Source organism: Lytechinus pictus, chromosome 9, assembly GCF_037042905.1.
Source record: "Lytechinus pictus isolate F3 Inbred chromosome 9, Lp3.0, whole genome shotgun sequence".
Taxonomy (NCBI): domain Eukaryota; kingdom Metazoa; phylum Echinodermata; class Echinoidea; order Temnopleuroida; family Toxopneustidae; genus Lytechinus; species Lytechinus pictus.
Window position 1 is genome coordinate 13,459,166 of NC_087253.1, and position 132,827 is coordinate 13,591,992.

At 38.5% G+C, this 132,827-nt stretch overlaps 1 protein-coding gene across 1 annotated transcript; it reads right to left on the bottom strand.

The window, feature by feature from the left end:
* Positions 1-1,586: 1,586 nt before the first annotated feature.
* On the bottom strand, positions 1,587-83,478 carry LOC129267714 (mucin-17-like). The gene is made up of 80 exons (XM_064104730.1): positions 83,357-83,478; positions 80,673-80,870; positions 79,994-80,170; positions 76,433-76,681; positions 75,090-75,341; positions 73,734-73,985; positions 72,863-73,117; positions 71,009-71,260; positions 69,371-69,625; positions 65,902-66,153; positions 65,111-65,362; positions 63,846-64,097; positions 62,073-62,324; positions 61,118-61,372; positions 59,690-59,941; positions 58,618-58,866; positions 57,847-58,098; positions 56,697-56,951; positions 52,058-52,309; positions 51,213-51,464; positions 50,576-50,827; positions 49,835-50,086; positions 49,276-49,527; positions 48,877-49,128; positions 48,430-48,681; positions 47,985-48,236; positions 47,037-47,288; positions 46,518-46,769; positions 45,897-46,148; positions 45,502-45,753; positions 44,915-45,166; positions 44,469-44,720; positions 43,530-43,781; positions 43,011-43,262; positions 42,390-42,641; positions 41,982-42,233; positions 41,395-41,646; positions 40,948-41,199; positions 40,000-40,251; positions 39,489-39,740; positions 38,980-39,231; positions 38,465-38,716; positions 38,067-38,318; positions 37,371-37,622; positions 36,307-36,558; positions 35,326-35,577; positions 34,199-34,450; positions 33,576-33,830; positions 32,743-32,997; positions 31,731-31,982; positions 30,979-31,236; positions 30,460-30,717; positions 29,739-29,990; positions 28,543-28,794; positions 27,596-27,847; positions 26,815-27,063; positions 24,494-24,853; positions 23,778-23,900; positions 23,060-23,182; positions 22,322-22,447; positions 21,883-22,017; positions 21,270-21,431; positions 20,620-20,775; positions 19,866-19,985; positions 19,149-19,391; positions 18,518-18,775; positions 18,098-18,352; positions 17,195-17,449; positions 16,436-16,714; positions 15,416-15,691; positions 14,640-14,897; positions 13,652-13,912; positions 12,885-13,145; positions 11,690-11,935; positions 10,560-10,814; positions 8,462-8,710; positions 6,542-7,048; positions 4,466-4,591; positions 4,019-4,123; positions 1,587-3,043 (listed from the first exon to the last, which is right to left on the bottom strand). The coding sequence occupies exons 3-80, from the start codon at positions 80,163-80,165 to the stop codon at positions 2,811-2,813; spliced, it is 18,921 nt and encodes a 6,306-aa protein (XP_063960800.1). The 5' UTR covers positions 80,166-80,170; positions 80,673-80,870; positions 83,357-83,478; the 3' UTR covers positions 1,587-2,810.
* Positions 83,479-132,827: the final 49,349 nt, after the last annotated feature.

Sequence of the window (132,827 nt, forward strand, 5' to 3'; positions counted from 1 at the left end):
ATAAAATTGGGTATAAGAGAAATCTACCTGTCTTCATATTTTTTAAGATATTCTTTTCCAAAAAAATCTGTGTGGACCTAACCCCTTTTGCAACTAAACTGAAATGGACCCAACCCTTTTTGAAAAAAAAAGTGATTTTTCTTTGCCATTTTAGTTCACTTTTTAATAGGAATTTCAACTTTTCTTTGGTATCATCTTATAGAGTGACTAAAAATCTATACATTAAGACATAAAAATCAAATTTGATAATAAATGGACCTAACCTTTTTGCAAGTGAGCTCTTCATTTATTATATGAAATTAGGTTTATTCAAAATGTTTCTACCAAGAACTAAAACAATTGGATTGACAACTGATTAAGTGCATTAGTTATTTATTGTCGCAACTTATTTCATCATAAAGGAGACATTACACATGTATGAAACATTTATGATTTCATGTAAAAATATAAGGAAAAAGAAAGTGGGGATGTGACATCATCAGCCCACCTAGTGAACTTTCATGACAATGTGCATATAACTGTTTTCACAGAATATTTATATTTATTTATATTTATAACTTTGATACCCGATTATGATAAAATTTCAGCAATTTTACTTAACTTATTCAGATAAAAATATTTTCAGCCCAGACCATCGCTTAAAGAACTAAAACCACCCTTGACCTTTAAGTTGCATGTTATATATATATATTATTATTCTCCCCCCCCCCCCCCCCCCGTAGACATTTTGGCCAGCACCCCCACTTCCAAAACCATTTCGCGGGTTTTTTTTTTTTTTTTTTTTTTACATAAGAGTTTCTGTAATTCCCAACTTTTTTGCAATAAAGGCGATTTAAACCCTCTCGATATATTATCATTTATCAGTTATGATAAAGAGAACCAACTATTACCGTCCAGTGGTAGACCCAAGTGTGACATATATATCAGTCTTTAAAATCAGTTTCGTCAAAACAGCCAAATACATCGTCGTCATCATGACAACACAATCACCATTATCGCCATCATCTCCATCATTATTACGGATCATTAGTTTCCACAACCTTGCCCATGTACAAGTAAAGAATCTTTTCTCACTTTAAGGGGAAGTTCACTCCAACGTTTAGTTGGTTTTAATAAAAAGAGAAAAATCAGATCATCACTACCATCACCATCACATCAATATCATTACCATGATACCATCATCATCACCATTGTCATCATCATCACCATTGTCATCATCTTCATCATTAATATCTCATTATCATCCTCCTCCTCCTCTTCATCATCATTATCATCTCACTTTCATTATCATCATCATAATCATCACTATCATCATCATCATAATCATCACTATCATCATCATCACCACCATCAACATTCATCACCATCATTATCTTCATCATCATTATCACAATGATAATCATCATCACTATCAGCAACATCATCATCACCACTTTCATCATCATCATCATCAGTATCAGCATCATCAGTATCAGCATCATCACCATCATCATTATCATGAACATGTCATTGTCATTATCACAATCATGATTATATTCATATCATCACCAAAGTCACAAGGAAACGATAAGAGATAATCACAATAATTACAAATGCAATCAGGTCACTTTTAATTCAATTACAAAAATTGAGATATTTTCAAAACTCAAATCTATAATATCACGAAAACAGACACGTCGCTAAATTCATTTTCTATGCAACCATAATTTTGTGATTAAGATAAAATAACGTATATAAAAACAACAGAATTCGTGAAAAACTAAAGTTACTGTAATTCAAGATAAAATTCTGCAATATATATTTATATATAAAGAAATGAATGCAATAAAGCATGATATATTTGGCATTTCTGAAATGCTTTGATATTGAAATACTTGTAAACGAAGAGTAGACTCAATATAGCAGTCAGGGAATCACACACCCTACGACATTGCTTCTAGAATACCTGAAGCAAAATAGTATCCAAATACTTCCAAACATAGAGCTCTCCCCCCAAAACAACCAAATCATAGCCTTATTTGGCAGTTGGCAATCATTGAAGCTGTCAAAAGTAGATCGAAGAATGCAGGCACGGATCCGGCTGGATTGGACTAAACAATTTTGAGGCCGAGTATATTGTGCAAATAATATGACCCCTGAAATGGTACTGTTTCTAATTCAGCTAAATCTGCACCTGGAAGTGCACACAAGTTTTCAGCGAAAGCCAAGTTAATACAACATACCAAATTTCACACCGAATTTCGGGAAGAAAACACAAGCATTCACCGCAGTGGGAGAGAATAAATTCTTTAATTAAACAGGGGGGGTATAATATCATTGGTTTATCAACAATGGATTAAACAGATGAAATAAAGCACATTTTTTGCATAATAAAAAGATTACCTAAAGACATCTTGTTAAAATCTACTGCTAGGTATGCATAAGAGGTTTGGCTTGGGGATGACTATACACAGAAATAATATATTTACAAACAAGAATAGCACAATACAGCATGGTTAGAAAGACTTGAATTACAAATAAACATTACAATACTGCCGCAAGACTTCCATTTTGGAGAAATCATGAAACAAGTGAAATGCATTCATGGTTAGCAAAGAATTTCACAAACACATGTGCATTGCAATAGTCAGATCTAGTACTTTGACACAATGAACATACACAATCTGTATAGGATTTTACAAGAATATGTGCATCGCAATATTCAGATTCTAATAATTTGACACAAAAAATAGGCGATAGAATCTACGATATACATGAATACATTCAGGTTATAGTACTTGCAAATTAAAGTCTTGCTTGCAGTATTCCATTCATTGCATAATTGGGATTTCGTCTATCTTGCTTCGATGTTGGCGGATCGTGACGAGGCGAGGCACAACGTAACAAAGCAACGCAGACAAAGAGATGATGACGACGAGCATAATTGCCATGCAGATGATTACAGTCCACAAGAGGGCACTATTTCCACTAGACCATTCCTGGATCTCGCCGTCGTGGTACCTGTTGGTGTTGTGGACGTTGACGTTGGCAGCAGGTAGTGTGTCTGAAGGAAGCAAAAATAGATGATATTGAGAAACAAATTTCATTCATTTTTTTTTTAAGTAAAGAAAATACTCAAAGAAGCTTGCATATTCTCACTATCAACAATAAAACCTTTAAAGTTATAAAAATGCAGTAGTTGCAACAAACAATTATCTCATCAGAAAGTCTTAACTCAAGTTTAATTGTCAAAATATTATCATACATCAAGATCTGGTACATTAATGTAAACGTATCTTTGTAAAATCATGAAATCTTAGCTCAAAATCGATAATTCTGATGATCACTAACGCAGAAAAGCATATGTGGGACAGTGTATTAATATTGCTTCGAAAAATACCTGACATTTGATGGAATTCTGTGCTTATTTTGCTCATTTCTCAGCAATTAGACATTTTTTAGAGCTATTACGCAGTTATTTCTTATTTATACACACAAACACTTTGGTGGTTATTTCATTGGATTCTGTTCAATCCCATTTTGAGATCGTTACAACAGGTATTTATCTTTTAAGACCAACAATAAAAAAAAAAAGAATATTTTAGTAAGAGCAGAGAATTAAGTATATGAAGTCTTGCATAATACTTAGGCTATGGTTTTATCATTAAAAATAAAAAATTGTTTACATTGTATGTTTCTTGATGTTTATAGTGACCTATCCCCATGCTTTAATGGTAAAGAGAACTACATCAAATGTTATTCTTTAGACAGATATGAAAGAATTGAGCACCAAATATGCTGACAAATTGACCCTCTTCCGTTATAGCATTGTGTCACAATCTAGAGTTAAATCACACCTTCACACTGGAGCTCATATTAAATGTGAATGAATCACAGGCAGATGTGGCCATGCTGTGATGTGTGACATGTCCGATGCAAATAGGAAATTCTATGAGATGTCAAGTTACAACTTTTAGTATTTTTTAATCACCCACATGGTCTATTAAAAAATATAGCACAGAAGGGAAGGGTAACTTACCGATCTCACAAAGTACACCAGTGTAGCCAACGGGACACTCACAAGTGGCAGAGGATGTAGCGTCGTCTAGGAGACAGATTCCACCATTCTCACATGGGCACACATCTGTAAGTAAGAGAGAACCATAGTGCATCATATTCCATGGGATAGTCAAGACCATTGCACCCCATGGTATAGTCCAAATCATTGCATGCGGTGTGATAGTCCTGCCTTTGAGATGGCAGTAGTGGCTTCAATTCTTCATTTTTTTTTAATAGAATGCCTAAAAATAAAACTAAAGTGATGATGAAAAAAAAAAGGAAATAAAATCTGGTCACCTTAGCTACAAAAGGACAACTTTTAAGTATTCAATGTTATTATCTCATTCTGAACTTATTATCCCAAGCCTAAAGGAGATGAATGAATTTTTTTCTTTAAAAATGAATCAAAAGATGAAGGCATTCTTACCGCTAAGGTCAAGCATCTCAGCTTCTCTCCTTCTCCTTCCGTTGTTGATACAGAGGTATTGACTTGGGATGTAGAAACACTGCTCACTGGGAGAACAGGGGTTACTGGAACATGGGTTACCACCAACTGAAATATAGCGAGACATTGATAATCAGTACTTTGCAGGATTCTCCACTCTTAGGGGAGCTTTCTGCATATTGTTCCCCAGGGAGTGAATAGGAATAATAGAAGGCCTATGGGGTTACTGGAACATGAGTTGGCACCAACTGAAATATAGAGAGACATTGATAATCAGTACTTTGCAGGATCCTCCACTCCTCGGGGAGCTTTCTGCATATTGCTCCTCAGGGAGTGAATAGGAATAATAGAAGTCCTATGGGGTTATTGGAACATGAGTTGGCACCAAAAAATATAAACAAACACATAAAGAGGCATTGATAATCAGTTCTGTGCATGATTCCTCCACTCCTAGGGGAGCTTTCTGCACATTGCTCCTCATAGAGTGAAAAGAAATAAGGTACTTTGTCAAAGGTAACAGCCGCATCTTCCGTGCAGGATTCCTGGTAAGCAATTTTTCATTACCAATTCTCAAACTTCATCATGGAGATAACCATGGGTCATGCCGGGAAAGCCGCTATAAAAAGACACAGTGCCTTTATAGCCAGATTCCTTGCACAAACTTTTGTCAAGGTACCTCATTTAAGGCCTATGAATCTATTACAGTCATCACTGTGTAAAGTGGCCACCAAAGGGAAACGGAAAAAGTGGGCACCCTAGAAAGGCTGGTGGCCATTTTGAATTTACTATGTATTGTAGATACTGTGCAATGTACTGGTCATACAGTATGTGTTTTTAATGTGTTTAAGTTTTTTGTATATGATATTGCATACACGTACCTATTTTAATATATCAAAAGCTTTTGTTGACTGTATGATCGTGTTCTAAGAGTAAGCTTGTGTTTGGATGATGTTGCAAATGCTAGGACTAGCTATTCAATTACTGACGAAATCAAAAGTTTTGGTGAAGCTGTTTTTTAGTGGCCACTAAAGAGGTTGGGGGATTGACCGAGGGACGCAAAATGAGTGGGCAATGGCTGCATAAGAGAGGGGGCAGCTATAGACAGGGTCTACAACACATTAATTTCTTGTAGGGCAATTTTAATTTGGCCACTATGAGCAGGTGGCGCTTAAGACAGGTGGCCGCTAAAGACAGGTTTGACTGTATTTCTTGACAGATGGCACCGCATGCCTATTATTTTATTATTTCTGTAAAACCATCCAGAATGTGCACTGATTCTCCGCTCCAAGTCAGTGTCCATATTTAATTTTTAAAGTCCATGGCCCGTATTCTGAAGTCAGGTTAAAGTTAAACTCAGGTTTAAAGTTGTGGTTTAAGTATGGACAGCCAAAAGTATCAATTTTTTTTATTAAGTTGTACGTTTCTTATGTTTGCTGTGCTCTTTCCTGATTCATCGATGGTGAAGACAATAATCTATATATACTTCCTAGACAACTATGAATGATTTGAGAGCCAAATGAGCTGAAATATCATATCCCTACTGTTAGTGATTTATGTAACAATTGGCTGTCCATACTTAAACTACAACTTTAAACCTGAGTTTAAGTTAAACCCGACTTCAGAATACGGGCCAATGTGTTTTATTTCACTTATACATAAGAACCTTGGTTTAGAGCTGAATGGTTATATAAAGACAAAGAGAACTGGTTCATTCTCAGATAAAGTTACAATGTACCTGTCCCGATCATTTTTCAACCTAGAGCCTCAAAATCTTGAATGCTTTTTAGGACAATAACATGGATGGGAGTCCATCACATTGCTTGTTAAATATGCAAACCAGATTGTTATCATCCATAACACTTTGTGATCTTCTTTTATATTGGAAACGGGGAGTTGCTACCCAATGAGAGCAGATGCAATGAGTACCATGTCAACCTGTGTTCTTTGGTGCAAGGGTGTGTCATGAGGATTGAAAGATTTAATAGTTGCAATGATTTTCATGAATTCTGACAACTTTGGGAGAACAGTCATACTATGCTGCTGATAATCTGTGCTTACCTTGTACTTCGAAAGAGAAAGTACAGCTTGCAGTGAGTCCTTGGGCATCGCTGAAGGTGTAAGTGACGGTGTGTTGTCCTAGGGCAAACTCATCTCCTGGTTCATTGGTGGAGGTTGTCGTGACTGATCCAGAATCATCGGTGGCCGTGGGCGGAGCAAAGTCAACGTTGATACTGCTGCCCTCTGGAGCGGTGAAGTAAACAGCTCCATTGTTGGGGCAGAAGGTGACAACAGGTGCTGCGTTCGTGGCACCGTTTGTGACAACCACGTCGAAGCTGCAGGAGGCGTCGTTACCGTTTCCGTCAACCGCGGTGTAGGTGACCGTGGTGGTGCCAATCGGGAAGGAGGAGCCTGATGGGAAGTTGCTAAGGACCACCGGGGTTCCAAGGTTGTCGGTCGCTGTGGGAGGCGTCCAGGTGACGACGGCGAACGATGAGCCAGGGTTGACGGTGGCGCTGATTCCGGTGGGGCAGTTCTGGAGTTCTGGCGGGGTCACGTCCACGGGTTCTGGAAGAAATAAACCAAACAAACCATCAAAAGTTGTGCAGACACTTTCAAGATATTTATGACTGAAAAGTCATTTAATTTTCTGCCCAAGATAAAAATTGTAACACATGTGGTATGATGAAGGAATCTGGATAGTTAGTGCTTTTTGTCAATTGTTTCATTTTCATTTCTTCCAAGACAGTAACTGATTTTTTTCAGGGCTTCCTTTTCACACAGACAGAGTTAACAACTGGGACCATACAGCTTAGAACTTTAAGTCAAATCCAGGCTAACCAGTGGCTCTAAAGGCCACCGCACACCTTACGACTGTTCACGATCCGATTTTGGAACAAATCGCATTTTGCTCATTTTCTGAAAATGTGAATGGAACATATCATTTCATTTGAGGTTAAAATTAATTGAAAGAAAACTAATATAACCATTTTGAAAGATTGCAAGCCTTTATTTTGGAGTAAAAGCCAAATCAGTTTTAAATCGTAGCCAATCGTACGACTGCTATGACGTCATTACGGCTAGATATTAAATTTGCTTTTCTTCTAAGAAGGATGATGGCATAGTCACGGATTTGAACATAGGTATTCGTACGATGATTTAGAACATTACACAGTAAGATATTCCATGTCTCAATATTAGCATCAAATTCTACTACGTTTTATTCTAAAGTCAGATCGCGAATAGTCGTAAGGTGTGCGGTGGCCTTAACCCTAATTCTCCCGGGGGGGGGGGGGGGGCCATAATGGCACCCAAAATTGCTCATAAACGTGATTTCATGTACAAATCCAATGCAAATTGTGTACTTAGCCAAAATTCATAAATGTATCATTATTTCTACTTTTACTGATTAAACTTAATTAATTTTGCCTTGTTTATGATCAGAATTAAGTCTGGAACGATTTCCATTGAAAAAAAAATAAAAAAACTAAAAGTAAAAAAAACAAAGAAATACATAAAAATTAAAAAAACAATAAAATACATAAGAAATCAGTCTTGGTACCATAATTTTTTTCATTCACAATTGTTAGGAATGCTATAAAGAATATTTTCACCAAAAAAATAGCATTCTAGGAGCTTTATTTAGTGATCAGAGCAAAAAGTATGATTTCATGAATAAATTAGCATAAGTAAATCATATAAAATAAAAATATATGAATTAAGTGAAATTTACCAATGCAACTGCGTAGATTACGTCATTACGTCATGCAAATTTTTGTTGTGATCGCGCAATCCACGGCTGAGATCTTAAGGGGGGGCCATAATGGCCCCCCCCCCCCCCCCCCCCGGGAATGACAAGAATCAAAATACCCCGGGAGATTTAGGGTTAAGCTGTTGAGCACCAAGCCCACATTTATGCCAAATGGTGTCTACAAATAGGTGTTATATAATAATCAGTCAATCTTCTACGGCTTCACTTACCTGAGACAGTTACAACGAAAGAGCAAGTTTCAAAATTTCCACTAGGATCGGTGGCTGTGTAGACCACGGTGGTGGCCCCGACACTGAAGAAAGTACCAGAGGTCTGTGAAGCAACCACAGTGGCTGAACCGCTGTTGTCTAAAGCGATGGGTTCGGTCCAGGTGACGGTTGTTCCTGTGCTGCCGAAGGGGACAGATGCTTCTATGGCGCTCGGGCAGTTGATAAAGGTTGGTCGAGTGCTATCAGTTCCTGGATAATTACAGCATGTAGTAAAGGGCTTAATAAAAAATTCTTTGCATAGACTTACATGTATATTAAATAAAAAAATGTTAGCACTGGAAGCTTGAGATCCCGACTGTAGCACAGCTTCCGTGATTAAGTGCACAAAAATTCAAGGAATTTTTTCCTTACCAAGAATCAAACATGACTATGACTCAAGTGTTCATGTGTATTAAACAAAAATATACACCATACGATTCAGGTAAAGAGTGAGTAATTGCAGAGAAGGTCGTTTCAGTATTCTTTATTAGGTTTCAGATTCAGAATATAATGCATGCTTTCACTGCGTATTAGATTTTAGAACTTACTAGCTCTACATCTATAATGGTATGGCAACAATCGACAGTGGTTTTAGAGCCTTTCTATGAAAATCATTGCTAACTGAGATGTCTCTAGTTCAGCTTCAAGCTGATATGAATGAGAAACCAGCAAGAATTTGTAAACTCTTAGGCGTATATTAAGTCAGCTTTAACTTAGATCATGGCCTAACATTGTGCTTAAATTATAGGAAGCCAAAAATGTAAAGATATTGTTTACATTGCATATTTCTTACGCTTCTTCCTTAGTCTTTAATGGTGAAGACAATTATCTTTTTAATCTTTCCCAAACAGTTAAGAATGATCAGAGAGTCGAATGAGCTGATGATACATTAAACCTCCACTACTGTAAAAGTGGAAATTTTCGCAGTGTGGAAATTTTCGCGGATTTCGTGGCAAGATCGGCGAGCGCGAATTTATGAGCATCTATTTTTATGCAAGTTTTGAGCGGCGGTTCAATTGCGTGTATCGTTTTGGCAAAGAGATTGCATAATTTGACCTATAGAGGGCGGCATTTTAGCAAGCAAGCTTGAGCTCCAAAATCATATGAATTGCGAGAATTTGTTTCAAAGCAATACGATCATAGTTTTAAGTCGCAGATCGGTATTTAAATTATGATTTTGGTTGAAATATAAATTGCTTTTGCTGTTTGATTGGTGAGTGTTTAGATCTGTTTAGTTTTTAAGAAGACGTTGGGTCGATCGCCCATGTTTGATTGATCCCATGCACTTTGAATAGCCGTAATCCCCCGGTCCTTACCCGGTGCTCGGCCGTCCATACCAGGCCAGCAGCGCCTCCGTTTTGCCTTCCCCGATGTCCGCCCCGCAAAGAAAAGTTGCGCTAAATGTCACAAAAGCTCATGATTGGATCAAAACAATGCTGAATTATGCCGCTTTAGAGCTAGAATTATGATCAGAAAAAACAATTTCGTTGCTGAAATGTTAATTAAAACCATTCACAGATGGGCAAAACTAAGTGACTTTGTTATTATGGAGTGTGCAGCGCGAATTCAAGAACCCGCGAATATGTTTTGAAGCCGCCAAGCGCGAAAAATTAATCCCGCGAAAATAACAGCGTTTACAGTACTAGAGTTTTAAATAAAAATTGTCTATCCATTGTTAAACCACAGCTTTGAATAAACCAGAGTTTGATTTAAACCTGACTTCAGAATACGTGTGGGTGCGGTGGGTGTGGGTGCATCGTGGTTCTGACTCTCGCTTTCAAACAGAGGGTTGTAGGTTCAAATCCTAGCCATGGCACGTTTTCCTTCAGCAAAAAATTTATCCACACTGTGCTGCACTCGACCCAGGTGAGGTAAATGGGTACCAGCAGGAAGTAATTCCTCAAATAGCTGTGCCCAACAGAATCAGTAGACTAGCTTAGCGGTGGTAATATAGGAGCACCTTGAGCAACTGGCAAGGTGGATACGTGCGCTATACAAATCAGATATCATTTATTATTTATACGGGCCTAAGTCTTCTATCGAGAGAGAGCAAACTCACCAGCGATGACGTTGATGCTAAAAGAACACACTCCAGTGTTACCCAAGGTATCAGTCGCGGTGTAAGTGACAATGGTGGTACCGATGGGGAAGGAAGAGCCAGAGTTGAAGTTGCTGGTGACGGAGCGAACACCGGAGCTGTCTGTAAAGGTAGGGTCAGTCCAGGTTGCGACAGCAGAGGTGGATCCAATTGCGGCCGTGATCGTCCGGGATGCAGGGCAGTTAGAGGTGACTGGGCCGACGTTGTCAGTAGCACCTACAGAGCAAATAGGAAACAGGAATGAGTTAGGGGTAAATTAAGAATAATTTGTACTACTAGTAATATATATCATCACTACTGGGCAATATAAATATTATGTACGTAAGGCAAAAATATCTTTTTTTTTCTTTTTGGGGGGGGGGGCTACTGTTCAAAACCTTCTGCCTAAATCTGCTATAGTGGATGAGCTTTAACACTGCAGTGAACAGGGATTTTCAGGGGCTCTTTTGAGCTTTTTGGGTGCAAAATCATACCGACCCTTGTATAATTATTTCCCTGGTGTAAACCTGATCCATGATAGGAAGTACCTTCTCGAAATGAATTGTCTCTGTTGTCTAGTTCATATAATATATAGTCAAGCTCTAAAGTTACCACGGCTTGAGCAGTTCATGAAGTTAAAAAAAGGAGAAAGTGAAGGTCGGACGTACTAAAAGGGCGATTTTTTAAAATGGAATTGCTATTCTATAAAAATGGACGTTTCAACATTTGGCTATTGAACGTTGTTATAGCATTGGCATATAATGGTGAGTTTGCAACCACTAGGCAGACGCTTTCTGGAACGCTGAGAATCTAGTGTAATTGCCCATCAAAAAACAATAAAAACAGATTAGAGGTCATGGTCAACAATTGGTAGACAGGGACAGCAGCTCGTCCCAAGATTCTGAGCCGACGAGATACTGCAAATATGTTGTTTGTCTGGAGTCAATGACGACACTGCTGTTTTGATTCACCGATTTCAACAAAGACTGTTTTGTGATGAAGGGCTTTCAACGATAGATTCTCAACGTTCTAGAAAGCATATACAAAGTGGTTGCCAAAACTCTATTTACACTAGCCCAAGAGCTAATGACATATCAACAGCATTTACTGACCTATGACTGTAACTGTGAATGAACAGGTGTCGATGTTGCCAGAGCTGTCCGTGGCTGTGATGGTCACGAGGGTGGCTCCGATGGGGAACAGGGTTCCGGAGGCAAAGTCACTGGTGATGGCCACGTTCTCCCCAGAGTTGTCAGTGGCAGATGGCGATGACCATCCCGCTACTGCACCTTGGGCGTTCTGTGCGGCAAAGACGGTCATGTCTGAAGGGCAGTTGGACAGGGTTGGCGGTGTGTTGTCTTAAGGAAAATAAAGAAGTTTAGTTGGATAAGAGGTTACGTTTTAACAATACAAACTTCCAAAAGTGAGTTCTCATAAAGTGCTAGAGCACCAGATTTCCCTCAAGTTGATCTGCGCCCCATAACACAAAGATAAGCGATTAATCACTAATTTCTGTTTTTTTTATTCTATTTTTTTATCTGGTATTCGATCCCACAGGCAGTTCCATATTTGTTCACAATTTACGAACGACTGGTGACCCTTTCTTGTGGTAAATAATACAGACCAGATTTTTAGTAGGGTTGATTTAATTCCCAAGAACGGGTCACCAGTCATTCGTTAAGTCGCTCTCAAGTGACAAACAGCTCTATGAAACACCCACCAGGCTCTCAGACACGTGAAGAACATAGAATTCCCCACCATGATCGCTCTAATATGGTACCACTTTCTTGAAAGATTGATGACCCCCTTCTCCCAAATCCTTCCAGGGTACCAGTCTCTTGAACATCTTGTCAGTAACCAACATTAAAATATTAGCTCCCATCCAATCAGCTGCAGCAATGTCAGCAGTTGACTGTGACACAAGGCTTGTGAAAATTGCCCACCCAGGGCCCGTAACATAAAACTTAATTAAGGCCCTGTCACATCGTTCTATGCAAGGTAACTCACCTGCAACAAAGTTTGAGCGCGTTCTAAACTATTTTGCGTGGAAATCAGACTTGCGTGCGCTTCTGCGGGCAAATGCGTGTGAGATTAGTGCGAGATTCTGTCAAGGCAGGCGACTTGCGGGTAGCAAAAATAGTTACCTGCAAGGCTTGCACGAAACGGACCTTGCACAGGACCTATATGATTCAATAGTGGGGCTGATTTCTATGATTGATTGCATTATTGCGTATGATGATGATGGTCAATCATAAAAATCAGGGCATAATCAAGCACGAAGCTTTATATTTCCCACCACGGACTTACCTTCAGCAGACAGGACAGTGATGTCGAAGCTGCAGGAATCGGTGTTTCCAGTGGCGTCAGTTGCAGTGTAGGTGACCGTTGTGGTTCCGATGGGGAAAGTGCTACCTGATGGGGTACTGACCGTCACGGTAACAGAGCCAGAGTTGTCCGTGGCGTCGGGAGCTATCCAGGACACCACCATGGAGGAGCTACCAAGGTTAGCAATGGACACGATATCAGTTGGGCAGTTGGTCAGTTCGGGGTCTTCCATATCAGTGATAACTGTAAGAATGAAAAGAGGCCAACAGATTTTAGACTTGAAAACTTGGAGAGGGTCCTGATCATGGTATGAGAATTAAGGGGGGAATGTAATCTGAAATTAGATTTCATGAATTTATGAAGTTCAGTTTATTTTACTGTACCATATAAAGATCCATGGTGATAAGAGGAAAATGAATCATGGCTTTATAGATTTTCTTGTTATTTCAGTGTTTACTGCAACTAGTTTCACTTGTCATATCATGTATGTCAACTTTTTTTCTTCTTCTTACTTTTCCTCTTTTTCTTTTATTTCTTCATAACTTACCTTTCTCTTTTATTTCAGGTTTCTGTCGAACATATTGCCATTTTACACCTTGTTTGATGTTGATTGTATATATTGAATGCTCCACAAGGGGACATTTGAAGAAATAAATAATTGTCATTGCCACTGTAATTACCTATGTCCTTGTTACTGTCATTGTCTTGTCATTGACAATGTCAGAAATGACTGAAAATCAATTACATACCTCCACTTGCCGTCACTGTAACCTCAAAGCTGCAAGTCGAGTATAAACCAGCGTTATCGATGAGGTTATAGACAACCAGGTAGGTGCCAACATCAAAGGAGTCACCAGGGGAGTAGTTGCTGACTGCAGTTATGGGTTCAGAGGCATCGGTAGCGGTGGGAACATTCCAGGTGACTACAGCACTGCTCTGGCCCGAGGCAGCCTGGACCACAACGTTGCTGGGACAGAAGGTTACCTCTGGGGGAGTGTTGTCACTGCCATCTGCGGATGAAGGTCATAAGCAGTACATAGTTTACTATTATTATTATTATTTGTTTGGCGTCACATGTGCCTGGGAGGCGAAAAGCGAACCAAATCACAATGACCTGCAGGCATCTCCTCCTGAAATAACTGATTGGTGGAGTGCAGGTGGACCACCGCACCAGGGTTTCCCCCCTACTCTTACATGTATACGAATAGTGCAGTGGGTTCTTAATGTGCTAAGGCGATGACTCTCCTCTACTTGGGGCCTCCACTTTACGTCCTATCCGAGGAATGGAGCATTTTCCACTGTGACATAGCCTGCATCTCTGGAACAGGGGAGAGACGTTTACACACAATGCAGGCTTCAATCATCCGCCCCGGGTATACTCGAACCCACGACATTCGGTTCAGCAGACAGACCCTTTACCGGCTGAGCCAACTTCACTCTCGATGACCAATACAAAGAAGACTTGATTACGAAGATTGCGGATAAAGAATGAGGTCAAAAAAGGAGAAAGGGAGGGTGGGAGGAAGGAGGGAGGAAAGAAGGAGTTGGAGGGAGAGAGGTGAGATGGAAAGAGGGAGCACAATAGTGAAAGAGGGAGGGAGTCAGGGAAAAAATGGAGAGGAGGTAGGAAGGGAGGGGAAAAGAGTGGGAAGGCAGGATGGAAGGAAGGAAAGATGGGGGGAGGCAGGGAGCACCACAAGTCAGTAAACCTCAATCAAAGAAGAAAGAATTACTCACCAGTAACATAAACATTGAATGAGCAGGTGGCGCTGTTGCCATTGACATCCTGGAACTCGTAAACGATAGGATAGGTGCCGGTCTGGAAGTAACCAGAGGAGCTGAGGGGTCCGCCAGTCTGGTCCACGGCACCAAGGGGTGAGGTAGCCACTGGATCTTCCCAGTCCACAAAAGCATAGCTCCCAAAGGGCAGGGAAGCAGCAATGCTTACAGGGCAGTTGGTGATGAAAATGTCGGTGTCTGGTATGACAACATCAGCTGAAAAAAGTAAATGTTGTAGGATGAGATAAAGATTAAAGAAATGGATATAGAGGTTGCCCCATAATAGATTCTATGCAAGGAATACCCAGGGGAAGAACAGTGGGTAATGAAATAGTTCAGAGTTACCTGATGGGAAAAAATTTTCTCACAATACCTTTCCTTTCTTTCATTATGATGAGCAATTTTCAAAGCAAGATTACATAGGAATGCCTGACATAGCAGGATGCAGAAATTGCATAGACCAGGTGACTAGAATCGCACATCAATTAACGCTTTGTGAAGGTATTCGTTGCATTTCGATATTTGAATGCATTCTCTTGCCATTAAAATGTACTTGACAAACTTATAAATACCAGTTGCTAATAGACGCATTGTTGCTTTCAAATGGATCTAATGAAAAGCACAGTTTAAAAGAGTATATGAAGAATGAAGACATCAGAGTTGGCACTTTCATGAAATAATTGTTTGCTGCAACTACATCCTTTTACTTTTAACAATCAAGGAAAATATCTTACATGTTGTTGCAGACTGCACAACAGACGGACTTGAGCCAAACCCATTGAAAGCCTGGACCGAGACGAAGTATTGCGTCGAAGGAGAAAGGCTTCCAAAGGTGTAACTTGTAGAGCCCGGGGCCAGGGTCGTTGTCACATCGTCTGCGTTGGACGTCGTACCAAGGCCCACGTTGTAGCCGGTGACGTCACCAGAGGCAGCATCGAATGAAACGGTGATGGAGGTCTGGCTGGGAGCGAGGTTGACGTTGGAGGGTGACGAGGGTGGTTGACCTTGCTCTGTTGGTGGAGTGAGATCGAGGTAAAAGGATGTCAATGGATTGAGCGATCATCTTAGAAGAATATCTACACGATTGATTGCACCGACCACAATGTACAATCAATCGTTAAAATCAAGCGTACGATCAATCGCTAACCTTTGTGATACAGGACCGAGGAGACAGTGCAAATAAAGTCTCTAGAAAGCACACAGTACTGGATAGAATTGCCAAACATATATTATGCCTCATAAATTGTATCTTTATCGCTTTCTCATGTGATATTGGTGAATATGTACAAAATCTCTTTTGCACGCCTGTGCAATCCACATCCAAAATCATGGACATTTTAACCATTCTTGTAATCCCTATAAGCCTATAGGAAACTGAAAATCCATTGAAAATGGAAATATGGAGCTACAGTACACAGGCGACATCAAAGTACCTTTAAAGAGCAACTGTTTCACTTGCCAAGCCCATATACAGCTCATGAGGAATCTTTGAGAGTGAATTCTGGCACACTTTAAAATTGAACTCCTGGGGTCTGTTGCATAAAACTTTTGCCATTAAAAAGTCTGGCAAACAAAATTATGCCATTGAGACTTACCATGCTGAATTGCCAGGGTTTACCCTTTTATGCAACAGGGCCCTGATATCCAATGTTATACTAATAAATGCCTTGCAACTCTTTTTTTCTTTAATTCATGCTCTTTACAATTTGCAACTGCGAGACATGATGATTTCAATAATGTCCATTAACACGTACCTGGGTTGGTGGTAGCTGTTTCAGAGATGCTGTTGCTGGCACCTGCGTTACCATTGGCAACCAGGGTCACGACGTATGCGGTGGCAGGCTCCAGGCCGGTGGCTGTATAAGAGCTGGATGATTGCGGTAGGGTCTGGGTGTTGACAATGGAACCGCCGCTGATGGTGAGCTGGTAGCTGTTGAAGGCACCGTTGGGGGGTGTCCAGGTGGCGGTGATGGTGTTGGTGGTGGGGGCGAGGGCCAGGTTGGTTGGGGCCGGGGTCTCGTTGACGTTGGTTCCTGGGCAAAAATAAGACAGATGATATCTTGAACCTGATTTAGTAGTTATTCATCATTTTATTTACCATTTAAATCGTTCAAAGTAAAGGAATGAATGCATACATAGGAAAAGAAAAATGCACAGGACATATCTGAGTAAATACTTTACATACTTTGGAAGAATTTCTTGAAAAAAATCATGATTTGAAAAGGATTGCTCTTTTCAAAAGTCCTCACATTGGTAATAACTCAAATAACAGCAAAACGGCTGACAATCATCACCATGGGTGATTTCAATGCTTACCAAGTGCATTACAGGGAACATTTCAAAATCACTGAGACATTGTACTTCCACTACGACATCTTGAGACAAAAAATCTTCAGAATAGAGTTACCAATAAGCACCGACTACTGTTATTACACCAAATCCAATATAGCTCTTATTCCTCAAGCACATAGAGAGTAAACTTGGGACTCGGTAAGGTGTAATGTCAGGCATACCTGTCACAATGACATTGAAGACGCATCGAGCCTCGTTGCCAACTTGGTCAGTGAAGGTATAGGTAACCGTCGTGGTACCGACTGGGAAGAAAGCACCGGGGCTGTAGTTGCTGGTGGAGGTCACTGGGCCAGAAACGTCGGTAGCAGTAGGGGCAGTCCAGCTGACCGAAGCGCCGGAGGCTCCAGTTCCGGCGAGGGCGGTGATGGCACCATTAGGGCAGTCTGAGATGGTCGGTGGCCTTACATCGCCTCCAGCTGATAAAACAAAAAAAATATCAGGGCTGGTATTTATAAAAGGAGTTCACAAAATGTCTTTTATCATATTGATTACAAAGTCAATTTTAACTTGACCCTAGTCTAACTCCACGCTACAACTATGGGAAGCCTACATTGTATCTTTCTTATGCTTACGGTGTTGTCTACTAATGCTTCAATGGTGACAAAAATTATTTTAGTCATTATGTGTGTGTGTGTGTGTATTTGAGTTTTGTCATACATGTATCTATCAGATATGATTATTTACGTCTGGGACCGACCTTCAACGTCAACATTCAAAAGATGTGACCAGGGCTTGAACCTCTGCATCTATTTGTAACTTTCCCACATTGCTTGGATTACAGGCGCAGGCCACAACGCCCAATTATTCAGAGATACAAATGTTTTTTTAGTGCTAAACGAGCTGAATATTGAGCCTGTACTGTTAAGAATTGTGTCACCATTGGCTTTCCATAGTCATACCTCGATATTCAGTGTGCCATTGAATAGGAAACTGGATAATTGGCGCCTTATAAATGTTATATTACATGTAACTTTGACCAGCTTGGCTCCCGAGTTTATATTGACCCCAAGTTCAGAATAAGGAGCAATCTGTCCCCAATGACTGTTCAAAGACTGACTACTCACAAACAACTAAGATGTTGAAGGTACAATCACTGGTCAAGCCAATGTTATCGGTGAATGTATAAGTCACAGTGTAAGATCCAACATCAAAAGACTGTCCAGGGACGAAGTTGGAGTTAACTGATGGTGTGAAACCAGAGTCATCTACGGCCGTTGGTGCAGGGAAGTTGACGACAACGCTGTCGGCACCAAGGGTTGAGTAGGTGAGGGTACCAGAGGGACAGAAGGTGATGGTTGGTGATTGGTTGACCACTTCAACTGTAAAGAACGGCAATGGGACATAACATGAATCATACAATGATTTTGGATAGTGCTGGGCTATATTTCGATATTATCAAAATTATGCGATATTGAATATTCGATAATGGTTTTATGATTATGTTGATATACCATAGTAACAACATCTGACCAAAATAGACTTACCAACAACTCTGACGGAGAAAGTACAAGTATTCTGGTTTCCTGCATCATCAGTGAAGGTATAGGCAACAACAGTTTCGCCCACCGGGAAGGCGTCGCCTGGGTTGTAGTTGTTGGAGACAGTAACAGCGATTCCACTGTTATCAGTAGCTGAAGGTACAATCCAGGAGACCTCCGCGGATGTGCTACCTGCAGGGGCCTGGGCGACGGAGGTAGATGGACAGTTCTGGATAACGGGAGGGACGTTGTCTGTCTCAGCCACTGCGGATAGAAATGTTAAGACAGTTTAGGGGGATGAAGATTGGGGGTATAAATATTTGGAAGAATTCCGAATGAGATGTAGTGCGGAAACTCTGAAGGTGAGAGGTCTCATAATCTTACACTGTTTTGAAACTGGGAATATGAAATACAAGTGCATACATGATAATTTTTTTTCTTCAAAAAAGTGTCATACAAGGCTCTTTAATGGTCCTTTATTATTCTTTATTCTCTGATAAACATTTGCATAGCTACTTTAGGATGACTTGCTAAAATATCCGGACAAATTCTTCTCAATACAACATGCCAAGAAGGTTGACATTAAGAATTGGACATTTAGGGAACAACGAAACATTCTGACTCATTTTTAACTTACATGTGACAGTGATGTAGAAAGTACATGTTGCTAGGTTGGCACTGTTATCAGTGAAGACGTAATTGACGGCAGTGTCTCCGAGCGGGAAGAAAGATCCGGGTGTGTGAGAGCGAAGGAGACGTTGCGTGGTGCCAGCATCTGTAGCTGTTGGCTCTACCCATGTAACTGAGATACCACTTGAGGATGAGATGGTACGAGTGATGTCCTCAGGACAGTTGGAGATAGTTGGTCGTTCAGTGTCACCTGTACAGGTATGTATAGGAGATTTGTCAAAATTTGGTGTGCCTCAAGGCTCCTTTTATGCACCATTATGATTTTTGCACTTATACAGACATGGCAGGGCTTCCCTTAAAGATTATGGTAAATATTTATGTACACCGGCCATCATCCACTAAGCAGAGACAATCCTCTCTGAAATATTTCACTAAAAAAAAGAAAGATGGTCACTATAAATTGCCAGCGCTAAGAAGCATCTGTAATAGGTACCAAATATGTGGTGCATAATGTCTTGATCATATTCAGGATGTTTGCTTCAATTATCAAAGACAGACAATCATGACTCAATCTAAGCCAAGCTTCATTTCACTACCCTAAGTCATCCATGTAAACTCTGCCTTACAACAGGTGAAATAATACAAGTTTTGCATCAAATGCTATTAAGAAAAAACCTTCAAAATTAGATGATTTGGGGAATTATGCATGGTGGACAGTGCTTACCCTGAGCAACCTCGCAGGTAGTACCGAAGAAACCTTCTGGGCAATCGCACTGGAAGTATGTGTTGAAGGGCATGCAGATACCACCATTCTCACAAGGGCCACTGGCACAAGGGTTGATGGCTATGAAAATGACGAAAACACAATATGTTATTGCATGCATAAACATAGAATCAAAACAGGATCATAATACTAGCCCCAGACACCTGGTAACTTTCAAGCTAATGGGACATTGTGTAAAGGAAGTTAAGAAGTAATGGAAAAACAGAAGCATTTTTATTTGGAGAGGAAAGAAGGAAATGCAAGAGCAGGAGAGGGAGAGAAAGGGAGAAGGAAAGGATAAAGGATAAGGAGAAGAAGAAGAAGGTGAAGGAGGAGAAGAATAATAAGATTGAGGGGAAAGAAGAAAAAGAAAAAGAAGAGAATGAGAAAGGAGAATGAAGGGGAAGAGGATGAGAAAGGAGAATGAAGGGGAAGGAAGAGAAAGGGGAGGAGGAAGAGGAGAAGAAGAAAAAGAAGAAGAAAAAGAAGAAGGAAGAAGAAGAAGAAGAAAAAAATAAGATGAAGAAGGAGGGAAGAGGGGGGGGAGAAGACAAGGGAGGAGATAGAGGAGGAGGGGAAAGAAGAGAAGTAGAAGGAGCATGAGAAGAAAAAGGGAAGGAGAACAAAAGGAAAGGAGGTGAGAGAGAGAATGACAGAGGAATGACAGAAACATTATGAATGGTGGAGGAAATAATGATGGTAAAGCTAAACTTACATGGTGTTTCACAGGTGTGTCCAGTCCAGCCAATCGGGCAGTCGCAATAGAAATCCATTCCTTGGGAGAAGCTCTGGTACATGTTGGTACATGTTCCTCCATTCTGACAGGGTGGCTCCACTCCAGAGGAACATACATCCAATGATGGGCTGGTAGCTGCAAAAGGAAAATAATGGGTTAAAGGGATATATTGTTATATATTCTGACTGGTTGGTTCAACTCCAGTGGAAGAGATATCCAGCGATGGGCTAGTAGCTGCAAACAAAAATATCAGTGTTAGATCCACACTTGCTACTTTATAATTAGAACAATTCATACATGCCCGAGCCAATAGTAAGTATTATCCCCCAATGTTCATTTCCTTTGGAACAGATCTTACAAGCATGCCAAAAACAAACAAAAAATCATTCAACCTGTTGACTATTGAATTCTGTAAATCCCAGAGGCCTTGTACAGGAACCATCTGGTTCCAGTAGGTGATGGGTTAATATGCTGACTACAGAATTCTGCAAATTCCCATGGGCTCTTTACAGGGACCATTATGTTCCAGTAAGCATTGGGTTAAACTGTTGACTACTGAATTCTGTAATTCCCATAGGCCTTGTACAGGGACAAACAAGTTCCAGTGGATAATGGGTTAAAGTCCTTACCAGTGTTAGATCCACAGTTGGGTCCAGTGAAACCGGTCTCACAGATACAGGTGTACTGAGGTAGATAGAAGACGGTTCCAGTGCTGCTATCGTAGCTGTTCACACAGGAGGCTCCATTCTGGCAAGGAGAGGAGTTGCAGCTGTCCTGACCCGGAGAGTTGGCTGGATTAAGACAAAGAAAATATCAAAACATCAGACAGGTGTTGGAAAAGAGTAAGGAATCTACATCATGTCACATCTCTACTAATTTGGGTTTGAGGCCTCAAATCGCAATTTTGGCAATTTGAAGAATACATGATCAAAAATCATTCCATTGTTTCATAAAACATTCCTTAGGGATAGAAGATGAATACAGGGGAGCGTTCATGAAGCAACTTGTGAGTGATTATCGCCAGCAATTTTGCTCTGAGCCAATCAGCTGATACGATTTCAGTAGCTTATTACAAAAATCAGTAAATTTTTTTTTTTTTTTCATGAAATGTTCCTTCAGGATGGAAGATGAATACAGGGGAGCGTTTCACAAAGCAACTTGTGATAATCACTAACAATTTTGATCTGAGCCAATCAGCCGATACGATTTCAGTAGCTTATAACAATAGTCAGTAAAAATTACCGGATGGGGTCTGGCAGTTGATTCCAGTGTAGCCTGGGACACAGAGACAGTTGTAGCTGTCGGAATCGATGGTGGTGCAAGTACCTCCATTGCTGCAGGGGAAGTTGTTGCAGGGATTGGTGTTGACGATGGTGGCTGCAAAGGGGGAAAAAAAACAGATGGAAATCAAATCAGAGAAAACTGCAACATCACACAAAACTAATGTAAATTTGTTATCATTGTGGCGATTTCATTGCTCTTCAGAAAGCACCGGTTCTTACACTGAAATTACATAATAATAATTTTACCTATTGGAACTTTCATATTTATCAAATTCAATGCCAAATGTGATTTGTCCAAAATTAGTGTCGTAGTCGAATCATGTAGTGTACACCAGGCTGAAATACATATATAAAAAAAAAATATATATATATAAAGAAAGAGAGAGAGAGAGGCTTACTATCTTCGCAGTTAACTCCAGTGAATCCATCGGGGCAAGAGCACTGGTAGCCTGAGCACACTCCTGCAATGACCGAGCAAACTCCATTATTCTGGCATGGGTTGTTGTCGCATGGTGATGGGATGGCTGTTGAAATGGAAAAGAAACAGAAGCTTACATTAAAACAATTTGGACATAATCCAATAAATTAAATACCTAAGTATCATAAACAGAAAATGAAGAGGAAATAAGTCTCGATGAAAAATGAGCATATGATGATGTTGAGTGCCATCAAGTCGTTCTCGACTCCGAGTGACCATAAAAACAAACTTTCTCCTTGCTGTTGGAACCTATGAAAGCATGCTCAGTTCTCTCAAAAGATTTTTCTACTTTCTTTATTAATTCCTATAAGCATGCATAAGCATATAAGCAAGGTATAACTGTCCCACGTGTGCTTTTCTGTGTAGGTGATCTTCAGTGTGATTGCTTTTAACCCTTTCTAGGCCGGGGTATTTTGGGAGTTCATATAGCCGGGGGGGGGGGGGGGGGGGCCTGGGAGGCCCCCCCTTGAGAAGGTCAGTTTTATGTAAATGTACCAGTTCTAAATTTACCACGATATGGTGACAACCTTCATCTTACAGAATTACTCATAAAATCATTGCTTGCTACAACTTTATTAGTTCTGCTTTAGAATAAAAATGTGTCAGAGCAATAATCAACAAGCAGATAAACCAGGGTCAAGGTTTGAGGGTTACTCACGATCTTCGCAGTTGAAGCCAGTGAAACATCCGACGCACTCGCAGGTGTACGAGTAACAGTTGTCACCAAGGACGTTACATTGAGCATTGTTCAGACATGGGCTGGGGTTGCATGGATCACGCACTGAGGATGATGAATAAAAGAAGATATGTGAACGGAAGATTTCATTAGTTAATTCATTAATTGCAAAGATTATACACTGAGAACGATGAATAAAAGACAAATGTGAACAGAAGAGTTCATATGTGAATTCATCACCCAGAACACTACACTGAGCATTGTTCAGACATGGGTTGGGGTTGCACTGATACGATACCAATGACTACAAAAAGTAGTGAACACCTATATATATATATATATAACGATATTACATTCCGCGTGTTGGACATAGATGAGATAAAAGAGGCAAAGTGGTAATGCATTGTACTTAGTTCCAACAGAGTTTATTTTGATACAAAATAAACACTGTTATATATATATATACATATATGCATGTACATATTTCATCAATCAATGGAAATCATAATGCATCAATGCAGCATTGGCGACATAAAAACCAAAATAGGATGCACAGTCTTGTATTAATACAATTTTCTGTTAAATAAAATGTGCGCATAGCATTTATTGTAATCAGACTCGATGTGAAAAAGCACCCCAAATGAAACACATTCTCAAAAAGGGTACATTTAGTGGACATTGGGATATTCTTGGGACTTACCTTCATCACAGAGATCCCCGGTGAAGCACCCAGAGCACTGACAGGTGTATTCAGTACACAGCTCTCCTTTAGGTTCACAAGCAGCACCGTTCTGACACTGGTGATTGTCACAAGCATCGACCTCTGTGGTGAGAACAAGTTGTTAAGACACGGTGTTAAGGAAAGGATAATTGGTGCTTATGTAGGGTGATTAAAGGACAATGGTGTTAAACTCACGTGTAACAAATAAACACTTTCCACTATTAAAGAAATGTGTTCTGCTCCTTAACAAGCACCATTTCAAAATGATTATCAAAAGCAACAACCTCTGTAAGAAACAGGGTTTTTAGTTTGGGTGTAATAGGTTTTAATGTCATGTGTATCAAATACACAGGTTTCCTAATTGTTAACATACACCATTTGACACTTGATTGTCACAGGCATCAACCTCTGTGTAAAGACTAAAGTACTTGAATGAGGTGCTAAGGGTGGTGGTGTCAAGCACAATGATCAAGATCATGCAAGATCAGATATTGGATTGGACAACTGGTTTGTCATATTGTTTAAATCAAACTTTTAATGGAAAGATCTCGTGGAATTAATGGTTTGAGAGAACTCTCTAGTGTAGCAGAGTGGGCAGGAATGAGTATTGATAATGACAAAGGTTTTCACAGTGTATCAAGATTAAATAGCCTGTTTCTCATCTCACTGTAATGGAGAGAAACACAACCACTTACTTGTCTGACAGAACTCCCCCGTGTAGCAGAGTGGGCATGAGCAGGTGTAGGTCAGGCAAGTGTCATCATCCAGGACGCAAGCACCTCCGTTCTGACACTGATGGTTATCACAGGCATCCACAGGAACATCACAGTAGACACCCACGAAGCAGGACGGACACTCGCAGTAGTAGCTGTCGCAGGAGCCCTCGTAGGCCACACAGCCGGCACCGTTCTGACAGAGGTTGTTGTCGCAGGCATTCAGCTGGGTCTCGCAGTTGGTGCCGGTGAAGCACTCGGTACAGACGCACTGGTACTCCGTGAGGCTGTTGACCACGCAGGCGCCGGCGTTGAAACAGGGGTTGGGTGAGCAAGGAGTGTCTGAAATATAAGAGGATTTCATTAGCATTAAAGGCATAGAGATGCAAACCTGATCAAGAACATTTCAGTACTATAAAGGCTGAAAATCAGTTTTTTCAAAGAAATACCATAGGACAACACATAAACTGAAACTTAATAAATCCGTAATTTGCATGAAACCACCAATATTCTTTCTCATTTTTCAGTAAAAATTATTGAAACCAGTACTACTTGGCAGCTCTGAAGGTGGTATGTTGTACATGCCCACATTTGCAGGACAATGCACACAAAAGCGTGACTAAAGGAAAATTGTATCCAAAACAGGATATCCTGAAAGAGTTTCAACCAATCACATGCATGCGTATGCGACTTATGCTTGAATTTTGGAGTTGCGTTTGAACATCTGGGGAGCGTTTCATCAGCATTTTTGTCTGACAAGTTGTCAGATCTAACAAGCTCCCTTGATTTTGATTGGCTGAGAAGCACCGCTCCTATGATAACTGTTGGATAAAATGGGACAGATAAAACGTCCGACGAGTGCTTTCATGAATTGCTTCAAGACATCCCTTTGTGGAATATGTACTCATAAAAACCAACAACAGTGATGAACTTTAAGACTTGTGATACTTCACCAAGCTAAAAACTTGTCAAGGTAATCAACATGAATAAAAGTAGCAGTGAGTAAAGTAAATGTAGACAGTTCACATCTGCCATTTGAAGATAGCATTTACTTAAAGGGGAATCCAGCCTTGGCCATTGAATGATGTATTGGGAAGGAAAAAAATGAATTAAACAGAACGGTGAAAGTTTGAAAGAAATCGGACAAGCAATAAGAAAGTTATAGCTGCTTTAAAATTGAGATCACTAATACTATGTAGATTTCAAATTGGCAACTGAGTATGTAAATTATGACAAGGGGCAAGGACAACTTTCCCATAGGCCATGTACTTTATTATCAGGGATTTGTGGTTTTCTCCTAAGTACCCATTCCCCTGGGACAGTAATCTAAATATAACCCAGGTAGTATATTGTTTTATGTCCTCATGAAAGAAAAATATAATTTGAAATAAAACTTTTGGGAAAATGACATTTTAGCCATAATATGTATTGGAGTACATGGAAGAGTAGTCCTTGCCTTACATCACTATGACATCCCATATGCGGCCAATTTGAAGTCTCCATGGGTATAGTGATTACCAATATTTACAACTTTTAAAAATTCATAACTTTCTTGTTGTTTGTCCAATATTGTTCAAACTTTCACCTATAAACTTGTCTGATTTTTCTTTTTCTTATAAAAACAAGTTTTTATTTGGGTTGGATTCCCCTTTAACAATATCATGATTCTTTCAGTGCGGTGAGGTTTTCCTGGTTCCCAAATTCTTGCAATGTCCATTGCTTGATTTTCAAGTGCTTGTAAGTCCCTACAACAGCTGATGCAGAGCTGCCAAGTTGTATTTTGCATTTTTAGTATTCTTATCTCCCAAAATCAGTATTTTGACAAAAAAATCAGTATTTTTACCGTGTGAGATGAATATTTTGTATTTTTCCCTAAAAAAGTGTATTTCATAATAAAATGCTTGGCGCACTCGCCCATCACGGCGCTCAAGCTGCATGTAAGCTAAAATGTGCACTGCTCTTGCAGATGAAAAAAAAAACATTGAAACTTGTGTATATCTCACCCTGGTTTTTACAAAATGATTGAAAAAAAAAACAAGTTACCTGAAATTACATTGATCTAATAACCATATTTGTGTACGTTTCATGAAATAGAGACATATAGAGATGATTTTTCTCAATAAATTTCGATTTTTATTCGATTTTTTTTTTTTTAATACAAAAAACGTATTTTTAAAAGAAAAAACGTACTGCCGTATTTTGGTTGCAAAAACGTACTAAATACAGAAAAATCGTACTACTTGGCAGCTCTGCTGATGTCAGCACTTTAAGAATTAGTAATCACTTCTGAAATCAAAGCTCACCTGTCAAGACAGTGACGCTGAAACTGCAGGAAGCTTCATTGTTATTGTTATCAACGTAGGTGAAAGTCACAACGGTGGTACCAACTGGGAATGGATCTCCGCTGCTGGCTGTTGATGACACAAAATTGGTGGCGCCATTGTTATCAGTCACTGTTGGAAGGTCGAAGGTCACGTAGGCACTGTCAACTCCCTCGAGGATAGTCTCGACAATGTTTTCAGGACAGACTACGACTGGAGCAACCTCGTCAACTGAAAGAAACAATAAGTGGATTCACTGTTTAGGGTGGAACTGTCACAGATGGATTAAAGTTTTGCGAACTGCAACCGGGACTTACCATCAAACACAGACTTCTTAAATGATCAGAGATTTTAAGTCCTCCTTAAGCCCAATGGATCTGGATTACATGGCATATGCCTGATGCATGAATGATTCCACAAGTACATAATGTCATAGTGAACAGCAAAATAAATTGTCTGTTTATCGCATTCGAAAAATGAAAAAAATAAATGTAAAGCAGGAATTTTTTTCAGGATCACTCAATGAAGTATTCTGTACAAATTTAAAACTTAAATTTCAGGTCAGATGTTAGATGCAGTCAACAAGAGAAAATCAGTCCACAGAACATGTTAGCTACTTTGTTCCCTTTTGTTTTGTCTATGATGAAATGTGAGACTGACTAATGAAAGCTACTTGAGAGTCCCCATCGGGAAAGACATTGCTCTGACTTTTGATAAGGTACCTTGCTTAAAACAAATGAGAGGATATCGTCAGGCTACTTACCAGCAATGACAGACACAACAAAGGAACAGGACACCTGGTTTCCGGAGTTGTCTGTGAAGGTATAGGTGACCTGGGTGGATCCACGGAGGAAGAATGTGCCTGGCAGACGGGTGCTGGTGACCGTTGGCGGGATACCGGAGTTGTCAGTGACCACTGGGGCATTCCAGGTGACGGTAGCGCCGGAGGCTTCCACAGGAACTTCAGAGGTGATGTCCTCGGGACAGGACAGGATCTCTGGATCGGAGTTGTCGACTGGGTGGAGGGAAGGATTAATTGGGATATGTCAATTATTTGAGATCTCAATTTAAGATAGACACTTTGCAAGGGTAAACTAAGGGGGAGTTGCAAGAAAATTTTTGCAATCTATTGCAAAGTCCTGTTGCAATGTTACAATTTGAAAGTTGTTACTTAAACTGTGCAAATTTATAAACACCTTTTACTGGACGAGCAGATTGGCAATCTATTACAAAATGTAATTAATTGTAAAACACAAGATAGGTTTGGGAACGCAAATTAGATTTACAGTTGGACCTACAGCCCTCTATATGTGAGACCTCCTGAAATGATTTGCTCCACATTTTAGTTCGTATGAAACATTGTACATGTAAATAGCTCAAATTACTGGGCAGTTTCTGAGGTGAAATAAGAATGTAGAACAGAGGTTGAGTACTTGATGGAATTACCCACGTATATGGCAGGAGTTAGTCACAAAATGTGGGTGTTTTGTAAAGCTGTTCGTAAGTTAAGAGAGACTTTAAGCATGACTGGTAATCCTTTCTTGTGGTAAATGGTATATTCATCGGCGATGGTTAAGCACGTAAGAAACGATCACCAGTCGTTCTTAAAGTCACTGTTAACTTATGAACAGCTTTATGAAACGGCCCCTAGAACTGTTTTAAATGGCAGGTATCACTGCCTTTATGTTGACTTCATGAGCAAAGACTTACCTTCAGTAACTATGATGGTGAATTGACACTGTTCGGTGTTTGATGACGGATCCTGGTAAACGATGGTAACTACAGTCCTTCCTGGTGAGAAAGAATCACCAGAGGCAGCAGTCTGAGACTGGACAGAGGTCTGTCCAGAGTTGTCGGTAACGGTCAAGGCAGGCCAGGTGACTACGGTCAAGGCGGTTCCAAGAGGGGTGTTGACATTGATGTCCGATGGGCAGTTCTGAATGACTGGTTTCTCTGTGTCAACTGCAATGGTGTGATAAAAAGTTTATAGGGTGAATACATGTATTTGATACCAAAACAGGAGGAAAAATTGAAGTGCAACTGGAACAATAAACCACTTCGGAGTTCCATTCTGAGCATGATCACAAGAAGGTCATTTGTAAAGTGACATGGTGATAAGCACCAACTTTGATGTCTTCATTATTCATACATTCTTTTGAATTGTATTTTCATTAGATCAACATAAACAACAATGCGTCCACGAGCAACTGGTATTTCACAGTTGGCCAAGTACATTGTTATAACAACATGCTAATTCATCCAAAGTAGAAATGCAACAAATATGTTCATAGAGCGATCATTGGTGTGCTATTCTAATCACCTGGTCTATGCAATTTCTGTATTGGAAGGGGGGGGGAAGACTTCAATTGGCAGTGCATTTCTATTATGGTAAATTTGCCATCCAATCAAATAGAAAATTTCATGAGGGGCAGCTACCATTAGATGGCAAAGTAAAAGTAACCATACAAGTAACTTGTACAAAAGGTTCCACTTAATTCTTGGGCTGATTTTTAAGTTTGAATTATACCGGTTCATTGCTTATTATGCACAATCGAGTGTATAGTCAACTTTATGAATATTCATCAAGCTTTGTGCTATAAGCTCCTGGACATGGCAGCCTAATTCTTGCTCTCAACACCCAAACCTACTTAGATGGCAAAGTAAAAGTAACCATACAAGTAACTTGTACAAAAGGTTCCACTTAATTCTTGGGCTGATTTTTATGTTTGATTTATACCGGTACATTGCTTATTATGCACAATCGAGTGTATAGTAAACTTTATGAATATTCATCAAGCTTTGTGCTATAAGCTCCGGGTTATGGCAGCCTCAGCCTTGCCTTCAACACCCAAACCTACAAAGTTGAAATCGCAAATTTTGCAAACCAACCCTCTGTCCAAACTTACCCTCGATGACGGTCACCGTGAAAGAGCAGGAGGATGGATTCAGGGCCTGGTCGGTGAAGGTGTAGGTCACCACAGTCTCTCCGGTGAAGAAGAAAGTGTTTGGTTGGTTGGATACGGTGACGGTCGGGTCCTGGTTGGAGTTGTCCACGGCCGTGGGGGCGACAAACACGATGACCTTGCCGCCAGAGTTGAGGGGCGTGGTCTCGGTGATGTCGCTGGGGCAGTTGAGGATGGACGGCGGGGTAGTGTCCTCTGGAAAAGTGAGAGCATCAAAATATCTGTATTAGTTTAGATTGAAGTCTCAAATTTTTAATGTATTTCCCTAATGGGAAGCCAATGCTAAGATCAGACTGTCTTACTGAATTTGTTTATCTTCCTGTACTTGGTATTCCATTCTGCAGTCCAATGAAAAGGAAGCAACTCTGTGGAATGATTTTCTTAGTAAATGAGGAAATCGCATCAATGTTTTATGTGGAAATATATGATTTACTTGCTTTTAGAATATATATTTCATTAATAGAGGGCTATGTGACTCCAATTCCTTAATCATTTAGAGCATACTGGATGTATCCCAGACAAGAAAAATTCAATTTTGTAAAAATCAAGAGTTGGTTCCATTTGTCAAGGGACGCAGCAATCGTTAAACCACATACATTGAGCAAAGTTCATGTTAAGCATGAGTTCATAATGTTGGTATCACGAGGTGAACAGAATTTCATACCAGTTAAGATGATGACATTGAAGCTGCAAGGGTCAGCATCATTTCCGGAGGCATCGGAGAAGATGTAGGTGACAACGGTGGAACCAACAGGGAAGTTCTGGCCAACATTGGCAGTCTGAGAGCTGATGAACTGTGTTCCGGAGATATCAGTGGCCGTTGGTGGCATCCACGTGATGGGGATCTCAGAAGCAGAGTTGATCTCAATGGTGCGGATGATGTCGGCTGGGCAGTTCTGGACGGTTGGTGGAGTTGTATCCTCTGTAGATGAAAGATTAAATTTAAGATGGTGATTGGTATCCTTGACAAGCATAGGTAAAATTGTTTGGTAATCAACATCAACAACATGAACATGAACAACTACAACATCAATATCATCATCATCATCGTCACCACCATCAACATCAAAATTACCCATCGTATTTGTCAATATCACCATCATCATCATTTCCCCCATCATCAACATCATTCCCATCATCATCAACATCATCATCCTTGTAACATATATTATTGTTTTCTCACCAGTAGTGACTGTCACAGTGAAAGTGCAGGGATCAGCCACATTGTTGGAGTCATCAACAAAGACAATGTTGATGGTGGTGGTGGTGCTTGCACTGAACTCATCACCAGGCTGCCTGGTCTGGGACTGGATGACAGCAGTTCCCGAGACGTCGGTAGCGGTGGGCAGGGCCCAGACAACAGGAGTGGAGGCTGTTCCAAGCTCAACGGTGACTACGATGTCCTCGGGGCAGTTCTGGACGGTTGGTGGAGTGGTATCGACTGAAAAAGAGTGGGATGAGAAATAAGTTTGTTATGCAAATTTCCTCCTCTTTCTCATCATAACCACTATGTTCCTCATCCAAAATAATCGTCCAGTTCCTCATCATTCACCTTCGTCATCACCAATCATACTTTCCATCACCATCATTATGATCATAATCATCATCACCATCTCCACCAGTGTCATCATTATTATCATCAATGTCATCAACATCATCATGACCACCATCATTACAACCACCACCACCATCACCCTCATCATCATCATCAATCATCACCACCATCATCATCATCAGCAGCAGCATCAACAACACCATCATCACAACCACCACCACCATCACCCCCATCATCATCATCAATCATCATTATCATCACCACCCATCATCACCACCATCATCATCATCATCACCATCACCATCCCCACTATCATCATCACCAACATCATCATCACCAGCAGCATCAACACCATCATCAACACCACCACCATCACTTACCTGTATTGACGGTAACGGTGAAGGTACACACAGGGGCTACATTGCCTGAGGCATCTGCAAAGAGGTAGCTCACCGTGGTCACCCCAACCGGGAAGAAATCCCCAGGATTGTTGCTGTTGCTAATAATCTCTTCGGTACCGGAAATATCTGTGGCCGAGGGAACCTGGTAGAAGACCTCTACGCCTGCGGTTCCGAGCTCGACGACACGCACAACATCATTGGTACAGATAACAGTTGGGTGCATAGAGTCATCTAAGATATGAGAGGAATTGGAAAGATTTGTCGATTGTAAAAACTATTGGTGACAGAATTACATTACTCGGGTGGTTCTGCTATATTTTATACAAAGAACTAAAAATTCATTTTTAACGACTTTTCAAGCTAAATGATTATAAACCGTAAAACGTGTCTTAGCGGCCACCTGTCTATCATTAAAAACTGTTTTCACCAGAACATTCTCCAATAAGGAGATGTGTTCTAGAACCCATCTAATAAAGGTCACTTGTCCCCAGTGGCCACTCTTTCAGTTTCCCCTAGGTGGCTTTAATCGACACTTTTGACTGTATTTAAAAGCATTCTTCATTCAAAGTCAGAATGGCTGAGATGTCTGTTGAAATCAACTTATTATCAACTTAAATCAACTTGAAAACAACTTATAATCAACTTGAAATCAACCTGAAATCAGCTAAAAATCAACTTAGAATTTGGTATGGTTGAGATGTCTGTTAAAATCAACTTATTTTTAACTTGAATCTACTTGTAGATACAACTTGAAATCAACTTATATTATCAACTTTAAATCAACTCAAAATAAACTTGAAATCAACTTAAAATAAACTTAAAATCATCTTAAATCAGCTGAAAATTCAGAATGGTCGAAAGGTCTGTTAAAGTCAACTTATTATCAACTGAAATCAACGTATAATCAACTTAAAATCAACTTAAAATAAACTTAAAATAAACTTGAAATCAACTTAAAATCAGTTTAAAATCAACTTAAATTTCAACTCACCAGATACGATCTGGATGGTGAAGGTACAGGGATCGGCCTGGTTTCCGGCACCATCCGTGAAGATGTAGGTCACGGTGGTGGTCTGGTCCACGGGGAAGAAGTCTCCAGGAGAGTGGGACTGACTGGTCAAGATGACCACACCAGAGATGTCCGTTGCAGTGGGTTCCTCGTAGGTGATCGGGACGGACTGCGTTCCAAGCTCCACGCTTTGGATGATGTTCATGGCACAGGTTACGTCAGGTGGAGTGGTGTCAACTAGAATGCAAGTTGAATCAGAAGTTAAGTATTTTGGAACGACCAAAGAGCTGATTTTATAACATGTTTCATATCTTTGAGGCTGGGCTCTTGTGCAGAGATTTCAGATCACAGATTGACATTCTAAAAATCTTTTGAAAAAAACATAAATTGCATAATCTAGTTATAGTAAAAGTGAATTTTAATATCATAGGTGACATATTATAACGCACTATACATGTTTTCTCCACAAATATCCTCAAAAAGTGTGTCCTTATCTCATTTTCCCTAACAATGCACAAAGCAGAAGTCGAAGAATGTCTCCGATACGACAACAGGTTAACCGTGCATCACTGATATAACACCTGTCGAGACTTAACAATCAACTTGAAATCAACTTAAAACCAACTCAAAACCAACTTCAAACAAAATTACAATCAACTTAAAATAAACTTGTAATCAACTTGAAATCAACTTAAAACCAACTTAAAAACAACTCGATATCAACTTATAAAAATATTCAAAGTTAACTTAAACTAATTATAAAAGACTATTAATCAACCTATAACCAACCTACAATAAACTTAAAATCAACTTACTAGAAAAGACAGTGACAGTGAAGGTACAGGAGGAATCCAATAGTCCGTTGTTATCCGTCACAGTATAGGTGACCTGTTGGGTCTCTCCTACAGCAAAGAATGTCCCAGGCGGGATGCTGGGGATTATGGATGCGATCCCTGAGAGATCCATGGCGGTAGGTGCTGTGTAGGTGATGATTGTACCGGTGCTACCCAGCTCCACTGATTGAGAGATGCTCTCGGGGCAGTTGGTGACCGTGGGTGGAGTGGTATCGGCTGGGGTACAAAAAGGGGGGAGATGTTTCATTATGCATTGGATATCGAGGATACTTTGAAAGACAACATACACTGCTGTAAGGTACAAGGCATTCCTGCATAATACAGTGAATGGCCTCATTCAACTGGCTCCAGAATAGAAAGGTAAAGAAAAAAATGTCTCTTCGTACTTCCATAACTTAGTTCAAGAGTGGTACACTTACTTAGACAGACGGACACTTTGTTCTTTCCTATTTTAAAACAAAAACTACTAGCAGCACATAGCTTAAAAAGTGATGGATAATAAATTAAAAAGATTGTAATAAAGTTATAAGACAGTATACAGTTCACTGAAGATTATCGAAGAGTCTAGCGAGACAGCTACTTACTGGCCGTGATTGTGATGGTGAAGATGCAAGGAGCAGCATCGTTACCACTGGGGTCGGTGAAGATGTAAGAGATGGTGGTAGTTCCAAGGGGGAAGGAGTCTCCTGGGGCGTTGGTACGGGAGTCCAGGAGTGGCTGTCCAGAGATGTCGGTTGCAGAGGGTTCAGAGTAGAAGACCACCAGACTGGTGGTTCCAAGCTCCACGTTCCGGAAGATGTTATCAATGCACTGGACGGTGGGTGGGGTTGTGTCCTCTGCAACAAAAGATAGCAGTTACAGAAGATGTTATTATTGCAGAATATTTAATATCTAAGGCAAGATCATCCTGATGATTTCTCCAAGACAGCTATGACTGATATGCTTCAATGGTAGTGATTGTGGAACCTGGTGGGTGTTTCACAAAGATGTTCGAGAGTTACAAGCGACTGTACGAACGACCGGTGATCTTTCTTGGGTAACAGATACACACTAAATTTTCATTGGTGTTGATTTAGTTCTTGAGGAGGGCTCACCAGTCGCTCGTTAATTCGCTTGTAACTTACGAGTAGCTTTAAGAAACATCCACCAGCAGACAAGGCTAGATAGAATGAGGGATTATTTTTTTCATGCAGGGATTTTATTTCTGAACAGATAGAACGTCGAGGCCCTGTTACATGCTATTTAGTGATCGATTGTGGGGCTGATTTCTAAGATTGATTACATTGATAATTGTTTATTTTTTCAGAAGATCAATCGTAAATATCAGTTTCACAATCAATCAATCTCTATTGGGCTCAGGTGACCCTTCCAAGTACCTATATAACAGTCTGTATGTTTGTGCTCAACCAGTACACAGGTGGTATCGTCCACAAAATGCACAAATATGCATTACATCTATACATCAAGAACAGAAAATCTTTCAACAACACTTCATCAGGGGGCCATTTCATAAAGCTTATCACAAGTTAAGAGTGACTTTAAGAAAAACTGGTGATCCTCTCTTGTGGTTAATGATATTCACCATTAAAGTTCATTGGTGATTAATTAGCGTGTAGGAAAGGTGCTCCAGTCATTCTTGAAGTCTCTCTTAACTTATGAACAGCTTTATGAAACACCAACCCGGCCACTGGTAGGTATCAAAGGAACGTACCTGTTTCAACGGTAATGGTGAAGACACAGGGATCGGCCTGGTTGCCTTCGGCGTCCGCAAAGATGTAGGTGACGGAAGTGACACCGACAGGGAAGGAGTCTCCAGGAGCAGCCGTCCTGGTCACCAGGTTGGCCGTTCCAGAGATGTCCGTAGCAGTGGGTTCGACGAAGAAAACCGGGGTGCTAGTGGTTCCGAGCTCGACGGTGCGGGTGATACTGCTGGTGCAGACAACAGAGGGTGGTGTGGTATCCTCTGTTGAAAGGAAAGCACCAAAATGTCATGAAAATAAGGTGTGTAGGTGGGTTAGTGAAATATAACTACTGAAATCCATGAAGGCAGATTACACAAGACAGAAAAAAAAAGTGCGAAGGAATCAAGTGGTGAGCATTTGGGGGGGGGGCATTTAGTTCCAGACAAGTTTTTTTTGTGCCTTTCCATTTTGGAAGAAAAACTGTAAATCATTGTATTTTACAAATTATCTTACAAAATTATAATACATGATTAACTTACCTGCATGTTGAATGAAATTTTATTTTGAATTGCTGGATAGAAGAAATTAAGGTGAGTACTTAAACATGTTTCAATGATTGCTCTGCTTTTTATTTGAGCTGTTTTGTTATGAGGAATTCATTGGAAATGTGTGATAATTTGGGGAGCATATCATGAAATGGTGGTCTTCACTGACTATTGTAATGAATGAGCTAGCAAATCCTTGCATATGATTGGCCAGGAGCAGATTTATCAGTAAAAATAAAGGCTGTTCATTTCATGAAATAATCCCTTTATCATTTCCAATAAAGCTAATACAATCCTTTTATCCTATTAAAGATATATAACCAAGTTATATCCTCAGGTTTTCAAACATTCTCTAGACAACGCAAAAAAAGAAACCTTATGGGTCATGCCGCATGCAAGACATTAATGAATACATGTTCAAAATAAAAGGCATTTGCTCTTGATCTGCAAGAGTCGGTCACTTACGAGCTGTTACCGTGATCGTAAAGGAACAATCATCTGCAACGTTGCCAGAGTCGTCCTGAAAGACGTAAGTCACCGTGGTGGTTCCAACCGGGAAGGAATCCCCTGGCATGTTGGTCCTGCTGACGAGGTCCGCTACGCCAGAGACATCTGAAGCGGTTGGCTCAGTGTAGAACACCTGAGCAACTGCTGTGCCAAGCTCTACGGTCTGGACGATGTTACTGGTACATACCACTGAGGGCGGTATGGTATCGACTGAATTACAAAGAAAGAAGCACCCTTAAGCATCAACTACATTGCTTTAGGATACACGCCGTAAAACCAGAAAAGCGTTCCAAGAATCAGCAGTTAGCTTATTTGCAACAGCTGCGAGGTAGCGTGCAGGCAGTATTTTGTCCAGTCAACTATCACTGTGAGCGAATCTTTTGGAGCAATCGTCGCACGCAAGCATCTTTCTCAATACATGAGAAGAAGGGGGAAATGCAACTTTGAGAGACTGCAGAGGAGCGAATGATCGATGAAGGAAGAAAGGACAAACACAAGAGCTATAAAGCATGCAATTCAGCTCATTACAAGTGACGTAACAACACGAAAATCTAGCTACATACAGACATTACAGAGGCTCTGAGAAGAAACTGCAGTCATGCTTCAACAAGTAGAATATAGAAGCAGAGAGAAACATGTACATATTGTACAGATGAGGACTGTCTAATCATGGTGACTTATGTGAAAGCAACTCACAGCAAGAGCAATAGTGTGTTGAAATAAAGTGCTGATTAGGAAGAGAAGAGATAGCAGGTTGATATGGCCTATCTATGGAACTCACACAAAAGCTACGTGAAAAGTTGGCTCAATGTCGATGACCCTGCACCAAGGGACGACAGAACAGCCACCACTTACACAAACCAGAAAGGAACTGACCTCAAAGCTCACTTGTGTTCTACGGCATGTATGGGGAAATAAAACATAGGGAAGAGAGATACATGTATGATGAACATTTTAAAGAGATCATTAAGGACAAATTGAATGATATTTACAGAATGTGGATTCAATTTTTAGACTTTTACCTTCAACTACATTGATAGTGACAGTGCCAGAGGCAGGGTTTCCGGAAGGATCCTGGAAAGTGTACGTCACAACGGTCTGACCAACGGGGAAAAAGTCACCAGGTTGGTTGGTCCGGGATACAAGATTTGCAGTGCCAGAGATATCCGATGCTGTAGGTTCAGGATAGTTAACATTGGTACCCGGTTGACCAAGTTCAATAGTCTGGGTGATTACATCGCTAGGTACAGTAATAGTCGGTGGAGTAGTGTCAACTGAAGGTGAGAAAGGGCATGTGGTGGAAGGTTGATAAAATAAACATGGAACAACATTATTCTTTAAACCAAGGGTTGCAATGGTACTTTTCTGGTGATCATTGGTTTGAGGTGAATACACTATTTGGTACAGTGACAACAGGTGGAGTTGTGTCAACTAATATATGAAGAGATATGCAAATGAAGAAAGGTAGATAAGACAAAAAAACAGACTGGTTTGGGTTGGGTGGTTAATGAGACTCTTGATACAACTGGTTAAGAGTTGCAATGAATTTCAAGTACAGAATTCTGACAAATTTCACAAACAGGTAGAGCAATTAAAAAAACTATGCTAAAATTGTGTATGGAAATAAAGACCAAATGGCCTTCAACACCTGAAGCAGACATTAAAAAATCATATGAAAATAATGATAGGAATATCAATAAAAAGTGCAAGACATTTACCTTCTACAATATTGATAGTGACTGTGCCAGTTGCAGGGTTTCCAGAAGGATCCTGGAAAGTGTAGGTCACAACGGTCTGACCAACGGGGAAAAAGTCTCCGGGCTGATTGGTACGGGATACAAGATTAGCAGTGCCAGAGATATCAGTTGCTGTAGGTTCAGGGTAATTAACATTGGTACCCGGTTGACCAAGTTCAACAGTCTGGGTGATTATAGTATTTGGTACAGTGACGACAGGTGGAGTAGTGTCAACTAATATAGAAAGAGATATGCAAATGAAGATACGCAGATGAGATAAAATTATGAGGCTACAGAAAAAAGACAATAGATATTAGTTATGATTACAGAAATAATTTTTTTTAAGGGAAAAAATAAATGAAATGAAAAATGACAATTACCTTCAGTAACAATGATAGTAACCGTGCCAGAGGCGGGGTTTTCGGATGGATCCTGGAAAGTGTAGGTCACAACAGTCTGACCAACAGGGAAAAAGTCACCAGGTTGATTGGTACGGGATACAAGATTAGCAACACCAGAGATATCAGATGCAGTCGGTTCAGGGTAGAAGACATTGACACCAGTTTGACCAAGCTCAACTTCACGAGTGACAGTACTACTTGGTACAGAAATAGTCGGTGGAGTAGTGTCGACTAAATTGAAAAGAGGTGTGATATAGAAGATATGTAAATGAACAGATGGAAACTATAAGCTATGTAAAATGAAAGACTATAATTAATGACATTTGTGTCTTGGAATATTGATGAAATGAAGGCTTCATTATAGAAGGACAATGTCCAAGCAAAAATTTCAAAACAAAAGACCAACCGAAGGAGAGGAACGAATGATAACATTTTTAAAGAATAAAGAACATTACAATTACAAGTGTGACACAAAGTGAAAACAAGACAATTACCTTCAGTAACAATGACCGTGACAGTGCCAGAGGCAGGGTTTCCAGAAGGATCCTGGAAAGTGTAGGTCACAACAGTCTGACCAACAGGGAAAAAGTCACCAGGTTGGTTGGTACGGGATACAAGATTTGCAGTGCCAGAGATATCAGTAGCAGTAGGTTCAGGGTAGAAGACGTTGACACCCGTTTGACCAAGTTCAACTTCACGAGTGACAGTACTACTTGGTACAGAAATAGTCGGTGGAGTAGTGTCAACTAAATTGAAAAGAGGTGTGAAATAGAAGATATGTAAATGACCAGATGGAAACTATAAGCTATGTAAAATGAAAGACTATAATGACATTTGTGTCTTGGAATATTGATGAAATGAAGGCTTCATTATAGAAGGACAATGTCCGAGCAAAAATTCAAACAAAAGACCAACCGAAGGAGAGGATCGAATGATAAAACTGTTAAAGAATAAAGAACATTACAATTACAAGTGTGACACAAAGTGAAAACAAGACAATTACCTTCAGTAACAATGACCGTGACAGTGCCAGAGGCGGGGTTTCCGGATGGATCCTGGAAAGTGTAGGTCACAACAGTCTGACCAACAGGGAAAAAGTCACCAGGTTGGTTGGTACGGGATACAAGATTAGCAGTGCCAGAGATATCAGTAGCAGTAGGTTCAGGGTAGAAGACGTTGACACCCGTTTGACCAAGTTCAACTTCACGAGTGACAGTACTACTTGGTACAGAAATAGTCGGTGGAGTAGTGTCGACTAAATTGAAAAGAGGTGTGAAATAGAAAATATGTAAATGACCAGATGGAAACTATAAGCTATGTAAAATGAAAGACTATAATGACATTTGTGTCTTGGAATATTGATGAAATGAAGGCTTCATTATAGAAGGACAATGTCCAAGCAAAAATCTCCAAAAAAAGACCAACCGAATGAGAGGATCGAATGATAAAACTTTTAAAAGAATAAAGAACATTACAATTACAAGTGTGACACAAAGTGAAAACAAGACAATTACCTTCAGTAACAATGACCGTGACAGTGCCAGAGGCAGGGTTTCCAGATGGATCCTGGAAAGTGTAGGTCACAACAGTCTGACCAACAGGGAAAAAGTCACCAGGTTGGTTGGTACGGGATACAAGATTAGCAGTGCCAGAGATATCAGTTGCAGTAGGTTCAGGGTAGAAGACGTTGACACCACTTTGACCAAGCTCAACTTCACGAGTGACAGTACTACTTGGTACATTTATAGTAGGTGGAGTAGTATCAACTACAAAATGAAAAGGGGCAAGCAATTGACGAATATCAAAGGAAAGGTAGAAAAGTACAACGATCATCTATCATACCCCCTTACAGCACCAATTGGACAAGATTTGAAGGAAATTTCCATAATACACAGTCAAATAGAGATGATCAGAGTAAGATTTACAAGGACATCGGGGCTTCATCAAACTAAGGTTTGCAACCAAAGTTTAATGACAGCGCCCAATCAGTAACATCGTTGTATGTGCATTATGAAACCAATCAGGGTTGTCCTTTGATATTTGAAAAACATCACAAACCAATGTGTGATTGGGTCCTGATATCTGGAGTTTTAACAATGCTTACTATGCTACGCATCTTTGTATTGAGGCCTCCAACTACATGTAGGCCGTTTGAAGGTCATGTTGGTACATGTATATTGTAGATTTCACACCAACTAGGGAAACTAAGAAATTTCTGATCTAGACATAACATTTCCATGAATTCCTTTTGACTGTGGCTTTGAACACAAGCTACAAATGTTTCAAGTTCAAATGAAAACAGGTAATTTGTAGGGCCACTGAAGATTGAGGAAAGTCTATAGAAGTAACAGAATACAGTAGGCCACTAGAGTAAGGAAAATAACCATAATATGTACATAACAATATCAACAAAGTATGAGAACTAATAATAGGTGTTGAAGAGAATGCTACAAGACATTTACCTTCTACAACATTGATAGTGACAGTGCCAGAGGCAGGGTTTCCAGAAGGATCCTGGAAAGTGTAGGTCACAACGGTCTGACCAACAGGGAAAAAGTCACCAGGTTGGTTGGTACGGGATACAAGATTAGCAGTGCCAGAAATGTCAGTAGCAGTAGGTTCAGGGTAATTGACATTGGTACCAGGTTGACCAAGCTCAACGGTCTGGGTGATTACATCGCTAGGTACAGTAATACTTGGTGGAGTAGTGTCAACTAAAAATGAAATGGAACATGTGGATGGCGAAAAGTAAATAACAAAAAGGAAATCATAAACTATTGAATGAGGGAAATTGTGTTTTAGTAATCTGAAGATACAGCAAATGACAATGGAGAAAACATAAAGATCAAAGATTTAAAACAAAAAAAGTAAAGAGAAGTGTGCTACAAAACAAAACAAGATCTTTTTACCTTCAACAACATTGATAGTAACTGTGCCAGAGGCAGGGTTTCCGGAAGGATCCTGGAAAGTGTAGGTCGCAACGGTCTGACCAACAGGGAAAAAGTCACCAGGTTGGTTCGTCCGAGATACAAGATTAGCAGTGCCAGAGATATCAGTAGCAGTAGGTTCAGGGTAATTGACATTGGTACCAGGTTGACCAAGCTCAACGGTCTGGGTGATTACACTATTTGGCACAGTGATAACAGGTGGAGTAGTGTCAACTGAAGGTGAGAAAGGGCATGTGGTGGAAGGTTGATGAAATGAACATGGAACAACAATATTCTTTGAACCAAGGGTTGCAAAGTTACCAGCTTGGTGATCATTAGTTGGGTGGCTGGTTTATAAGACTGTTGATGAGAATGTACAATGAATTTTACGAACAGAATTCTGACTAGTTTAAAAAACAATGTGATGAAAGATCAGAAAATAAAATTGCAAAATGATGTGTGGAAAAAAAAAACCAACTGTCTTCAACAATTCAAGCAAACAAAACTAAATGACAACATTGATAAGAATATTGATAGGAATATTAATAGAAAAGTGCAAAATCTTTTACCTTCTACAACATTGATAGTGACTGTGCCAGAGGCAGGGTTTCCAGAAGGATCCTGGAAAGTGTAGGTCACAACGGTCTGACCAACAGGGAAAAAATCTCCGGGCTGATTGGTACGGGATACAAGATTAGCGGTGCCAGAGATATCAGTTGCAGTAGGTTCAGGGTAATTGACATTGGTACCCGACTGACCAAGTTCAACTGTCTGTGTGATTGCACTATTTGGTACAGTGATAAATGGTGGAGTAGTGTCAACTAAAATATAAAGAGAAATGGAAATGAAGATACATGACAAGATGAAAATCAGAGGCTCTAACTAGTGCAATAGAAATGAATTACGATTACAAAATCAAATTACAAAATAGAGAAACGGTACAATGAAAATGAACTGAAGTGAAACATGACAATTACCTTCAGTAACAATGACCGTGACAGTGCCAGAGGCGGGGTTTCCAGAAGGATCCTGGAAAGTGTAGGTCACAACGGTCTGACCAACAGGGAAAAAGTCACCAGGTTGATTGGTACGGGATACAAGATTAGCAACACCAGAGATATCAGATGCAGTCGGTTCAGGATAGAAGACATTGACACCAGTTTGACCAAGCTCAACTTCACGAGTGACAGTACTACTTGGAACAGAAATAGTGGGTGGAGTGGTGTCGACTAAAGGGGGAGGGTGCACAAGAAAGGTAAAGAGAAACATGGTGACAATGAATAAAAGAAGTTGTAGAATGTCACTTAGTCTTTACTTTTATAAAATACACTAAAATTTTGATGCTGAAACAAGAACAATGTATAGTTAACTTCAGCTTTGTTAGAATGATTTGCTATTTGATGTGGGAAAACAGTCATAAGTGACTTATAAATAATGTTTCAAGTTGAAAAAGAGATCTTTAGCTATTCTCTGAGAAATAAAGAAATACATGTGCAAAACTTTTATTCCTTCTGTAAAAGGCCTAAAGGAAAAGCAATATACAAAATTGTTTTTGGTGATGTTTACGAGACATGGTACTAAATGTGCAAGATGAATACCTTCAGTAACAATGACCGTGACAGTGCCAGAGGCAGGGTTTCCAGAAGGATCCTGGAAAGTGTAGGTCACAACGGTCTGACCAACAGGGAAAAAGTCACCAGGTTGATTGGTACGGGATACAAGATTAGCAACACCAGAGATATCAGATGCAGTCGGTTCAGGGTAGAAGACATTGACACCAGTTTGACCAAGCTCAACTTCACGAGTGACAGTACTACTTGGTACAGAAATAGTCGGTGGGGTAGTGTCGACTAAATTGAAAAGAGGTGTGATATAAAAGATATGTAAATGTCCAGATGAAAACTATAAGTTATGTAAAATGAAAGACTATAATTAATGACATCTGTGTCTTGGCATATTGATGAAATGAAGGCTTCATTCATTAAAGAAGCACAATGTCCCAGCAAAAATTTCAAACAAAAGACCAACCGAAGGAGAGAAACGAATGATAAAACTGTTAAAAGAATCAAGAATATTACAATTACAAGTGTGACACAAAGTGAAAACAAGACAATTACCTTCAGTAACAATGACCGTGACAGTGCCAGAGGCAGGGTTTCCGGATGGATCCTGGAAAGTGTAGGTCACAACAGTCTGACCAACAGGGAAAAAGTCACCAGGTTGGTTGGTACGGGATACAAGATTAGCAGTGCCAGAGATATCAGTTGCAGTAGGTTCAGGGTAGAAGACGTTGACACCACTTTGACCAAGCTCAACTTCACGAGTGACAGTACTACTTGGTACATTTATAGTAGGTGGAGTAGTATCAACTACAAAATGAAAAGGGGCAAGCAATTGACGAATATCAAAGGAAAGGTAGAAAAGTACAACGATCATCTATCATACCCCCTTACAGCACCAATTGGACAAGATTTGAAGGAAATTTCCATAATACACAGTCAAATAGAGATGGTCAGAGTAAGATTTACAAGGACATCGGGGCTTCATCAAACTAAGGTTTGCAACCAAAGTTTAATGACAGCGCCCAATCAGTAACATCGTTGCATGTGCATTATGAAACCAATCAGGGTTGTCCTTTGATATTTGAAAAACATCACAAACCAATGTGTGATTGGGTCCTGATATCTGGAGTTTTAACAATGCTTACTATGCTACGCATCTTTGTATTGAGGCCTCCAACTACATGTAGGCCGTTTGAAGGTCATGTTGGTACATGTATATTGTAGATTTCACACCAACTAAGAAATTTCTGATCTAGACATAACATTTCCATGAATTCCTTATGACTGTGGCTTTGAACACAAGCTACAAATGTTTCAAGTTCAAATGAAAACAGGGAATTTGTAGGGCCACTGAAGATTGAGGAAAGTCTATAGAAATAACAGAATACAGTAGGCCACTAGAGTAAGGAAAATAACCATAATATGTACATAACAATATCAACAAAGTATGAGAACTAATAATAGGTGTTGAAGAGAATGCTCCAAGACATTTACCTTCTACAACATTGATAGTGACAGTGCCAGAGGCAGGGTTTCCAGAAGGATCCTGGAAAGTGTAGGTCACAACGGTCTGACCAACAGGGAAAAAGTCACCAGGTTGGTTGGTACGTGATACAAGATTAGCAGTGCCAGAAATGTCAGTAGCAGTAGGTTCAGGGTAATTGACATTGGTACCAGGTTGACCAAGCTCAACGGTCTGGGTGATTACATCGCTAGGTACAGTAATACTTGGTGGAGTAGTGTCAACTAAAAATGAAATGGAACATGTGGATGGCGAAAAGTAAATAACAAAAAGAAAATCATAAACTATTGAATGAGGGAAATTGTGTTTTAGAAATCTGAAGATACGGCAAATGACAATGGAGAAAACATAAAGATCAAAGATTTAAAACAAAAAAGTAAAGAGAAGTGTGCTACAAAACAAAACAAGATCTTTTTACCTTCAACAACATTGATAGTAACTGTGCCAGAGGCAGGGTTTCCGGAAGGATCCTGGAAAGTGTAGGTCACAACGGACTGACCAATGGGGAAAAAGTCACCAGGTTGGTTCGTCCGAGATACAAGATTAGCAACACCAGAGATATCAGTAGCAGTAGGTTCAGGGTAATTGACATTGGTACCAGGTTGACCAAGCTCAACGGTCTGGGTGATTACACTATTTGGCACAGTGATAACAGGTGGAGTAGTGTCAACTGAAGGTGAGAAAGGGCATGTGGTGGAAGGTTGATGAAATGAACATGGAACAACAATATTCTCTGAACCAAGGGTTGCAAAGTTACCAGCTTGGTGATCATTAGTTGGGTGGCTGGTTTATAAGACTGTTGATGAGAATGTACAATGAATTTTACGAACAGAATTCTGACTAGTTTAAAAAACAATGTGATGAAAGATCAGAAAATAAAATTGCAAAATGATGTGTGGAAAATAAAAACCAACTGTCTTCAACAATTCAAGCAAACAAAACTAAATGACAACATTGATAAGAATATTGATAGGAATATTAATAGAAAAGTGCAAAATCTTTTACCTTCTACAACATTGATAGTGACTGTGCCAGAGGCAGGGTTTCCAGAAGGATCCTGGAAAGTGTAGGTCACAACGGTCTGACCAACAGGGAAAAAATCTCCGGGCTGATTGGTACGGGATACAAGATTAGCGGTGCCAGAGATATCAGTCGCAGTAGGTTCAGGGTAATTGACATTGGTACCCGACTGACCAAGTTCAACTGTCTGTGTGATTGCACTATTTGGTACAGTGATAAATGGTGGAGTAGTGTCAACTAAAATATAAAGAGAAATGGAAATGAAGATACATGACAAGATGAAAATCAGAGGCTCTAACTAGTGCAATAGAAATGAATTACGATTACAAAAAAGAGAAACGGTACAATGAAAATGAAAGGAAGTGAAACATGACAATTACCTTCAGTAACAATGACCGTGACAGTGCCAGAGGCGGGGTTTCCAGAAGGATCCTGGAAAGTGTAGGTCACAACGGTCTGACCAACAGGGAAAAAGTCACCAGGTTGATTGGTACGGGATACAAGATTAGCAACACCAGAGATATCAGATGCAGTCGGTTCAGGATAGAAGACATTGACACCAGTTTGACCAAGCTCAACTTCACGAGTGACAGTACTACTTGGAACAGAAATAGTGGGTGGAGTGGTGTCGACTAAAGGGGGAGGGTGCACAAGAAAGGTAAAGAGAAACATGGTGACAATGAATAAAAGAAGTTGTAGAATGTGACTTAGTCTTTACTTTTATAACATACACTAAAATTTTGATGCTGAAACAAGAACAATGTATAGTTAACTTCAGCTTTGTTAGAATGATTTGCTATTTGATGTGAGAAAACAGTCATAAGTGACTTATAAATAATGTTTAAAGTTGGAAAAGAGATCTTTAGCTATTCTCTGAGAAATAAAGAAATACATGTGCAAAACTTTTATTCCTTCTGTAAAAGGCCTAAAGGTAAAGCAATATACAAAATTGTTTTTGGTGATGTTTACGAGACATGTTACTAAATGTGCAAGATGAATACCTTCAGTAACAATGACCGTGACAGTGCCAGAGGCAGGGTTTCCAGAAGGATCCTGGAAAGTGTAGGTCACAACGGTCTGACCAACAGGGAAAAAGTCACCAGGTTGATTGGTACGGGATACAAGATTAGCAACACCAGAGATATCAGATGCAGTCGGTTCAGGGTAGAAGACATTGACACCAGTTTGACCAAGCTCAACTTCACGAGTGACAGTACTACTTGGTACAGAAATAGTCGGTGGAGTAGTGTCGACTAAATTGAAAAGAGGTGTGATATAAAAGATATGTAAATGACCAGATGAAAACTATAAGTTATGTAAAATGAAAGACTATAATTAATGACATCTGTGTCTTGGCATATTGATGAAATGAAGGCTTCATTCATAAAAGAAGCACAATGTCCCAGCAAAAATTTCAAACAAAAGACCAACCGAAGGAGAGAAACGAATGATAAAACTGTTAAAAGAATCAAGAATATTACAATTACAAGTGTGACACAAAGTGAAAACAAGACAATTACCTTCAGTAACAATGACCGTGACAGTGCCAGAGGCAGGGTTTCCGGATGGATCCTGGAAAGTGTAGGTCACTACGGTCTGACCAACAGGGAAAAAGTCACCAGGTTGGTTGGTACGGGATACAAGATTAGCAGTGCCAGAGATATCAGTTGCAGTAGGTTCAGGGTAGAAGACGTTGACACCACTTTGACCAAGCTCAACTTCACGAGTGACAGTACTACTTGGTACATTTATAGTAGGTGGAGTAGTATCAACTACAAAATGAAAAGGGGCAAGCAATTGACGAATATCAAAGGAAAGGTAGAAAAGTACAACGATCATCTATAATACCCCCTTACAGCACCAATTGGACAAGATTTGAAGGAAATTTCCATAATACACATTCAAATAGAGATGATCAGAGTAAGATTTACAAAGACATCGGGGCTTCATCAACTAAGGTTTGCAACCAAAGTTTAATGACAACGCCCAATCAGTAACATCGTTGCATGTGCATTATGAAACTAATCAGGGTTGTCCTTTGGTATTTGAAAAACATCACAAACCAATGTGTGATTGGGTCCTGATATCTGGAGTTTTAACAATGCTTACTATGCTACGCATCTTTGTATTGAGGCCTCCAACTACATGTAGGCCGTTTGAAGGTCATGTTGGTACATGTATATCGTAGATTTCACACCAACTAGGGAAACTAAGAAATTTCTTATCTAGACATAACATTCCCATGAATTCCTTTTGACTGTGGCTTTGAACACAAGCTACAAATGTTTCAAGTTCAAATGAAAACAGGGAATTTGTAGGGCCACTGAAGATCGAGGAAAGTCTATAGAAATAACAGAATACAGTAGGCCACCAAAGGAAGGGAAATTAACCATGAAATGTACACAACAATTTCAACAAAGTATGAGAACTTGTAATAGGTGTTGAAGAGAATGCTCCAAGACATTTACCTTCTACAACATTGATAGTGACAGTGCCAGAGGCAGGGTTTCCAGAAGGATCCTGGAAAGTGTAGGTCACAACGGTCTGACCAACAGAGAAAAAGTCACCAGGTTGGTTGGTACGTGATACAAGATTAGCAGTGCCAGAAATGTCAGTTGCAGTAGGTTCAGGGTAATTGACATTGGTACCAGGTTGACCAAGCTCAACGGTCTGGGTGATTACATCGCTAGGTACAGTAATACTTGGTGGAGTAGTGTCAACTAAAAATGAAATGGAACATGTGGATGGCGAAAAGTAAATGACAGGAAATCATAAACTATGAATGAGGGAAATTGTGTATTAGAAATCTGAAGATATGACAAATGACAGACTGTGCAGAAAATATAAAGATCAAAGATTTAAAACAAAAAAGGAAAGAGAAGTGTGCTACAAAACAATACGAGATCTTTTTACCTTCAACAACATTGATAGTTACTGTGCCAGAGGCAGGGTTTCCGGAAGGATCCTGGAAAGTGTAGGTCACAACAGTCTGACCAACAGGGAAAAAGTCTCCGGGCTGATTGGTACGGGATACAAGATTAGCGGTGCCAGAGAGATCAGTAGCAGTAGGTTCAGGGTAATTGACATTGGTACCAGGTTGACCAAGCTCAACGGTCTGGGTGATTACATCGCTAGGTACAGTAATACTTGGTGGAGTAGTGTCAACTAAAAATGAAATGGAACATGTGGATGGCGAAAAGTGAATAACAAAAAGGAAATCATAAACTTTGAATGAGGGAAATTGTGTTTTAGAAATCTGAAGATATGACAAATGACAGACAGTGCAGAAAATATAAAGATCAAAGATTTATTTTAAAAAAAGGAAAGAGAAGTGCTACAAAACAATACAAGATATTTTACCTTCAACAACATTGATAGTGACTGTGCCAGAGGCAGGGTTTCCAGAAGGATCCTGGAAAGTGTAGGTCACAATGGTCTGACCAACAAGGAAAAAGTCACCAGGTTGGTTCGTCCGAGATACAAGATTAGCAACACCAGATATATCAGTTGCAGTAGGTTCAGGGTAATTGACATTGGTACCAGATTGACCAAGTTCAACGGTCTGTGTAATTACACTATTTGGCACAGTGATAACAGGTGGAGTAGTGTCAACTGAAATATAAAGAGATATGCAAATGAAGGTAGATGACAAGATGAAAATCAGAGACAATAACGAATGCAGTGGAAATGAATCAAGATTACAAAAATCAATTTCAAAGAGGAAAAAGTACATGGAATTATGTGAAACAAGACAATTACCTTCATTGACAATGATAGTGACAGTGCCAGAGGCAGGGTTTCCAGAAGGATCCTGGAAAGTGTAGGTCACAACGGTCTGACCAACAGGGAAAAAGTCACCAGGTTGATTGGTACGGGATACAAGATTAGCAGTACCAGACAGGTCAGTAGCAGTTGGTTCGGGGTAAAAGACATTGAGACCCGTTTGACCAAGTTCAACTTCGCGGGTTACGGTACTACTTGGGACGGAAATAGTCGGTGGAGTTGTGTCAACTAAAGGTGTGAAGAGTGCATGAAAATAATGGATAAGTGACAGATCATGTAAATGAAAAAGATTTTTAGTAGAGTTAGGTCAAAGATATTTAGAATTAACTTTATGATGATCAATTAGAATATAATGTGTCAGCTAAGTACATGAATTCAATGACTTATATCACATAAAAGTGAGCTGGAAATGACTCAGAAGAGATCATCATAACGATGTCCTCTTCGGCAATGAAAGTCGATAACAAAGGACAGGCAACTGCCAAAAAGACATTCTGGAGATAGACATTCAACCATTGATGTGCCAAGCATTTACCTTCGACAACATTGATAGTGATAAAGCCGATGGCAGGGTTTCCGGAAGGATCCTGGAAAGTGTAGGTCACAACGGTCTGACCAACAGGGAAAAAGTCACCGGGTTGGTTGGTGCGGGATACAAGATTAGCAACACCAGAGATATCAGTTGCCGTTGGCTCAGGGTAAAACACATTGAGGCCACTTTGACCAAGTTCAACTTCACGGGTGACTGATCTAGTTGGTATGTTTACAGTAGGTGGTGTAGTATCAACTAAAGATGAAAAGAGTGCATGCAAAACATAAGAGATGAAACAATTATGACAAAGAAAAGTGGTCAAGTTAAAGTGAACAAAAGGATTCAAGCAGATGACAAAAGATTGAATGATCAAATGAACAATTGAGATGCAAAACATGAAAGATCAGATGGATAACTGTTTCTGAGCAATAAAACCTTAATTCTGTGTTGTGAAAATTGGTTGTCAGATAAAGATGAATTTCTCACCCATTTCAGAAATTAGCTAGTAACCTCTTGGCATCCACCATGGCAAAATAAGTTTGTTCGATCATTTTCCTTAAATAGAAACCTGTGAGATTGTATATTTCACAGAAATGTATCTGAGTGAATAAATTTTTATTTCTTCATAGTTTACTTGCATAATTGCTCAGAAATGGACAGTAATAAAGAAAAGGTAGAGAAAAAAGGAAAGTGAATAGTTAAATATCAGTTTCGAAAGGCAGAAGTAGAGTGCAGGACTTTTACCTTCAGTAACAATGACCGTGACAGTGCCAGAGGCAGGGTTTCCGGATGGATCCTGGAAAGTGTAGGTCACAATAGTCTGACCAACAGGGAAAAAGTCACCAGGTTGGTTGGTACGGGATACAAGATTAGCAGTGCCAGAGATATCAGTTGCAGTAGGTTCAGGGTAGAAGATGTTGATGCCCGTTTGACCAAGCTCAACTTCACGAGTGACAGTACTACTTGGTACAGAAATAGTCGGTGGAGTAGTGTCGACTAAAGAATGAGTAATGTGTGAAGAAAAGGTTTGAAGTTTACATGAAGACAGATGTTTAAGAGAAGATGAATATTACACAGATTGAAAGATCTACATTTAGGATGTGGCCAGTGCAGCTTGAAACAAATTGAACATACATGAAGGCCTGCAAAACTATGTAGCTATAGGTTGCACACACCTAATTGCATGTTTCTCATTTGGCACAGCCTAATACCTATATTTGTAAATGTATGCATATGATCCCCCATCTGAAACTGGTTCTGTGAATCACAAGTAGACCAAAGTTTGAATGAAACCCAGGTTCAGACAGGTCATGAGGTTTGTAGAAAAACAATGGCAAGTGGAAGAAAGGGACAGAATGATGAAAGAAAAAAGACAGTATACCTTCTACAACATTGATAGTGACTGTGCCAGAGGCAGGGTTTCCAGAGGGGTCCTGGAAAGTGTAGGTCACAACGGTCTGACCAACGGAGAAAAAGTCTCCGGGCTGATTGGTACGGGATACAAGATTTGCAGTGCCAGAGATATCAGTAGCAGTAGGTTCAGGGTAATTAACATTGGTACCCAGTTGACCAAGTTCAACTGTCTGCGTGATTACACTATTTGGTACAGTGATAGCAGGTGGAGTAGTGTCAACTATAAAATACAAAGGGTGTAGATGAAAGAATTACTATGTGGAATAGTGTCAACCAAAATGAAATAGGACATGCAGATAGTGATAAGTAAATGATAATAAAATGGAAAGCATAAAATTGTAAAGACGACAAATGTGTATTAAAAATTTGAAGAGATGAAAGATCTGAAAGATATAGCTTTGCTGTATTTTTAAGCTCAAAGTAACTTCAGCCAAGGTCTACGCCTGTCCAAAAATTGTAAAAGGTAAAGCATTTATCAAAAATTTTGTGTTTACATGGTTTGTTTCATTATGGTAATTGTACTCTTTCAACTTGCTTCGATAGTACAGTTACCATTAGGAAAAAGAATATGTTTGAGTCACAGATGTGCTCTAAAGATTTTGTGCAACATTTAAGGGATCTGTTGTTGATCAACCTCTTTAAAACATATTATAAATTGAATAAGAGTTCGGTTTATAGAGAAAGAATGACACACTGTGGAAAGGTAAAAAAGGAAAGAGGACACCAAGACTTGGAAATTAATCATTGAAAATGAGAAAATAAAATCATATCTGATACAGCAAATGGAAAATGGCATGAAATGTGAATGGATACCTTCTACAACATTGATAGTGACTGTGCCAGAGGCAGGGTTTCCAGAAGGATCCTGGAAAGTGTAGGTCACAATAGTCTGACCAACAGAGAAAAAGTCACCAGGTTGGTTCGTCCGGGATACAAGAATTGCAGTGCCGGAGAGATCAGTTGCCGTAGGTTCAGGGTAGTTAACTATGGTACCCGGTTGACCAAGTTCAACGGTCTGGGTGATTACATCGCTAGGTACAGTAATAGTCGGTGGAGAAGTATCAACTAAAGATAGAGCATGCACAGAAAAGGTGAAAGGGTTACTATTTGGAATGTCACGCTTCCATCTCGTTTATAGATAAGAGTCTAAACTAAAACAACAGAATGAATACAATTATTAAGTTAGAATGAATGAAAATTAGGCAGGTACATTATTATTTGACATTACACAAACTTTTTATTAGATTTGGACACTACAAAATGTGAGATTAAGACACTTTTGAGTAAAAGAGAATGAAAATTTTGAAACAATGGTGAATGATGAGATGTGTGAAAACAAGTCTACAATTAATACAGGACGTGTAAAAATTATGTTGTCACTAACAATCATGGCCACTAATGGGGTGAGTATACCTTGCTCAACAATGACAACGAAAGTAGCAGTAGCGGGATTCCCAGAAGCATCTTGGAATGTGTAGGTCACAACGGTACGACCAACGGGGAATACATCTCCCGGTTGATGGGAGCGGAATACAAGGTTTGCGGTGCCGGAGAGATCGGTCGCCGTGGGTTCGGGGAAAAATACCACGGTACCCGAGCTACCGATTTCAACCGTCTGGGTGACTTCAGGCATTGGTACCGTAATGACTGGTGGGGTTACGTCCACTATTAAAGAAGACATTAGGCATGCAATGGTTTAGCTTAGAGAAGAGCACACTATTCTAGATAGTAACTGCAAGAAACAATATTAATAGTACACTGTATGAAAGGCTGTCTGATTTTACCTTCCACGACATCAATAGTACCATTGTCGGTGGCTATATTTCTAAATGCCTCTTCAAAAGTGTAGGTCACAATGGTCTGACCAACGGGATAAAAGTCACCAGGTTGGTCGGTAAGTGATAGAAGATGAGCAGTGCCGGAGTTATTCGTTGCGGTCGGTTGAAGGTAACAGAGTGTGAGACCCGCTCTACCGAGTCCGACTTGGCGGGTGATTGTGCTAGTTGGCACAGTTATTGTCAAGTATGAGAGTGATGAGAATAACAAAAAAGTGAGATGGTGACAAGCTGACAAGATGAAAATGTGTTATCATGAATAATTACTGACTGAGAAGTTTCTCAACATAGTTCCTTCAAGAGACTCATATTGCCCTGCTGAGCAATGTAAGACTACTTTAGGAAATATGTGTGGTATCTTCCCAAAGACCAGTCAATATTATATGAATATTACCTTTTTTTCTGGGAAATAGAATGAAATATTATATACTGCAGTCATTGTATATTGCAGTAATTACATCACAAAATGAAACAATTACCTGACAATATAACAAAATAATACATGAGGCAGGTTGAATTTATGATCTATGGTCTATGCGAAGGCTAAGTATAAGTGAATGCAATCAGATAATGTTATTCTATTCATATGTAGGAGGAATATACAAGTATAATTGTTATTGTATGTCAATCAAATAATGTACATAAATAAAATCATAAATTGGCAAACATAAAATCAGAAATAAAAACTCACTGCAAACAAAACTGTGCGAACTATTAAAGAGTTATTTTCATGCAAATGCACACACACAAAATGAATAGAAACAAAACAAAATAATTGACAGATAAATAATTGGAAATGCAGGTGTGTTTTGTTGATTATATTATAAAACATAACAAATAATGATAAACATGCAAGGATAAAGAAGTTGGTAGTGGGTAAGCTTCCAAACCGATCTTGGAATATGTGCCGACGCAGTGTATTGCATTGCGCAAGAGCTTTAAGATGAAGGTAGCATTCACTTACCGATTCTTGCAATTTTTCTGGTCGCAATATTTTCCGGTTTTACGTACATGTATTCAAAAATCAATTTTTACATATATATTTTTTTTTAAACAAATGGTTGATATTACAATAGGTTACGTAGTAAAGTGGTTTTCCCAATTGGCCGTGCAACTATTTACAACTGATGATATTATTACCAAATCGTCACAAACGGTCGCACGTCTAATTGTGAAATCCGCTCAAAACGCTCAACCATGGAGAAAAGTTGTATGTCTTGTTCAACACAATGGCATAAAATCATAGGTCAACTCATATAACACATCTAGGCCCCATCTTACAAAGAGTTATGATTGATCCGATCAATCGCAACTATGGACGGCCAGCAACATCAACATTCATTTTGCATGTTTGTTCAAAATGTTTTCTAGCTATGATGTATATTCATGCATTCATTGTTTTCTTGAAAATTCACTGCACTTCTCTTTGTTTACAAAGCACATTGTGCGAATTTCCTGTAGAAAAAATTATGACACTGATGGATTTCCATAGAGTTACAATTGATTGGATCAATCGGAACTCTTTGTAAGACGGGGCCCAGATCAATAAATTCATGGGTTGAAATGTACATAATAGCAAAAGCTTTTATTCGCAGGGAGGATGGGAACTGTAAACAAGATTTTTTTCTTTCTTTTTTTTCCCCCCTTCAATTTCTGGAGTTGAAGTTTCTTGTTGAACATGGGTCACTAACATGCAAAACGCTCATAAATCAAAATCGCTTGATCGCAGATATTAAGGTTATAGGGGCCATGGAAACACCAGTAATTGATTGATATAACAGTGGATTCATAAGCCTGTATTCTGAAAACTGGTTTAATCATTCTCACCTGCGCTATCAGATTATCATACTCGTTGCCCGCCACGGAAATAATGCCTCCTGTGCCATTTTAGTTTCAAAGTGTGACCTTAAGAGAGGTTTTGCATGGACTATGCCAATTCAATTCTCGCTACCCCAAATAGCGATTTCGCCGAGATCCGGGAAAATCCCTGTAACGCGCATTGCATTATGGGATAGCTTTTCGGTATTACAACTTCCTGATCGGAAGTCCAATGCACTGTTTTGCCATTCAGATCAACAGTGCCGTCATGCACAACAACACAACGTCGCTTTCGCTCGGAAAGTTCGTGATCACAACCCTCTCTTTCACATTTTCACTTGAAATATATTTTTTATTTCTATTTATAATTCAAATGGAATCAAAACTGACCAAATTAGATAAAAAGTATTATAATCTGTACATATTACGCTGATTGGCATCGATTTCAGCGTGGTGGAAAACTCAGTATCGCGAACCTCGCGCGAGCATAACTCTGAACCGGAAGTGGTGATGACGACCCGACGAAGTGAAAATTATCTCGTCTCGCGCATTATGAGATTTTTGTTCCTATTTGGGGTAGCGAGAATTGACAACATCTTTTGATTGGTTTACGTTGAAGAAACATTTTGTGTGTACACAGTACAAAGCAATGCACACATCACTATTGTGTGTGTATGTATGTATGTATGTATGTAAAATAGACTTAATGAACTCTGTGTGTATTGTGAATAGAATGTGAATTCAGTCACACTTGGCATTCCGCTGGATGTGACTCTTGTTCAACAAAGTGGGCAAAAGTTAAGACTATAAGCCAAAGAGGTCAAAACCATCACGCTGGAGTTTTTCATACATACAAGACTCCCTTCTAAAGTTTAACAGTGAATAATTTATTCAATTGCAGTTAACATTTTTATCAGGCGATGATGAAAAAGTTTAAAGATGAAAAGTTTGGAGAGTCAACTAGACTAATAATCTAAGCTGCGTTTACGGTCGGTGATTGGTGCCACTGTTGGCTTTGAATTATTACACCAGTTTACATCAAACTAGAATCCAGAATACAGGCCGATGTGATAAAAGAGATCTATAGCATAAGACAGATTCCCCTTTGGTTTTACCACATGGTACTAGTACTGAATATGCATTAAAAAAGGGTATTAAAGGGCGGGATACTCTAGATGTATACATACTTTTATGATTAGGAGACATTGTTAAGTTCACCAGCGAAGAATGTAGAGAGTACTGGAGTGTGACACAACGTTGATCGAGTTGTCAAGGATCGCAAGATCCAGTCGTCTCACTAATGACATGAATTAAATTGTATCTCATTTGTGATCATGGGAATGTGACCGATTCAAATTTTTGAGCAAATAGATGGTTATGAAGATTTTTGGGTGACAATGCCAAATTTCATTTGTCACCTCTTCACATTAAATTTGTATGCATAATGTTGCTGATCTTTGCCGCCTGGCTCTGTCGCACAATGTCTGGAAAAGCGTCAAGACATCCACAATCCAGTATTCTTTACAGAATCAAATTGATGAAGTTAGGCTGCACCATACAGTCCATAACATGAAGCCACTAGCATCACGCAACATGGCGGTGATAGGGCGCTACGTCCGGCATGCGGCAAGGAACAAGCCTTGCTACAGACCGTTTTTGCAACTCAAACGCGGCCGCACCCATGACACTGTACCAACGCAAGAATCAGCAATGGTGTCATTACGATGGTACTTTTTTAGGGGCACCAACCGCAAATTCTACGGCCACGTTGAGTTTGCGAAAACAGCCTCGTATCTTACCAGCGATGACGGTGATGGAGAAAGTGCAGGAAGTGTCAGTGAGTCCGCTGTTGTCGGTGACGGTGTAGGTGACCTGCCTGGTCTCACCGGCACTGATGAACGACCCGGACTGGATGTTGGAGACGACGGACGCAATGCCAGATACATCTGTCGCTTGAGGTGGGTTAAAGGTCACGATAGTTCCCGGGATACCAAGTTCGACAGTTTCGAAAATGTTAGATGGGCAGTCGGTTACAGTGGGTGGAATAGTATCCTCTAAAGAGCAGCAATAGATAAAACAATGTTTGTTGAAGAAGGGGATGTTTTCTTTAGTAATTTACCCAGTGGTGAACAAGGGAAAATACTTTAGAGAGTAAGCAATATATTTCATCCGAGGCAGATACATATGCCTGACTTTTCTTAATGGAATAGTGGCTCTGGTCACGTTACTAAAGACCAACTAACACTCCCTTGGGAAAAAATCATTTAACGGCCAATTTATACAGCAATGGGGCTAGAAAATTATTAACATTCAGTTTGCATTGAATTAGAATCCTGCTTATTAACTCGAGTTCATTGGTACAAGCATTCCCAGAGATCCCATTACATAATTTAAATTTCCCAATAGCCATTCTATATACTATATTGCACCATATAGTAGCTTCAAGTTCCAGAAAGATGAAGGATATTTTCTAACACTTCTAAATTAAAATTAAAAGGTAAAAAGAAATAAGGGATAGATAATATAAAAAGAAAAGCCACCGTAAGATTCACCAAAAATGTATATTAGGACAAGTTGGACAATAGCTCTCAGCTGACACCAGTGATAGTCGTTTACAAAATGGCAGTACTTTTGCATATATATATGCTGCTTGAAAATTACAATGATAAAATTTAGATATAACACTGTCTACCTAGCTGAAATGAATTTATAACTACAAACTTCAATCTCAAGACATTGAGACCTCAAACATCAGACCCTCACGATATCAAGAACTTACATGTATGGCCTCAAAGACCTGAAAACCTCAAGATCTCAAGAATATGAGAACTCGAGAACTAAAAAACTTGAGATCCTGAGACCTCAAGAACTTGAGAAAATTTATGAAACATGGTATCACTGAAGTGGTCAATGCTTCATTTTTAGAGAAGCAAGATGAGTAGCACTCACGGGTAGTGACGGTCACTGTGAAAGTACACGCTGGAGCATTGTTACCACTGGCATCAGAGAAAAAGTAGGACACCACGGTAGAGCCAAGCGGAAAGTTCTGTCCAGGGGTATGGGATCGTGAAACGAGGGAAGCCGTGCCGGAGATATCGGTGGCAGTGGGCTCAGTGTACACCACGGCGAGGCTGGTGGTTCCAAGTTCCACAACACGGACGACATCGCTCACACAGTTTACTGTTGGCGGCGTTGTATCAACTGTGGATCAAAAGATGAAAGGGATATGATATTGAGTGATATCTTTCCTGTATTGGGGCATGTAGTAAAATAAAAAAGAAATAGATAGCGAGGGATACACCAATGGGATGTTGGGTGACATTGCTGTAGCAGTTCACTGCTGGTATCAGGTGTGAGTGAAAAGGCCACAAAGGATAGACGCTAAAGAATATTCATGCATCATTCATGTATTGAATGGCATTGCTCAAGCAGTACACTCTTGGTGGTGTTACAAGGAAATATCCGTTGATCACCCATGTATTGGACTGCATTGCGTATAAAGGTCACAGTAAGCTGTATACCCATTTGCCTTTTGGGATCAGAAAGCTTCTTGAACAAAGTCTACGGAAATTACATTGATTCAGTAGTCAACCGGTCAAAGCATTTGCATTTGGTTGGTAATCATCTTCTGTTTTATACACTCATATGCCATTTATCCAAGATGGTAATTGGTATCCTCTAGAGAACAAAAATACCAATGAAAAATGTGATATTACTTACCTGTATTCACAGAAATGGTGAAAACACAAGGATCAGCAATATTACCAGCGTTGTCCCCAAAGATGTAGGTAACCGTGGTCAGGCCAACTGGGAAGCTATCACCTGGCTGGACAGTCCTGGAGATCAGGGTAGCCTGGCCAACATCAGATGCTGTAGGTTCACTGTAGAAGACCTGAGCACTGGTGGTGCCCAACTCTACGGTGCGGATGACGTCATTGATGCAGTTCACCGTTGGTGGGGTGCTATCCTCTGTTTCAAGGAAGTTAAGAATGGTTAGAACGTGAAGTGAGAGTCTATCCACATTTACAAGTCATAGTGAACAAGTCAAGAGCAGAAATTCTTAAAATTCAAATTTTAAATTCAACAAGTATACCAAAGCAAATATTACGGGACTTTCGCTTTGGACGATGGGTGCTTCTACAATGGTTGACAGCGATATATATATTCTGTCGGGGATGACATTGTTTCTGTCCTGCAATTAATGATTATAATTTTTATAACACAGCTGTAAGAACTGGAAGAGAGACAAAAACCTCATAATTAACGCTTGCGCAGATGGTTCAATCATCAAATATCACCGTCGTAGAAGTACCCATCATGCAAAATGAAAGCTCCTTATTGTTACAAAGAATACAACAGTCATGGATTCATTATAATTATATAGTTTTCATTTTAACCAAGTTGACTACTGAATTCTCTCTGCTCTTCTACTTCAACAGCAACACCTGTCCTTACATATTTTGGATTTAGTGATAGAAACCTGTGTTTAACTGATGTTAGATTATTTCTACAAAGACCATACACCAAATATACCATTCGTTCCCAGTGATATCTAGATTTAGTAACACCTGGTTTACCACACTTACAGACTGCTGATACCAAATCTGTGGTCGCTACTAAAAAAAATAAGAACAAAATAAGTTCATACTTGCTCTCACAAGACCCCTGAGATGTATACATCACGGGATGCAATAGCGACAGAAGATTACATATATCATATCTGTGTAAAAGAACAAATCAATTCAAACAGGTATGACCTTATCAAGGTCATTGAATTAGAAACAAGACTAACGGGCTGTGATAGTGATTGTGAAGGAACAGTCTTCTGCGACGTTCCCGGAGTTGTCCGCGAAGATGTAGGTCACCGTTGTGGTTCCGATCGGGAAGGAATCTCCTGGGGCGGCTGTCCTGCTCACGAGGTTGGCCTGGCCGGAGATATCACTGGCTGTAGGTTCCGTGAACACAACCTCTGCAGAGTTTGTACCAAGCTCTACAGTCTGGAAGATATTGTTGGTACACACCACAGTAGGAGGGGTGGTGTCAACTGAAATAGAAGGGGAAAGGCAGAATGCAAATAAAAACTTTAGAATAACCAGATTGATTTATCGATTACTTGATTGAGGTTTAACAACACTACCAACACCATGTGTCATATACAGTGGTGCTCAAATTTTAGAGAACTCCACCAGAACATGGACATATTTTAAGTCTTCAAATTCTGCAATGTTTGAGATATTTAAATGTTGAAGTCAGGTGATAACATTCAAGAAAGTTTGTTTCTCTGGACTCACAGAGCATTATTGTGTTGTTGTCTACATTCAACACTCGGCATGAAGGAGTGGATTTGGGGGTACGATTTACTAGCTTTTGAGCACAACTGCATATGTCTGAATATTAATCTGTAATGTAATGTTATGTTAAATCATTGTATGATTTTTTTTCTTAATGTTATTTACATGATAAATGGTTTGAGTTACAAACTAGATGGAGGAAATAAAAAGTGTTAACGACTTCATCAGGTAAAAATTTCCTACTCTTTTCGAAAAGGGAGGTAAGTTCTTAAACATGCAAATGATAAGGATCTCCCTTACATGGGACCTCCAAAAGACTAAACAATTTGAAGTCCTGTTTTATAGGGCTAGCATTATAAGAAGCCTAGCATGCCAACACTTTGTTTACACTCTATATTCTATATGTTCATTGCATACCCTTAGTGAGGAAGAAAACTATCATAGAGTCCCTTCCGAGACACTCTTAATTATTTTTGTTTTGGTATCAGGGGCCCGTTTCATAAAGAGTTGCAACTGTTGTAACTTTGCCATTATGGCAACTACCATGGCAACAGGGCTCAGTAGCCAATCAAAATCAAGGTTACCATGGTAGCTGCCATAATGGCAAAGTTACAACAGTTGCAACTCTTTATGAAACGGGCCCCTGATGGGTTGATGAACCGAACTTCAACTGCAAAAGATTTGTACAACATATGACTATCTATAGTTAAACCAAAGAAATAGACTTATTGATAAAGCATCTCTTCAGAATTTCAGGGGAGCATTTCACAAAAATTTTCTTCAGTGACTTCCACTTATTAATTTGCTCTCAGCCGATCAGATGCAAGGATTGGCAGTAGCTTATAGCATCTGCCAGTGAAAATCACTGACAAAAACCATTCATGAAACACTCCCCAGGTCAGAACGTCTGAACTGAAACTGGGCATTACCTGAGAAGACGGTGACGGTGAATGTACAGGAGTTATCAGTGAGGCCGCTGTTATCGGTCGCAACGTACAGAATGGTTTCCGTCTCTCCGACATTGAAGAAGGAGCCAGGTTGGATGTTGCTTTCGATCGTAGCGATACCTGCAGCATCGCTGGCTGTGGGCACGGTCCAGCTGATGACAGTTCCTGGTATACCAAGTTCCACTGACTGCACGATGTTGGTTGGGCAACTTGTGAACATTGGTGTCATGGTGTCAACTGAAAATGGAACAAAATGAATTAATTTCTTCTCTCTTCTTCAATATCATATTTTTCCTTCTAGCTTCTTGAAATAAAGATGTGTCAGTTACACATTTTCCACTTAAGTTCTGCATCCTTTATTTGAAAGAGTGGTGACATATGCAACTGAATATTCTGGACCGAACTGTCTAAGGTAGGATTATGCAATGAAAATGTACCAGTATGCTACTTTACAATGTATTTCATATTGTTCAGAACATTCTCAAACTGAGGGCAATAAAGGACCTTTACAAATGTTAGAGCCGAGTTTTTCCCGCAGGAATTAAGCAAGTGCTTTTTATCACTTATCCTCACATTTCATCTAAGAAAAGTCAATGAGGCTGTGCGGGAAGCTGCATAATGCCTTTATAGCAAGTGGGATTCCTGCAAAAAAAAAATCTGCACAACTTTCCTACAGTCTGTTTGTTTTATCCACGATGAAATACGAGAATTAGCGATAAAAGACAACTGTAATCCTGATTATAAATGAGTTAGGTGCTGATTCTTGACATTGCAAAATAAATCAATAATTTGATTCAATGTTCCAGTCACAACAACAAACCAACTTGCAACAGACCAATGGTATGTCATTACTAATACCATTGTAGCTTTATAGGTCGGTCTGGAGTCAGTTTTGCCGGGAAGATTGTGGCACAATAGGTTAATAAACGTCCCTTACCAGTTCCGACAGTGATGGTGAAAACACAAGGCAGTGCGTTATTGCCACTCTGGTCGCTGAAGACATAGGTCACGGTGGTTGATCCTAGAGGAAAGGAATCTCCTGGAGCACTTGACCTGGACACCAGGAAGGCAGTTCCAGAGACGTCTGTAGCGGTTGGCTCTGCGTAGTTCAAGACAACACTGGTCGCTCCAAGCTCAACAGTCTGTACGATGTTGCTGACGCAGTTGACCGTTGGTGGAGTGGTGTCAACTGCAGGAATATCAAAAGGAAAGCATATCAAGTCATGTCTGGTTAAGACACTACATGCATAGAAGGACCACCCCTCTATAAAGATCAAAAGTTAGGTTTTCCTTGAATATTATTCCCAATTTTATACACATACTCCAGGAACTTGGCCATAGAGACCAGCTGCTCATAAAGACCATTTCCTTGTTTCCTTTTGGGTAGAATTTATTGACAGGTACATCAATTCAGTCATAGTGGTATCTGGGATATAGCTGCTAGCCCAGTGCCTACTGATCCAATGCATAAATCAGATAGGAACACTATTTCATTAATCAACAGGTAAAAATTTGAATACTGAATGAGCCCAATGTGTTAAAAAATTACCTTTATGTTAACCCTAATTCTCCCCGGGGGGGGGGGGCCATAATGGCCCCCCCCCTTGACAATTTTCGCGATATATCTGCTGCGCAAATTTTTTTGACCTCGCCGCTCACTGACTTTTTACTTTCAAGTCTCGCGCAAATTTTGAGACCAAATTTGTGACGCCCGGGTACACGGTTACGACATTACGCAACATTATGTAAGTGCATGTCAGACCCAAAATTGCTCATAAACGTGATTTCATGTACAAATCCAATGCAAATTGTGTATTTAGCCAAAATTCATAAATGTATCATTATTTCTACTTTTACTGATTAAACTGAATTAATTTTGCCTTGTTTATGATCAGAACTAAGTCTGGAATGATTTCCATTGAAAAAACAATAAAAAACAAAAAGTAAAAAAACAAAGAAATACATAAGAAATTCATAAAACAATAAAATACATAAGAAATTGATTTCCGAACCGAATTTTTTTTAATTGCGATTGTTAAGATTGCTACAAAGAATTTTTTTACCAAAAATTAGCATTCTAGGAGCTTTATTTAGTGAATTATAGCAAAAAGTATGATTTATGCATAAATTAGCATAATTAATTCATATAAAATAAAATCTCATTACTTTGGAAAATTTTACCATACAGCCTTGTAGATTACATCGCACACTACCAGTGTGCAAATGTTTGCGTCGCTCGCGCAATCGGCGGCCGAGATCTTAAGGGGGGCCATAATGGCCCCCCCCCCCCCCCCACCCGGGATTGACAAGAATCAAAATACCCCGGGAGATTGAGGGTTAACTTTGCCATCCACTGGTAGGCATGGAGTCCTCGACTTTGACTGGATGTTGAGCTTTTGCAACCGACCGTAGTATTTACCATTTGATGACAAAATTAACGCAACAGCAATTTTTATACATGTCCCCAAAACATAGCTGAAGGAACCTTGACATTTGCCTCCACTGACATTAAAAGACTAACCCTTTAGGACATGGGCAAGACTAACATAATTTCCCTGCATGAGACCCCAGGAACATTACCCAAGAGAACTTGACACTTGCCACAATGGACATTGGCAAGACCAATCCTTCAGGACAAGGGCAAATAAACCCTGCAACATAGGCACAAGACTTAATAACTATTCAATAAAATTTACTGATAAGGACTAACCTGTACTGATGATCACATTGAAGGTGCAAGCCGGTGCTTGGTTTCCTGCTGCGTCACTGAAGATGTAGGTGACTGTCGTAATGCCGACAGGGAAGGTGTCTCCTGGGGCTGCTGTGCGTGTTACCAGGTTGGCCGATCCAGAGATATCAAAGGCTGTAGGCTCTGCGAAGAATACCTGGGTGCTGGTCGAACCAAGCTCAACCGTCTGGGTGACATCATTGACGCAGTTTACGGTGGGAGGTGTGTTATCACCTGCAGAGGAGAAGGGTGGAAAATTGTTTAGACTAAGGAACTTGGTATCCTTCTACATACCTTACATAATTCAATAGTGTCAGTAACACTCAGTGACAAAACATTCTGGCCCTCTATTTGAAATGAGGTAGTTTTGTTTATTACTCCACTAGAGATTGACAATGACCTACATTTCGATGGCTTTAGTTTGAGACCCAGACTGGAGACATGAGAAGTCAGAGTATTCATGATTCGCTGGTGAGACCTACTGTTAGAAGTCAATAGGCAGAAATCATCAGCGAAAAAAGTAGTCACATATTTACTTTCAGACAACGTATAACACAATAATTTAAACACTCAAGGTTAATGACTTTGGAAGAAGTGGTGAGTGCATTAATTTTTCCAGAGAAAGAAACTGTCTTGTCTGAGCTTCAAGGTAGCATTAAACAGTACTTATGCAGAGCTTCTATACCAAATACCTTACAAATCCCTTGTTAAACATGGTTTACTCTTGTGCTCATTGGCACAGCTTACATAGAAGCTACCAAACCAGCCAATTATCATAGCAAATAAATAACTTAATGGCATTCATGTCAGTTTTCGTGGGAAACAGACACCATCCAGATGCCGATCCACCAGGGTGGAACAACGTTTATGACCAACGGTATTATGTAGGGCCTCTGGAAATTGCCTTGTATGGTAAACTCATCGCATTTTTTCCATGGCCTGACTGTTGTCCCAGGCAAAGCAGGCTTGGAGGAAGGATTACTTGCTGATACATCGAATTAGTTTCCCCAAAAAAAATAGAAGTCACTATGACATATTATTTCCCATGCTTTTCACAAGTTTTGGGCCCCATTGCATAAAACTTACCATTGTGGTAACTTTGCTGATCAACAGCCAATCAAAATTAAGGATGCCATGCAAGTAACCATTGCATGGCAAAGTTACCATAATGGTAACTTTTATGCAAGGGGGCCCAGGGGTTAGCAAATAATAGCTTCTCATGATAGCCGACTTTAAACGACACCTACTTGCTGTAACGGTCACAGTGAATGAACAGGGATCAGCTTCGTTGTTAGAGTTATCACTGAAGATATAAGTCACAGTGGTTGTTCCTAGAGGGAAAGCATCCCCCGGTGCGGCCGTCTGGCTCACCAGATTAACCTGTCCAGAAATGTCAAAGGCAGTTGGCTCAGTGAACTGGACAACGGCGCTGGTGGTACCAAGTTCCACTTCCTGGACAACATTGTTGACACAGTTGACAATAGGTGGGGTGGTGTCAACTGGAGAAGATAAAAATGAAGATTGAAAATATTAGATTAAATATCATGGTAAATTCAACTTAAAGACATCCCTAACAACATGGGCATTCAGGAGTGTGGGTTAGTAAGGGTGTGTCTGAGTTTTAACAGACATCTCTCCATCAAATTTGATTATTTACATCTGGGACTGGCATTTAACATCACCATCCAAATGACGTGACCAGGGTTCGAAACTCAAAACCTCTGCATCAATTTGTGACTTGCCCAATGTCGATTGGATTACAGGCCCATGCCACAATACCCAGTTTGGGGTTTTAGTAAAGGTGACATGTTTCATGAAATCACATTTTCAGGACTATCCTTTGCCAACTTTGGTCTGTGGGCCAAGTGGGCCTGCTCGGAGAACAGTTTCTGAAACTGATGTGGCTAAAAACGTCATAATATGACATTATCATTATTATTATTAAAGTTGCCCGAGAGTTTAGAGTAGTGGGGCACCTCGTTCACATTCAACTCAGCCAATAAAGCATTCATGGACAGAACAAACTGACGATACTTACTGGCAATGACGGTCACGGTGAATGTGGCCCTTGCATCGTTGCCCGCAGCATCAACAAAGACATACTCCACGTCGGTGGTTCCGACGGGGAAGAGATCACCAGGTTGGGCAGTTCGGCTCACCAAGAAGGCCGTCCCGGAGTTATCAGTGGCGGTAGGCTCAGGGTAGTCCACAGAGAGACGGCTGATCCCCAGCTCTACAGTCCGTACAATGTTCCCTCCGGGGACTGTGATGGTAGGTGGGATGGTGTCGACTGAAACAAATTTATCACCATTTGTTGATTGAACGCTGAATTTGTTTTTTCAAAACATGAAATGAATTCATTGTACACCACAACATGAAATGCTGTACCCAAACAGATGAAATTAAATGAAATTAACGCAAATAAGGAGAAAAATAATGATACAGCTGCTCTCAGGGTGGCAGGGATTAAATTAATCTAAGGCATTGGTCATGGGTGTCCTTTTGACAGGCCATGATGCCCCTATCATCAGCCATGGAGATTCATTGTGTCCCTTTTTATTGCCCGAAACAATATTGAAATTTAAGACCTCGGGTCGACTCTATTCGTAATTGTCAAGTACATCAAAACAACCGATTTAAAAAGGAGAACGTTACTTAGAAGAAAAGATCCGGACCCATCATGAAATACTTGCAAATCTACTTTTTTTTTTATTAATCATGGATGTAATTAATTGCATCAAGTTAAAGATAATTACTGATTCTTCTTGTATAATTGGGATCTGACCAGGGGCGGATCCAGGATTTTTCGAAAGGGGGGGGGGCATTTTCCGAGGAAAAATTAAAGGTTTTCACTTTTAAAAGGGGGGGCACACTTCTGTTTTGTCTGCATTGTGCCTCACAATAAAAGGGGGCACTGGCCGGCTGTGCCCCCCCCCCCTGGATCTGCCAGTGGCTCTAACATTAGATTCTCAGCTAAATTATGGTATTGACTTATATTTAACTAATTTTAGACTTAATTTGGCCTACAAAATTTCATATAGATGACAATATAAGCTATCATTCTGTATCAACGATATTCAAGCAACGATGTGTTTTCTATGTGTAAGCTAGATGTAATCAACAATTAAGTATGATAATTAGCTATTCATCAGTATTTTTATTTGTACTGGCTTCAAGGCCGTAAAAAGATGACTGTAAAGAAAGCTACATTTACAATAGTTTCTATTTCTGATTCATGCTCAATTGGTGGGCTTTCAGTCTACATTAAACAGGTGGCAGTAATAAACTATCTCTACAGTTTAAATAACAGGTGTATTATCATTTTAATATGGAATTCCTGGTTCTATACTCCTATTAAAGTATCATAAACATAATTTTCACGTGTAAACAATGAGCATTTGTAAGGGGTGATCTCTACAAGTGAAATCTATGAAATGGTCTGATATCATGCACAGTTATTTCAGTAAATATTTCTTTTTTGTGTGTACTGCTAAGCTACAACACAAACTAAATCTTGGTGCTTATATTGGGGTGGTATCTATAATAAAATAGTTGGTGACATATCTTTAAAAATACATCTACATACGGTTGTTCATTTATTACACGTAGATTATTTTATGTGTGTGTGTGTTCTACAAAACTACTAGGTAAACTAATTCTTGGAACAGGTGGATGTTTCACAAAGCTGTTCGTAAGTTAAGAGCGACTTTAAGAACGACTGGTGATCCTTTCTTGTGGTAAATGGTATATTCAGTGGCGATGGTTAAGCGCGAAAGAAAGGTTTACCAGTCGTTCTTAAAGTCGCTCTTAACTTAACGAACAGCTTTATGAAACTGCCCCCTGGTATAGGGTGGTATTTGTAATTAATGAGTTTGTGAAATGCCTAAGTAACAAACACATCTACGTGTGGCTGTACATTAATTAATGTGGCCTTCTAAAAGAATGTATAGGGAGCAACTTGGACAGGGGTACATATTGAAATGTCAATTCTGTAATGGCTTTGGGATGAACAAATGCACATGTTTTGGGTTGTTTTATTTATAGGATACTTATTACTGAACAGAACTTAATACCATTGGTAGGCCTGCGAAAGGTATTTGTAGTGAGTTATGAGCTGCATCGCATTAATGGCATCAATGTAAGAATGTAAGAAAATAGACAATGATAAGACCCGATTATTTATCAGTAAATTTTGAATGGAGGTTTTTGTTTATGACTGACATCCTGATATATTGCCTTAATAGCCGAATATAATTATCTAAAACTTTTGGAAACATTTTCTATAAAAGTGGAAAGAGATGATTTGCATTTCCGACTTTTTTTGTTTTTCCAGAAAAATGCACATTGATTGGCGATTCTAAGAATGGAAATGGCTGTAATTGGAGTAATCTAGTGGAAGAATATATAAATGACGACTGTCTATTCAGCTAACATCTGTCTACTATTTTAATAGCACCTTTAGTTGACACGGTTACGGAGAAATTAGCGATGGCAAGATTGCCGGAGGGGTCTGTAAAAATGTATTCCACGACGGTCCGTCCAACCGGAAAGAAATCGCCAGGTTGGGCGGTGCGGTTTACAAGGAACACAAGACCAGAATTGTCTGTGACATTGGGCACAGTGAAATTCACCTCAATGCCCGTCTGGCCGAGCTCGATTAGGACAATAATGTCGTAAGTGTCTACAAAGGGCGGTTCCGTGTCAACTGCAAAAGGAAGTTCAATCGGGGAGGAAAACGAATTTAAGCAAATCATAAAGAAAAACATTGAAAGAAAACAAATATACAGTAAGCAAAGCAAACGTAAAATATGTGCAGCAAACATAAAATAAGTAAAGCAAACAAATGGATAATAGGCAAAGCAAACTGTAAAAGTATTAGATAACTGTAATAAGGCAAGAATTAAAAAGCAAGGTTAAGAAAAAAATAAGCACAGCATTATTGTAAAAACTACTTCAATTAGAGTTAAATATCATAGTGTACAGATCAGAAATTACATAGCAAATAATTATATTACATTTATCAAGCAAGTATTATGCCACAAGACTTTATGGTGCAAGCATAAGACATTCAATACATAGGAAAATGTATATAATCAACCACACTGCAATTCATTCTTTAGCAAAGAATTGTTTTAAGTAACAATTGGTTAAATAAATAGAATATAACAGGTTACTGGTCCAAGTATAAAACCCGCACAGCATATGCTTTTTGTTAAGTTTATCAATATTTCGTAGAATATCGAGAACCCAAGAATGTTTATTTAACTTTTATAATGAGTTAATTGCCACCAGGTATGGGTAAAGGAGAGGTAAATCAATATTATGAAAAGGGAGAGCTGAAAGATTAAAAAAAATTACAAAAAGACAGCAACAGAGGTACTACTAAGAGAGAAGTAACTTTGATTGGGCTGAGATTATGAGTTTGAATGGAATTCGTGTGAGGCTTATTGTAACGTTCCCAACGTTGTCTCTTTCCCATCTTATCTTGGAGTCGACTGATAAAGTACCTTGTTCTTGAACAGTAACAGTGAAAGTGCCTGTAGCTTGGTTGCCAGAGGCATCTTGATACACATAGGTCACGACCGTGCTTCCGATTGGAAAGAAATCGCCCGGCTGAGCCGATCGGCTCACGAGCTCGGTGGTGCCAGAGGAATCGACAGCCACAGGTTCGGTATAGAAGACGTTGATGCCGGAAGAACCGAAAGGAGCCACGCGAATGACTTCGTTGGTGGTCACAAAGATTTGAGGGGGTTGGGTGTCCTCTGAGAAGGGATTGATAGGGAAGAATAGGTGTGAAGCGTGAGGAGAAGGCCCTGTCAGATCGTTACTTGCAAGTTTTACGTGTGACTTACGGGAGGCTATTTTTCCTACGCACAGGTCGCCTGCATTGACAGTATCTGACACGGATCTCGCAAGCAGTTGCCTGGAGAAGCGCACACAAGTCTGATCTGCACGCAGAGAAGTTTTGAACATGTTGTGAGTGATTGCCCGCACCTCACCTGCAAGGCTTGCATGAAACGATGCAACAGGGCATAAAGAGAAAAAGGGGTGGTTCCTAGCTTTTGGGAGGATATCCAAGGCCTCACAACCGACTGGTGTATGTTCTTGCACTTAGGGCAACTTGTCAAAAGTCTTTGCCATTTCTCTTAGTGAGAATCTCCCTACTATTACATGTAGTAAGCTATGCTTTTTTTTCATAGCGGCTTTCCTGCAGTCCCCATTATTTTGTCTATGCCATGTCTCTTAGCGAGAATCTCCCTCCTATAAGTATGCAATGCTTTTTTTTCCATAGCTGATTTCCTGCAGTCTACAGTCCCCATTGTTTTGTCTATGATTGAATGTGAGAATAAAAAGCTGCTTGCACGATTCTAGCGGTACAGATGCGGCTCTGAATTTAGACAAGGTACATAAATGAGAAATCCTTAATTTTCTGTTTGAACGTATTGGGCTGAAAGCAAATTTTGAAAAATATTTATGTGAAGATGAAATATGCTTTATTCACTCTACATGTACAAATATCACAATTCAACTTTGCAGATCGAAAATGAAAATCTGATTTAACACAAGAACACATTCCAGTCTGTGAAGTCTTTAATACAGAAAATGGAAAGAAATAGCAGAGTACACATCAGGGGGCTTTTGCAATGAATTAAGTTTTGAACAATCTGGGAGTCGACCTAAAGAATGTTAGTATGCTAGAGACTGATAACTTATGTGGAGTACACAGAGAGGGGTCTCACTATGAATGAAGATGAATACGGTAAAGCTGGAAACGGTAGATGGAGCTAATGCCAGGGTTATATAGTAATATCGAGGTGTGCATTTGAATAGGCAATATATATATATATACAGTGCTTTTTTACTGCTATATATGTATATCTTGAAATATTGTATTATTAACTCAATGAAGAGATTATAAAGATTAGCATAAGAGCAATACTGTGCAGGGCAGGTGAATGTGTTGGCATATTTTTTCAACGAAAACAACATTGCAATATTCAAAACAATTGCATACGCCAGTCTATGGCAAATTAGGTAGGAGGCATACTGTTCAAAGCCATTGAGAGAATTCAGTAATCGAACATAGAAAATAAATTCTACACCCAATTACAGTACAGAACAAGCCTATGAGCGACGGGGGGTACCTTCAACAATGTTAACCGTAACGGTCGCAGTGGCTGGGTTTCCGGAGGGATCCTGGTAAGTATAGGTCACAACTGTTTGTCCCACCGGGAAAAAGTCTCCAGGTTGGTTGGTACGGGACACAAGATTGGCGGTGCCGGAGTTGTCGCTGGCGGTAGGCTCGGGGTAAAAGACATTCACCCCGGGGGTGCCAAGCTCGACCGTGCGGGTGATGACAGTGCTCGGTACGGAAATGACAGGTGGCGTGGTATCGACTAAAGAGTGGTATTAGAAAAGTCATGCAACACATACAGATGAGGTGAGGAGAAGAATGCGAAAGTAGAAAGTTAGTGATTAGAAAATAAGGCTTAGCAGTAGAGGCGCACGGCCAACATTGGAGACTGTCTCCAATGTGGGAGATTATCTCCAATATCAGAGACTTTTGTAAAGAATTTGGGTATCCAATTTCAGAGACAGTCTCCAGTTTTGAAGACCAATTTCCTTTGTTTACATTTGCTGCAAAAGGATTACCTTGGCGGCAAATAAAAATGTGATAAGCAGATTCCTCATGAAAAATTACCCCTTTTCACCGTCTACACTAAAAATTCACCGTCTACTTTTGTTTTGATAAGGATTTTTGTTGTCAATCACACACAAAACAAATGGGCTTCTGACCTCAGTGAGACAAAATTTTGGGTGGAAAAAATCATGCTTTTGTTGGTGTTGTTTCTTTTGTCCTTTTGCAAAGCAAGTCTCCAATGTGGGAGATTGTCTCCCCTATTGGAGAGAGTCTCCCATATTGGCCGTGCGCCTATACTGCTTAGTATAGCATTGGATAGTGCACTGCACAAAGAAAGGCTGATTAATCATGCCAGCATCCACTGCACACTTGGAGATGAGGTATTAAGGCGACCACACACCTTACGACTGGTCTGCGACCCGATTTCAGAATAAAATGTAGTAGAATTTGATGCTAATATTGAGACTTGGAATATCTTACTGTGTAATGTTCTAAATCATCGTACGAATACCTATGATCAAATCAGTGCCCATGGTACCACCCTTCTTAGAATAAAAGCGAATTTAATATCTAGTCGTAATGACGTCATAGCAGTCGTACGATTGGCTACGATTTGAAACTAATTTGGCCTTTACTCCAAAATAAAGGCTTGCAAACTTTCAAAATGGTTATATTATTATTCTTTTTATCAATTTCAACCTCAAATAAAATGATATGTTCCATTCACATCTTCAGAAAATGAGCAAAATGCGATTTGTTCCAAAATCGGATCGCGAACAGTCGTAAGGTGTGCGGTGGCCTTTAGAGAGCTTCAGATTTCACAACTTCTGATCAATGACGTGGAATCTTTTCTCCCAATAATGCTGTTTCCGAAATGAGATTCCGCGCCATGAATGAGAAATCTAAAACTCCCCATTACCTAAGGGTCAAAACAATACCTACACATTTTATTTATGAGTTGTCAACTTGAAGTTAATTCAATTAATGTTATTTTCAAGTTATCGCAAGAACATGCCATTTTCACTCTCGAATGAGGTCACAAGGCACCTGTTCTTCCTGCGAAGTAACTGTTAATGAAAATCTTTTTTTTTTGGGGGGGGGTCTTTGATAACTTGTGATTGCAAGTTTGTAAGTACTGATAGGTCAGTCAACCTTTGAAAATTACGTCCTCCATCAATCTCAAAGCAGAGGTATAAATAAAAAGTGAAAGCTTGTTCGATTTTACGAATGATAAAGGCATGTTACAACTGGTGAGACTTCTTTTGTCTAAATTAATACAAGAATTTGATTAGGGTTTAAAATTTGGTTAGCGTACGATTCATTCGCAGCCAAAACAATCAACTGCACTTAAGATTACCTTCTACAACATTGATAGTGACAGTGCCAGAGGCAGGGTTTCCGGAAGGATCCTGGAAAGTGTAGGTCACAATGGTCTGACCAACAGGGAAAAAGTCACCAGGTTGGTTGGTACGGGAAACGAGAATTGCCGTGCCAGAGTTGTCGTTAGCAGTAGGCTCTTGGTAAAATACATTGACACCTGGAGTGCCAACTTCCACTTGTCGTGTGATAATGGAAGGAGTTGGCACAGTGATGACTGGTGGAGTTGTGTCAACTGAAGCGATATGAACAGAAGCATGTCAAGAGTAAGAAAGGATGAGAATGAGATAATGAAAGAAAAAGGCTATACAATGCAGTTTGAAGAGTATTCTGAATTGTAAAAGTGGTGTGGAAGCACTTAAACACTTCTAAAGATAGTTGTTTACGGCTATGAAAATAAGAATCGAAGGGAAAATGCTTAAGTCAATAAGTACAGCTTGAAACTATAAAGATTATTGTAAAAGTAGTTTTAAAGGACTTAACACTTCATATGAAAGTAGTGGAGGGATCATGAAATAAGTATTTAAGAAAATAAATGCTGAAGGTAGCATGCACTGTTAGCATTTGGAGCAGAATTGAAGATTGAGTGAAATTTGCACAATATTGCATGTATGTGGCCATGTCTTTATATCTGTTGCATTTGTACTTCGATATGAAGATAAATACTGGACTCAAAGAAAGGTTGATTTAAAAAAAATCTGCAAATCATGGCACTTGTAGGAAACGAAATGAGAATGTATGAAATTATGTACACAGTTATAATGATCAGGTATTAAGTAAAATTTATTCATGTTGTTTAATTTAAACTGTTCAGAAACATGTAAAAGGCACAATGATAGGAAGAAGAATACCTTCTACGACATTGACAGTGAAAGTTCCAGTTGCTGGGTTTCCAGAGGGATCTCTAAAAGTGTAGGTCACAATGGTCTGACCAACAGGGAAGAAGTCGCCGGGTTGGTGGGTGCGGCTATCAAGAATAGCGGTACCAGAGTTATCAGTAGCGGTTGGCTCAGAGTAGAATACATTGATTCCAGGGGTACCGACCTCAACTTGCTCGGTGATTATACCACTGGGCACGGTAACGACGGGTGGAGTAGTGTCAACTGAAGATTTAAGGACGATGCAAGAGGTTGGGAGAGATCATGACATGGAGAAAAACATGCAAGCTTTATGGTGAGAACAAAAAATGGGTAAGCAAGAGAATGAATACACACATGGACGCAACATGTAAAATGGAATGGAATGGACCAATTTGCACATGTACGCACAAGATCATGAAGTGTACAGAATGGAAGTGTCTACATGTACATCATAAGCGTAATTTATACAGGAAATCTACATAAACCATGGGTTCAACAGATGGTTTTAAAAGCCACCTTTGCGAATTCGGGCCATTAGTTCCACCTCCCCCTGGTGCAGGTGTGCTACGATCAAAGCTAGGCACCCTATATATCCCCCCCCCCCCCGGGTTAACTGCATGATTAAATGCAAAATCATGGATTTCATGGAAATTATACCACTGGATAGCACAGATAGCATGACACTATACTGTTAAACGAGATTTCTTTCAAATTTTTATCAACTGTTTCTCCTCTAACAAGAATCATTTCATTGCCAAAGTCGATCTCCCTTTTTGATGGTAAAGATAGCATCGAGTGTAATCCTGTCCAAATCCCACCATTCTAAAAAGCCACTACCATATTTTAAAAGGAAGACCATTCCACTGTGGCATTTGGGGTTTACAGCTACCATGCTCTGTCACTCTCCCTGTTGTTTAAAGCAGACACGAGCCAGTAGCCATCTCAAGTCCTTAACTACATGTACCAAAATCTGGCCAGTGTAGGAGACCCGTAGAATAATATCACACTGATTCACTTCATAATACATTTATATTGCAATAATTAGTTGTTTATCAAGTAGGTAAACAGGTACTTTTCCTCTCAAAACAATTTAGCGTCTCTGTACTTTTAAAATTGTAGGTTAATTTTCTTCCCTGTATAATTAATAGTAATCTAAAAAGGTACATTTTAAGACTAGTCATTTCTAACACACAGTCAATGAGAGACTCCAGACAGTTTGTTCCCTCTGGAATCAAACATAACTCAAACATATCAAATGCAAGTTTTATTTCCAACCAATTAGAAAAAGTGCTTTTGGGACTTAAGTTTGACTCTTTTTTTTTTGTAGAAGCATGAAAAAAGTTTTACCTTCCACCACATTGACTGTGAAAGTGCCAGTGCCGAAATTCCCGGACGGATCCTGGAAAATGTATGTCACAACCGTTTGACCAACAGGAAAGAAATCCCCTGGTTGGGCAGACCGGCTGAACAGTACAGCGGTGCCGGAGTTATCAGTGGCCGTCGGCTCGGTGTAAAATACGTTCACGCCCCCGCTCCCAATCTCAACTTGCCGGGTGATAAAACCACTGGATACGGTGACAACGGGGTCAATGCTGTCAGCTATACAAGGGATTGTGGGTAGGGTGAAGTGTAAATTGGTAGGGCAACATCAGTGTATGGAAAGGACAGAGGATTGTGGGTAGGGAAAAACAAGTGGATTGTGGGTAGGAAAAAAGTGAATTGTGTATAGGGAAAGTAGTGGATTGTGGGTATGGCAAATAAAGGATTGAGGGTAGTGAAACAATGTGCATTGTGGGTACAAAAAAACAGATTGCGGGTAGGGCAAAACAGATTGTGGGTAAGAAAAAAGGAGATTGATTATGTTTGTATGCGGAAAGTGGGTGAATTAGGTACACAGGTGGCAATGGTATGGGGAAAAGGATACAGGAGGTAGAAGAAATGTAGGAAAGGAAAAAAAGAAATGAAAAATGCAAATATATATAGATTAAGGACAATGCTAAAAATTTCATAGATATAGAACACTCCAATGAACAAAATTTATATATTACGAAGAGGTAAATCATATGGCTAAACAGAGGGACAGTATAAATGTTCATGCCAGGAAGAGCTTTCACCGAAATATCCGATTCAAAGCATTTTGATGTTGACAATGAAAGATTGTACAGTAATTATGAAAGGTGCTTGGAGAATTATAGAGATGTTGATGAAATACAGCTGGACACAAGGTAAAGAAATATCAAATAGCAAGGCTGTAAAACACACTGCAAAATAGTGAGTTTAGAGTATTTTTGTTACAAAATATAGCATGCTTTGCCTGCCACTGCAACAGAGCAGAAAGGATAATTATTGTTAGGAAAAGATGCAACAACTTGCACGCATAATCGGATAGGCCTGGGCGTTGTACACCACAGCAAGAAAAGATACATGTAAGATAGAGGAAACATCAGGTTACCAATAACATACATGTCTATATTTGTTTCATTGCAGGAAGATATGAATTAAAGGCCTAAAGCCATATCAAAGGCAAGTGTCTAATATAATGTTAGTGTCAAGAGATAGGATAATCAGAGAAAACACAGAGTAAAAAAGCACAATTTTATATACAATTATTCATGCTTGTAGAAATTGATTGACAATTGACAAAAAAGGACGTCGTCGACACAGGGTACAATTTAGTCCACACTTCTTACTTGCTGTGACAGTAATGGTAAATGCACACTGCCCGATGTTTCCAAACTCGTCAGTGGCAGTGTAGACAACCGTTGTGGTAGTCCCTGTGATGAAGCTCTGTCCGGGGTTGTGGCTGGAGACCGTGGTGACAGCGCTTGCATCTACGGCCGTGGGAACGGTCCAGGTCACGGTGGTGCTCTGGGTTCCGATCTCGACATTCACATTTATGTTTGCGGGGCAGTTGACGAAAACGGGTGGGGTGGTATCGACTGTATAGTATGGATAGTGTTACCTTTACCAGAGTATGCTGACTATGTCAACAATGAAACTGAAAATTCTACACAAAAAGTAGGTTTCCTTTAATTGGTGTAACTTTCAATTTATAGAGCATTCTCATATTAAAGCAGACATGTTGGAGGACAAACAATAAAAACCTGTGCCCCAAACCGGGATAAATCATTGCTTTTATGGTCAAATGCATAGGTTTTCCATTGCTATATCCTCCACCGTGACGTCACCTGAGAACCCTCTTAAAAATGGTCTTGAGCAAGATATCTCTGTATTCTTTATTCCCCCATTGACTAACTTTTGGATAAAATGAAACTGATCTGTCCGTCAAGCGTGAGTGAGCACATTTCGAAGGCAAATTGATACACTTCAAGATGAAAACAATTATTTAAATATTCACTGAGTCAAATTCTGGGATGAATTCTGAAGTGCTATGTCTTTTATCATCCATCCATTAGGCCTAGTCACACAAATAGTTTTAAGGGGAAATTTTTGCTGTTCTGTCCTAATCGATAAAAACAAAACCCAGAATTTGCAAAGTTCTTTTAATAAATCATAGTTTGAATATAATGATTGAGTGAGCACAAATGCTAAAATTTGGTCTTAATAAGACACAAACATGACTGTGAATGTAAATTTAGTTGACAAAAAATATTTTATTTTTTCACAGAAGTTAGACAACAAGTAAAGAAACACTTCTGCTGGAAAACTTTTACTTAAAGTCAAATCAGTCAAAACTTTTTTGTCATTCTTTTTTATTCTATAGGGGGAACTTCCTTTTTGTATAGTTTTTTTTCTGACCATAGTAACAGCCAAAGGTCCATAAAGCATACTACTATCTAAAGAGGTTGAGTATATTTTTTTTATAGGAAAACTCAACCTGATAAGTTGGTTATACTAAAAGCATAAAAATCAGAGAAAAATATTGGTGAAGGTTCAATGAAAATCCATAGAATATAAAGAGAATATACTCTATGTATTTTGAAAGTTTTTGTTTTGTGACGTCACAGAGGGGTAGCTCCTTTGCGACATGACGTAAATTTCCAAAATGTCATGTAAAAAAAATACCAACATTCTTATATAGCGCATATCACTGCCAAATGCGTCCCTATGCACTTAATTGGATATTATTACCCTGGCTTTAGCCCCGCAGCCTTTTACAGCGCGGTGGCATTTCAAGGAATAAATTCCTGCCAGGTACCCATTTACCTCACCTGGGTCGAGTGCAGCACAATGTGGATAAATTTCTTGCCGAAGGAAATTACGCCATGGCTGAGATTCGTGCCAACAGCCCTCTGTTTCAAAGTCCGAAGACTAATCCACGGGCCACAACGCTCCACAAGTGAAAGTGATTTTATGTGGTAGTTATATCATCTGATACATCATTTCATACCACTTTCTATAAAACAGTTGTATTCATCATAATCCATATAAAAAATATACATTGTAATTTATGGAATGTATATTTCATGATATATTGGGAAAGTCGCTCTCTTATGACATCATACAGTAACAACTTAAAGGTTCCATAACTCTTCTTCTTTGACAGATTTTAAAAGAACTTTCACCAATATTTTCTCTGATTTTTCTGCTTTCATGAAAACGTTCTTATCGTCAGGGTGAACACCCCCTTATCGATAAAACGGAAAAGAGCTCAAATCACTGATCTTTGAAAGTTCTTTGTTAGTATCGAAAATTGAATATTAAAGCTTAAAGCTCATCTGTGTGTGTAATTCCTACCACAGCAACACAATCAGAGCTGCCAATTTAGTGCAACCAACAAGAATCATAATGAAAAAATAAAGGAATTTGTCAACACAAACCTTAAGACTAGACATGTCAACCTCTGGGAATGAGAAACTGTACATGTACATGTATGATGTATTGCTGTATTCAGTGATCCTCAAAACTTTTATTTTGAAATATTCACCCACAAATGACCTGGGTCTAGTTACCTGAAATGACATTCATCTTTGCCAATACATTGTAATTTGTATAAAATAGAGACATATTGAGACAATTTTTCTCAATAAAACACAGGGTTTTTCATATTGTAAGACATGAAGACAAAACCTAATGCAGAAATATGTGGTTGCAAAAATGTAATGATTGGCAGCTCTGTTTGTGCAATGTGCTAGAGTTGGTTGTTGCTCTGTCATCGAACTGAGAGCAATTCCTTCAATAACTGATCTGGGGTCCCGTTTCATAAAACTTATGATAAAAAATTGCAATAACAGTTAAAAGCTATAAAAATCCTTCAATGTGATTGGCTGATAGTAAATTTGTTACAGAAATTGTGCACTTGTTATGATAGCAAGTATTGATGAAACAGGGCCCCTGAAGTAAACAAATGAGAAGTAAGTAAGTAACCCACGTTTTTCATAGCAATATGGGAGTGTTTAAGGAAACTATTGGAAGAAAAACTGGTTCCACAAAATTAATTAGCAGGGATAGGATTAGGAAATAAGTAGTGCGTGTAGGCCAATTGAGACCAGAATCAGAAAGAGCAAGTGAACTCACCACAAAGAGCATTAATCATTCAAAATGGTTGGAAACTTCAGAAAAATATTAGCGTCAATGTTTATACATGTTATCAAGGTTTCTACTATGGAAAAGACCTTGAATATACCTCAAAAGAAGCACCTTGTCTATTAAAAGGGAAAACTAAAGTGACAAAAAGAAGCAAGGGCCCATCTCATAAAGAATTACAACTGAAGTACATTTGCCATCATTGTAAACCATGGATATCTTGATTTTGATTGGCTGCTGATCCGTTACAATGGTAGTTGCCATCATCGCAAAGTTACAATAGTTTTAATGCTTTATGAAATGGACCCCAGTAAAAGAATACTACTTGAAATATAAATAGTGAGTATCGGGGGGGGGGGCAAAAATATTTCTGGGGTATTTGGGGGGCTCAAAAGACAAAATTTGCCAGAATGTATTTGGACTGGGAATTTCTGTTCCCCAACTATAAGGATATCCACGGGGCTCTTTACATTGAACCCTATGTGAATTTCAGGGGCTCTTTGTTTATTAATTTTTCGAGATTTAGCGGGGCTTGAGAGCATTTTGGGGCAACTTCCCCCAAGCCCCCCATGTACCATTTCCCCTGGGGGCCCTGTTTTCATAAAAACTTGTTATTATAACAAATTTGCAATAAGGGTTATAAGATACTGAAATCCTTCAATCTGATTGGCTGATAGTAAATTTGTAATGGGAATGTTGCATTTGTTATTATTACTACAAGTCTTCATGACACAGGTCCCCGGTGATTAAGATGGACACCTTACCAATAGCAGACCAGGAGATCTGAAAGCCAGTCCTCTGGATGTTTTTATCAGTTCCAAAGTACATCCAGAACACATCGCCAGAGATGGTGAAATCATCGGGCTTGGTTGTCCCCTCGAAGAAGTAGAGATCGGGAAGGACGGTTTCACCGTTGATCTGGGTGTCCTCGTACATCAATCCTGCACGAAAGAAAATCCGGGTGCCATATGAAAACGGGATTTTCGATTGGAGGAATTAGTTGTGGCTACAATTTTTGAAATGGTTTCAAACAGAATCAAAGGTAATGAGCATCCAAGCGTGTGTGTAGGCCTACGTATATATAAAATTGTGTGCAACAGGGAATAATTTTCCTGGTATCACATCGCAATTTGCTCCACATTTTTTAAAGACTGCTATAAAGTCTTTTGAACAGCATATTTTTACATAGGACTGTACATTGCTTTAGTTGAGAGCTTTTCTCTTATGACCAAAAATGCTATTCAAATTTGTAAAGCAAACTTATTCCCTGTGCAAAATTATTCTGGCAGAAAATGTGAAATTGTGGGCAATATTCAGTCTTTGGTGATAGTGAATTTCTTATGTGTATGTTAATAGTCCCATCAGTCTTCACCAAAAAATAATGACTTGGCCCTTATTGGGAAAGTTCACGGTCCTATGTATGCTTTCACATAGGCTACTTACCGGCACCGACGTACAGTTCATCCTTGAATTCCTCAATGTCGAATTGTTCATTGAAGGAGAATGTAATGCTGGTGGCGCCAGGGACGTACAGAAGGTAGAGCGCCCTGTACCTGTTGTTGTAGACGGCAGGGTAATTGATGGAGCTGAAGCTCCCAGTTCTACAGGAATCTCCATAACACGTAAACACTTCCTGGTTGTCTGTTCATCAAAAAATAATATGACTGATTGTCAGGTTTTTTAACAATACTACAATACATATGTACTGTATGTCATATAAGTGTCAAATAGTTGAAAAGATGTACACTGTACAGGGTTCCCACAATTCACAAGCAGCCATATTGGATAACAATGTTCAATAAAAACATGCATCGAGTCCTGATAAATTGTAGTTTTTTTATGGTCTTATCATGCACAGGTTTCCCATTATTATGTCCTCCAGAATGGCTCTTTGTGATGTTTATACTGTTACACTAACAATTCCCGCTTAATTAGAATTTATCCCAATATAGTTTACAAATAAAATAAAAATATCCATAATTTAAAATACACTGTATTCACTCCTTCATCTGGACAACTCCTTAATAGAATGAATGTAACTTTACAGTGCTTAATACAGTGTTTCTCAATAGCTGCATACTATTATCCAGTCTTTAACACATGGATAGAAATTATTCCACAAATTCAATTATAAACCTATGTTCAACAACTGTTTGAACACTGATACAAACATGAACTTTGTGTTGGTGTACAACTAATTAAGCTTTATTCTAGGTTAATTCTTCTTCTGTTGGAATCTTCAAAGGGTTCTGCAGCCTTTCTTGAAGAAATTAAATATGACTGCACACATTATGATTTATGAGTCATGTAGAAATGAGAATTATCTTTATCACATTCAAAGGGTATTCTGAAAACTGTCCAGCGAAGCTGTATTGATGACATGATTTGGGAAATTAATTTAATTCAGGAGTAAACATATTCTATAACTTTCATAATTCTTACCCCCGCAAGATGCACAAAGTTTGGGCAATTACTTCCCATTATTTTGCTTTTCAGTTCAAGCTTTCTAACATTTCAATTTTCAACTAATCCTCTTGCCTATTTTCCTACACTCCAGGGTGCCAGAACACAAAGCTCAAGTGTCTTTTTTCAGTGATCGATTAGGGGGCTAATTTTTATAACTGATCATATATATATTAAAATCAAAGCAATCAGTCTGATGTTGCTTTCACATCAAGGTACGGTGGTCGCAGCGACCGCACCCAGCAACCGCACTTTCATGTGAAAGCAGTATTAGAAATGCGCCCCATGACCAATCAAAAGGGAACATGTCACTAGGCCCTGGATGTGAGACAAAGCACAATGCTTTGAGGCAGGTTCCTGCAGTCTTAGAAACCAAATATAATAGGCCTCTTTCAGTCTGTACATACCATGCTTCCCTAAAAGGTTTCTCATTGAAATTTCTCACAATAAAAACTAACACAACAGCAAGCATTTAAAGACTTTAAATTAACTGATAAGATGACTCACAAAACACTCACAGGATCCAAAGAGCAAATCTTTGACGTTTCCGATGCTGGTTTAGAAAATTCAATGATTTCTCTTGCAAACCTTAAAGACTAGGAAATTCATTCATGTTAGAACTCAGTATGGAAAAGGGGATTTCATGGCGCAAATTCTGATGACTTTTATTGACAGCTGTGATAAGCTATAACTACAACCAAAACAATGCATTCACTTTCATAATACTCTTCTGGATTATTTATAGCATTTTCACAGCATTTTATAATCATCACATCTGGGGCCCGTTACATAAAAGTTAATATTTGTGACCTACCACACCAAAACCACCAATAAGTTGACAGGTAAGGTTCTCTATTCAATAGCCAAATAGTAATTTGTCACCAAAATCCAAAAAAAAAAAAAAATAGCTGCTTTCTAAAAGAGCAATTCTTCTTCTTCATACTGTGAAAAATTGAAGTCGGGTAGCTGAATAAAAGAAAAGATACAAGAGTTTCTTGGACACTACTTTTTCAAACTGCTTGGAAGTTTTATTGAGATTACACAGTATGCACATCTCATGCTTGAGTGAACCCCAAACTTCAAACCTTGTTTTCTCCTTATTTTTTAAGCTCTTGCTGAATTTCCTCTGCATTCAATCAAGTACTTGTAATGGTTATTATTGGTCAATTTTAACACATCGTTTTAAAGCTTAGGAAATGAATTTTCAAGCTCAATAAAAATCTCAATAATCATTTTGGTTGACTTATTTTTGGTTTTGGGGGGGGGGGGGGGCAGGTCACATGTTATTGACTTTGCCATCCAATGGTAACTTGCATGGGATCCTTGATACTCCTTGGCTGTTGATCGTCACTACCATGGTACATGTAGTTACCATTGAATGGCAAAGTTACCATAATTAATATTAACTGTTATGCAACAGGGCTATGGTTGGTTGAAATTAATTATTTTTAAATCTATTGATAAGATGACCCACAAAACACTCAAGGGAACCATAGTGCAAAGGTTTGTGATCACTAGCGATTGATGGCATTGGCCAGTTATGATGTCCGTCGCAAGCTCATATATCCACTTTTGAACCAATCAAAATTGCCGTTTTAAAATTTGCAATTGATCATAAACGTTTGTTGCTACGGGGCCCAGGTTTCACTGTATTGTGTACTTACCGGCTGACTGATCACATTGAACACCTTGTGAAAAAGGCACGTTACATTCACAGACATACGGTAACTCCCCGGCCACATTTCTGTCGTAGCAGTTGAGACCAGCTGAACATTGATTCACAGCACATTCTGCAAGGGAGACAAGGTGAAAGAGCAATGATCGTTAATAATACATTTATGTAGGTTATCAATAGGGCTTTCAACCTTGGAAAACTGTTCAAATTAGTGCTGTCCTGTTCATCTGTATGGTAGGGGGTCCTAAAGCTGCGCGGGTCCTAAAGCTATGCACCACTCATCATGCATGCAGTTTTTAATGGCAAATGCGCACTTTGTGTGTGGAATTTTGACTGCAGAGTGACAAACGATTCCTATTCAATTTTTTCTAGAGGCTGCAGTAAATCTCTAAATGCAGAGAAAACCCACACCTGTTTAGAATTTTGGAGTTATGTTCGCTTGAATTTCATATTGTCCTATAATAAAATGAACATAATTTAGAAATTGAGGCACAGGAAATACTATTTTTCTGCATGATAAATCAAGTGCGTAGCTCTAGGACCCCTTCTACATCGGGCAGCGAAATCAAGAGGTGTTCGGAAAACACGGCAGGATTTTCGTATTAGTGAGTTTTGTGATATTTTCTTCTTGGTTAATGATCTTTAGAATGTTTGCCAAATATTAGTGAAAGATAATTTGTTCAAATATTAAAATTGGCATAGTTTATATCGTTTGTAAACAAATTGCATAGCTTTAGGTCCCCCCATCATACACTAGAAAGTCAACGCTATTCCCAATTTTTCCAATTGTCTAATAGTAATAAGAGTGATAAAATAGATTCATCCCTATCAAAAAGTCTTAGATCTTGTCCCCTCCCCTTCCCCTTATTATGTGTAAGTTAGGCCCTAGACCCACTGTACATCCATTGAATTATTGATATAGATCTAGTGCTAGCCTAGGCCTAGATCTAGTTTGTATTTTCTATTCCCCTTAAAAATCAAAATGGATTTGGGCTGGTCAGTTGCTGAACTGAGGCTCTGTTGGTTTGCTTGAGCACTAGATTTAATAGAAAAAAGTTGATATTTCTGAAAGTGGTCTAATTAACTTTGCATTTCCCATATGTCAAGGTGATTATCAAGACAAAGTCACACTCGATCAAACTCAAAGCTACAACTTACAAGTACAACCGATCTTCATTAAGTTCAGTCATTCTGACTTTTCTACTTTCAACTTCTGGTAGCGCTATCAATTGAACATACACACAAAGTCCAGAAAGATGCGTCAACATCTCTGGTTCTCTGCACGCACCCACCATTTCCAGACTCATTCATCGCAAGTCACAGCCATGCACATGCAGCACAGTCACACTCACACACTGACCCAACCAAAACAGTTTAGCCGATCAAGATTAAGATTATTTCTTTCTTTTTCATTAATAACCAGGATCAATGAAATTATTCCTCAGAAGTCAGAACAGAAGGATATTAGTGACAAAGACCACACTAAAAATAGCAGTAGAGCAGTATAGTAAGACCACCACATATCGACCACCTCTTTTGAAACCGACGACCTTGCGCGCATTAAAATTATTGCGTATTACAAACGATACGCGCGGGAGAGTAGGAGCAGTGTCCATATGAACGGTAAGAATCGATTTTACGAGAGAAAAAGAAGGGGAAAAGGTAAAATTTATCAAAATTGTTTTGACTAGACCCGAACCCCGCCGAAAAACAGTTGTTCATACCCCGGGGGGGGGGCACTCAGTATATAATGCATAGTGGGTATGTGCCGCGGAGGGGACCCCCATTTTCACACTCAAATTTTTGTTCCGAGGCATAGCATTTTTGTCTTATCGAGACAAAAAACAAAGAAAGCCGCTCCAAGGCATAGCACTTTGTTCTTATCGAGAAAAAAAAAGAAAGAAATCCGCTCCAAAGCTTCGCATATTTTTCGTTACGCCGTTCCGGTCGCATTGATCTGCTGCAATTTTGGTGAAAAGCGGCCGCCGAGCGCTGTCCGACCATCGTCTCTGCGCTAGCGCACCCAGCGGAGGCCGCGTATAGCTGCATCATGCACGCATGCCCGTTCCATAGGGGTACATACGCACGTACTCGCACCGTCGCACGCTGGCGATCCGTTCCAAGGACCCCCGTTTTCACAAAATTGTAGTTCCGAAGCCCGTTCCGAGGACCCTCCTTTTTACAATAAGCCCGCTCCAAGGCCCCCGTTTTTTGTCTCGCCCGCGGCACACCCCTACCACTTTTTTGGTCGAGTGCCCCCCCCCCCCCCCGGGGTTCATACCAAGAAATCCGATAGGAAACAGCTTTCGAAAAATATCCGTCGTCAATCGGCAAATCATGTGCCGGAGCTCGCAGTGGAAGTAGTGAGACGATCATTTAGCATGTTGACATCATAGAACTGATTTGGAAGAATCAAAATATTTCGCCATCTCAACAAGAATCGGCCGTAAACTTAGTGTATCGTGGGTGGTCGGTTTCAATTTTCAAAAGAAGGGTGCAAATGTAAAATCGTCGTATTCGTTGTTCGCCGATATACGGTATATACGCGAATCGAATCGGAGTTGCCTATCGAAACATGCGAGTCTAGGTAAAACTGATAAATATTTTCGCAGATACGATGCTTAGAAAATTAGGTGGTCGATAAGGGGTAGTTCCAACCATACTAATAAGTAATAGCAGTCATGAGTTTGACACCTTATTTGCACACACATAAAAAGCAATTAATGGGACCACAGTCATGAATTAATATAAAACTAAAAGCAACACTTGCTCTTCGATCATTTAAGATCTGAACACCACATTATTCTGAAACATGTCACATGTAAATACAATTATAAGCATCACATTATACCTAAAATGTTGAATTTCGGTGGAATTAAACGGAAAAAGTCCTAGAATACCAAATGATTTTTGAACCAACCGCCAGCCACTTTCAGTCGATCACAGTATTTTGTGCACTATCGATACTGTAGTATCGAAATGTTTTTTTTTTTTTTATCAAAGTTCTGCACGATAGGGAAATGTTTCTTACAGTAACATTTTTTTTAACGAACGTAGTATTAATAAGAAATTAAGATTAAAATAAGCTCTAAAATTCTGAAATCTTATTGACATCAATATATTGATAACTTAATTTTTATAGAATATGTTTATTTTCTAGCTCGTATGCCGCTCAAATAGCATATAATGGCATCGAAAAAAGTATGACATATTCCACATTGTTGACATGATCAAAACGTTATATTTTCCAACGTAATCTTTTTGTTTTTTACCTTTTTAATTGCCAAATTTCAAATGACAGGTTAAAACTTTCCTTTTATTCAATAGTTTTTAAAATAAATATGGCTTCATTATAACTTCATATTGATGTTCCGCTCAACACCTCAGTCTTTCAAATCTTTAGTAAAATACATGTTCTAATAGCTTTTCAAATATTATTACACCACTATTACATGTTTGAATTTGAATTTATTTATTTATTACCAAATATCACTGTCAGGTACAATTACAAGGAATAGTACATCACATATATAAACAAAACAGTTGGTAATTGGAGCTAACATAATAGCAAGATGCTAATCGAGCTAGGTTAGCACCAAATAATTTCATTATCATAGTTTAAACAATAATTTTAACTAAATCTCAATATTGTACATCAAATTCAGTACTAATTCTACTTATTACTGTTGCAGAAAATTTCGATCATTTTTAGTGAACATATTGACACTATTTACAAGAAAAAAATATCTTAATTATTCACAAAATCTTTATATAGAATTATTTGTTTTCAGGCAGTATTTTACCATACCAAATTAATTATAATCTTCCATTAGCATTAATTTTAACGATTTGCTAAATATCTTGCGAATGGGGGTGTTTCTAACATTACTTGGCAAATGATATAAAGAAGGACCAGAAAATGAAATTGATTGTTTTACCAAATTGGTATTATTTTTGTCAAGATTAACATTTCGCTTTTCTCTCTTATTTCTTGTATTGTAAGGATGACCTATAAATGAAAAATAATCAATAAAACTATGCGGCAATTAACCGATTATTAATTAAATCGTGCATAAATACTATCAAATATTGGTAGGCCTATTGTTTGAAAATATCGAGAATATTTAGGTCTTCTTCTTCTTCTTTCCAAGTCTTTTAAGAGCAGTGAAAGGCAAGTAAAAGAGAGCATAGCTAGGCCTAGGGGAACCTGGCAATTAAAATTATCATAATATTCAAATTCAGTTCTAGGGGTGAAAGTTCTTAAGTCAATAAAATAAGTAGCAGAGCATACAAGAACGGTAAGCCAAGACTCTTTTAGGTTCACAGAGAATCTAAACAAACCAATTGAACACGAGGCAACACTTTCCAACTCGTGTCAACATTGTGATAACTTTCGCAAACTTTCATGAAAAAAAAAAAGAATCGCGGTGGTTTCTGTTCAGAAAATGAAGGAGGGGCATGGAGTTATACTAAAGACTCGGCATAGGTTATTTATGCACTTTCAAACTGTTACCCAATATTATGAGGTGACTATATTGAAACGAAATAGAGAAACGAAAGACATATGCTTAATTATGACCCCTTCCCACAGGGAACTGAACATGATCTAAGAGTATATGCCTTAATTGACAGTTTTGGGCGGGTCTTGTGTAGTCTGAACCGGGAGTCTGAATAGTGATTTAGAAGTGCCACGCCCCTTCATGTTCCTAGCTATCGGCCCTATACTATCACGCATTCCTAAGCCCAATCACATGCCTTATTAAACATATCTCGTACAGGGAACTCGAAATCCAAAGTAACTGTCACAATTAAACATATTTACTTTTCATTGGAGCCATAATAGCAATCATAATTATTTGACGAAGCTTCAATTAATACAGGCGTCAACTATATTATGCCCTACTGTAACGGTGACCGCTAAGCCTAAAAACGTGATCGATAACCTATATGGCCATTGTAATGTAGGCCTAAATATATAGGCTTACAACGCCACATTAAGCTATCGTCACATTAAGCTGGCGTCTGAATCCCTTATTCCCTTTTAAATAACTAATCAATTATATTCTTGAATGGAAGAGTTCAACAGTTTGGTCAGCTTGTTTGCGATCGATATTTTAACGAAGACAATGGTTTTCCGCTTCAGTAAAGAACAATCACGTTACGTTTCATTCCCAAGAGCCAAGAATCGTTATTTATCAAAGCAAAGACACACAGCAATGCATGGATGCATGGATAACTTGTAATGATGTAATATATACCAAGTACGTAAATACGCTCTAGCTGCTCAATAAAATTGCAACTGGGCGTTGTGGCGTGCGCCTGTAATCCAAGCTATGCGGGGAAGTTACAAATTGATGCAGAGGTTCGAGCCCTGGTCACGTCTTTCGGATGGTGACGTTAAAGGTCGGTCCCAGACGTAAATAATCTTATCTGATTGATACACGTCTGACAAAACTCAAATACACACAATAAAATTGCACGATTCAATCTGATTTCAGGCTCCACGAATCGATTGTGAATCTGATATTAAGATAGATTGGAAAAGAAATCTCTGAATACACACAAATACAATAAGAATAGCAGATGTTTGTTTGAAATCGGTTTGATTTCATTCATTAATTTTTATGGGCGTTTTCGGCGAGATGGTAAACCCACATAGGATACATAATGCTCAAGAAAATCACATCTCGATCCTCTCCGAGTTTTTCTCCTTCGAAAGCTTAGGCCCCTTTTGACTCTCTAATCTACTCCATTGGCTCTCTTTTATTAGATAAGCAGTTTTCAGCAGCCTTTTCTGCCAATGAATAGGGTGGGGCGTGATGACTAAGGAATGTTTTATCTGTATATAGAGGACAAAAATAGAAGGGGTATTGTATGGTTACATAAGTGCACTTTCTTTAGCCCCCCCCCCCACACACACACACACACACATACTCCCCGTTTCCTTCACGTACCCCGTTGCATGAAAAAATCCAGGGGTGCGATCGCTCCTTGAGTTAATCCCTTACGCCCCTCCCTCAGGCTGTAAAAAACGCTGCTTAACGCTACACTGTAATAGCTCTATGGTTAAAGCCCACTCTAATAAAAAGTTGTTTAAAATTCGAAATAATTGTTTAAACTTATTTGAAGCTTAACATATTTTGTTTTTTGAGTAACGGACTTAAACAACATACTTTTAAACAGCGTTTTTGTATGATGTCCCTAAAGTATTTAAAATTTCGGCCTCGATGTGAGTTATAGGTATTTGGTACAACAAAAATCTATAACACAAGGCGAGACGTGTCCTTGGGATCATTGCAGGCAGAGACACCAGGGAGAGTTACAAATCAAACCGGCGCAACTCCTTAAAGATCAATCACAACTTGATTGTTAACGAATCTTTAACGCGTATTTTCGTCTTGCGCTTGATTTTTTTAATTGCGTTTAAACGTAAGTCTTTGTCTAACCGGTCCACGATTATCAATAAAAGTAGTAGATATATCCCTAACAAAGTGTCCCACAGTGAGTGTCACAGTGTGTTCATAGTGTGAAAGGGATTGTGAAATCACATTCAAACTGTCAAATTTGAGCACTTCAACAGTGTGAATCACATATTTACATTGTCGACCAAGAGAACACTCTCTGAACAGTCACACTGTCGAGTTGTCCACATTGTAAAAATATCTTCGCACTCTCGAATTTTAACAGTGTAAATAATATTCTCACATCGTCCACTCTGTAGACTCAGTGATCACAATTAATGTGTGAAACTGTGTGAAAATATCCTCATACTGTTGAATTTGAGCATTTTAACAATGTGAATAATATTCTCACATCGTCCACTCCGTGGAACCACTGTGATCACAATGTGTGAAACTTGTTCTATACTTTTATGGATTGTCGAGGTGTCCACAGTTTGAAAATATCTTCATATTGTTAAATTTGAACATTTCAACAGTGTGAATCACATATTCGCATAGTCGACATTGACTTTTGTGAAAACAAGCTGTGGACAGTCACAATGTCGGGGTGTCCACAGTGTGAAAATATCTCCACACTGTCGAATTCGAGCATTTTAACAGAGTGAATATTATTTTCACATCTTCCACAGTGTGAATACACTGTGTGACACTGTGTTCTATACTTTCAGGGATTGTCTAGGTGTCCACAGTGTGAAAATATCTCCACACTGTAGAACTTGAGCACTTTAACAGTCTAAATATTATTTTCCTATAGTCCACAGTGTGAATACACTGTGATCACACTTTGTAACACTGTTCTATACTTCCATGGATGGTTTAGGTGTCGAGGTGTCCACAGTGTGAAACTATCTCCACACTGTCGAATTTGAGAATTTTAACAATGTGAATAGTGTTTTCGGATCGTCCACACTGTGATCACACTGTGTGACACTGTGTTCTATACTTTCAGGGATTGTCTAGGTGTCGAGGTGTCCACAGTGTGAAAATATCTCCACACTGTAGAACTTGAGCATTTTAACAGTGTAAATAATATTCTAACATCGTCCACTGTGTGAACACGCTGTGATCACAATGTGTGACACTGGCCCGTATTCTGAAGTCAGGTTTAACTTAAACTCGTTGTAGTTGAAGTACGGGAAGCCAAAAGTATCAAAATTTGTATTAGGCTGTATGTTTCTTGTGTTTACTGTGCTCTTTCTTGATTCATCGATGGTGAAGACAATCATCTATTTATACTTCCTAGACAATCATGAATGATTTGAGAGCCAAGTGAGCTGAAGTATGATTTCTCTACTGTTAGTGATTTATGTAACAATTGGCTATCCATACTTAAACCACAACTTTAAACCTGAGTTTAAGTTAAACCTGCTATCAGAATAAGCCAGTTCACGGTTAGCTCATGATCAACCTTTCTCCAATGACCTTTGGGATTTTTCATTAGGATAAGCACTATCATTTTCAAATGTAGATGTTGCGTAAGCTTTACCGGTATAGTATTCAAATTCTAAGAACAAAAGGCATTGTATAGACCAGGTGACTAGAATAGTACATCAGGGATAAAGTTTGGAAATCTGTTTTATTGTCTGCCTTTGGCACATTTGACCATTGTTTAGGCTACTGTCAAATACCAGTGATTATGAAGGCTCTATTTATTACTCTTCAGCTTGGATGTGATAAATATTTTGAAAGGAATTCATGAATAATCATCAAATCAAAAATGCCTATGTCAGTGAATTTGAAAGCCACCTTCATGGTTGTCTCCAATGACCTTTTTCTGCTCGTGCGCAGTTTACAACCGTGAACAGGCTTATACGGGCCACTGTGTTTTATACTTTCATGGATTGCCTAACATTCACAAAGAAACAAAGGATCATTTAAAGAGATTTTGTTACCGTTGGCATCAATAGTCCATGATGCGTCTAAAAAAGGGAGTTTCTTTTATTCAGTGAAGCCTTTTATTGATCAGAATCGGATAGGGATGACTAGTGGACGTAATTACGAATAATTATGTAACCACAATGAAATCTCTCTTCCCTCTGAATGTCGCTTACCTTTATCTGGAAACCAGGTAGCCTGATCCTGGGAATTAATATTATAACTTTTTAAAGTAGAATGATTTATTTGAAATAAACGCTGAAGCTTGTTTGTACCAGGCAAGATAAAATATGGAAGTTTCTATTTCAAAAAATTACTAAATGTAACTCTCGAATAGACCTGTTAATAACAAATTAAGCGACGTCCATAATTGAAAACAGGCTATATAGTTCTGCTTTGAAATTATATTCTGCATCTCTCGAGCAATTAAAAAGTGTAAGTTTTCAAAGTTCAAACAAAACTATGTTCAAATGACCAGATGACACAGGTCGTTCTATATTTGATGGTTTCTTTTTTTTCAGAATATTTACTCATGGAATTATTCACTTCAGTTGAGTAGGAGAGATTCCAAGTGGCAATCGAAAAAGAAATAAACGTTTGGTAAGAGATTTGTTTTGAAACCCAGAGCACTCGGTGTACTTTTTGGATTTACGAGTGAATTCTTTGCATAACAAAACCCCCAATTACTTTTTAAATAAGAGTATGGTATATATTGTGAGGAAATTCCAAGTAAATGGTTCAATAATTTTTCCTGACAGTTTCGTAATGAGACATAAATTGTGAGGGCGAGACATGACATAATATGGTTCCAGAATTCTAAAAAGCTGCCAAGCGAAGCGAGCGAGCAAAATTTTGACCTTTTAATACCAAAGTCAAATTTTTGACAGATTTTAACTTATTATTCAGAAAATGATATAAGAGTTTCATCGTTTTCCACAATTATTTTTTCCCTTTTTTGTAGGTCGTAAAATTTTGAAAGGTCCATGTCCCCCAAGCCCACCCCCTTCCCATCTGTACGCCATTGATTGCTGAACTATTGTAGGCCTACCATGAGTGTCTTTGGATGGACTTCGTGTGCCCTCTATTAATCCACACCAATATCAATTCTTCCTGAGAAGTAGCAGATTGACGCAGGCGAATCGCGATGTCGTGATGGTGACATGACATTTGCTCCGGCGACATTTGCTCCGGCGACAGTTGCTCCGGGATTTATTTCCTCTAAGGTGTAGGGTTACGGTTGGAGTTGCAAAATGATTTTATGTTAGGATTAGGTTTAGGACAGTGTATAGCGTTAAGTTGGTCATTCCATTAGTATGTGGAATACGTCGGAGCAATTGACGCTGTGGAGCAAATGTTATGGAACCTGTCATGATAGTCCTTTTTTTACACGAGACTAACGAGACGTACGCAAAAAAAAATTCAAATCAATAAAAAATTACGAATAATAAAATAGTATTATGTAGGCCTATGTCTACTCCCTAACGGGGTTAAGGGTTCCCTCGATTTATTTCACCTATAAGTATCTCTTTTCGGGGATGGTTGCGTAACAATCGAAAGTTCGTAATTGTTTTGTTTGTTTGTTATTCAACGCGATGTCCGTCGAAGTGTTCCCAAGATGACTCGAATAATCGCGTCCCTTTGGTAACTTTGCCAGTTGATCAAGAGAGATTGGGCCTAATCACAATGAAAATACTTGAGTATTTTTATCATTACAAAGCTAACATGGGTCTTGATTAAGCGTCTCAATAAAGACAACATACTATAATTCAGACTGTTTCTTATATTCGCATTTTGCTCACTTGGACAGAAGATCTCTTGTCTTTACCGTTTGTTTCCGTACTGCTACCTCCGACATACGCTTGGAAATACATTTACCTATAAAATACATGCACTAGTAGTATCTTCAAGTGTATATTTTAATTATGCATTGAAAAGGGGGGTACAAATTGATGTACCAGGTACCATCATTGACGTACTGGAGGGCCGGGTATCTGCCCCTAAAATAATCAACCAAAATAAATTTGTCAGAAGATATACCATATTTCATTATCAGCATATCAGTTCATATAAATTCCTTCGATGTGTGATACAATTTAAACATATCATCAGAATCATTAACTCCTAAATTTATGAGAAAAAAATCACTGACTGGCTCGCCCGCTTCGTTCGCTTGCAATTTACGGGCAATATGTACTTTATGGATCCAACCTGACCAAAAAAAATGTGCCTCATCCCGCGCTAGCCGAAAGCTCACTCTGATGCAGGCCCTATTCGAGGATTAAGGGAGTGGTTTCTTTAGAACGTGACGACCTCTGTGTAACCCGTATTACATTCAGTGAACAAAAAAACAAATAGTTTGTAGTGCCCGAACTGCACGATCTGATCTGATAGGCTTTTCATTTTTACGAGTTTGGGTGTCTTTTCAAAATGAAATCTTCTTATGACACTTGCTGCGCATGAGCAGGCCTATTCAAGATTTTGAATTGTGCACCACCGATTGATAACATAAATGTGCCATAAAACTTCATAACGGTACCTGAATAGGGCGATTCCATGCTAGAAAAATCAGCTATTTTCGCAACACTTTTCTACCTATTGTCCAAACAAACGAAGAACTTGAATTTGTTTTGTGGTAATAATAGAGTACTACTGGGGTAGACATATGAAAAATAACAAACAAAAATATGCTGTCAATGGGTGAGTTAGAGGTGAAAATTTCTGAGTCCCGTGCGACACACAACATTTTCGCCCTTAATTCAGCCATAATCAAATATTTTTGTTGGTAATCAGTTTTTCACATGACTACCCACTATAACTTTATTGACCAAAAATATTTTTTCATTGCTCAAGCAATCAGCTAAGAGACTAGAAATTGTTGACAAAATGTCCCGTACGACACGTATGGAATCGCCCAATAGCATAATACCCCCATCCCCCTCCCACATACACAGATATACACACCCACATCATTTCCATGCAGACACACTTCGACTTTTACTTTTAAGAATGTCAACGTTACGTCACAGGAAAAAATATAAATGTTTTTAAATAGTTGAAATACAGTGTATGTTGCATTTCTAAATCATATTGGTTTAAGATATTAAAGAGTTACTATAATAGCCAAACTCGTGCAAATACGATCAGATGTATGGCATTCGTGTACCGGCTAATGAAATAAAGTGATTAAACAACTATTATTTAATTCAAGCAACATACTTACGTAAAGTAGAGCAAAATGCTTACATAAAGGAGCTAAGTTCTTTTCTTATGAATTCGGTTACTTGTCCAATTTAGTTTTTATCTAAAAAATCGAACTACTGCTAGTTGCATATGATCTCTTAATCCATTGATCCAATCCATAACCGCATTTTACAAGTGATTAAACGTTCTCAATACATTGATTAAATTTTTGAGCACGTTAAGTTCAAACTCGTCACTCTAATAAATATTGTTTAAAATTATAAATATTCAAGTTGTTTTACGCTTTTAAAAAGTTAAAAAAATAAACACTTTTCAAAAAATTTAAACAATTCATTAAAAGTTCAATCAACTTGTTGTTAGATTGATGGGTTTAAACAACTTGGGTTTTTTTTCAAGTGCAAAGCTTTGGTAAAAATATGCAGAACAGAGAAGTTTTGAAGAAAATAAATAATCTAAAGCATGCTAAGTTTCATGTAGTATTTTAAACTTTCCTCAGATAAGCTGAAGATTACTTCGATCCTCTTGCGCTTAAAGCCGACCTTTTCTTGAACAGCTAATTTTACAATAGAATAATTATTGATCGTTACCGTCCTATTAAGCAGGTGGTGATGGAATTCATTTAAATAGAATTAACTTTTGCTTCTTAAGAGAATAGTGCCCTTCTTACGTCAGGAAGTGGAAAAATAAGATAGGCCCTAATCAATATTTTCTTACCTGTAGATCATTAAAACCAATTGAATATGACAGTGTTTCTGTATATAGTCAACTTGGTAAAGGTCTTTGTGAATGCTCTGTTACAAATCAGTAGAATTGTCTTCTTTTTACCAATTAAGTTTTGAGAAATAGTCGATGCTATTAACCGATGGGTGGACCTATATATATCCGGAGAATAAGGAGCAAAATTGATCGCAACGGATGCTAGTGTGTTATACAATGACGATACTTGTAATCAATAAAGGAAGTTATGGAATGTTTTTTTTGTATTAAGTTATTTTTATTGACAACTTCAATTCATATACAAAATAAAATTTATATAACAAATAGAAGTTTGATGTCTTTACAAATTGATAAATACCTTGACAACTTATAAATTTAACTTTTTTTTTCTTGAATGTTACAATAAAACACAATCATGTCAGACATCTTCTAAAACATAATTATAAATAACATTGATAATAATAATATGCATTAAGAATAAACTTCTACAATGAATTCAACATATTAAATTTTTTTCAGTGTCAAATACACAAAAATAAATCATTAATAAAACCTATAACGAATTGAAGCCATCAGCATATTTTTTTTTAAACCCATTGCCTCGGCCTCTTCACTCAAATAAAATCAATCTCAACAACAAACTCAGCCCTCGACCCTCCCCCCTCCCCCCGACCCTCCCTAAAACACCCCCATCCCCTATCCGGTGGAGAGCTGGCTCTGGGCTCCAATAAATGTGGAGTAGATAATCGATGTCATTTACCGGACACTATTTCACGGATCCTTTAACATAACACAATATCCGCGATTAGCAATTGGTTGGATACCTGCATCTGACCTCCCTGTATCATGTATATCGTAATAGCTTTTGGTAACTGATGTTAACGATCAGGGATCTATCACAAGTAATTACGACCCGAAATTGGTGGCATCAACGTTTAAAAGACGTTTACAACAACAACAACAACAACAACAACAAATTTAAAAGACAAGAATATGAAGAAAAAAAACAATGTCCAGAATCCATGCCGTTATGATAATTTGTTTCATTTTTTCAACAGATGTAAAAGACAGAGTAGTGGAATTGCGATGAGCAAAGTGTCACTAATATATAACGAATAAATTATACTGGCAACCGTAGGCCAAGACAATATAATCATACTTGACTATTGAAATAATCAAATGGGAAAATCATACGGAGGTTAAGAGATGAAATTCTACTTTTAAACACATTACTACATCAAGGTAGGTCTTTCGTGCATTTCAAGTAAATTCGTTTTTTTTTCTCCCTTACGCCTTTAAGTACTTAAACAAGGTTCATAATCTTAAAACTTTTTTAATCGATGTGAAAACTTTTGTTCCATGATATAAAACGAGATCTACGTTTAGCTTCTGTCGAGAATGTACATCAAAGTAGAATGGAAATGCATAATAAACTAGAAAAGAACGTTCTTTTAACCATGAAAAAGCCAAACAAATATTTAAAAACATAAAAAACCGCCAAGCAAGAAATGGACATGTAATTAAGAAGCCACACCCTGCGATCGCTTTATGTTAACACACTCTCATAGTCATACATATACACACTCACACACCCACTGACAAACGCACACACCCGCACGTACACATTCAGAACCCATATACATCATTTGTTTTTCAACATCATATTTTTCATCATGTAGAAACACGCACTCACATACACACCCACCAACCCTCTCCCACACAGGCACACACACCCTCATCTACTACACGCCCATGTGTAGTAGGCCTCCAGCGACCACCACGTGTAAATCGGCTTACCTTGTGCTGACGTTAAATGCACTAAAATCAAACAGCCCAGGACGCTCGATAACATCTTGAAAGCCATTTTTAGCAAGTCAATGGACATAGTAAATGTCGATAATTTCCCCTCTCAGAGGGTGAAATACTCCTTAGAGGATAACTTAATATGTAATATTTCAGAAAATTATTGCATATCCATCGAGGGATGAGAGATAAAAGAAGTGGCGATGTAGTCCCAACGGCTTCAGCCAGGTCGCCGAAGTCGCGTCTGTATCAAGAAAGGCGTCTTGGAACCACTGTTGAAGAGTCTTAAAGGTGTTGCTGGCGGAGAGGATGGGTGATGATCGAGCTGGACCCGAAGGCGGTGAGTGCGTTCGTCCGTAGCGAGGCGTACACCACTAGTTTGGAAGATGGAATTCTTCGATACAATGGAAACACAAAAAAAACTCTCATTACCCTTGTTGAGGGAATAATGCCTGCGGGGATCCCAAGGGCTCGGGACAATGGTAAGACTCACCGCGATCAACACAGAATAGGGTAGGCATTGTCCCTTTACCCCTTATCTATAGAATTGGGGTCGCACCACGCCCCGACTGATGCATCTTCTATGGGGAGATGCGGGACCAATAGGAAGCCGGGTTTCATTCCCCGACCCCCTTCTCTGAATCTCTCTTCAGGGGTTCTTCCGAGTCTCTTCTTATTCAACTCATCTCGGCTTATACCTCAATGATCTGGTATTCAAACTTAAGCTAACATCCGCCATTGTTATTCAAAACTACTTTTGCATCGGTATGTCTTACTTATATTAAGAACTTTTCAGAGTCAGACGGTTTTTAGCAAGCTGCAAACAGTATGTAGAGCTGGGATCCATTATGAAAAGATGCTTCCACGGCGGGCAAATATACCTTGCGGATTCGAATAAAAACAGTTTGTCGAGTGTTGCGTAACCGAATGACAAAAGACAGTTGGTTTAGCGATTTGCAATAATGCAAAGAAATGATTTGAATTGTAATAGGGACATATTGAACGACCGCTCACAGAGGGATAAATGGGAAAGGGGGACACGAATTAACCCGAATAGGAGCGGGGGTATCATGCTCCCACCTCGAAGCTTCAAGCGATTTTTCCGGAACGCCAAAAAAAAATTCAAACATTTTTAGGACATGTTTTTTAAGTCTCGCGCAACTTTTGAGACCCAATTTGCGACGTCCGGCGTTAGCATTGCGACGCCACGTGACCTTTTACGACACAATGCCATGCCGAAAATGGCTAATTTTCATACTTTGTGTATGGGAAATAAAATTCATAAAATGGTGTTTATTTTTTATTCTAATTGGTCTGCATCATTAATGTAGGGTTTAATTAGTTCTTAAGGGGTGTGTAATAATTTCCATTGAAAAAATCAAGGAAAACAAAAGATAAAAAACGAAGAAATACATAAGAAATAATCAATTAAATAAAAAAATAAATAAGGAAAAAAAAATATTTGTGAAAACCCGTGTATAAGATTAAAAAGATGACATCTTTGCGAAGCTTGTGGAATGTTGTGGAATGAACTTGATAAAAATTCGAAAGAAATAATGAACGAAGTTTCATTCTCTATGAAAAATATAACTTTTCAATATGACGAAATTGCAACACTCAAAAGGTGGTTTACATTATGAAAGTTTCTATGTCAGGTAAGGCATTTTTCATACGGTCAAGAACAAGCTTTTATTCCAAAATGTATCTTGGAATTTCAACATGCTCGTAAAGGGTCCATGGTTTGGTCAAGGAGATGTCGCACGTCTGAGTAATTGCGGAAGTGACCCGTAACCTCTAGCCTAAAAGGTGTACATCTTATCACATTGCGTCTAAAATCTCGGGTCGATCCTAAGACTGGCGAAGACATCTTTGGAAAAGGTTTAATTACTTGTACAGAGAATTATTTTACATCGTCACCTTGATGTCAGAATCATCAAGTGCGATAGGTACAATTATAGTTAGAGAGAGAAATGGGAAGGAAAGATTGATTTTAAGGGCGAGACGATGCAGATATCGAGGTATAATTGATGGATGGGTTTCAAGTTTCAAGGGTGTCTTCAGGACGAACCTTTTCTAATAATACGATAGTAATACATTTTGTCAGTTTTTTGTCAAAGTTGTTGGGGGTTTTTTTTTGGTGGAGTTGCATATGAGTTTAAGGGGCTCGTTTCACAAATACTAATTTGCAATTATGATAAATTTGTGGAAACCTTCAATTTGATTGGCTGCTTATCCCTCTTACGACGACTCCACGACAATCACATGACAAAGTTATTTTATCGTGTTTTATGAAACGGGCTCCAGATATGCGAAGTAAGCTGACATGATGCAAAGGACTATAAGCAACTATTCAATTAAGTTATAATGTTTTCGTGAAAATTGAAAACCCTCAACAAATCTTATTATGTCCATTGTGTTCTTATAACACGTTTTATTTCGAATCAGACTGTTTACATTTTACGGGTGACCTAATTCTAACATATTTACATGGCTATACGGGTGTGTCTGTCTGATAACTTATTCAAGAATTTTAGCCCTTTCAAACATCTGATTAAGCCCTTTGTTGATTTTCGAGGATTGCTGATTAATTTGCTCTTTGCGGGCTGATTCATATGCTCTTTGTGGGCTACCTTATAAGACTCTTCCGCTTTCGCTTTTATGCTACATATACAGTCACATAAACAAGACCAATTCCAGACCAATGAGAGTTATTACCATGATTACGTTGTTATGAATGGCGTCTCATTGGTCGGTTGGTTTACTCATCGTTGGTGTGACTATAACCAATACAACCATGAACCATATCATAAATTAGAAGCAATAGACCTAAATAGATATGGCGAAAGTGATTGGACCGAATCATGAACAGGTATTTAACGTGATTCCTCCTTTTTGACAATTCAGGCTATTAAATAAGTCATAGATGAATAAATAAATAAATAGAATCTGATAAGACAGATGAAAGTTATTGAATTATTGATGCTGTGCATTATTTCAGTGAAAAGAAGGAACAAGATAAGTTGCACTTAAGACGATCGAATGTCATTTATCATTACGTTGTCATGATTTATCGTAGTAAAATGTGGATAATCACGATAATTCTGTTCGTATCTTATACTCAAATACAGAACGAACTAATAAGGTATAAGTCAGAATCGGACCTGGCAATGCAAATTAACGATGGTATATGCACAGAACTTTTACCGAAATAGTGCAAAGCTACAAAGTGCCTTAATTTAGTTGTTCATTTCAGTATCTAATGTTCTTCATTTCTCACCATGCAAATCTATATTACGTGCATTGGCATATACAGTGGCGGTATGTTTTGGGTTTATGGAGAACCGGGCGTGGTTATCGTATCATCGGTCGCATCTGATTTAGCATGTCTCCCGTTCAACGATCATCATGTGTGGAGCGTTGTGGCCCAGTGGATTAGTCTTCGGACTTTGAAACAGAGGGTCGTGGGTTCGAATCCCAGCCATAGCGTAATTTCCTTCGGCAAGAAACTTATCCACATTGTGCTGCACTCGACCCAGGTGAGGTAAATGGGTACCCGGCAGGATTAATTCCTTGAATGCTTGAGCGCCTAGGCAGCCCAGCTAAAGCCGGGGTAATAATAGCAGGGCCCGCTGGGAGAACAGTTTTCGGAACTGAAGCGGCTACTCTGGGTAAATATACCGCTATTATTATTATTATTATTATATCATAAGACTTCTTCATTCGTGCTATTTATGAAACGGTCCAAAAGCGTAAGGGTCGGAGATTCCAATGGACAAAAGGATCACTGAATGAAGCTTTTCACTGAATAAGAAATGCACTTTGCGCCTATATATATCACAAATAAGTAGATCTCATTAAGGCCCAGGTCTGGAAAATGCTACTTAAAACTCTTGACAAGCGGAATATAAACGGTGGAATGGAACATTGATCACTTTGTCCCATTTGGGCTTCAATTCACCGCCGGAGCATTTAAAGTTAAATTTATGGTTTAAGATTTAAGATGTATAAATATATTTTTGGTTTTGTTTCTTATCTGAAACTTAATCAAAATATATAAAAAGGTTATCGAGAAATCGTTGATACATTTGATAGAGGTTTAAGATTTAAAATCATTAACAAAGATTTGAATTGTCAAGGAATGTCATATTTTCATATAAAGCAGAACAAATAAACGCTGATGTCTTATGGTTAAGTTACGGGTGATTGAGAGTGAGAGAGAAAAAAAATTATATTTGATAAATACATGGATCAGTATATATTCATCAATGCATGTATGTATATTTCCCAATATATCTATTGTTAAATATCTCATGAGTACCCATTCCCCTGGGGCAGTAATCTAACTACAACCCAGGTAGTATATTGTTTTATGTCCTCATGAAAGAAAAATATAATTTGAAATAAAACTTTTGGAAAAAATGACAATTTAGCCATAATATGTATTGGAGTACATGGAAGAGTAGTCCTTGCCTTACATCACTATTACATCCCATATGCGGCCAATTTGAAGTCTCCATGGGTATAGTGATTACCAATATTTACAACTTTTAAAAATTCATAACTTTCTTGTTGTTTGTCCAATATTGTTAAGACTTTCACCTATCAACTTGTCTGATTTTTCTTTTCCTTATAAAAACAATTTTTTATTTGGGTTGGATTCCCCTTTAAGCATCAGGCACTCATGTATTGATATTTGTTTTAAATGCATGCACAATTCAATCGTGTGAAGCGTTCTAATTTGTAATCGTAAACAGTTTTATAATACAACCTGATTGCTGTTATACCACGCCTTTCCATGTCATCATTTAACCGGATTTATTGATCAATGGCTAGCCCAAGACGCAAAACTTATTATTTTTTTAGCGGAAAAGATGTTTTGATGTTTGATCTAGTCCATGAAACTATCGTCATCTACTTCGCCACTCCCTGTAAGGCGGGGCAGTCCCGATGAGTAACGCCAGTGTCCCCCATCGACCAATCAACGGAGCTGATAGTAACACTCACGATCGCTACTACATGACCTCATTCTCATTGTGACATCAGCGTGTCAATAATGGAAGCCCTCATTCATACCTTTCATTGTTTTAGTACAAACACATGACAACTGCCACTGGTCGCGCCCAAGTGCTTCTCATGGAAATCCTTGACTTGTGGTGTTGACATTATTTGGGAGGGGGCAAGTTATTGAATTTAGCCTTAAAATGGGGGGTCATCGCGTTTTCTTGGCTTTTGGCGTTTACGGTTGGCGTTACGTAATCAGTTCCTTTCAACTCACAATCAAGCATTTTGGAGACTTATCGTAGTTTGTTTCGATAAACCTGCACTTCGAAATCTTCAGGACTTACAATATAAGGACGGACATGAAAAACTCATCTTTGAAATTTCAAGGAGTATTATTAACCCCATTATTATGTAATCCTATCATATTTGTTTCCAATTTTCGATATTCATTTCACCTTTTGTGAGTATGATCAATTTCAATTCAATTCAAAATTTATTTCAATCAATCAATCATAAAAATACAGGTTTATACAAATTAGGTAAAAATGGGATTGGGAACTTCTGGAAAATTTCATTAAAAAAACTTGTGGGTGGGGCACCACCATGATACAATTAAATACAAATAAATATAAGACATACATTAGAGTGAACAACAAATAACATTGAAAATCAATTCAAAATATAAAAAAGAGAGATAGAAAAGGAACAATGGGTTAATATAGAGGAAATAGACAAACAAACAAGCAAACTAGAAGTAATAATTATAAATCATAGTGACCTAAATTGTGCTGTTGGCAGGAGTTTTAATACTGATAGACATATTCAACTTTCAAAAGTTTTTTTAACTTATTTAGGGTTTTACTTTGTTTAATATCATTATCTAAATCATTCCACAGCTTGATTCCTCTACAACGTAGAGAGTTTTGGTAATTATAGTTTTTGGAAGATATTGGTGAAGATCTGCTGAATGACGCGTAAAGTTTAAATGGTAAGAGGTATTTGTGTTGAAGAGATTATTAAACATATTTGGCAAGAGATTTGAATGGTAATTGTACATAAATATATAAGTATACATAAGAGCCAAGTCACAAATTTTCAATATCTTACAATCAAGAAATAACTTGTTTGTGTGACTACTGAAATGTGCATTACAAACTGTTCTTATTAACCTCTTTTTGAATAAGAAATAATAAATAAATATGTTTTACATTAGTTTTGTATCGAGCAATCTTCATGTTTATTTTATCTTTCAGTTTTAGGTGCTTTCTCTACATACAGAGAAACGCACACAGTGAACAACTTCATTTAGCTTCTGTGTTTGTATACCTGCGTTTACTTATACATTCAAATAATATACACATATTATGTACATAACGTTTGCATATAAAATGTAAGTAGACATACAATATACATACATTGGCAATGGATAATATGAAAAATGCAAACAACCCCCAAAAAATCTGATTTCAATTAAAGTACACATGGAAAACTAAATCACTAAATCAAAATTCTAAAAGGGCCGATGAATGACTATGCACACAACATGTAGGGAATTATCTACTGACATAAAAACAAAAACATGAAGGGAGATAATCATTAAAGGGATGGTCCAGACTGGAGATGTTTAAATCTCAATAAATAGAGTAAAATTCACAGAGCAAAATGCTGAAAATATGATCAAAATCGGATAACAAATAACGAAGTTATTGAATTTTAAAGGTTTGCATTATTCCGGTGAAACAGTTCTCAAGTTCTAGGTTTGTCTTCATGAATATTCATTAGGTGGGCTGATGATGTCATATCCCCACTTGTTCTTTTGTATTTTATTATATGAAATTAGGTTTATTCCAAAAAAAATTCTACCAAGAACTAAGACAATTGGATTGACAACTGATTAAAGTGCATTAGTTATTTATTGCCGTAACTTATTTGATCATAATGGAGACACATTTACACATGTATGAAAAAAATGAAACAATTATCATTTTATGTAATAAGAAAAAGGAAAGTGGGGAGATGACATCATCAGCCCACCTAATGAATATTAATGACGATGTGAATATAACTGTTTTCACAAAATATTGATAAACGTTAAATTCAATAACTTCGTCATTTGTTATTCGATTTTGATGAATTTGTCAGCATTTTGCTTTGTGAATTTTACTCTATTTACTTAGATATAAATATTTTCAGCCCGGAGTATCCCTTTAAATATTGAGTGGCGCATATATTCTCTTTTAATGAGAGCGCCGTTAAAAAAAAAACAGTAACCTGTAATTAATTCTTACATTGTAAAGTCTTGTGTTTAACCAGTAAGTTGAATCTGTTTCATCTCCAAGTTTACTGAAGCACAGAGTCAGTAAACACACTGTGAACACAACACGAAGAGATTATGAACACATTATGAACACACTATGAACACATTATGAACATACTATGAACACATATGATAACAATATGAACACACTGTAAACACACTTTGAACATACTATGAACACTATGAAAACACCATGTATTCACCATGAACACATTATAAACACACTATGACAGCATGAACACATTATGAAAACAATATGGGCATGCTATTAACGTATTATGAAAACACTGTGAATACACTATGAACACACTATGAAAACATGATGTGAACACACTACATACACTCTCTGAACATATTATGAACACTTTATGAAAACACCATGAACACAATATGAACACACTATAAGCACACCATGGGCACACCATGAACACTCCATGAAGACACTATGAACACACTATGAATACACTAGGATCACACTATACATTATGAAAACACTATTTACACACTATGAACACACTATAATCACACTGTGGACACACTATTAATACATCATGAACACACAATAAGCACACTGTGGACACACCATGAACACACTATTAACACACTATAAACACAATATTCACATACTTTGAGTACACTGTGAACCCACTGTATACTCCATAAACACACTGTGAACATAGTGTGGAGGTAGTGTTCTTTCCAGCAGAAACAGGAACTTTGCTGTGATTGTGAGGGAGGGGTGATTAGATCCCCACACCCAAGCGTTAAGCAGCAAGTCATTGATGGTCACATTTTGATGGAGAAATTGATCTTTGAAATAATGTAAAAATCCATTCTTGTTTCATGAGTAATGCCCGGTCTCACCAACGAAACCGACTATAAACCAACCGATGATATGCCATTGTAACCAATGTAATATCTTTGATTGGTATGGGTTCGGTCTCGCTGATGTGGTTGTAGCTTAATAGAGTCACCGACTGCAGTGATACATTTAGGCCAAAATAGTTATTCAATTCAATTACATTCATTTATTTCAAGTACAAAGAAACTAGGTAACAAATGTGTTCGGTGGGTGATCATAAGAGGCACATAACTGACTTGTTGGAAGAGATCCTCACAAATATAAATGTACTTAACAAAAAGTGGGATTCTTTTGAAATGTCATGCATTGTTATATTACAGACATCTGTGGATTTTTTTAAAGATAAATGCCAGTTGTGGTAACGAAATTTCAAAATGAGTTCTTACCAATCAGATGACTACCCTTGTGGTCTGTATGTGTGAATCAAAAATATACACAGCAAAAACTGTGGTGTTAACCGGTGTACATAGAGGACCACACCAGTTATTTTACTCCGGTGTTAAATTGACGGTGTTAGTTTAACACCTATAGGTGTTATCAAAACACATTTGGTTGTTACATTTACACTCTTTGGTGTTATGTTCAGTCTCTAGGGTGTAATTTTAACACCTCAGGGTGTGGTCCTCTATCAACAACAACTGGTGTCAGTTTTAACACCACAGTTTTTACAGTGTAGGATTCTGCAAGAAAATTAGTAATTTCTGAGAAATTAGCAAGTGAAGCATCATGGAATTACAGACAGATGTCGGATGTCTTTCCAAGCAATAGTTACAATACACTGCTCAACATGATGTGCCTATCTGTGTTGGTGATCTTCAGTGTTTATTGCCTTTTTTAACTTAGATTTCATAATGTTACATAGTTCAGTTTACATAAAAACTTTACCAGGTAGGCTATACTTCTATACGATGATAGGTTGACAAATAACCCTTTACTTCGTTTCTCATAAAATCGTTGTTTTACGTTCATTTGATCTTTAAGGGAAAAGAAATGCTGATTTTAATTTCTTTAATAACTGATTCCTAAACCTTCGGGGTCGTCAGTAAAGTCTTTTTTTTTATTGCTCGCCCACATGAGAGAGATAAATGCGCATATCGAAAGAAATAACATGATAAGCATTGTGACACGCGGAAAGAACGAAAATAAAGTCACAAAAACTTCTAACAAATAACAAAGGCCTTTAAAAAAAAATCAGACATGGAGCTTATTGGTAAAAGCGAGATATTTTTTTATATAGTTTTTTGGCCATCTTCGAAAACAAATTGAAAACATTTCAGTTTCCCAGTTATTTGCAATGAAACCCAATGGCGTAGGCTGGTTTGAGCATGGGGAGGTGGAACTAAAGTGGTATTGGGGGTGCACATCTTGGGGAGTTTGGAAAATCAGCTGTTGAAAGCAGAAGAAGGGGTACAAATTTCGTTTTGCTTGCCAGTGTCGGAACTCCTTTGCCTCAGCAGAAGGGTACATGCACCCACCAAGGCACCCCTAGCCTACGCCCTTGAAACCTTGATTATTATTTTGTTAACATTTATCCCTTGGTTTACCAGCAATAATCCGTATACACAATCTAAAAAATATTGGGTAAAAATGCTCCATGAGGGTAATTATGTGTCCAACCAACATTGGGAATTTCTTTTGGGCATTTTTATTTATCCAGTGTGATGAAAATTTTGCCCATTCTAAAGTAATTGCTGCTTTAACCTTACTGAACAATATGCTTCCCGCATTGGGTAAAATACTGCCCCGAATTGGTTGGACACATAATTACTCTCGTGCTGGTTAAAATTTTACCCAATATATTTTTACAATGCATGTATATGAAACTGTGTTTAGAAAAGTTTATAAAAAAACACTATAAGTGAAAATTACACTGGCGATAAAAATGTTTTTTTTTATAAAAGCCGCAGCAATAAAGAAAAATCAATGTGGACGATCGACGACATCCCACCAAATAAAATTAAGAAGGCGATGATTTTGTGACTTCATATGGAAATGAGATGCCCTAAATGTCATGCGATGTCAAATGCATAAATACCCATTTCAACAGTTTATGATGACTGTAAATTCTGAGTTTATATAGAAGCGTGCATGAAGTGATGTGTGTGATGATGCATCGAATGCGAAGATAAAACTCATTTTTTTCATTATCAGAAAAAATATAATTTTATGACATTTATATCAGATTATATCCAAATGGGGGAGCTGTAAATGAAATATTCGGTACTGCGTCCTTTAAAAAAAACGTAGGTTGCATTCCATAATTTTACTAAGCAACAACGTTTTCACAAAAATTACGGTACACAGTAAAACACTATATCACGCTGTTTAAACCTGTCATTCCAACAACAAGTTGTTTAAACTTTTACACCATTGTTTAAACTTTTTTGAACTTCTTTAAACATTTTAAATATCTTGTTAAAAATTGAACAACTTGTTTCAAACTTTAAACAATTAATGTCAGAGTGATGGGCTTAAGAAACCTGCTTGAAATGTTAAACAGCGTTTTTTTTTACAGTGTAAAACGATATAGACTTTATGCAAGGCTAATAGCTTGTGTTATCACATCGGGTAATCGCGTCGTGACGGGCAATCGCGAAACTCGACCATTCAAGAAAGGAGTCCCTCAATTCCCGAAACGTCCGGTCCAGTTGACCCGACCATTCAATAAAAAGGACACCCTAGATTCCCGAAACGTCTGGTCAAGTTTACCCGACCATTCGAGAAAAGGACACCCTAAATTCACTAAACGTCTGGTCCGGTTTACCCGACGGTCCATTCAAGAAAAGGACACCCTAAATTCCCGAAACGTCTGGTCCAGTTCCCCCGACCATTCGAAAAAAGGACACCCTAAATTCCCAAAACATCTGGTCCAGCTCAACCGACCATTCGAGAAAAGGACACCCTGAATTCACTAAACGTCTGGTCCAGTTTACCCGACCATTCGAGAAAAGGACACCCTAAATTCCATAAACATCTGGTCCAGCTCAACCGACCATTCGAGAAAAGGACACCCTAAATCCCCGAAACGTCTGGTCCAGTTCCCCCGACCATTCGAGAAAAGGACACCCTATATTCCCGAAACATCTGGTCCAGCTCAACCGACCATTCGAGAAAAGAACACCCTAAATCCCCGAAACGTCTGGTCCAGTTCCCCCGACCATTCGAGAAAAGGACACCCTATATTCCCGAAACATCTGGTCCAGCTCAACCGACCATTCGAGAAAAGAACACCCTGAATTCACTAAACGTCTGGTCCGATTTACCCGACCATTCGAGAAAAGGACACCCTAAATTCCCGAAACGTCTGGTCCAGTTCCCCCGACCATTCGAGAAAAGGACACCCTAAATTTCCGAAGCGTCTGGTCCATCTAACCCGACCATTCGAGAAAAGGACATCTTAAATTCCCGAAGCGTCTGGTCCGGTTTACCCGACCATTCGAGAAAAGGACACCCAAAATTCCCGAAACATCTGGTCCAGCTCAACCGACCATTCGAGAAAAGAACACCCTGAATTCACTAAACGTCTGGTCCGATTTACCCGACCATTCGAGAAAAGGACACCCTAAATTCCCGAAACGTCTGGTCCAGTTCCCCCGACCATTCGAGAAAAGGACACCCTAAATTTCCGAAGCGTCTGGTCCATTTTACCCGACCATTCGAGAAAAGGACATCTTAAATTCCCGAAGCGTCTGGTCCGGTTTACCCGACCATTCGAGAAAAGGGCACCCAAAATTCCCGAAACATCTGGTCCAGCTCAACCGACCATTCGAGAAAAGGACACCCTGAATTCACTAAACGTTTAGTCCGGTTTACCCGACCATTCAGGACACCCTAAATTCCCGAAGCGTCTGGTCCAGTTTACCCGACCATTCGATAATTTTGCTGTAATTTTTTACGAAGCATCGGGTAAAATTGACCCGACCTTTCGGAAATTTAGGAGGGCCATTTTTTTTTCGAATGGTCGGGTATACGCGATTGCCCGATACCACGCGACAGTCCCGATGCCATGACACGAACCTGGCTAAAGAAAATCAGAATGCTGGCTGAATAAGTCAGACAGCTAATCTGTAACAAAATCTTCGTCTGATAAAATTATGGAAACTCAGTATAATTCCTTGATCACTCTTGATTGAGATATCATATTAAAGAACAAATATGGAGATTAGGGGAGATATAATTTGCTTCTGCATGAGATTCAGATATAGTTCGCCAAACGTTTTCTGTTTTATTTTAGTTTTCCCTTCTTCGAATTCTTTTACTCGCCCACGTGCAAAGTAAACGTGGATATCAAATGTATAACACCAGATGGAAGAAGACTTTCTAAGCTTTACAATGATATGTCATTTGATAATCATTTAGTTAAAATACTGATAAAGCATCGATAATTGTCCGTCTCTTTATCGTTTTTTTTTTTTTGGGGGGAATGCTGTATAGGTCTAACCCTTATAACGTCTCGAATTAAATCAAGGAGATTAACAACCTACATTCCATCGAATTAGTTTTATAGAGATTACTAGGAAAAGTAATAGATAACCGTTAGTTTTGTTTGGTTCTTTACCGTTCCCGCCAAGAATATGGGAGTCCGGTCCTTTACTAGTAATTACTTTTTACACAAAGAAATATGTGTGGTGTTCTGAACAACTCAATGCACATGAAGACTGGGCTCATCAACCCATCCATTTCTTGTTTTTATTTCGCAACTAGTCATGAGGGATGACATTTGCTCCGGCGGCCGGCAATTGCTCCTATGAAAAATCTGCACGATAAGCCAAATGTGAGACCAAACCTTCAAACTCTAATCCTTATCTTAAGATTATTATGAACCAAAAAAGCCAATCCTATAACTCTAACCATTAAAAGACCGGATCAAATGTCGCAGGAGCAAATTTCATGACACCGTCATGGATAACTGTTGTTGTCACACCCTGGCCCGTATTCTGAAGTCGTGTTTAATTTAAACCCTGGTTTTAAGTTGTGGTTTAACTATGGAAAGCCAGTTGTTACATAAATCTCTAACAGTAGAGGTTCAATGTATCAGCTCATTTGACTCCCAATACATTATTAACTGCCTGGGAAGGATAAGTATGACAGATGTTAAAGAATTAGTACAATCACTGTAAACAAAATTCTTAAACGTTTGGCTTCCCATAAGCTTAGCACAAAGTTAGACCATGGTCTAAGTTAAACCCGACTTCAGAATACGGGCCACTGTGTGTTAGATTAGATAATTTGTTACTTTTTTCATTTCTGCTGTACCTTTTTCCTAATTATTGTCTTTTTTTTTGTTTTCAGATAATGCTATTTTGATCATTACTAAATAATGAGAAAAAGGAAAAAAAAATAACACCAACAAGCGAAATGAAACACCGATGAAATATGTCGAGGGCAAACCTGTATGGGGGGTATATCCCGATGTTCTCCGAAACGATCAAGGTTGTTGAAGAAAAAAATATATAAAAAAGTAACTGATTAACAGATGACAATCTTTAATAATCCTGAAAGATATGATATAAGCACATTATAAGAATAATGTCATCCTGGCGTAGAGATTCATCGTAGTGGCCTTTTAATACTTCGTTGTGTGATCGTGGGTATTAAAACCTTGCTTCTTTTATATAGCGGGTTTTATATGATTTAGGACGGAATGCTATTGTGAACGCTAAATACTACACAAGGATCAATGGAATAAAAAAGAGTAAAAACTCAATGAAAGAAACTCACTTCTATACATGTCATAAACTGCGTAAAATTTGGATAATGTGATAATGTTAAGTTGAGGGTGTTACAGCTCCATGGTTTAGCTAAGCAAGATATGAAGTTTTAGTAAAGTTGATGGGATTGGTACATTGCACAAACACCGGTGTGGCGGTGTTGATTTAACACCAGTCCAGTGTCTATATATAAAGCACCAGGGAAGTGTTGAGAACACCAGTTAATAATCAAACCGATATTGGTTTAACATAGATTAATGTTGTTTAAATACTTATCTGTTGTTAGCCTAAATCCGAACTGGTGCTTTTTCGACACCCCTCTTGTGTTTTCAGATATAGATATCGAGCTGGTATTAAGTTAACACAGGTATTTTGGCAGTGTACACTGTAAAAAATGAAGTGCTAATTCAGAACTTACAGTGCTTGTATAGTGACTGCACTACGAGTGCTGATTTTCTAGTTCAAATTTGAACTAGACAACAGCACTCAAAGTGCAGTCACTATACAAGGACATTAAGTGCTAAATTAGCACTTCATTTTTTAGAGTGCATTGGTGTCCAAATATTCTTACCATAAAGTTACCAAATAGCCAACGGAACGGGAGGTAGGGAGGGGGGATAAGTAGATGTATTTTTCAGGGACCGCGTAACGGTTTGGAAAATGGGGAACGTGAGGGGGCTGACCGTGCAAACGAAAATCGCAATCCACGTCCAAAGGATATTTTCATGTTTTTTGCACCTACTTTACAAAAAAAGTGGCCCCAGCCCCCTCCGCCCCGGCCCCCGCTTCCGAAGCCAGCCCCGTGCCTTTCATTCCATTTCAACTTACAAGATTGAACGTTCACATTGAGTGCAGCATCGGCTATCATTGGATTTAGATCATCACATATGAGTATTTGATCCGATGATTATTTTGTCCATATTGATGCATAATTCTTCTGCGCAGAGATTTTGCGACTAATTCGGATACAGTGGAATTTTGAAACCGCCCATATAAAATGGTACAATAACCATTTAATCAGGGGATTAGCATAGGCCTATCTATTCTTATTTTCGTTTTCCCTCTTCATTTTTTTGTTGAATTGCTTGATGCATATTCTCGCACTTTCTTCATTTTTTTAAATCAAGGAAAGGTATACATGGTATAAATACAATAATTTATTGGCAGGATTTTTTTCCTTGAAATGCCACCGCGCTGTAAAAGGCTGTGGGGCTAAAGCAAGGGTAATAATATCCAATGAAGCGCATAGGGACGCATTTGGCAGTGATATGCGCTATATAAGCAAGTTGGTATTATTATTATTAAGAAATGTTTTTTTTATCAGATAATATTTTTATTTATCTTAGTTAATTGTATGCTCACATTATATTGATTTCAAATTACGATACGTAAACCTGTACACCAATTTACTGATGTATTTTTTGTAAATAATGTTTTAATCATATTTATCCCAGTGGCCTCAAGAGCGGATTATGTAAGTAATGAAGCCCTACTCAGATTATATGATAATGATAATAAAGAAGAAAAATACAGAAATATCATAATCATGATTACCGGCAATTCTATATATTTGAATTTTGAAGTAATTAACTACTCGGTCATTGTCACAAATCAAACAAAAATGTTTTATTATTGCTTCGCTTTGATCATGTAAATCCGATAATAATATACACCTGTAAACATCATCCAATCTATAAATAAAACAGTATGGTCATAATGGTTGTATTCTATGTTCTATGTATATTGTGAATTTCTGTGAGTTTTGAATAATATCCTTTTTGTTCAGTATTTCATTTCATTTATTTTTTTTCTATACAATAAACAGAGTATGTCAAAATATTATGATAAAGTAAGATGATGAGTAAAGTTTCCTATGTCATATATTAACCATAAAAGGCCCGGGGGCGGAATCGGCCCCCTACATTTTTCACGATAAATCCGCAGCGCGAAAATTTTTCAACCGCGCCGCTCGCTGACTTTTTAAATCTCGCACAACTTTTGAGACCAAATTTGCGATGCCCGGGTACGCGGTTACGAAATAATGCAACATTATGTAAGTGCATGTCAGACCCAAAACTGCTCGAAAACGTAAATTCATGTACAAATCCAAAGCAAATTGTGTATAGCCAAAATTCATAATGTATCATTATTTCTACTTGAACTGATTAAACTTAATTAATTTTGTCTTGTTTATGATCAGACTTAAATCTGCAACAATTTCCATCGAAAAGACAATAAAAAACAAAAAGTCGAAAAACAAGGAAATACATAAGAAAAATTTGCAATACAATTTTTTTAGTACATCTGATCGGGATCCTACAAAGAGTCAGGGTTAAGATTAGATAAGATACGTTATATATGTTATTGTTCATAATATCATTTCATTCCAGTACTTTCTGGAAAAAATAGGGTATCATTTGGACTTTGTGTCATTATAATGTCGCTTCGGTATTAAGTACAAATATTAGTATCATTACTCTTCATGCCATAATGTAACTGTAAGTGGGATGTACTTTTTGGAAACCCGATTCAACAAGTGGCTAAAACTGATCCAATAAATGAATTGAATGCAGATCACATTGCGCAAAACATACAGAGAATACATGTGAGGCCTATCTCGACTGATGCTTTGGGAGCTTTATAGCACCAGCCGATTTTCCTACGGAAGTTTCCATTGATTTAAAAGCCAATGACCGTTCGTTAGTATGGTGGTCCATGGCGGGAGAGAATTATGCAACCAGGGGTGTTTCCTTATGCAACACAACCTAGAATAATCTCTTTTACTTTCCTAACAAATACTTGAGAAGTACCTGGACCATGAAGTCCATTACATGCCCAAGTCAGCTATTGATCTTTATGCCTTTTCGAATAGTCCCCTGATAATAAGGCGGATAAATGAGCAAAGTTACATGTACAGTGAATGCTAACGGTAGGACTGAGCTCATGTGAATGAGTCGTTGGTGCCAGAACCTATTCAAGCGGCAAAGAAGACCAATATCTTGGGCATTTGGGGGATGAGACGCATTTTTGATATATAAATTACATTGCAAACATGTTTTATTTATCCGTTAAAATAAACGAAAACTGTTGTTTGTAGTACATAGTTTATGATTTATTTCTAAAATTGCCCCCCATAAAGCGCATCATAATTTAATTTGATTCTCTCTCTCCGTTTCCTTCTTGTGCTTTGTTTATTGGGGGTGGGGTGTGAATTGAATGGATGAAGTGTGGCGGAGTGTGTGATGGTGTTTATTATTATTATTATCATTGTTATCATCATCATCATCATCATTATTATCATCATCATCATTATTAGAACTTTCTCAAATTATTTTGATTTAATTGTATTGTAAATGAAAAGAAAATCAAGTTCGACTTGAAATGTATCTATAGATTATAAGTATGTTTGTTATTTATAATTATATTCAGAGAGATTTCTGGAAAGTTTTATTTGTGTTACTATTCCCTTGTGATTATGTTCAGATTGATTCTTGGTTTACTTTTGGAATAATCTTTTTAAATTGTTTTTGCGTGAATTCTGATTAAATTATGTAAATTATTTTGTGTTATTCATTATCTTAACATGCTATGTATAATCAGGAAGAAATAAAATATGATTTTAAAAAGACTGGTAGCTTCGGCTAACGATTAAGCATGTTGACACAATCTCAAATGGTTTACAAGTCTGCTCGTGAAAGGCAGAAGCAAACGTAACCAAATTTTGAAGTGACCGGACCTGTCTTATATGGGACGAATATCCTAAAGAGCTGCAAGATAGCAAATCAACCGAGTACAAAATTTTCCTAAAGTCTAAATATAATACTATCATTATTATCTTTATGGGGGGGTAGTTCAAGCCCCCTTCCAAAGACGCCAGCTGTACACCTATGTTAAAATGTTTATAATTATGTATGCATTATAAAATCCATATTTTGTCTCCTGTGTATTATGTTCTGTCTCATGCGCAGTGGCGTAATGGGTCAAAGAAATTGAGGAGGCACACGTGGCGTATGGGACAATTTTTATTTTACATTGGAGGGAGCGAAGAAAACGAGGGAATAAATTACATTTCTAATGCGAAAGGGTAGTTTGTGTTAGAATTTAACGATATAGTAAGCAAATTACATCATATTTGACCCTTTTCCCTTTCCTATCCCGTCATTTTTCCCTTTTGTCTCGGGTTGTGGGACTTTTGGGGGTATCGCCCCAGCCCCCCCCCCTCCCCCACCCCACCTCTACGCAAGTTCTGGAGCAGAATGAGCTAGTGGGACCCCCCACACACACACACACACTTCCTTGCCTGCTAACCATGCACTGGAAGCAGCAAGTAATGTTATAATGTTAATATATAAAGTCCGTACAACCAGTTGGGGAAAGGTCTCCTACGATTTTACTGCTCGTAAGTCACTTTAAACAAGATAAAGAAAAGAAAATGTCATTGTAATGACTCATTATTCAGTTTCTGTCCTTGTTTTCATTGGCCCGTATTTTGAACTCGAGTTTAAACTCTGGATTCAACCTGTAGTTTTTACTATGGATAGCCAATGGTGACAAATCTTTAACTGTAGAGGTTCAATGTTAGTATCCCTAAATTCGACCCCAAAATAGCCAATCTGGAATAAAATTATTGGAAATGGTTTTTGACCTGATTTGAGTAGGTATAGGTATTCCTCCTAATTTTTTTTTGGGTAAATGTTGACACCAATACCTACTCAAATCAGTCAAAAAAACATTTCCAATAATTTTATTCCAGATGGTTACTAATTACGGGATACTATGTACCTGCTCATTTGACTCTCAAGGCATTCTTATCTGCCTTGGAAGGATAAATAAGATCGATGTCTTCAAAACTAATACTTCAGTGACATTTACTCTACGGCGGTCGTACGGTGAGTTGAAAACAGTCGTTTTTATTCATTTTTATTCAAACCACCTAAATGTAGCTGGTACAAAAATGTTTAAAACGGCTGTTTTCGACTCGCCGTACGGCCGCCGTAGAACAAATGTGACTGAGGTATAAAGGATTGGGAAAGATCACGGTAAACATAGGAAATATACCATGTAAATAAAATTGTGACATTTTCAACTCCTCATAATTTTAGCACAGTGTTAGACCATGGTTTAAAGTTTAACTCGAGGCCAGAATGTGGGCCTTTTGTGTCTAGATTACTGAATAATTATGTATGCTTGAGTGATGATCCCGCCTTTAAAGCCAGATTTAAATTTTGAATCGACCCTAGATTGTTCTGGGCTTTGAAATTGATGAATAGGGACTTATTGTACTTAGTGTAGCCAAATTATATGAAGGATTTCGTCCCTGCTTTGACACAAGTGACTTAATTCGAGGAATTTTCATGGGGTGATCGGTGTCTGCATATTGCATTGGCCAAGATTATTTTATTTAAAATGTTTACATAGTAAAACATTGTTTACTTTCTTTAGACAACGCTCTTTACTATAATTATGAAATTTACAGTAGTTGTTTGAATAGTTTAAAGAAGAGTCTTATTTTGCTGGTAAACATTTGAAAAAAAATACTCGCACAAGTTATTTTCAATACTGAAAGGTCAAGTCCATCCCAACAAAAAAGTTGATTTGAATAAAAAGGGAAAAATCCAACAAGCATAACGCTGAAAATGTCATCAAAATCGGATTGAATTAAAAAAGTTAATTCTCAATGAATTAAGCATGGTTGTTTAAGCTGTTAAACAACTATTGATGAGTTCATATATTAAACAGCGTTGTGTAAAATGTTGAACAGCGTTTTTACTGCGTACTTCACTCTCAGAAAACAAATATATCAGGTTGGTTAACAAACGAACATTCTAACTGTCGGTTAAAAGAAAATTACATATCAAACGATTGGGATTTTCTTCTTAACCAATAGGTCAATCAACAAGGTAAGTTGGTTAAAACAAGAGTGCCGAGACTGTGGGCTGGAACACTTGCGAGTTTTCACAAACCTCGGGGACGCGTCATTAGGGTCTGGTAACACAAAAGTTAACGATTATTCATACACTCGATTTTTAAGATTGATTGTACATTATAGTCAATAGAATCAAACGAAGAAAACGGTTCTACAATCATAACTAAGCCTTGTGTTACAGGACCTATAGATCTGCTTTTCGTGTGCAAAATTCTTTCATGCGACACCATGCATGCCTTTCCAAGAAAGTGGTTTTTCAAACAAATCGAGTGCATATTTAGAGAGGAAAAACTTACTGAAATTAAGGCTTAGATATAAATCATTACAGTCCATCGAATCGATATTGCATCTAATGTGGATTATTGATTGATCACTGGCAATTGATTCCATGGGTCAGATCACCTCTCCAGCGGAAACCATTTCGCATGCGTTGATACGTACACAGCATATGCAATAGGCTTATCCGTCTGAAAACCAACCGACTTTGCGAGGCTTTTTTCTCTTGCTCTCTCCTCCTACACAAACGGTAAACAATTTAGCACACAATGTGATGGGCATTATTTTTTACTTTCTCCCGAAATGGGGGATAAGTTCAAATTCCCGGGGGACCACTTCCATTGACGAGGGGATTCCAGGCGCGACCACGGGGTTTCGGAAATTACCTAAACAAGGGAAGCAAATCTTTTCCAGATTATGAAAATGAATCTCCTAACAAGTATTTGTAATGTGAAACCCTACCCTTAATAAGTATTGGAAATTTGACCGAAAATACGTAGCTTTCCTAACGAAATAATATCCCCTTTTGTCGGTAGTTTAAATATCGTTTAACACCCTTATAACGTTACATATACGTAACGTGCCCACTCTTGAAAAGGAAATCCCTTTTACAAGTGGTCGCGCCTGGTATCCACTCGTCCATGGAAGTGCCCCCCCCCCCCTCCAGGCGGCCCCTCGAGCTGTGGAAGGAACCAGATGTGGCTCTGAAAGCTGGTCCTAAATCGTATATATCGCTGTTACCATAGTAGCAACCAGAATTTTTCACACGAAACGCAGATTGAATGTTTCCGTTGCGGATGCGAAACGTAAAAAAGAAATCTCATGTCACACATCTTGCATTGCAGGACAGTGTTTTACGACGGGCCCAAAAGTCTCTTCCAAAATCAATATACCGTCGTAAAGTTCGTCCGCGTTTTGACAGCGAAAAGTCGGGACTGATGTGGAAAACGCGTCATTTCCAACATTTAGACATTTTATTTTATTTTATGTTATATGTTGTCGTTGTCGATATAGGCCGTCATTTCCAACATTTACACATTTTATTTTATCCCATTTGTTGTCGTTGTCGACATAGACCTACTTACGTTTGTTACAGTGGTGTGGAGCACTGCATGGTGTAAAATAAAGCATAACTGGCCCTCTCTTGACATTTGTAAGCATTTGTCGACATGCCTAGGACAGTTGGATGGGTGCTGATGTATAGATATTATTGTTTGCATTCCTTTGAATCATTAAGCAGTTGTACCTGGGAAAGCGGGGCCAAGCGCTGGTTTAAAAAATATATATATATATTTGGTACTGTTTAGATATTTATTACGCAATCATTGTCTACCAACCGGGGCAGTGGAATGGGGTACTGATGTAAAAAATAAAGTAGATTGTTGGCACCGTTAATTAGACAGTTATATTACGCAATCATTGTCCACCAGCCCGGGACAGTGGAACGGGGTACTGATGTAAAATAAAGTATTGTTGGCACTCTTCAGACAATCAGTCCTCAGTTGTCGGCATACCCGGGGCAATGGGGTGGATAGCGCTATTAAATGTAAACCCATGATTTGTGCTATTTTGTCGACATTCCTGAGAGAGGGTAGGCGTTGATGGGAGAGGAGCATCATTGGCAACGTCTAGACAGTGTGTAGCAATTTCGACATATTTGGGAGAGTGGTAATGGTCATGGGCACTAAATACCATACAAAAAACATCATTCACACTCTTTATTCACACATTTATATATATTGTTTCATTAATACTTCATGCCTCGATCTGTTGGCTGATGTATAAAAGGACCGAATTAGCACTCCAATGGCATACATGTATGCATGTATGCCATTGACAACATCGGATAATTTTTAGATTACTCTTACTTGTTTCCCATTCATTACACGGAACTGAACCACAAGACAATCGATCGTAGCTCGATAATTTCATTTCATTCAATCGAATGAATTTCCACATTTAATTAACTGTGATTACTTTGCCTTTTCTCGATTGCTTAATAGAAATTATCTCTTCAACTCGCTATAGGAGATCCACGCTCTACAAGCAATGCTTCTTAGTGGATCCCCTCATTTCCATACACGCTTAATACTATTTTATACAAGCTTTTAATATATAATTATGCTAAGGTAAAATTGATCTTGTACTCGTACTTTGATTTGTATCTGTATTTGATTTATATCTACAATGGAAATGAAATAAACTTCTTGAATCTTGATAATCCTAACAATCCCTCTCACATCCTTAGGTCTTCTAGTTCACCTTTACTTGCTGTACCACAATCTCATAATTTATGAGGGGTCACTTCCAAAAGACATCCGAAATATTTCTTGTCTCACCACTTTCGAAAATTCTCTGAAAACCAAGTTATTCACTCAAGCTTTTAAGTAATTATAATTCTTCCCTCTTTTTAAGTAGCTTCCATTTTCTTCTTCTTTTTTTTTTTGTTTATTGCGCTATGAGAATCCTTTTATGATGGATACCAGCGCATCATGTTCATATAATTGTTATTAACATATTGCGAATGGTGGGTTTCGGGTGCAGATGTAAAGAAACATATATAATGACTTGGCATTTCCTTTTAACCTCGTTTACAAAGTAGTCATTGGACATTTCATTTTTATTTTAGTCTAGTTTCAAACAGAATAAAACCATAATCCCTTACTATTGCTTTTCTTATGTCACCTGCATTCCTTCGTCAAAGCGCCTTTGTGGAATTTCATTGCAATACCAAAACAGTATCATACAGATCTGAGTGACTGAGTGCCTCAGTAGTATTCATCAAATGATCATTAAATGACAAGTACACCCCAACGAAAAGTTGATTTGAATAAAAAGAGAAAATTCCAACAAGCAGAACACTGAAAATTTCATCAAAATCGGATGTAAAGTAGAAAGTTATGACATTTTAAAGTTTCACTTAATTTCACAAAACAATTTTATGCACATCCCGGTCGGTATGCAAATGAGGGATCTGATGACATCACTCATTAACTATTTCTTTTGTATTTTATTATATTAAGTATGAAATATTCTAATTTTCTCCTCATTGTTCGGTGAAACAAAATTTCATTTCTCCTTCCCAACATTCAAGTACTCTTTCGCTGTCCCTGAATAAATTTGTGCGTCTCCATAATATCGACAGAATAAGTTCATATTTGAGCATCGTTGCTTTTTACACCCTTGAGCAACTTGAAAGAAATTTGAAAATTGCCTTGCTTTATTCAAATACCAACAACATCTATTATTTCCTACTCAATCACTCGACTATAACTCGAAAGATAGCAGAGCCTCTGAACAAATATCATTCATGAAAACAAAGATTGCCAAAGTTAGAGATAAATTGAATTTGAAGTGTTCATTCAAGCAACAGAATTGGACTTATTGGTGCAAAATAGCCCCTATTTTTGTTTGCGTTAAGGCTTAAACAGAAAAGTTAATCCTGACTTTCCATTCCTCCCGTTCTATTCTTACTCTTTTATGTAACTTGAGGGCTTGATGCCACAACCACACCGGCGAATCAGAACCAAATTCGACAAAACATATCACGCTTTATCCAATAACATATACCATCTATCGCTTTGGAGTCCGTTTCGCAGGTGTGGCCGCGACCTTTAAGTAACCATGACTGAATGAGCCAATCCGGAAAAAGCATATCCCATGTAGGCCTACACCAAACTAATTTTAATGATTATTAGAATGGGATTGAAGAAGAGTCAGGGTAGCTTTAAAGTGTCTGATAATTACCGCTTAACTAACGGTTAAAGGGACTAATGCCGTAATATATCAATATCAATGGTGATTACATTTGGAGAATACCAGTAAGAGTATTATAATTATAGAAAGGCCTCGATATAAGCCAGAGGGAAAAAATCAAGGAGTTGGAGAGAGTGGTGTGAGTTGGTTACGTGGGTGTATGTGGGGGGTAATAAGGGTGCCGACAAGGCGCACCGAGTCCAGCATCATACCATAAATACAAATAATAACTCTTGTGCAAGAGAGCAACAATAGATGATAACGAGAATGTATTATATACATAAATGGTATACGAGCGAATGTGCCCCCCCCCCCCGCCTGTGCATATGCCAGTGTCACACTCGTTTAAAGTGCCATTAATATATTTTTGTGGGACACGCTGTATGTCACCAGCCGATTTGTCATGTCCGCTTATTTGAACCATAATTTATTCATGATTTTACAATATTATTGTAATAGGTCCATGTTTAAACCAATTGTAACACGTGAGTACAGTTCAGAGTAAAATAGCTATTTAAAACTATACACTCATTACTGTTTGCTATATGAACCTCACAGTAGTTGTTTAACAGTTTAAACAACCATGTCTACTTTATTGAGAACTACATGTTTAAAGTCAAACTTGGTTGTTTGAGTTTTAAACACTTGTTTAAACAGTTTAAACAACTCCTGTAAGGTTCGTATAGGGTTGTATAAAAAAAATCAAACAATGTTTTTAATCTGTATAAGTGATAATCGCAAGTTAACACAGAGTTATATGGTTTATATTCCAGTTGGTACATAAGCACTTCATCTATATATGTACCTCTTAGATTATCTTGTATCACATGACTAAACCCATTTGGTCCACTATCAACTTGGTCCAATTTTCACTTGCTCTAACCATCACTTTTCCTAATAGTCACTTGCCACTAACAGTCATTTACAGGCGGAGGTGTCGTGGTGTAGTGGTTCAGTCACTTGACTCTTAAACCAAGGATCGAGGGTTCGAATTCCACCCGGCACTAATGTCCTTTGGCAAGGCACTTATCCAGCTTGTCACTCTCCACACAAGTCTTAAATCCTGTAGGATGTGGAAGTCAATGTGATAAGATTGACATGTGTGCACCGATGAACAGTCGCTTGGCTAGGATACTCCCCAGGGAGTGGAAATGGTGCACTTAGAACAGTGATGTATCCTATGACTGGTGTAATAATAATAAGTATTATGGAGCGCTAATAAACGTAGGCCTAACTATGTTTATTATTATTATTAATTTACAATAGTTTTTCTTTCTGTCAGAAATAACTTTGAATAAAAATTTGAATTTGAATTTGGATTCGCATTTGAAATTTGAATTTGAATTCGAATTTTATTTGGAATTTGGATTTTAATTTGAATTTGAATCGAATTCGATGTAGTGTTCATATGGCCATTTTGCCTATTTACTTTCTTGCACCTGATTATTTCTCGCCAAAACTGCAAAAAAGTGAAATATTCGTCAAATCCAATAATAAAACAAAAGAAGTGAAACTGGCATTTATTGGCTCTTCCGAACCATATCATTAGCAGTGTGCATATAACTGTTCTGTGAAAAAATAATTTATGAAATATTTGAAATGTCAAACTCTCGCATTTTACCCCTTTTTTATGACATTTTCAGCACTCTGCTTATTTGATATTTTCTCTTTTTACACATAAGAACATGGTGGTGACCAGTATACAAACAGGACCACGCCAGTTATGTTACATCGGTGTTACTTTTACACTGTTACTTCAACACCAATGTGTTTTTACCATACCTTTGTTTTTAACTACTACACTCTTCGGTGTTACGTTCAATCTCTAGGGTGTAATATTTTTTTACACCTCAGGGAGTGGTCCTCTGGGACCCCACCAACTGTCAGTTGTATAACAGTCAAGTTTTTACGGAGTATCTAATCAACCTTTGGTTTGAGGGAGAAGGACTTTCCCCTCAATAAATAGTTTTCTTTCGTTTGACCACTGCTGTAGATACCGGGGGAGAGGGATATTAACCCCCCTCCACCAAACACACACACACACACACACACACACACACCCTCACTCCGTTTCTAAAGATGATGGCCGGACCAGTAAAATAACCCTCACACACACGCACACACACCCTCACACCCTCTCTCTCACAAACACACACACACACATATTTTTCAAGACAGAAACGATCATTTCGTAATTTCGTAATTGTCACACTAAGGCTTACTCCGAACAATCTCGTAATGGCATATAGGGTTGGGAAATTAAGTAACTCGATCTTTCGTAAAAGAGCACCCCATCCCCAATTTCCGGAAGGATGGGCTTTCCATTCGAGAAATATACCTATTTAATACAAATGATCATGTCACCCGATAGATGTTACCAAATACTCCTGAAATGAGAGGGTAACTCTTTCACAAACTGTCGATGTCGTTATCTTGTGTAAGGTGCGTACCATCCAGATGTGAAAATTTACGCCTATAATTAACTATTCTTATTTTGTGGTGATAAAATTATATGATGCATGAATTGTTCAACGCTGCTCTAATTAATTGCAACTTGTAGGAGATCGTAGAATCATCAGTCTTTTGACACGAAATACAACTTGAATAACCTGGCCTTTGCGTAACCCTAATCTTCGTGAAACCACACCCCCATTTCGCGGGAGGTAGGATTACGTAACCACCAACCCGATGCTATTGAGGTTCAACGCAGGCCTACAATAAGACTGGTCAGGAACAATATGCCCTAAAATTAATGATGTGTAGGTAATTAAGGAAAGCTATATATTGTGCAAGATTATTGAAAGTGGATGGTTAGATCATGGAGCTATAGCTCTATGGTTAGATAACCGACACTCGAGGATAGCTGTAGAAACAGTCATACCCGATGCCGTATGATTTTATCAGTATAAAAAAAAAATATATAAGTTGTACCTGTAACAGCCCCGCCCTTTAGACCGATATTTTAACCCATTGGTATATGTTCTGATAGCCATGGTTTAGGTAAACCTGGGTTAACTTTATAGGGTGCCAGTCGTCAACTCAATCACTAAATACCTTGAGGCAAAAAGCTGTCAAAAAATAATGGGAAGAAAGGGAATAATTTAAAAAATAAAAATTATAATGAATTTTTATGAATTAATATTGATACATTATAATTGCCACGATATATTATGACGCCGAGCAGTCCATAGACGTGTGGATTCAAATCCTACTTTTTACTATAGCGTTTAACCTATAGGGTTAATAATTATCAGAATGCCCCGTATGTTTGCATGAAAATTATCCATTGTTTTTTTTTTGTCTGGTTGATTGTTTGTTTGTTCACTGTAGATCAAGACTAACCAATGCAAATTTTAACACAGATGTTACACATTTTCATTGCATTTTATGCAACGTCTATATATGATGCGGAAATGCAGGTTAGCTAATTCAATGTGCAATAATTCTATCAGTTGGGAGTTACACAAATATGCCTCCGAGCTGGTACATACAGGAGGCCGAGAATTGTCGTGTAAAAGCAAAAAAGACTGAAAGGAACGGTTGTATCGTCAAGGCTCAAACCAAGAATGTTCTTTTTGTTATCTGTATAAAGGCCGGCGTAGACCACTTAAGATCACTGCAATCTATTGACGGGGATAACTTGGGGCTTCCAAACAAGAATAAGAGCACATTCAATTGGTTATGCCAAAGCTTTGCTTTGTCTGCACACATTATACGTTAATAACTTGGTCACATATACGGCGAGTCGAAAACAGCCGTTTTAACATTTTTTGTACCAGCTAGGTGGTTTGAATAAAAATGAATAAAACGGCTGTTTTCGACTCGCCGTACGGCCGCCATAGGGCAGATGTGACCGCCAAGACTTCTTGAAGCCCGCCTCCCAGTTATAAATTATCATAAAAAGCAGCATACAAACTGAACCGGTCTACAGTCATCATAACACAATTCATCATTTGAGTTGTGTTCCCTTGCCACGCCTCAAGGCCAAAATGGGAACGGTATTTTTTTACAAGGGGTGCCGATGTAAATTTGACAAGCAAAAAAAAGGGGTTGACTCACCAAGTAGGTCATAAGGGTTACATTTAAACATTTTGCCACACCTACCAGAATACCAAGGGGTGCTGCCTATGGATAACAACACAACCAGCACCCCCATGACATAAAACCCCGCTTCCTAGGGCCATGCCACGCCTTTATAATTTCTTGCATAACACGATATAATGACTATGGATGAATAGCATTCCTCCGCATGGCCATCTTCTTCATCGTAGATGGCGCCAGATAGGAACATCTTGCAGGTGGAAAAGGGGTAAATTGCCTCTTGGCGGGACACCAACGAAATTTAACGTCTGTGTATATCTGTGGTCTACACCCGCTTTGGCTACTGCCCATGGCCATACGCAGCCGGGGGAGGGGGCAGTTGCCGCCCCCCCCCCCCCCGAAATTTCGAAAGCTTACATTTTTTATTTTTTTTTATCAAAATTCACCTAAATGAACACAAAATTCTTCAATTTCACCCAAAGAACAATTCCACCCCGAGAAAAGTTCATTTAAATAAAAAGAGCCCGGGGGCCCACTTCCATTGACGAGTGGATACCATGCGCGACCAAGGGGTCTCAAAAAGCACCCTAAACACGTATTTTCCATATTCTGAAAATGCACCCCTTAACAAGAATTAGAAGCAAAACGATACTATTGGCAAGTATTCCCTAAGTTGAACCCCTAAACAAGTACAGCGATATTTGAATTGTTACTTTGTCACGGACGTCGGTCGTCGGTTTTACCTTTACCTACATCATTGGGTTTAGTACAGCCCCACCTCCCACACCTCGCTCAAATCGTACTCCAAACACGTATAGTGTTGACTCTTAGGGCAAAAAGTACATCCTTTATATTAAACACTTTAGTCTTAATAATTTACACCTTCGCAAATTCGACCCTAAACACGTAGCTTCCCGAGCGAAAATAAATACCCTTTTTTCATTATTTTAGTGTTTTTGACACCCTTATTACGTTACGTACGTAACGTGCCCTATCTTGAAAAAGACATCCTTTTTACGTGTTTTGGGGGTCATGCATGGTATCCACTCGTGCCCCCCCCCCCCCCGGAAATAAGAGAAAAACCGAACAAGCATAATAATGAAGATTTCATCAAAATCGGATGTAATATAAGAAAGTTGTGACATTTAAGTTTCGCCTTATTTCACAAAACAGTAATAATTATGCACATTCTGGTCGATATGCCGAAGAGGGGATCTCGGGTTTTTTGCCATGAAGCATTTATGGGCCAAATGTTTGACAAAGACAAAGAGCAACATGATAAACAGGAGAAGCGATCATTCGACCATCTTGTATGCTTGACAATGTCTTGGAAATATTCTTAAAACGCAGCAGACACTAGTGATAGTGATACGACTAGTGATAGTGATACGACTTTTAATAGAAATAGGAATTACGTAAGGTACAACACGCCGTAGAAGCCCTACTTGACAACCCAAGGAATGATCAGAAGCCCTCTTCTCAGCAAGTTCAACAAGGTGATCGTTGAGTAGAATAAATAACCAGTTGTCTCACGATGTAGCAAACGTAGAGGGAAAGCGACGTTTCGTCTGCAAGCTGCTAGACTTCGTCAGGCAATGAGCAAAGACGCTGCTGCGCACGGGTTATATAGCGCCGGGAGCTATTGTCTGGCTCCACTCGGGCAGCGTCTTTGCTCATTGCCTGACGAAGTCTAGCAGCTTGCAGACGAAACGTCGTTTTCCCACTACGTTTGCTACATCGTGAGACAACTGGTTATTTCTTCTACTCAACCCTTCACCACGATGAACCTCTTCCACATCAAGGTGATCGTTATTCAACACAAAAGTCTCATCTACAAAGAAGTCGGCTACCACCTGATGTTGCTCGTTCACATGACGCAATTGAATGGATACCCAAAGCCCGGGGGGGCCACTTACATTGACGAGTGGATACCATGCGCGACCAAAAAAACACGTAAAAAGGATGTCCTTTTCACGATAGGGCACGTTACGTACGTAACGTGATAAGGGTGTCAAAAACACAAAAATAACGAAAAAAGGGTGTCTATTTCTCTAGGAAAATTACGTGTTTAGGGTCGAATTTGCAGAAATGATAAAACAAAATTAAAATGTTTTATAAAGGATGTCCATTTTGCCCCAACACTTCGTGTTTAGAGTCCGATTTGCGCGAGGTGTAGAAAGTGGGGTCGTACTAAACCAAATAAGGTAAAGCCGACGACCGAAGGACCCATAACAATAAAACATTCCTGTACTTGTTTAGGGGTTCATTTCAGGGAATATTTGCCAAGAGTATCGTTTTGTTTCCAATACTTGTTAAGGGTAGGGTTTCACGTGCCAATACTTATTAAGGGGTGCATTTTCAGAATATGGAAATTACGTGTTTAGGGTGCTTTTCGAGACCCCATGGTCGCGCATGGTATCCACTCGTGAATGGAAGTGGCCCCCCCGGGACCCAAAGCCCCCACCACCTCAACCATCTGGGCGATTCCATGCTAGAAAAATCAGCCATTTTCACAACATTTCCCAGCCTTCTGTCCAAACGAACGAAGAACTTCAATTAGCTTTGTGGTAATATTAAAGTACTACTGGGAAGACATGCAAGAAACTGACAACCAACAAAATTATGTTGTCCATAGGTGAATTAGAGCTTAAAATGTTGCGTGTCGTTCGGGACATTTCTGCGCCCGTACGACACACAATTTCACCTATGATTTACCCATAATCACTTATTTTTGTGTTGGTTATTAGTTTTTCACATGACTACCCACTATACATGTAGTTTTACCATTGAAAAAAAAATAGAATATTTTATTGCTCAAGCATTCGGCTAGGAAACTAGAAATTGTCAAAATGTCCCGTACGACACGTATGGAATCGCACATTTAGACCCCCTCCACCTGCTCAACCCATTCAACAACCTCGACCACATCCTCAGTATAGATCCTCACAGTTCTATGCTCAGGCCAGTGTACAACCCCCCTCGTCATATACTATTCGTCGCACTTGAGTGCTCAGGCCCCTCATCAGCGGCGGGATCAGCGGTAACGCATTCCATATCCCAACAATCATCTATCAGTGAATCCGTACCTGGATCCTTACTTACCTCATCAACCAACGCCTCTCATATGCTTCAGTTGCTCGAGCCCCGCCTACATATTATGACATTCCAGCAAGCTGTCGAAATTGTGGCGAACCTAACCACCGCGAACACACATGCCGACATGGAATTCAACTGCAATGCAGGAGATGTTTTGAATTTGGTCATAAAGAGAAAATGTGTCAATATTAGGTCCACGGCCAAGAATAGAGTGCCCTTACAAACTTGGTTAAGAGAAAAGTCACAAAAGATAGAATTAATTCGAATGTGTCTCCCAAAAGCGAATACAGGTGAATGTGCCTCTCGATTATCCAAATATTAAGGTCTAAGAATTGGTCATCTCAATGTTCGCAGCCTCTATGATAAAATTGAGGAAATAAGGTTTTTAATCTCTAAATTTAATTTTGAAATATTATGTTTAACTGAAACCTGGTTGCACGAAAAGATTAGTAATAGCGAAATGAATATTGATATTTATATCTTAGTAAGAAAAGATCGAGAAAACGGTCAAAGAGGTGGAGGAGTATTACAGTTTATCCGTGACACCTTAATGTTTTCGGAAAGGTGTGATTTAGACAACAAATTAGTGGACGCGAAATGGATTGATGTATTACTAAAGTCTGGAAAAATTACTGTTGGTTGTGTTTATCTTCCACCCAATGCACAATGCAGATGTAAATTATTTTGATAACATGCTTGACACCTTTGAAAAGGCCAGTATGGGCAATGATAATTTAATTGTATTAGGGGATCTAAACTATGATTACAAGCTCGATGGCAATCTGTGCGATAACCCTGTTAACTTATTGAAAAACTTATTTTCTTTAAGACAAATGAGTAACAAGTACCTCATCGAAATGTTTAGATCATATTCTAAGTTCTATCCCAGACAAGCATCTAATCAGTGATGTGGCTAAAATTGCATTAAGTGATCACTATCTAATTTTTACATGCATTAGTGTACTTAAAGATAAGAAAATAAAACATAAACTAATTCGTTATCGAGACTTCAAAAACTTTGATGACAAAATGTTTATTCAGGATTTGAAACAGTATAAAACCTTTAATGATTCACATACCAATTATTTACCTATAAATGAAATGTGGTCGAAATTGAAAACCTCCTTCCTTGACCTTTGTAACAAACATGCTCCTTTCAAAGAAAGTAGAGTAAAAGATTGTCATAATCCATGGATTTTGCCTGATGTAGTAAAAGTTATGTATAAAAGAGATTTTTTGAAGAAGAAATATGATAAGCTTAAACTTAATCATATTTTGTATGAGAATCGTCAAACTCGTCACAAAGTCACAAAACTAATTAATAATAATAAAACTGATTATTTTAACAACATAACTGAAAAGTATAAGGGTAATAGTAAGAAAGTATGGAAAGAAATCAATAAATTTACAGGAAGAAAATATACAAACACTGATATACCCAACACTTTGAATGGAGATGACTTCAACGATTATCAATGTTGGCAAAAAAAATTCAGACTCATTTAAAAATTATGTCTTTGTATGGAATCATCCTGATAGTATTTATTCTTTTGCATTCCACTGTGTCACTAGTGAAAAGGTAACAAAGATCCGTTCACAGCTGCCTAGTGACTCCAATCTTGATATTCTAGATACCAAACTGTTAAGGATAGCGGCGCCTTATATAAGTTTATCGCTGAGTGCAATTTTCAATGAAAGCCTGATTAGTGGATCTATACCAGATGACTGGAAGATCGCTCGAACCACTCCTATTTATAAAGGTAAAGGGGATTTGGACGATATGACTAATTACAGGCCTATCTCTGTAGTATGCCATTTGGCGAAGTTACTGGAAAAAGAAGTCGAGAGTCAATTTCTCTTCTATCTTAAACAGCACAATTTCATAAATATTGATCAATATGCATTCTTACCAAATCAATCAATCACTACATGTTTACACAAAGTTTTAGATGATTGTATGATTCTTTTAACGAACGTGAGATGGTTGGTGTTTGTTTTTTTAGACATATCTAAATGCTTCGACTGCATTGATAACAATATCTTATTTAAAAAAATGGAAAGATATGGTGTAAAAAATAATGAGTTAATATGGTTTACTAAATACCTATCAGGTAGAAAACAAACTGTTTACTGTCATGAGAAATTGTCTAAATTTAACAACCTTTCCATAGGAATTCCCCAGGGTAGTGTCCTGGGTCCCTTACTTTTTCTAGTTTTTTATTAATGATTTAAGTAAATATTAAGTGTCATGTTCATGCAATATATATGCAGATGATGTTGTTATTTATGTTTCTGATCAAAGTAATGAAGTTATTACGCCTAAATTACAGGCTGATCTTGAAAGCATTAGTAAATGGTACAAAAGAAATAAATTAAAAGTCAATATTGATAAAACGTATAGTATGCTATTGAAACGAAATCCACATACTTCTCAAGAATTAAACATACATTTGGAAGGTAACATTATAAAACAAGTAAAACATATTCGATATCTAGGGATTGAAATTGATGACAACCTAACGTGGAATTCACAAGTGAAAAATCTAAGTAAATCTTTAGCATTCAATTTATTTTCTTTAAAAAAGGTTAGTAAATTCGCCGATATGAAAGTTTTGAATAAAATTTATAATTGTACAATTCAACCCAAACTAGATTACTCTTGTTCTGTTTGGGGAAACTGTTCTGTTAATAATAGGAATATTTTGTTAAGACTACATAAAAGAGCAGCTAGGATAGTCGAAAAGAACTTTGATCATACCGAAAGTGGTATGGACATAATTGAACGGTTGAAATGGCAGGTTTTAGAAAAAAAAGACGTAATTATTTCCTCGCTTGTATCATGTACAACTGTATCCATGGACATGCTCCAGTACGTTTATGCAATTCAATCGACATGGTTTTTGATAGGCATCCAATAAATACTAGATATGCTAATTTACTGAACGTTGTAATACCAAAGCCAAATATTGAGTTTTTTTAGAATAGTTTACGATATGCAGCAGGAAGGGTATGGAGTAATTTACACCCTGATCTACAAAATGCAATTTCTATTGACTGTTTTAAAAGAAAATACAAGAAAATTCATTTCTCTTAATAATCCGCTCACCAAGGTACATATTTTTCTTCTGCAGGTTTTAATTAGGAATTTATATTTATCACCCGATGCACATGTACCCTAACGTCTCAAATGTTTGTTGTTCAAAATACCTATGTCACCTTTTTTTTCTTTCTTTCTTTTTCTTTTCTTTCTTTAATTATTGTATCAGACATTAAGTTATTTTATGCAGTTTTCTATGTCGTATTTTTTATGTCAACAGGACTGTGTCGAAAAACAGTGTATATATTACCTGAACATGTAATCCTGGGGAGTGTTTCATCAACATTTTCATCCGACAAGTTGTCAGATCTGACATCTTTCTCTGATGTTGATTTGCTGAGAGGTACTGTTAATATGGTAATTGTCGGATAAAATGGGACTTGTCGGATAAAACGTCCGACAAGTCCTTACATGAAACGCCCCCCAGAATAAAGATGTTTTAATAAATAAATAAATATTCTTACAAAATGTAGGCACAACTGCAGAATAGCCACCTTGCGCAATCCTCACGGACGCTAATATTAGGGTCCCCTAACACAAAAGTTAACGCTTAATCATACACTTGATTTTTGAGATTGATTATACATTATAGTCAATAGAATCAAACGTAAAAAACTGCTCTACAATCAATGCTAAGCTTTGTGTTACAGGGGGGGGGGGGGTTACAGGCCCTACAGATCTGCTTTTCGTGTGCAAAATTCTTTCCCGCGACACCCGCACCATACATGCATGTACATTACGACTGATGGCTGGAGATATTCGAAATGCAGGACCTACGATAGATTATGACATGGATAAGAAAGTGGTTTTTCAAACAAATCGAGTACATATTGAGTGAGGAAAAAGTTACTGAATGAAGGCTTAGATATAGATCATTACAGTCCATCGAATCGATATTGCATTTAATGTGGTTTATTGGTGGATCTCTGGTAATTGATTCCATGGGTCAAATCACCTCTCCAGCCGAAACCTGTTCGCATGCGTTGATTATGTACACAGCATGTATACGTCTGAACACGTACCAGCCGAATTTGCGGGGGAGGTTTCTTTTGTTTACTCCTACACAAACGATATGCCTCTAGCACACAATTTGATGGGCATTTTGTTTTACTTTCCCCAGAAATGGGGATTAGATTCGAATTCCCGGGGGGACCACTTCCATTGATGAGTGGATACCAGACACGACCATGCGGTTTCGAAAAGCACCCTAAACAAGGGAAGCAAGGCTTTTCCAGATTATGAACATGCATCTCCTAACAAGTATTTAGCTTGTGAAACCCTACAAGTATTGAAAACATATCCTCCTTTTCAGTATTTTAA

Coding starts and splice junctions, on each gene's coding strand:
- LOC129267714 (XM_064104730.1), bottom strand. CDS start 80,165: ATGTACGAGGACACCCAGATCAACGGTGAAACCGTCCTTCCCGATCTC. Junction 27,064..27,595: donor TGTTGTGTCTGTCATTGCTG/GTAAGTAGCCTG, acceptor TGTTTCTTTCAG/TTGACGAGGTTGCTCCAGTC. Junction 3,044..4,018: donor TGGTGTACTTTGTGAGATCG/GTAAGTTACCCT, acceptor TGCTTCCTTCAG/ACACACTACCTGCTGCCAAC.